The sequence below is a fragment of the Pantherophis guttatus genome, chromosome 4 (genome assembly GCF_059756535.1).
Source record: "Pantherophis guttatus breed Tessera chromosome 4, ASM5975653v1, whole genome shotgun sequence".
Lineage (NCBI taxonomy): Eukaryota > Metazoa > Chordata > Lepidosauria > Squamata > Colubridae > Pantherophis > Pantherophis guttatus.
This window is the reverse complement of record NC_142066.1, coordinates 106583834-106728012: the sequence shown is the minus strand read 5'-3', so window position 1 is coordinate 106728012 and position 144179 is coordinate 106583834. Positions and strand designations below refer to the sequence as shown.

Genomic DNA, 144179 nt, shown 5'->3' with positions numbered 1-144179 from the left:
CATTTCTGCTTTCAACACAATATACAATAGTATCTCTATTATTACAATTCCCTAGTTAAATAGAGCTTTCCTCTTACGTTACTCATTTTCACATCTTAAATTCTCCCAATAACCCAAATAGTTTTGCCCATATAATCCTCCAAATCACAAATTAATCATTTCTACTCTCATCACAATATATAATTAAAAATATTTCAATCGTTACAATTTCCCTAATTAAATTTTAAAATGTTCTAACTGTTATCCAAGCTACAACTTAATCCTTTTTACTTTCACCACCATATACCATTAAAGGTATTTCAATTGTTACAGTTTATACTTATTCATATTTCTAAAAAAAAATTAAAAAACTTATCACTGTTTAGATTTCAAAAATACAAAGACAAATATTCCAATTATTATTCATTTCATTTTTACAATCATGATTTCCCATTTATTTCTTATTACTATTCATATTTCAATTCTAAATATGTATAACATCTTTCTCTTTCATTTCTTTTTCTTTTTCTCCCTTCCCATTTTTATTTTTGCCTTTTTCTTTCTCCTTTTTTTCTTTTGTGTTTTAAAATCTTGAACTTTTCTCTTTTGCCCTAAATTTCCCATTGTTTGTACCTACCTTTTTGGTGAGGAAAAAGAAGAAAAAGAAATCTCCCTCTGCCTCTGTCTAATTTTGCGACCTTGCAGCAAACAGCAAACAGCCTGTTTACTTTTAGTTTCGTTTTCAGCATAGCTTGATTAGCACAAGGAAAAAAAAGTCTGTCCCAGCAATTTACTTCTTTGCAGCAAGCAGCAGAGCCCTGCGCAAAACAATTGAGAGCAAATCAGCTGAGAGTCAGGAGACCAATGGAATCAACTTGTGCTAATTAGGCTTTGCTGAAGCTGAAAGGAGCTGTTTTTTCTTGCTGTTTGCTTGCAAGGAGGTAACTGCTGCGAGACAGAGGCCAAAGGGTGGGGGCCAGTGGGTAGGCGGGGCTACATTCGGTGTATAAGACACACCTAAATTTTCACCCCCTTTTAGAGGGGAAAAAGGTACGTCCTATACTCCGAAAAATACGGTACTTTCTGAGAGCATATTTGAAGAAAATGGAATACCCTATAAAGTGGATTGGATTTAAAGCCACACGAAAGAATGTATTAAATCTTCAATTAACTTCCTTGATTTGGAGTTGTCCATGGTCACATCCAATTACAGTCATCCAATCCAGGATGTATCCAGGCCAAGTTATCTTGAAGCTCCTCCATTAGTTATAATCAACGAAGTCCTTTAAATGAAGCCCAAAAGGGGAATATTTTAAAGAGTGCACAATTTTGTGAATGTTTGTTGCATTAGAAGGAGAATCACATCTTCCTGTCCCAATGAAATACAGTGTGAGATGAGTTTGAAGATGAATTTTAAATGCCATTTTTTCTCTCAACATAATACATAATTGATATAAGCAGTTTGCCTAGATTATCTTGTATTATTGTATTTCTTTCTAGCTTTATGAGTTACTTGAACCTAAGGCTCTATAGTTCTCCTTCCCAACATTAACTTCTGATCAGGTCTATAGTGTAGAAAAGTATGTTAGTCATGCTTTTATCTGTCTTTTTCTGCCTATTCCTGCTTGAGGAATTATTATGGTAACTATATGTAGTTTTGATCAATATAAATTAGTATCAAATGACTAATTAGTATCAAAAGAGCAGAAATGAGCAAGTGATAGCCTTAAAACCATCTGGGTGACTTTGGGTCAGTCACTCTGTCTCTACTCAACTACCAAAAGGTAGTTGTTGTTGTAGGGAAAAAGGAGAAAGTATTGTTGTTGTGGGAGAAAAGGAGAAAATATTAAGTACATTCATCACCTTGAGTAACTTATAAAGTAATAAAGGCAAGATAAAAATCTAAGAGAGAGAGAGAGAACTTGGTCTAATCCTGAAAATGCTTAATTCAAAACTCTATAATAGTAGTATGGAAGAAGGGTGGGGAGAATAGAGGGAGGGAGGGAGAGGGAGAGAAATGGCCACTCATATTTTAGCTTTGCTTTCACCCAACATTTGTCGCCTTATCCACCAATTAACATATAGCCTGCCAACAGGTGATTTCAAGGAGTCTTCAACAATTGCCTATCTTACAGAAAAACAGGCACATGTATTTTTCATTCCGATTGCATCAGCTATGCTTGTATAAGAAATAAATATAATCAGACTAGCATAATGCACGGATGAGCATTTATTACATGTGTACAGGGATATTTTAATGACTAGAATGTAACAAAGAAGATAAGTTTATTACAAAAACCACATCTGTCTTCAGGGCCATAATTATAAAATGCAGTCCTTATGGGGCTTTAATAAATGACCTTTCTTTTATCACAGAGTCAAAAACAAATCAACTTCCACAGTGAAAGAAGCAGGATGAATCACATGATCTCTAGTGAGCCTAGGAATATTTAGCAAATGAAATAATCTAGAAAGCATTAAGCAAAGTGACTAGTGTTGCCTAGTTGAGTTTATGTAGAAATGAGTTTGGAGAATTATTTTTTTCATAAGTAAATAGTGTTCCTTGCTATCCATGCTTTGCTTCAAAACTACTTATTGTCTTACCCTGCAAATGTGTGTACACTGTATGTGTGTGCACTGTGTCTATGTAAATATTATCTTCCAAATCAAGACCAAAGAATCTGCTCTAAATGTTGCATTCCTTTTGATGTATATATTTAAAATGTTTAAAAAAGTAAAAAAGAATAGCTATTCAAAGGCTTCTTATATTTATGTATCTTAGCCAAACACTCATTAAACGTAAACTTAATATCTTTTAATCAGAATAGAGCTAGAAGGGAGCTTGGAGGTCTTCTAGTCCAACCCCCTGCTCAAACAAGAGACCCTATACCAAGGGTGTCAAACTCACGTCATCATGACAGCATCACCATGTATTAGGACTTCCCCTACTAAACTGGGTGTGGGCATGGCCAGCACATGACACATCCCATCCGTGGGCCGGGAGTTTGACAGCCCTGCCCTATTTTAGACAAGTGGCAATCCACTTCTTAAAAGTCTCAGTGATGAAGCGCCCATAACTTCTATAGGCAAGCTATTCCACTGGTTAATTGTCCTCACTGTTAGGAAGTTTTTCCTTAATTCCAGGTTGCTTGTCTCCTTGATTAGTTTCCATCCATTGTTTCTTGTCTTGTCTTCTGATGCTTTGGAAAATAGGCTGACCCCCTCTTCTTTGTGGCAGCCCCTCAAATACTGGAATACTGCTATCACATCACCCCCAGTTCTTCTTTTCTCTAGACAGGCCATACCCTATTTTTGCAAATGTTCTTCATATGTTTTAGACTCCATCTTAGTTGATCTAACAATGTTATGTCTTTAATGGCAAGAAATGAAGTTATGAAAGACGACAAAAATATTTTCACTGATACACACTTAAAATATATAGATGTATTATCCAGAACTGCAAGGGTTTTTTCCACTTTTTTAAACTTCTGAACACAACACACAGATTAAGTATTATTATTAATGTTTATTTCTTCAAATATTTATAGTGCTTTCCATTCTTTGTTAATATAACCAGTTAAAGCAATATCTGTGGTCATTACATTATGCACACTGATTCTGAAAGTTTTTAAAGACTGGTTAATATAATGTTCCTTATTAAAGTAGAACTTCTCAAATTTTCACCTGGACTGTAGTTAATAATAATGGGGGTCGAACGACCCTTTCACAGGGGTCGCCTAAGACCATTGGAAAACACATATTTTCAATGGTTTTAGGAATAATTTTATGGGTGGGGGTCACCACAACACGAGGAACTGTATTAAATGGTCGCGGCATTAGGAAGATTGAGAACCACTGATTTAGAGGAAGGATGAAAATGGAAAAAACTGTTGACATGTAAAGTGTTACGATATTTTCAGGATCAGACTCAATAAATAAGTTGAGAATTATAAATTCAAATAAATCACTGTTTATTTACATAAGGCATTCTATATTCACTGAATATTCACAGATAGAAGCACAGAATGGACGTATGCAGCTCCTTATATATACAATGGGTGGAGCTAGATATGGGAGTGGTGAAATATGAATACATTAAGAGGTGAAGAATAAGTTAACCCCTGATACCCTGTTCATGTACTATTTACATAATGGAGAATAAGGCATTTACTTGTGACAAATCCCCCTCTAAAATGCGATATATTACAACAATTACAATCAGATTCAGAACAATATAAGACATGTAATTTAGAAGTCAAGTATTTATGTTGCTTAGACGGCAAAGGCTTTGTTAATATGTCAGCTATTTGCTCTGATGTTTCGCAATGAACTGCTTTGATAAATCCATCTTGAGATAATTGTCTCACATGTTTAAACTTTATATCTATATGTCTGGACCTTTGTCCAATAGCATCAGACCTAGATATTTCGATAGCAGCTTTATTGTCTTCATGCATAATAAAAGGCAAAATGGGTTTCTTCCAAATATCAGAAAGTAAATCGTTAAACCATACAAGGTTATTTGCTGCCTTAGATAGACAAACATATTCTGCCTCTGTTGTTGAAGTGGCTACTAGATCTTGTTTGCCAGTATACCAGTAAACTGGACAACCGTTAAGGAAGAATAAATAACCAGATGTGCTTTTTCTACATGAGGTATCGCCAGCCCAATCCGCATTGGCATAACATGTGAGGATGGGCTCTTTGACAGTATTAGGTTCCAATAACAAACAGAAGTCTAAACTATTTTTCAAGTACCTTAATATCCTTTTGACAGCTTCCCAATGGTATAGTGATGGTTTGCTAACGTGTCTGGACAATAAGTTGAGAGGCAAAGCAATATCAGATCTAGTCCAATTGGAGATATAAAGAAGTGAACCTATGACTGACCTGTAAAATGTATTGTCTTTGAATTCAGGGGATGATTCGTCTGTATTCTTCAAAAAATCAGTTTGCATTGGAGTATCACAGGGCTTAGCATTACTCAAATTACATTTATTCAAGAGCTCTATGATTTTGTCCTTTTGAGAAAGCTTAAATCCCTTTCTGGTTTTACTGATTTGAACACCAAGATACTTATTTACTTTACCCAAAGATTTCAATGAAAAATGTTCATTCAGTTTTGTTACAAATGCTTCTCTCCTCTCATTATATTTACCTATGTACAAAATATCATCCACATAGATCAATACAAATTCTAGGGAATCATCCTCTTTTTTGACAAAGAAACAATTATCAGCAGTAGTGGCATTGAAATTCATAGTTTTGAGTACTTTTACTAAACAATCATACCATTGTTTACCAGATTGTTTCAACCCGTATAAACTTTTATTTAGTAACCAAGTTTCATTTTTGTTTGTGTATTGACTGTGGGGTGCCCTTACATATATTTCTTTATTTAATTTTGCATGTAAATACGCAGTCTGTATGTCGTATTGGAACACATCGAGGTTGAGTGCTGATGCTATAACCAGAGCTGTCTTGACACTCTCTGTTCTTACTGTGGGGGAGTATGTATCTGTATAATCCTCGGGATATTTCTGTGCATAACCTTGTGCAACTAATCTAGCTTTGTATAGAGTATTGCCTCCCTCTAAATTTTTAATTTTATATATCCACCTAGTGCCAATGATGGTTTTGTCCTTTGGTGCAATTGTAGGTGTGAATACATTTAGCCCTCGTAAACTATCCATTTCTTTAGTCATGGCTGATTCCCATTTTTTCTTTTCTTCAGGAGGAAGTTTTAACACTTCCTCATATGTGTTAGGTGTTGGTGACTCTCCATCCATATACATTACATAATCTTTGTATTTGTTTGGCACTTGGTTTCTGCTACTTCTGATTGCTCTTTCTGGTTTAGTATCATTGTCATGTAAATACCTTGCTTCCTTTTTAGTTAACGAATCTGTTCTTATTTTGTGTTGACTGTTTGTCCATGTTTTGATTTTATTTTTACGCGTGTTGTTACTATGTTCTTCTCTATTCCTTTTTTCTTGGAGTTTAGTGCCTGGGTTGGTGTTTGGGAATATTTCATTAAGATGTATTCTAGACCAGTTGGCCTGTTCATGGAACACAGCTGTTCTGGAAACTATAAATTTGTTATTACTATCGATAAATCTGTATCCTTTTGTACCTGTCTCGTATCCCATGAATCTAAGTCTTCTGGATACGTTCTCACCTTTCCGCCTTAATTGTTTAGGTATGTGTATGTCTGCAGTGACTCCAAATATATGCATGTGTGCTAGTTTTGGTTTCCTGTTATACATTGCTTCATACGGTGTCTTATTTACAATACTGGACCAAGTTCTGTTTTGTGTGTAATTAGAATATTGTAGGGCTTCTGACCAGAATTGTTTACCTAAGCCAGCATCCTCTAATGTGCATCTAATCATGGTTTGTAATGTTGAGTTTTTTCTCTCTACCACTCCGTTCTGGAATGCAGAAAATGGGCTAGATGTGTAATGTAACATTCCTTTGTCTTTTAGCCATTGGGAGAATTCCTTAGACATGAATTCACATCCCCTATCTGTCATGATTTGTTTTATTTTAATATTGTGTTGTGTTTCTATACGTTTGTAAAACTCCTTAAATTTCTGAAAAGTTTCATCCTTATGTTTTAATGTGTAAACAAATCCATAACGACTATAATCATCCACAATTGTTAGAAAATAACGTTTTTTATAAGTAATTGATGGTGTTAGTGGACCAACTAGGTCCATATGTACCAAATCAAAAATTTTGTTAGTTGATCTCGTTGACTTTCTAGGTCTGGGACTAGTTTTGAGTTTTGTAGATTTACATACTGAGCATTCCAAATAGTTTTCACAATTTTTTATTTTAACACCTTCTGCATGTTCAGTCATCTTTTGCACTACAGGAAAACTGGCATGTCCTAATTTCCTATGTAAGACATGAGCACACTCATCGTGAATTGGTTTACTTATTTTAGGTTTTTTTTCATTGTGTGTATCTTTGTGATTATGAGTTACTTCATGTTCCTCATTGTCACTGTTACTATTGTCTCCATTATCTATTTCATTGTCATCTTCCATATTTGAATCAATGTTGTTTAACCATTCTTCCTTTGTCATTAGGTAAGGTAGACCTCCTTTGATTATTACTGTGCCTATGTTTGTTCTGTTTTTCTCTAATGTTGCCTTTCCCTTTGAGAACACAATGTTAATGTCAGAATCTCTGCTTAGTTTTATTGCACTAAGTATGTTATGAGGTATTTCAGGTATTAGTAATACCCCCTCTACTTTTCCTAGGCCAGGTAAGATTACATTCCCTCTACCTATTACTTGAACCTTTTCTTGATTAGCTACTTTGATTACAAATTTATCTTCTACAAAAGAAGATAATATATTTTTATTATTTGTAGTGTGATTGGTTGCTCCAGAATCAATAAGCCAATTGTTGTTCTCTGGTTGTTGTATGTTAATGTTGTCATGTTTGTTTAGCCCATTCAGTGAGTCAGACTTTCTATCCTTTGAATTATCTCTGCCCCCTCTATGTTCTCTATAGTTGGGTGGACTTCTATACCTATGTTTTTCAATGGAAGGTTGTCTGTTGTTGTACCTATTTCTATATTCTGACCTATGTCTTTCTCTTAGAATTTTAGGGCAATCCCTCCTATTATGTTCTCTGGACCCACAATTGTGGCATCCAAATGGTTCATGATATCTTTCTTGAAATGCTACCTTTTTATATTGTTTGTGCTCTATGTGGTTGTTATAACGACTCCTCCTTGAATTGTCTTCAGCTATTAACTTGTTAGATAGACTTTCTATGGATAAGTATCCTAGATTGATTGTGTCTAAATGTGACATATAATTATCCCATGATAGGTCAAGTGAGTTGATGATAACACTTTTCATCGTTTGATCTGAAATTACCTCCCCCCTTAAGTGCAGTTCTGCTCTAATTTTGTTTAAAGATATTAAATGTTCACTTATGGTAACCCCTGGCTTTATCCTAGAAGAGAAGAAATCTTTAGACATTCTTGTGGTAGTGGCTACACTTTCACTGTGAAATAAATTAAACATGCATTGAATAATTTCTGAGACAGTCAGATTTTGCTTAATACTGTGGTACATGGCAGGAGATACACTGGAAATTAATAAGAAGAATGCTCTATGGTGTAGGCAATCTAACTTTAGAGTCCAAGGTCTTTTGGGGGGGTTAGTAATAAAAAAGAGTAAATTTTCTTTCATAAAGACAACCTGGAGCTGCTGATACCATTCTTGCAAATTAATGCCATCTATTCTCAGCTTTGGGAAGTCATTGGGTAAATTCCCAACATTGTTGGGTCCATTACTTACAACCGGAGGTAGTCCGTGGTCTTGCAAATGATGAAAGTTGCAAAACGGCATGGGGATGCTCGCAACGAGTTTGCATGATTCTCTCCGCATCTCATGTCTTCCAAAGTTGTCTGCGTAGTCTTGCGCATGCGCGTTGCTCATTTCTTTCCTGGAGTCATCGTGAGAGGTTCTCGCTGCTGCAGCTCCTTCGCTTTGTTCTTCTTCTGATGAATCAGTCTCCGGCTCGATCTTTGGAGTCCTGGTGATAGCGGGCGCTCGTTTTCTTTCGCTGAAGGCGCTGGTCATTGGATTAGTCTGTGGCGTGGGGCGGTATCTGCAGGGCTCTCTGGGCTCAGGCGTCGGTGCTCTCGCTGTCTGGATAGGAGCGGGTAGATTTTGAGGCGTTGGCTCGCTTGCTTGTTTTTTTGTTGATTTTTTAGTGATCTTCAGTTTCGGTCCAAATGCTGCAAAAAGCGTTTTCATTGCTGACTTTACTTGCATGTCTATTGAATCTTCTTCGTTCTCTGTGTCTGAGGTATATATTTTTTTTCTCTTTCATTTTTGCATCGAGTAAGGCTTTTCGCGCCAGATATTTTGAATCCTGCTTTTTGATTGGCTCTGCTTTGCTCATCTTAGGGGTCTGTTGAAACCAAGATGGCTGCCATTCGAAATTTTGCGCGGGATTGTTGGTTTTCTTCTTCGTTGCGTTTTTATCTGCAAGCATATTACTCACTATTTTTGAGTCTTTTGATTTTTCAGTAGCGATGTGCTTCTCTCTCGCTGCTCCGTTGTTTTTTAGTATATCTTGGAGGTTTGCGACGAGACTTTCATCGCTCTTTTGGCTTTTTAAAAGTTTTAGTATCTCTGACCTGAGTTCGTTGTTTTCTATTTCGTTTTCTTCTTGGTCATCATCTTCATTTATTATTTCTTCGTCGTCTGTGGTGTATTCTTCAGATTCTCTCGAAATAGCATTCGTGGTCTCATCGATTATTTCTTGATCCGCTTCCATTTCTTTGCTGTATGCCCTGGTGTTGGGCCTATCTCTTTTAGACATGTTTAAGTTTTTATTGAGTCAATTCAACCATCCTCTGCTACCAGATTGTTACGATATTTTCAGGATCAGACTCAATAAATAAGTTGAGAATTATAAATTCAAATAAATCACTGTTTATTTACATAAGGCATTCTATATTCACTGAATATTCACAGATAGAAGCACAGAATGGACGTATGCAGCTCCTTATATATACAATGGGTGGAGCTAGATATGGGAGTGGTGAAATATGAATACATTAAGAGGTGAAGAATAAGTTAACCCCTGATACCCTGTTCATGTACTATTTACATAATGGAGAATAAGGCATTTACTTGTGACATAAAGTCTTCTGAAATATCGGGTTTATGATCTCATTGGTTAGTTAAAATTAAAGTTACAAAACAAATGAGGTTTTTCTTCTTATGAAAAAGCCTTGAGGCTGTCATTTATTTTATGTTACTTTTGTTTGAATAATAATATGCTATCACTAAAAAAAAAACCAGCTTGGTCTTATCTAGTTATTTATTCTTACTTGATCTCTACCACCACCACCCTCTCTCTCTCTCTCTCTCTCTCTCTCTCTCTCTCTCACACACACACACACACACACACACACACACACACACTCTATGAACATTCTCAGTCATCCAGATCATGATTCTCCCAAAGGTGCTCTCCCTTCCTCCCTCTCTCTTTTCACACTTTCCTTTTAAGCAATAATTTGAAATTATAGAATTTTTACTTCAGCCTCTCCCTTAGTCATCCCAATGATTTCCGATTATGGCTGTACACCCCAGCCCCACCAGCATCAATAATGTTTTCACTCTATTAAAAAACAATCATCTCAAAACAATCTTACTGAATTTGTTTGAGTCAATGTACCTAAACATAACTTTTTATTGGGCATCTAGTCAGTGGTATAAAATTCAATATTCCTGCCAAGATTTTGGAATCATTCTAACAAACATAAGGAATACATATCAGGCAACTTAAAGATTTACATATTAGCAATAACCAGAGTTCTGAATGTTATACTTGTTCATATTATGTTTGATGAATGTTCTCTTTAGTAATATCAGGATTATAGATATTACCAATAATATTATTGATGTCCAAATGTGAGTTCATTTTACCTAAAGCCACAACCATTGATGCAATCCTATACTTCAGTTATGATAATTGAAAGGTGCTGGATTTGGTAAAATTATACCTTGGAAAATATTTCAAGTATCTATAAATATTCTCATGATAAAGATATACAGTTGAAACAGCTAAATCACAAAAGAATCAGCAGCATAAGGGAATGGTACAGAGAAAGTTCACTTCTATGCTATAACCTTTACTTTCCAGGCAATAGATATACCTGTTGTTGAAGTAACTGCACACTAGCAATGAACTTGGCAAAAAGAATTTCCTGTCTAGACTTTCGAAAGATGAAACCAAAGTAGCTACCAGAGTACCAATACCCACATTGCTATGATAGATTATAAACTATAGATATATCTGATTCAGTAATATTTTCTGGGCCCCAGAACCAGCATGGTGGCCTGAAGTTTTCTTCACTAACTATAGGTCTGGGAATTGCTTGGGCAATAATTAAAGAACACAGTTTTTAAGTAGGAAAGTCAGTAAGAAGAAAGTCAGTAACAAAAAGCAAGCAACGTTTTTAGCAAAATAGTGATTAAATTTTACATGTTTTTCTCCTGTTCTTGTGACATAATGGGAGAATATCATGCTTTGCTCAGAAAAAGATATCTTTTTATGATAATGGATCAATCTGATCTTTAGATTGTCTCTGATCTTGTCAGAGTTGGCTCATATTTCAATCTGCCGTGCTTAAGAGAAAGTAATCTAAGTTACTAAGTAATTGTTCAAGCCCTCAGGTGTAGATCCAACACAGCTCTTCCCTTGGAAACTGGATTGCTAAAGGCCAAAGACAGAGTTTGACTGCTTATGCTTACCGGTTAAATGTAAATTTAACTGGTTAGTTAAATTTTCTTGACTGGCTCTTTATTTACCAATAATTTTCAATTAACTTGCTAAAGACTGCTTCAAGGAAGTTGCTATAAGTTAGACCTTAACCAGAGGTCCTAATATATATACCTGTCAGGACTACAGATACTTAAGAGCAGCATATTTTCAGTGGAGAACTAAACCTAATGAATACCTAATTTTAAATCCTAGAACTTGAATTCCAGCCAGAAACCAGTCCTCTATCACCTCCTTAATTTTGCCTAAATATCTGCCTTAATTTAATGTTAATTCATGTGAATTATTATACCATACATTTAGTAACAGATGTTCTTCAAGTTCTGGGACTATTAAAATAGTTGGCTGTAGTTTTATTTATGTTATATGATATACAGTACATAATTATATCTTAATCTTAATTATTATCTTAGTTATTATTTTCTGGAAAATTGTAACAATTATTAGACTTTTCAAAAGGTTCTTCAGATCCTTGGAAAGTTGACATTGCTTTTAAATTCTTAATCACTGAGGCTCACTTTAACAGTGAGTAAATTGGGTTCATACTAATGACCATTGCTGTGTCCCAAGGTCATGTGATCAGCTTTTGCAACCTTTTGACAAGCAAAGTCAATGGGGAAGCCAGATTCACTTAACAACCAGGTTACTAACTTATCAACTGCCATGATTCACCTAACAATTGTGGCAAGAAAGGTCGTAAAATGGGGCAAAACTCACTTAACAAATATCTCATTTAACAACAGAAATTTTGGGTTCAATTATGATTGTAAGTTGAGGACTACCTGTATAATCCATTTAAATTCAAATCAAATCAGGGCTGATCTTATCTTTAATGTAAAAACCATCTACAGAACTTAATACCAAGAGCCTTGGTAGTACAGTGGTCTAAAACACCCTGTTATTAAGAACAGCTGCCTGCAATTACTGCAGGTTCGAATCTCGCCAAGGCTCAAGGTTGAGTCAGCCTTCCATCCTTTCTAAGGTAGGTAAATTGAGGACCCAGTTGTGGGGGCAATAAGCTGACTTTGTATGAATATACAAAAGAATGAAAGCTATTGCTTAGCGCATTGTAAGCCGCCCTGAGTCTCCGGAGAAGGGCGGCATATAAATCAAATTAAAATAATAATAATAATAATAATAATAATAATAATAATAATAATAATAATAGTAATAATAATAATAATAATAATAATAATAATAATAATAATAATAATAATAGTAATAGGCAATTGCTTCTCTCTTTGATTAGTTTCCAATCATTGTTTTCTTGTCCTGTCCTCCAGTGCTTTGGAGAATAATTTGACCCCCTCTTCTTTGTGGAAGCCCCTCGAATATTGGAATACTGCTATCATGTCGCCCCTAATTCTTCTTTTCTTTAGACTAGCCAAACCCAAATCCCACAGGCATTCTTCATGTTTTAGTCTAGATACTTCTCCGCTCTTATTGCATCTGCAGAGAACCGCCCAGCCGCGCTATTTAGGGTGACCCGCTCCCTACTTCAGGTGGGGGTACGGGAAGATCCCTTAAAGGGTCGAGCTGAAGATTTTGTACAATTCCTGCATGATAAAGTCACTCAGATTTGGGAAGGCCTGGACTCCGATTGGGTAGATCCAGGGGAGGAGACGGGGGTAGGTCTTGAGAGCGTTATCTGGGAAGAGTTTGACTCTGTGACTCTTGAGGACGTGGACAGGATTCTGGGCAAGCTTAATGCTGCCACATGTTTATTGGACCCGTGTCCCTCCTGGTTGGTACTGGCTTCCTGGGAGGTTACACGAGGCTGGATCCAGGGGATTATAAATGCTTCTCTGAGTGAGGGTGTCTTTCCTGCTGCCTTGAAAGAGGCGGTTGTGAAGCCCCTCCTCAAAAAGCCTTCCCTGGACCCGGCTATATTATCAAATTATCGTCCAGTCTCCAATCTTCGCTTTGTTGCGAAGGTTGTTGAGAGTGTGGTGGCGCGACAACTACCCCGATACCTGGATGAAGTTGTCTATCTGGATCCGTTCCAGTCGGGCTTCAGGTCACGATACAGCACAGAAACGGCATTGGTTGCGTTGGTAGATGATCTCTGGAGGGCTCGGGACAGAGGTTGCTCCTCTATCCTGGTCCTATTAGATCTCTCAGCGGGTTTTGATACCATCGACCATGGTATCTTACTGCACCGGCTGGAGGGGTTAGGAATAGGGGGCACCGTGCTTCGGTGGTTCTCCTCCTTCCCCTCTGACCGTTTGCAGTTTGTGTTGGCAGGGGGGCAGAGGTCGACCTCGAGGCACCTTATTTGTGGAGTGCCCCAAGGGTCAGTCCTCTCACCCCTTCTGTTCAACATTTATGTAAAACCGCTAGGTGAGATCATCCATGGTTTTGGGGTGGTCATCAGTATGCTGATGACACACAGCTATAAATCTCCACCCTAGACCACCCCAATGATGCCCTTGCTGTGATGTCCCATTGCCTGGAGGCCTTGCAGATCTGGATGGGGAGAAACAAGCTCAGACTCAACCCCTCCAAGACTGAGTGGCCGTGGCTTCCGGCGTCCCAGTATAGTCAGCTGGTACCATCACTGACAATAGGAGATGAGATCTTGCTCCCCACAGAGAGGGCCCGCAACTTGGGTGTCCTCCTGGATTCACGGCTATCTTTAGAAGATCATTTGACGGCCGTGGCCAGGGGTGCCTTTTATCAGGTTCTCCTGATCCGCCAGTTGCGTCCCTTTCTGGATCGGGACACCTTACGCATGGTCACTCATGCCCTAGTTACCTCCCGTATGGACTACTGTAATGCTCTCTACATGGGGCTCCCCTTGAAAAGCACCCGGAGGCTCCAACTGGTCCAGAACGTAGCCGCGCGGGTGATTATGGGCGCAGCTCATTACGCCCATGTAACACCTCTCCTACGCAAGCTGCACTGGCTCCCGGTGGTCTTCCGGGTGCGATTCAAGGTGTTATCACCTTTAAAGCGCTCCATGGCTTAGGACCTGGGTACCTACGAGACTGTCTTTTGCCACCAATAGCCTCCCACCGACCAGTTCGTTCTCACAGGGAGGGACTACTCAGGGTACCGTCAGTCAAATTATGTCGACTGGCGACTCCCAGGGGGAGGGCCTTCTCTGTGAGGGCTCCAACCCTTTGGAATGAACTGCCCCTGGAGATATGGAATATCCCTGATCTCCGTGCTTTCCGCCATGCCCTCAAGACCCTGATGTTCCAACAGGCGGGGCTAAACATATGAACATGTGAATGATTTTTTTAATGTGATCTAATTCTGGGTTTTATTTAATTGACCAAACTAAGTAATAATTTTAGCAATTTTAAATTTAGCAATTTTATGATGTTTGTGTGTCTATATTTTTCTTGACTGTACACCGCCTTGTGTCCTACGGGAGAAAGGCGGTATAGAAATATAATAAATAAATAAATAAATAAATAAATAAATAAATAAATAAATAAATAAATAAATAAATGTTTTAGTCTCCAGGCCTTTGATAATCTTAGTTGCTTTTCTCTGAACTTTTTCCAAAGTCTCAACATCATTTTTGTAGTATGATGACCAAAATTGGTTGCAGTATTCCAGGTAGGATCTTATTAGGGTTTTATAAAGTGATACTAATACTTCACATGATCTTGATTCTATGCTCTGTTTATACAACCAAGGATTGTATTAGCTTTTTTGGCTGCTACTGCACACTGCTGGCTCATATTCAAGTGATCATCCAGGAGGACTTCAAGGTCCATCTCATAGTTACTGTTTTTGAGCCAGGTCTCACCTAATCCATACTTATACCTTTGATTTTTCCTGCCTTAATGTAAAACTTTGCTTTTCTCCACATTAAAATTAATTTTGTTGGATATGGCCCATTGTTCAGGTTTGTCAAGATCATTTTGGATCCTGAGCTTGTCTTCTGGGGTGTTGGCTATTCCTGCCAGTTTAGTATCATCTGCAAATTGGATGAGTTTCCCTTCTATTCCCTCATTTAAGTCGTTAATGAAGATATTGAAGAATACTGGGCCTAAGGCGGAACCAGGGGTGGGTTCTACTTACCTTTACTACCTGTTTGCAGCGGGGCTGCGCGCGCGCACTTGCTTCGCTCACATGCACAAACACTCTTCTGTGCATACGCAGAAGCATTTTGATGACATTGGGGTCGGTGGGCAGAGCCTCCCGCTGGTTTTACTACTGGCTCTATAGAACCAGTGCGAACCGGGGGCAACCCACCACTGGATGGAATCTTGTGGTACCCCACTTCTTCTCTCTAAGTGAATGATGTACCATTAAGTACATTAACTGTACTCGTTGAGTACAGTTTGTCAGCCAGTTACAAATCCATCTGATGGTGATGTTGTCTATTCCACATATTTCTATATAATATAAATAGATAAACCAGAAATGTTTATTATAGTTTCAGAGTATACAGTATACTGAATCTTTGGCCAAGGTTGAAAAATCCAAATAACTTTGTTGCATTCATTCCTTTTAATACTTTTCAAGTATATGTATTCAGTTCTTATGCTCATCATTATCACCCTCATCATTAAAATGCACTTTTATGTGCATTTCCTTTAGTAGATATTAACTTACAAGTATAGTTTAGAGATCCTCAAAAGTGCTTAATTTTATCACTATATTATATCAAACATCTGTTTACCTAAATATCATTTTGAAGCACATGAACAAATATCCATTATGCTGCATATTTATATTAGTTGGAAATGTATTCTTTCTTGAATTCTGCTCCTTTTAAAGATGAATTAAGACACTACAATACTATGGGTTGTATAAAGACTTTTCACAGGATTATTAAATTTTTTTAAAATCCTATTTCTTCTTTTAGTATCTTTCTAAGATACTAAAATGTGCAGTGAGCAGACAATGATAGTTGGTAGGATTGGGTATTACATATGAATGGAACCAAGCTTAACCCTTTATTATTCTATTTTTAATCTTACACTATATTTTGAATGTTACTCTCCTTGATTTGGTGGTAATCCCATACTCCATAGTGCAAATGGAAGTGTTTTTGGGGCAAAGAAAAAATAGTTTTATCTATTACTTGAGCCCTCTGAGAAACAATATATACATTACATTGACACATCTTCCTGAGATAGTTTCTTTTCAGAGGGTGATTCTAGGCAAACTTTAAAGCCTGTTCTGTGTTTCATCCGTATTGGCCCAATTCCTATTATCCATTATATCTGGCTTAAAAAAACTTTCTCAGTGGAATTGATAGTACTGGAAAATTGGCAAATATATTTGTTTAAACACTATTTCACAACAGTCTTCTGGCAGGTGTTTCCAGAACACTCTGAACATGGTTTTCTGGATTAAGTGTGTATCTGCCAATGAACGTAGCAACAAGGAAGAAAAAGAGTTTTACCACTTGGAACCACTTGGATAAGTGATATGATTTTGCAGCAAGTCAACAGTGCAGAGATAAAGGACATTGTAATGTTATATTGATAGCTTATGCTCTTGCTGATGGGAAGCAATCATGTTGTTGTGTTTATTTTAATTCCATTTACAGTATTCAAAGGTTTTTATTTTATACTAGCTGTACCCCAGTCTGGTGCTTCCGCTGGGCTAAAAGAGCGAATCTGAAGTTCCAAACTCTCCACGAACATTTAGTGGGCACGGCCAACTCAATGTCACTCACTTTCATCAGTCACATGACAGCCCCCGACCCACACCTACCCAGCTGGTGATTAGGGCAGAGAACCGGTTGCTAAAAAACAATGGGAACCACAAAATCCTCCCTCTCTGTCTCCCCCTCTCTCTTTGTATCTATGTTTCTCTCTCCCCCCGTCTGTATCTCTCTATGTCTCTCTCTCCCCCCGTATCTCTCTCTGTCTCTCTCTCCTCCTCTCTCTGTATCTCTCTATGTCTCTCTCCCCACTCTGTATCTCTATGTCTCTCTCTCTCTCCCCCTCTTTCTGTATCTCTGAATCTCTCTCCCCCCCTCTCTCTTTCTCTGTATGTGTCTCTCTCTCCCCCCTCCCGTCTTTCTGTATTTCTCTCTCTCTCTCTCTGTTTATCTCTGTCTCTGGCCCGGCCTCTTCTGCATCCCCTGCCTCACCCTTACCTTTTCGGGCCAGGCCTTCACAGCTCTCTGCACCACAACAGAAACTCGAGGGCCCCATCCATCCTCCCTACACAGATGTTCTCTGGGGGTTTGACGGGGAGACACATAGCAGGGAAGGGAAGGGAGGGAGGGGGTGCGGTGGGGGTTCGAGGCTGGTTTGGGGCTTCCCGCCCGAAGGAAGAAAGCAGCAAAGCCAGGAGCCACACACATCCCACTGGACCCCTGCTGTGCGGTTCTCCTCCCCCACTGCTAAGGGCAGGGGAATGATTAAATCCCCTGTTCTTCCAGGTGAAACAAAGGAGAGCCAGCCATCCTCCCTCCTGGCCGTTTCCGCCCCCCGAAGCCTCCTCGGAGCCCCTTTTCTGCCAGAGGCCAAAATTTTCATGTAGGCTCTGTGAACTGCCAGAGCCCCCACCTGGGAATGCAAGGTGGTGCTGGTCAAAGGCAACTCCAAGGCTCCAGTTGCCTCCATCTCCCGCTCACCGACCGGATTTGCATAGCGCAGTTATCGACTGGTCTTTCTGACTTTGGGGCCCGTGGTAGTGCTGGGCCAGGCACAATTTGGGCCAGGTGAGGGACGGAGGGTTCCCGCTCAGCAGACCCAGGCAGCCTCATTGCCAGGTGTTCTTTGGAGGGAGCCTCGAGAGCGGCTGGCGAGGGGATGGGCACCAGCGGCGGGCGAGGCTAGTTCGCGGGGCAGCCAGGGGAGGGAGAGGTCAGAATCAGGCTCAGGCAAGCCCCACTCAGCCCAAGAAGCACCAGCTGCGAGGGCTTCCCGGCGGGGAGCCGGCTGCCTACCTGCTGAGCCTGGTGGCAGGACATGGCCCTCGGGCGTCTCTGCCTTCCAAATATGCAGTTTCTTGGAAGCAATGTGGAGAGTCTAAATATAAGGAGCAGAAATCTGTTGAGCGTAATCAAGGCTCGGAGGCTGTCATGTTGGTTTTATGTCCAGCAGATGGTGCTGTTTTTCAATGTCTTTCAATGTTTTCCAATGTTTTTCATGTTTTTACCTGTCACAGGTGTGTCATGTATATAATATAGGTATATAAAAACATGCCCTTAGTCGATTGCAACATTGTGTCAAAATTTGAAAGCAATCAGTGAAGAATTTTCAGAGATGTGCGGTTATGTACAAACGGACATTTACATTTTTATTTATATAGATTTTTTAAAAAGCATTTGTATCTACTGCTGAAAGAAATGGTAGTAACAACCACACATCAAAATATTACATTAGAAGTAGATTAGCATGAGTTGTTTGCATCGTGTGAATAAATATCCCTCAGATTATTTAGCAAAGGCTGCACTTACTCCCTTTGGCAGCCTGGATATGGTCTCTAGAGAAATAGCAATATTTTTTTAAAAAAGTTATATTCAGACACAGTGAATGCAATCACATTCAAATTTAAAGAAAGGAGAGAGTTGAATTGGACCACAAATTATTATCATTGGGCAGAAGGAAAAACTCCAATAATTCTTGGTTTGGTTGGAACTGGGGGAACAGGATAACTTAGGTGAAACATTAAATGTGCATTGCATTTAATATACCTGGATGTCTTTTTAAGAAAACAAGGACAGATTAGTCTGGATCAGATTAGTGGAAAGGGGGTTGTAATTCCTACCACTTTGATTAAAATCAAAATCTTCCCCATTCTGTCATTGACAGAAGGTACGTTCACTTGGTATCATGCAATGACAAAATATTAATGTTCTCTCCTCTATTTGTTATGTATCAAATCATCTTTTTAGGACAATTTTTTTAATTGTGCATCTTACATAGGATTAATTTGATTAATCCTATAATTTGATCTGGACTGGACAAAAAAAAGAATATTTTTAGATGATCCTTCAAGCTTTATAATTTAAATTTATTCAACTTTCTCCTATCCTATCCTGTCCTATCCTATCCTTCCCTTCTATGCATCTTTCTCTAAACACTTGTTTTATTTTACTGCTGCTAACCATTAATTATTAAACCATGGTCTTTTTTAATGACCATTAAAAAAGAATTGAGGTCTTTGAACTATGGTGCTGAAGAAGATTCCTGCGAGTCCCTTGGACTGCAAGGCGATCAAACAGGTCAGTCCTAGAGGAGATCAACTCTGATTGCTCTTTAGAAGGCCAGATCCTGAAGATGAAACTCAAATACTTTGGCCACCTAATGAGAAGGAAGGACTCACTGGAGAAGAACCTAATGCTGGGAAAGATTGAGGGCAAAAGAAGAAGGAGACGACAAAGAATGAGATGGCTGGATGGAATCACTGAAGCAGTAGGATGAGCTTAAATTGACTCCAGAGGATGGTAGACGACAGGAAGGCCTGGAGGAATGTTGTCCATGGGTTCACGATGGGTCGGACATGACTTCGCAGCTAATAACAACAACTATTAATTAATAAAAATAGAATAACTTGAATTGTGCTAACTTGAAGGCTGTTCCGATGAAAAAAATGGACTGAATTAAATCTAGCACTTCTGCCCCATACTATGTCCAAATAATTTTTTGGCAGATTGTGGCAGGGTTATACTGTTGGTTTTAAGTGCTGGCACAAGATCCCAGTAACTGCCTGATAAGTGCTATTTGCACTTTTATTTCTTTCTTAGCGATATTATGATGCACTTGGCATTCATAAAAAGAATAGTAGACCCAACATTTATTTGCTATCAACAAGAAGATACAAAATTTAATGACATTATGGAGTTGCTAAATCTTGATTGTATATAGGAGATGAGACTGCAGAATCTGAATAATTTGAAAGCAATGTATGCATTTAACAGGTTTCATTATTTTCTTGATTCAGGTGGTTAATAACATTCTTCTGTGTATGTGAATTGGCTTGAAATACCTTTGCAGCTCTTACAGACCTAAAAAACAAGGGCCTTTACAGCATACTTAATAGAACTATCTAGCATATGATCAGCACAAAAGCCATTAAGATTAGTTGTCAATACAAATGGGTCATTTTCTTTTATGTTTACATTGCATTGGATTTTATCACATACAAATGAAGTTATATTCTTAGTTAATTACCTTGGACTCCCTTTTGTTGCATACCTTCGGAGTCGCTGGACTTGGTTCATCTCTAAGTTTCAGGAAAGAAAACAGAGGAAGAACATAGTCCTAATTGTATTGATCAATCTGTATAAAAGGGACAGCAGTGTCAACAAAGGTATGATCATTAAAAAAGACTTGCCTTATCTCTGGAGAGTTGAAATGACTACCACAAATGAGCAACAAATGTTTTTTTTTAAAAAAAGAATAAGCTAACAGAGTAAAGAGAAAGAGAACACAGAGAGATGTACCATGCTTCCCTGAAAATAAGACCCAACCTGAAAATAAGCCTACCATAATTTTTTTAGCATATGCCTAATATAAGCCCTGCCCCAAAAATGAGTCAGTTAGGATCATCAGCCAGAGGTCCGTTGCAACACATGACAGACATATTAAATTATAAAACAATAATATTAATATAAAGAAATATTATTTACATTAATATTTAAAATAAATGCTAATATAAATTATAAATAAGTATTCATATATACCCAACAGGCACCTCTGGCAAAGGCGAGAAGAGGCAGGGTTGGTATGCTGCCGCCCATATGTGCTCGCCACTTCCTGTGTGAAAAAATAAGACAAAGAAAAAGAGAAAGTGGGTGGGGTATGGGAGAAGGTCCATCCAAAAAAAAAAGGAAAGGCAGAAAGAGCTGAGTGAAAAGTCACACCCTTCTGCCTGCTGGGTTGCTTTACCCTTCCGGAGAGAAGCCAAAGTTTTGATCCCACTTCTTGGATTGAGCGCAGAGCGGAGTATACAGGCAGCCTGTCCTGTGGCGCCCCGGCAGTCCTTACCCGGCCTTCCCTGCTGTGAAGGAGACTGCTGCCTCCCGTGGGGTCCTTTCCATCCTTCCTGCAACCGCAGCCCCCTTTAGGCCCCACATGTGACCCCGATCCAGACAGATGGCCAAGGATACTGTTGGGGTGGCAGGGCCTGCAGAGACCTGATGCTTGGCAGGGCGAGGCATCGGCAGCATGACTGCAGTAGCGGCATCGGCATCCCAGTCACTGCCATGGCAACCAGCAGTGGAACAGAAGCAGTGGAAGGTGGTGTCTCACTGGCTGCCACTGCTGGGTGAGATGGGGAAAAGGCTGCTCTGGCTGCCGTCACTGCTGCCTCATTCCACCAGCATCAGGGCTCTGCAGGCCGGGTGGCCAAGGATATTGTTGGGGTGGTGGGGCCTGCAGACCCCTGATGCTGGCAGGGTGAGGCAGTGGTGGCAAGGCAACAGCAGAGTCCTGACCACTGCCATGGCACTCTTTCCTGGGAATGTTTTGGGAGCCGGGCTAGGTGGCCCCCGCTGCAGAGCAGCCAAAGCTGCCTCTTCCCCATCCCACCCAGTGGCAGCAGCCAGCGGGGCACCTCTTGCCACCATTTCCATCCCATCATCTGGTTGCTCACAGCCGTAATGGGGCAGGCGCCCCAAGGTGAGGCAAGACAAGTGGGGGGAATGTAGCTGCCTCACAGCCTACACATTCACACCTGAGGGCCCCCACAGCCAGGCCACCCACACCCCACCACCTGCTTCACCTTGCAGTGGGGGCACCAGCAGCAGCAGCACTGTCCAGGAGCCCGTGTGACTGCCTGCCCACTGTATCCAACTGTCTGGTTGCTCGTGGTATGCCGGTGCTGCTGCCAGGAGGTGAGACAGGTGATGGGTGAAGCTGCCCCATGCACCCCACACCCATGTACCACAGGATTCCCACAGCCAGGCCACTCACATCCTGTCACCTGCTTACCAGTTGCCACTACTGTGGGAACTTGGGATCTTAAAAAGTGCTTCGAGCACTTGAGGAGATGCTGAACCATGTGCCATCCTTCACCAGTATGCTGCACATAGAGTGCCTCAGCAGCCCCTTAGATCACTTCATGAGTCAGGTCAAAGGTGCTTACAGGCTGTAGGCCAAGAGGTAGTGACTCTTTAGCTCACCAATGACCAGATGGGCCATTTCATCAGCCAGCTGGACCAGGTCCTCTTTGGGATCGGTCAGGGACATGGCACATGCCAGGCTCCATAGGCAATGCTCAGTCAAGCAAGGCTGGTTTCCCCTGCTGCTCCATTGCCCATAGGCAGCCCTCCGGAATGGGAGCAGCAGCAACAGCAGTCATCCAGGGCAGTGGGAAACATCCCTGGCAGCATCCATCACAGCTCGACATGACAGGGCAGCATTGGACCAGTGGGTTGTCAGGGGAGAGAGGATGAGGGGAGCCCTCTGGCCAGCCAGGAAACTAGACCCTTCCTCCAGATGGCAAGGGCAAGCTCATCTCTGACTACCCTCTGGTCGCCCGGGCGAAGGCCAAATGTGGGTGGTCTGGCTGCATGAGTCCTGAGGGGCACAAATGTGAGGCACAGAGGGAAGATCCATCCTCCTGCCACCTACCTCACCTGATCTCATCAGTGCACTGGTGCACCACATGGCCACCTGCCCCATTGCAGCCGCAGTAACCAGGCAGTGGGACAGAATGGGTGGGCATTAACACAGGCTCCTCCTGGATGGTGCTGCTGTTGGTGGTGCTGATAAGACATCTCCTGAAAATAAGCCCTAACGGGTCTTTTGGACCAATAAGTAAATATAAGACCCAATCCTATTTTCGGAGAAACACAGATATAATTTTATTAAAAGATTCATGTTTCACTGGATGCGGTGCAGTGGGCTAGAGGTGGAGCTCTCACCTCACAATCAGGAGGTTGTGAGTTCGATCCTAGATAGAGGCAGATATTTCTCTCTCTGTTCTGCCCCAGCTACGGACCCCAAAGAACGCAGCACACACAAAGTCTGTACAAACCTTAGTTTACTAAATTAAATCAGTCTTTTTCAAACAAAGGCTGTTAATTAACTTTCTTAACAGCCTACAAGAATCCAAAGAATAAATAATCGCAATCTTACAATGGTTGGCAGAAAGCCCAGAAGCAATTTGCAAAGAACTAAGATCAAGACGCGAAGGAGAGTGAACAAAGTTGTTCCCTGCAAATTGCCTCAGTCATCGTCCTTCCTTAAATAGGCTAAGGGAATGGCCAATTAGCCCCAAGCCTTACTCTCGAGGAGACCTCCTCCTGAGGAGCCACTCCTGCCTTTTGGCAGCTCTGCACGCCCATGCATCGAGAAGAGGCTCCTCCTCCTCTTCCTCTTCACTTATGGGAGCATCTGGAAATTCTGAAGGCCCTGGCTGAATCCCCGCCTCTGACACCACATCTTCTCCACCTCCTCATTGTCCGACTCGAGTGCCAGCTGCACAAGCTGCTGGCGCAGCACCACACCAGCCTCCATGCTGTCAGAATCAGCTATTAGCTGCACAAGCCGCTGACGGGCCACAACACTCTCTGGGCACAATGAGATATCTGCTAAACAAAACTCCGCATTGGCAACAGGAAGGGCATCTGGCCATTGCAATATACGCTCCAAACAATAAGCAGGAAGAGTTCTACAAAAGACTTCATAAAAATATAATTGAAATGGACCACAAAACATACGTATGATAGGGGACTTTAATGCAATTGTGGATGCCAAAATAGATTATAGAAGCAATTAAAAAAGGAAAAAAATGAGGACACTTCCAAAACTCTTTTGAAATGATACAAGAAATAGGCCTACAGGATATATGGAGAGAGTGAAACCCAAAGACAAACCAATATACATTTTACTTGAATAGACACCAATCATGGTCGAGAATAGACATGGTGTGGATGACAACAGAAACAAGAACAAGATATAGAAATGAACATATGGGCATACCATAACCCCATAAACATTACATGGAAGGGACAAAGGAGGAAACTGAGATGGACACTGAATCAAACTATTTTAAAAGAGTTTATACAAATGATGGGAAAAGAAATGGAATTTTTCTTCAAAGAAAATAGAAAAGAAGAAACATCACTGCAAACTGGAGCACAGCAAAAGCACATATCCGAGGGTTAGCGATAACATATATAGCAAGAAAAAGTAAGAAAACAAAACAAAAGCAAAATACATTAGAAGAGCTTAAAAAATTGGAGACAGAATTGCAGAATGATCCTCCCCAAAATAAGATAAAAGATAGAATTGATCTAATAAAACATAAATTGAACCTAATAGTACAAGAGGAAATAGCACAAAAAATTAAAATGGTGAAACAAAACTTTTTTTGAAAACGCAAATAAGCCAGGTAGATGGCTAGCATACAAACTGAAAAAAGTGAAAGAGAAGAAAACAATACACAACTGAAAGACAAGAAGGGGATTTTCCATTACCATAATGAAGACAAAAAGAAAATAATCCAGGAATTTTTTAGGAAACTCTACAGGTCAAGAAAAAATGGCAGAAGATACAGTAAAACAACATTTGGAAAAGGCTGGTTTACCTAAACTACCAGACACAGTGAGAGCAATGTTAAACGAAAGAAAAACGACAATGGAAATAACAGAAGCAATTAAAAGACAAAAAACAATAAAACACCTGGACCAGATGGGCCTCTATAAAAATTTACAAGAGATATTAGGGCTGTCAATGCTGGAGGTCTATAATGAAGTGCTATCAAAGGCCAAGCTTCCCAAAATATGGACAAAGCATATATTACATTAATACCAAAAGAAAATACTGATTCCCAACAGATACAAAACTACAAACCAATATCATTATTAAATGTAGACTACAAAATATATGCCTCTATAATTTCAGAGAGATTAAAAAGATTCTTAAACGAGACAACAGAAAATTTTTCGGGGAAACACAGTACCTATAGATGAAAATGTAATAAAGAAAATACTAGATTGCGCCGAAATGGACAGGTTAATGAGAATTAAGGACAAAGAAGAAACTATTATTTAACATGGAACTTATTTTATAAATGGTTAGAAAACAGAAGCAGAAGTTAGTAAATTTATAATTAAGGATGCTTAATAGAATAGAGTTAAATATATATATAGATATGTATAAGCATAACATTATAAGCAATATTATTACTATTATTATTATTGGATTATATTTGATTATAGATTAAATTGTATAGAACCACCAGGAGTGAAGATCATATTGTATATACAATGAAAATAATGGCTATAATTAAGATGTATAATATTACATGTATTCAAAAGAGATTTGATAGGAACAGTACACTGTGGTTGCAGAAATGGAAATGTGATGTGTAACTAAAGAAACTGTATAATAAAAAATAATATAAAAAAGAAAGAAAAAAACTTAAGATCTTGTACTATATTTCCCAATTAGATATAGTAATAAAATATCTAGAATTGAGGGGCCATGTCTAAATCCTGCTTGTTCATGGCCCAAAAAAAGCTTTGTACACAAGACATTGAAATATGTCTCATACTAGAAATGAATGGCAAAACCACATCAGTAGAATTAGGCATTGGTTTTGCAGTATTAATTATATCACACAGCAAATTAAAGCACCATGTCAAAGATGCCACACTAAAGCCAATAGAAATGTAATTCAAAATTTACTCATAAGAGAGGTGGAAGGGACCTTGGAGGTCATCTAGTCCAACCCCCTGCTCACGCAGGAGATCTGTACTAGGGATTCGAACTGCCGAACCGCCAACCTTTCTGATCGACAAGCTCAGTGTCTTAACCACTCAGCCACCTAGTCAGGCTATTTGAATGATTCTATAACTGCAAAATTCAGGAATAAGCAAGGTATGTTGGATTTATATTTTATGAAAAGAGACTGGCTAGAATTCTGGGTTCATGACTGGGTGAGAAGTTATTGCTAGTTTGGAATACAGATGGAGAAAGTCAATATACCTGATGTAGCTTAGAGATTCAACTGAAATTCTTAAATTACCACGGTGGTATCTATTCCCCAAGTAGATGCACCCTAAGCTTTTCCATTTGTGAAGACAAACGTTATCCCATTTGCATATGTAATCTATCACTGCAGTTAGATTTATAAATATAATTAGATCTGCATCTTGACGGAGAGAGATAATAGTACATTGGAGTATTCTTGTAGGCGACTGAAAAAGCATGCTTATGATCTATTATGACTTGAACAGTTGTATTTGTTTTAATTCTTAGACTCACTGAAATTAGTTGCTTTAGGAGTTACATTAAAGCAAACAATGGAAAAGACACTATAGTGTCACCTCAATAGCAGAACTCCTTTCTTAGAGATGTCTGCCTTTACCTGTAACTTTTAAAGACCCAAATGTATTCTTCTTGAGTTTTTAAATATACTGTACTTTTCAGAGTATAAGACGTACTCCCCCCCCCCACAAAAAGAGAGTGGAAATATTGGTGCATCTTATACACTGAATACAGCCATTTTTGGCCTCCCAAAGCCCCGTGTGTCCCGTTTTTGCAGAAAACAGGTCCATTTTTCACAAAAACGGGGCACACAGAGGCTTTGGGAGACCTGCAGAGTGCTCCTGGGGACTGCAAAAGCTCCCCCAGTTTTTGCAAAAAACAGGCCCATTTTTGGCCTCCCAAACCCTTCACGCGTCACATTTTTGCCCTCCCCAGCACCCAGGAGCACTCTGCAGGCCTCCCAAACCCTCCATGCGCCCCATTTTTGTGAAAAACAGGACGGTCAGAGAGTTTGGGTGGCCTGCAGAGTGCTCCAGGGAGCTGGGGAGGGCAAAAAAAAATTTTCTTGCTTACCTCTTCAAAATCTTAGTGTGTCTTATACACCGGTGTGTCTTATATTCCGAAAAATACAGTACGTATGTTTGGTTTTTTAAACCACATCAATTCATCAATTAAACATTTCCTATCGTTTGACATTGGAGAATGCTAAATTTTAACTGTTCTATTATTACAGTGTTTCAAAGCCATTGATTGGACACTAGAGAACAAATAATTGTTACCCTTTGTGTGAGAAGAATACTTTCTTGTTCTTCATTTTACACCTACTTTTCTCCACTAAATATATTCAGCTATTTTAACCTTTCATTATACAACTTTTTTCCACTCTGCCAATTTACTTAATTACCCTCTGATACTCTTTAAAGTACTATTTGGAACTAGAATTTATCTTCTTTATGAAGTCTCACTAATCTATATAAATAAAAATGTAAATGTCCGTTTGTACATAACCGCACATCTCCGAAAGTTCTTCACCGATTGCTTTCAAATTTTGACACAATGTTGCAGTCGACTATGGGCATGTTTTTATATCCCTATATTATATACATGTCACACATGTGACAGGTAAAAACATGAAAAACATTCAAAAACATTGAAAGACATTGACAAACATTGAAAAACAGCACCATCTGCTGGACGTAAAACCAACATGGCAGCCTCCCAGCCCTGATTACGCTCAACAGATTTCTGCTCCTTATATTTAGACTCTCCATATTGCTTCTGTGCATTTGGAAGGCAGAGATGCCCGAGGGCTATATCTTGCCACCAGACTCGGCAGGTAGGCAGCCGGCTCCCCGCCGGGAAGCCCTCACAGCCGGCGCTTCTAGGGCTGGAGCCTGGATCTGACCTCCCCTAGCTGCCCCGCGAACTAGCCTCGTCCGCCGCTGCTGCCCATCCCCGCCAGCCGCTCTTGGGGCTCCCTCCAAAGAACACCTGGCAACGAGGCTGCCTGGGTCCGCTGAATGGGAACCCTCCATCCCTCGCCTGGCCCAAATCGCACCTGGCCAAGGGCTATCACAGGTCCCAAGATCAGAAAGACCAGCCGCTAACCGGCGCTATGCAAATCCGGTCAGTGAGTGGGAGATAGAGGCAACTGAAGCCTCGGGGTCGCCTTTGACCAGCGCCGCCTTTGATTCCCAGGTGGGCACTCTGGCAGTTCACGGAGCCTACACGAAAATTTCGGCCTCTGGCAGAAAAGGGGCTCTAGGGAGGCTTTGGGGGGGGCAGAAACAGCCAGGAGGGAGGATGGCCGGCCTTCCTTCGTTTCACCTGGAAGAGTGGGGGATTTAATCATTCCCCTGCCCTTGGCAGGCGGGGGAGGAGAACTGCGTAGCAGGGGTCCAGTGAGGTGTGCGTGGCTCCTGGCTTTGCTGCTTTCTTCCTTTGGGCGGGAAGCCCCAAACCACCCTCGAACCCCCTCCCTCCCTCCCTTCCCTGGTATGCGTCTCCCCATCGAGCCCCCAGAGAACATCTGTGTAGGGAGGACGGAGGGGGCCCCCAAGTTTCTGCTGTGGTGTGGAGAGCTGCGAAGGCCTGGCCTGAAAAGGTAAGGGCGATGGTGGAGGATGCAGAAGAGGCTGGGCCAGAGACAGAGATAAACAGAGAGAGAGGGAGAGAGAGACATAGAGAAATACAGAGAGACAGGGGGAGAGAGAGAGACACATACAGAGATACAGAGAGAGAGGGTGGGAGAGAGAGAGACAGAGAGAGATACAGAGAGAGGGGGGAGAGAGACATAGAGATACAGAGAGAGGGGGGAGAGAGACATAGAGAGATACGGGGAGAGAGAGAGACAGAGAGATAGAGGGAGAGAGAGACACATAGATACAGAGGGGGGAGAGAGAGATAGAGAGATACAGGGGGGAGAGAGAGACAAAGAGAGATACAGAGGGGGGAGAGAGAGAGACATAGAGAGATACGGGGAGAGAGAGAGACAGAGAGATAGAGGGAGAGAGAGACACATAGATACAGAGGGGGGAGAGAGAGATAGAGAGATACAGGGGGGAGAGAGAGACAAAGAGAGATACAGAGGGGGGAGAGAGAGAGACATAGAGAGATACAAACGGGGGAGAGAGAGAGACATAGATACAAAGAGAGAGGGGGAGACAGAGAGGGAGGATTTTGTGGTTCCCATTGTTTTTTAGCAACCGGTTCTCTGCCCTAATCACCAGCTGGGTAGGCATGGCTTGGGGACTGTCATGTGACTGATGAAAGTGAGTGACGTTGAGTTGGCCATGCCCACCAAATGTTCGTGGAGAGTTTGGAACTTCAGCCTCGCTCTTTTAACCCAGCGGAAGCACCAGACTGGGCCACAGCAACGCATGGCTGGGTACAGCTAGTTAAGAATAAAATGGAAGTGATTTCCAGAGATGCTGCAGGTAATTTCCTCTATAGAATATAATAATAATAAATTATTTATTTATTTATTTTATTTTGAATTTATATACCGCACCTTCTCCCGAGGGACTCAGGGCGGTGTACAGCCAGATAAAAACATACAATACAAACATTAAAAACAATTAAAAGAATATATATTAATTTGGCCCCAGTTTAAAAAGACAAACCAATTAAAATATTTAAAAATATGTTAAGCCAGCCTGGCTTGCTGAAAAAAGAAGGTTTTAAGGGCACGGCGGAAGGCACCGAGGTCTTGGATTCTCCTTATCTCTGGGGGCAGCTGGTTCCATAGGGTAGGTGCCCCCACAGAGAAGGCCCTCCCCCTGGGGGTCACCAGCCTACATTGTTTGGCTGATGGCACCCTGAGGAGGCCCTCTCTGTGGGAGCGCACGGGTCGATGGGAGGTTGTCGGTAGCAGCAGGCGGTCTTGAAGATAACTAAGTCCTATGCCATGGAGCGCTTTAAAGGTGGTAACCAATACCTTGAAGCGCACTTGGAAGACCACTGGGAGCCAGTGCAGCTCGCGCAGGAGTGATGTTATGTGGGAGCGCCATGCAGCTCCCGTAATTATCCGCGCGGCCGCATTCTGGACCAGTTGGAGCCTCCGAGTGCTCTTCAAGGGGAGCCCCATGTAGAGAGCGTTGTAGTAGTCCAGGCGAGAGGTGACGAGGGCATGAGTGACTGTGCATGGAATCCCGATCAAGAAAGGGTCGCAACTGGCGAATCAGGTGAACCTGACAAAAGGTCCCCCTGGCTACAGCCGTCAGATGTTTCTCCAAGGACAGCTGCGTATCCAGGAGGACTCCCAGATTGTGCGCCCTCTCCGAGGGGGCCAAAGACTCGCCCCCAATAGTCAGCGATGGAGTCAGGAATTAGAGATATGGGGTTGGGAAGTACCTATATGCAGGGGATGTTAGAAGCCCTGATGAGAAATCATATCTTAGGACCTGAGGATTGGAAAACTAGGCAGTTTTAATGATTCTCTGTAGAGCTTTTTTGTCCGCTACAGAGCTGCTCCCATACCAAGAATGCCATATGTCAGGACACTCTCAATGGTGCTGCAATAGTAGGACAGAAGTAGATGCTGAGATAGATTTATCTTCCTGAGCATTCTCAGGAAGTACAGCCTCTTCTGTGCCTTCTTCACAAGCATGTTAGTATTCATAGTCCATGAGAGGTCCTTCGAGATCTAAATGCCCAGAAATTTAAAACTACCCACCCTGTCCAGCTCACCATTTATGTACAATGGTATATGTACATCTCTCTTCCTCCTGAAGTCAATTATAAGTTCTTTAGTTTTTGTGGTGTTAAGTGTGAAATTATTTTCATTACACCACAATGTCAGCCCTTGTACTTCCTTCCTGTAAGGAGACTCATTGTTCTTATTAATGAGCCCCATCACTGTTGTGTCATTCGCAAATTTAATAATTGCATTGGTGTTATACAAGGGAGTGCAGTCATGTGTGTACAAGTAGTAAAGGAAAGGGCTTAGCACGCAATCCTGGGGGGCTCCTGTGCTTAGTATCAGAGTAGAGGAATGGTAAGATCCCATCCTTACTGACTGTGGCCTATCGGTCAGAAAATCCCTTATCCACAAACAAATCCTCTGATTTATACCCAAGTTGGACATTTTAAAAAACAACCTGTTGGGTAAAATGGTGTTAAAGGCAGAGCTATAATCCACAAATAACAGCCTCGCATATGTCCCCTGTTGTTCCAAATGATTCAATACAGTATGGACAAGAGACATAGCATCATCAGTTGATCTATTATCCCTATATGAAAATTGGTATGGGTCCAAAGTAGATGGAAGACTAGCTTTAATATAGTTCAATACCAGCCTCTCAAAACATTTCATGACAACAGATGTTAAAGCTACTGGTCTATAATCATTAAGGGATACCACTACTGTCTGCTTAGGGATTGGCACTATAATGGATGTCTTCAGGCAGATAGGGGTAGAGCACTGTGACAGGGAGAGATTGAAAATATCCGTGAACACTCCAGCTAGCTCTGCATCGCAGTCCCTAACAACTCATCCCAGAATTCCATCAGACCCAGCTGCCTTCCGGATATTAACATTCTGATGTTGCGTCTCACATCAGAAATCTGCAGTAGAAGTGGTTGTCTATCGATGGTAGATGTTAATGATGTACTATCAGTGGTAAATGCTGGAATGATGGTCTTTCCTGTGTCCACCTCAAAATGGCTGAAGAATTGATTTAGCTGCTCAGCAAAGAGTCACTACTGCTAGACAAACTATTTTTATTGCTTTGTCCTGTGATTTGTCACAGGCCTTGCCATACTTGACCAGAGTCCGAGTTCTCAAAAAGATGAATATTTTGGATTCACATCATAAAGCTTGTTACTGTACTGAGTTCAATTTGCTTCTCATGTAAAGCTAGTTCCTTTATGGCAATTTATGTACTTGACACATACATTGGAAAGGCATTGTGACATAGTTGTTAGACTGCCAGATTAGGAGTAAGGAAACCCTAACTCAAGTCCCCACTCAAATATGGAACTCACTAAATGTTTTGGACTAGTATCTTTGTCTCATACCAGCCTATATCAGAAAGCTGTTCATGTGAGAATAAAATGAAGAAGGAGCCCATAAACTTTGGCATGACAAGATAGTATGTAAACATGATAAATATTGAAAAACAATTCCCTTTTCTAATTCATATTCACCCTTATTAAACATTTGTTTCTACAGAAATAGAATTTGTAATTAATACCAAAAACATCCTGAGTACATGTTAATGGTTAATTATTGTTAAATTATTTGCATAAAGGTGAACAAACTAGGGTAGTTTAAAATCCAGAATATTCAAAATGTTTTCAATTCCTGGAACATTCCAACATTTCTCAATGTTCTGCTAGAACTAACTGCATCTGGAATGCAATTAATGATTTCTGTATCTGATATATCATAAAACTGCTTATGATTCAAAATATTCATTTCTGGAAAGAAACAAACCACACATGGAATGACTACATAAATGCAGCTGAGAAATAAAACAGAATGTCCCAAGGAACACTGAAACCCAGCTTTTTGCAGAGAGCTAAATTTTAATATAATTAGTTTGATAAATGTTTTCTAGCTGCAGACATTTTTCTATAAATGTTAGGTCTGCAAGAATCTCTTTTTATGAGGTGCTTTGCCTTACAAATTGTGTCTAGATGCAACAAATTGCTTTCAGGACTATTGTCCAAGAACCAAGGTAGGGCTGATCTGTCTCAGTAAGGAATGATCATTTGATCCCATTACTACCCAATGAATTGAAGTGATTTAGCCATCTGTTTCAAAGGTCACTATCAAAGGAAAGTGAGCCTTCAAAGAGCTACAAAGCCAAGGTAAATTTTCCCTAAATAAGACTTTGAATAAACTAATAATATTTATTTATTAAATAAATAAATAAAATATTTGGGTTCTATTACATTTCATAACTTTCCTATTTTGGGCTACAAGAAAAATGGACCTTGCACAAGATACAAACAGATGGAAAAGATAATAACAATATGTAGCTAGGTACTAAAGGGATTTCTTCCACCTTGATGGGATTATCAGATGTAAACACCAATTGATAGAAAACAATGGGATTTTCAGTTAGCTTTCACTGCTCTGTATTTTGCTTTAAGTCAGTAAATGCCATTTTCTCAGAGAGCAAAATATTTTAAGTCAATTCTGCTTAAAAACACAAATGGAAACACTAGGGTTCTAATTTGTAATATAAATATACACACAATCTCTTGCTTGCCTTTAGCAATGATACAATATGAAGTGACATCATACCATTCAGATGCCACTCTCTCAAATACTTTGTGTCTTTCCTCAGACGTTTGTGTTATCTATCCAGCTTGCTGATATATAGATGTATTATTGCTATTTAGAATTGAATAGGTATAGATTTCAAAATCACAGGGCTGGGGCTATGAAATCTGATGTTTGTTGTGTACCAATAGTTTGTTGTGTACCAACATTACTGGCCATTTAAAAGTTGTATTGGAATACTATGAAGCCCACTCCGAAAAGCAACTAGCATTGATCTTCTTGGATGCACAAAAAGCCTTTGACAACATGAATTGGCAGTTTATGATATTACAACTGAAAAACATGAATTTTGGAGAAAATTTTGTAAAGATGGTTCAAACAATATACTCCAATCAAAAGGCAAATGTGATAATAAACGGAGAAACAACAGGAAAATTTAACATAGATAAGGGTGTAAGACAAGGATGTCCCCTATCCCCTCTAGTATTCATATTAACTCTAGAAGTTCTACTCAGCCAGGCCAGACAAGACCAGGAAGGTCTGAAGATAAAAAAAAGAAGAAGAATACAAAGTACAAGCATTCACTGATGATTTGGTATTTATTCTGGAGGAACCACTAGAAACAAGACCCAAATTAGTAAAAAAAATATAAGACTTTGGTGTCGTGGCAGGACTTAAAATAAACAAGGAAAAGATATTGACAAAGAACTTTAAAAATAAATAGAAAAGTGAATTGATGGAAAAGATGGGCATGCAGATAACTAAAATAGTTAAATATTTGGGAATTTGGGTAACAGCAAGATGTATATCTATCAAAGAAGACAACTATACTAAATTAATACAGCAAATGAAGACAGATTTGGATAAATGGAAAAATTTACAACTCTCGCTGATTGGAAGAATAGCCACAATTAAAATTAATATTTTATCGAAAATTCTACTCTTATTTCAAACAATTCCGATAAAATTAGGGAAAAACTTTTTTGAAGAGTTAAATAGATTGATAACAAAATTTATCTGGCAAGGGAAAAAAACCAAGAATCAAATTAAAAATGCTACAGGACACTAAAAAGACTTGGGTTACCAGACTGGGAACTGTACTATCAAGCTTCAGTGCTTACATGGCTAAAAGAGTGGATAAACTTTAAGAATAAAAGGACGTTGGCGATAGAAGGACATGACTTACAATTGAGATGGCATGCATTCATATGCTACACGAAAAACGAAGCACACAGTTATTTCCAAAGACACCAGGTTAGAAATGCTCTGGTGTTAGTATGGGAAAAAATTAAACAGAATCATTATATGAAAATACTGGTCTGGCTACCCACAATGGAAGCTCTAATATATCCTAATGTATTAGATTTGGATAAAATAATAAGATATAAAGATGTATTAAATGAACAAGGGAAATTTAAAATGAAACAGGAACTAAAAAATCAGGGAATTGACTTGGACTGGTAGTTTTATATACAAATATAGACAAGATATAAGAAGGATACAGATAAATATGGATTCTATAGTGAACCACAAGAATTGGATAAGATACCGCAAGGGACAGATGAAAAACTGATAAAGAAATTTTATAATTATCTATTGAGTTTTAAAATGGAAGAATCAGTAAACTGATAATATGGGCAAAGAACTTCGGGTGCACTATAGAACTAGACAATTGGAAAAACTGTGAAAAAGAAATTATAGTTTAACAATGTCTGCATCATATAAAGAAAATCTGTACAAAATGTTCTATAGATGGCATCTGCCACCAGCAAATTGGCAAAAATGTTTCTAAACTTGTCACCAGAGTGTTTGAAATGCAAACAGGCACACAGATCTTATTATCACCTGTGGTGGACCTGTCCATTGGCAAAAAAATATTGGGTAAAGATAAAAGAGTGGTTAGAGGAGATGATAACTTAACCAATAGACCTAAAACCAGAACAATTTTTATTAGGCATACTAACGGGGAAATACAATAAAAGAATTCAATATTTAATGTTACATGTAATAACAGCAGCTAGAATTATGTATGCACAAAATTGGAAAAATGGAAGTATACCTACAGAGGAAATGGTAATAAAGAAAATATTAGAATGTGCCGAAATGGACAGGTTAACCATGGAAATTAAAGACAAAGAAGGAACAGAGTATTATCTAATTTGGGACCTATGGTACAATTGGCTAGATAATAGATGCAAGGGTTAGAAAATTAATGATGAAAGAGGACAAATAAGCTAGAAACAAATACAGGTACAAAGCTATACAGAAGAATATGTATTGCAAGCAATATTATTACTAGACTGTACATAACTGTTATAACCATGAAAACAATAGATATAAGTATGTTGTATGATATCAAGTTTCTTTTTTTTCCCCTATGGACTATGCTGTATGAATAAGAGAAAAATGGTCGTAATTAGGATGTATAATATCATGTATATTTAAAAAGGTGCTGATACAACCAGTATATCGCTGTTGCAAAATTGAAATTGTGATGTAAAATGAAGGAAAACGTACAATATTTTTTTAAAAAAAATACAATGAAAGAGTGTCTTCATTGGCCTTAAGATATGCCTTTTTAAAAGCCAATTTAACTTTGAAAGTTTCTAAAAGTGAACTTTTGGATTTTGCTCAATCTCTTGCTACAAAAATATCCCATTTGTCTAACACAACATCCCAATCAATGTTCCAATAAACAAACACTGTATTAAAAGTAATTTTTTCTATCCTCAGCCATGATATTACATCATTAATCCCATTACATGAGTCAGGATAGGATCACCCTCGGTGTTACAATTATCGTTAAGTTCAGAACAAGAAGTCACAATAGTTCTGATACGGTAGGAGACATGTAATTAAAGTACAAAGACAGTCTTGTGCTAGCACTTAGGACACACCCTTTTTAATCCATCCATTACAACATCTATTAACTTAAAAAGGAATAAAGATAGATACTCCCATTCATCACATTTGAACATTTAACTGATTGCTGTATTATTTGCAGCATGAGTTATAAGTCCCCCAAAATATCAATGGTGCCAGGCTTCGTGTAAGGCTTCTTTGTAAGATGACATTATTTTCCAAAACTTCAAGGTTTTTGACTGCTTTTTCTCACTAAGGATATAAATGATACTTTGTTTTGTTTCTTCCCCAGATCCTGACTCCCAGAATGAAAGTCATGATTATCATTGTCAGAAACCAGTTTGAAGTAGAAGGTTATTGCAGAGAGAGATGGATGGCAGCAGATACTACCTAATAGCTTATGGTATAGGTAGAAATTGATTTACAACAGTTCATTTAGTGACTGAAATTACAATGGCACTGAAAAAGTGATATATGATCATTTTTCACACTTATGATCATTCCTGTGTCACATGATCAAAATTCAGACACTTGACAACTGGTTTATATTTATATGGTTAGTGTCTCGGGGGTCACATGATATTGTGACCTAAAAGAGTTCTATAAGTTTTGCCTTTATGGCCTCTGCATATTCTATATTTATAGGTTAGTTTTCCCAAGTATCAAAATAAATCAACAAAATAAAGTCTATGAAGCATCCTTCCCCCTAGATGTGTCTTCCAGTTTTTTTGGATTACAGATGTTACAATTCTCAGCTACCAAACACCATGCTGACTGAGAAATAGGAAGTTATAGTCCAACACTTGGACCCTAACCTTGGAAGATATGTAAACACTTCCTTGAACTACCTCTTCTTCTGGAAAAGAGGAAAGTAAATGAAGTAGAAATTGACAGTATAATATCACCCAACCACAGTTTCTATTTACAGCATGTAGAAGTGCTTTTACAAGAGCATGAAAGTATCACAATATTTATCAGTTCTGCATTTATCTTTTTTCCAGAATTCTGCCTCTAATTAATTGATTTTATATTATTATTCCTCTATTTTTCCACTTATAACAAGGTCTAAGAACAGAAAATTCATATTCCTATTGTGTCTGATACAATTTAATACAAGAGTTTAATTCCACTTCTTAAGAACTAATTCAAAACCTACTTGTGACCAATAACTAAAAGAGCCTTGGTAGTGCAGTGGTCTAAGGCACCCTGTTATTAAGCTGGTTATTAAAACCAGCTGCCTGCAATTACTGCAGGTTCGAATCTCGCCAAGGCTCAAGGTTGACTCAGCCTTCCTTCCTTTCTAAGGTAGATAAATTGAGGACCCAGTTATGGGGGCAATAAGCTGACTTTGTATAAATATACAAAAGAATGAAGGCTATTGCTTAGCGCATTGTAAGCCGCCCTGAGTCTCCGGAGAAGGGCGGCATATAAATCAAATTAAAAAAAAAACAAACCTGAATGTGAGATATTTTTTTAACATTTTAATTTATATTTGTATTCCTTCTTCCTTTTAGAACAGTCCAGATCAAGTTACAAAACAAGACAAAAAATGAAAGCAGTCTTAATTAAAACCTTCATAATAAAGCCAACAATCCATACAATTTATAAATACAAACATCAAAACAGAGGTTCCTTTTAAAAAAGCAGTATAAGAGGCAAACTAAAAGACAACCTGATTGAGAACTAGATTTTTTCTCCCATAAATACTTAAGTAAACAGACATACTTTAAACCAATGTTTTTCAAACTTGGCAACTTTAAAATGTATGGACTTCAACTTCCAAAATTGATCAGCCACTAAAGGTGGTGGTGATGGGATCAGCTTACTTAGGTGTACTCTGGGAAGTGTTTCATATAGTACTTGGAATTCTGCCACTGAGAAGAGCATATTATGGCCATTGGACTGTGAGCCGAAGCCCCAGTTAGATCACAAGTAGAACTGGGTAATACTGGGAAAGCAGTCTTATTTAAGACTTGATAAACTGTCATTTAGACAAATGTCAGAATATAATATTGGACCTTATGACTAACCAACTTATGCAGCTCTTTAGGGGTATACCGTTAGGTCACCACCTCACTTACAATTAGGTAGCTGCTTCTGCAGCAATTCCAGCTTCTGGTGGTCTCATAAATTCCAATAATTCAGTTGTGAAGTTATGAGGGTATGTATCACTGAGGAAAGGTTATAGTAGTGTTGGCGAACCTTTTCAGCACCGATTGCCGAATCGGAAGTGTGTGTGTGTGTGCCAGAAACCGTAAGAGCAGCTGTCCAGCATGTGCATGTGCACTGGGCGGCTGCTCTTTTCTCAGTGATCCATACTCTCATAACTTCACAACGGCTGCTGTTATGGTTTCCTGTGCGTGCATGCACACTGGACAGCTGGCTTTCACGCGTGTATGCATGCCAGAAACCAGAAGACCAGGTGGCCAGTACACATGTCCATGCCGGAAACCATAAGAGCAGTAGTCTGGCGCATGCATGCGCACCGGCCCCCTGGTCTTCTGGTTTCTGGCACGCATGCATGTACGAAGAACAGGTGGTCGGTGTTCATGCCGGAAACCAGAAGATCATCTTCTCGGCATGCACATGCGCACCAGGAGACTGCTCTTCTGGTTTCCGGCACTCCCACATGCATGAAGACCAGCTGGCCGGTGCACCCGGAAGAGCAATGAGCAATGGCTTGCGCACCCAGAGAGATGGCTCTGCATGCCACTTCCAGCATGCATCAGGGGTGGGTTCTACTTACCTTTACTACCGGTTCATAATGGGGCCGCGCGCAAGTGTGAGCAAAGCGAGCATGCGCACTCTTCTGTGCAAGCGCAGAAGCATTTTGATGACGTCAGGGTCAGTGGGCGGAGCCTCCCGCTGGTTTTACTACCGGTTTTATAGAACCGGTGCGAACCGGGGGTAACCCACCACTGGCATACGTGCCATAGGTTATAGAGTTATAGAGTCCAGATAGGATTGCAACTAATGTATCAGCACCATCTCTCTTTGCCACTGAAACCATCTGATTCCTCTACTGCCACACTGGAATCAAAAAGAAGCTCAAGTTATGTTTCTCACCACTTCATGACTCCGTTTAACAATCAACAACTAAAAAGGCACATTAGGCCAGCTTTAATGCACAGATCCATGAAGTACCCATGTGTTGCAGTGAGCAAAATGTGGAACATTTTGTGAGTTTAACAATTGATCCTGGGCCTGTCTGGCCCTAACCCAATACTTTAATCATAAACAATACTGGCAGTCAGTACAGTCTTTATTTTCAAGTTACTATGTTTCATGTCTATATTTGCCTCATAAGGAAGCGTAACAAAAATTGTAAGTGAATCGGTACGTTGGAAGAAACATCCTTCTAGGTTCTGCTTCAAGTGGGGAAAACAGACACTGGAAACATGGAGACTGCTTGGAAAGATGGTTTAATGGTGGACAAGATCACATGGCTTGGTGGACAGGATCACATGGCTTGAGTTCCTGAACAGAAAAGGGCAGATACAGTAAATCCTCGGGTTTTTATGTTCTCTCTGGCTCTGCATTTCTTGGGCCCCCGAAAGAGTATCCTGATTGGTTGTCAGACTCCCAGGGGGTGGGGGCCTTGCTGGCTGATGGTCACATGTGCTTCCCAGGTCACATGTGGTGAGTTTCTGCTGCTATTGTGTAGAGGGCTAATCCTATCTTTGGCAATTCCTACTATGGCTCTGCCTGAAGGAGGTAGATCTTTGTTATGTAGAATAGACTGGCCCAGGCCTTAATGGCTCATTGACAAAGGGTGGGGGGCAGGAAGGTGGGAGCTGCTTTGTCTGTAAAATATGCTTCTCATATTTCTCATCCAGGGAAATATAATATTCTGCCTTTTTCATATTTCCTAAAATATTTCACTCTTCCAGAAAAGGGGTGGGTGCTAACTTCCTACAGGTAGGTAAACAGCCACTGACTATCTGAATTATATATATTGAAAGCTAGCCTATCTTGACTTATCTCAAAATCCTGAGCAAAGTCAAATCTTGCTACAGTAGAAAATGTAAGTAACTCTGGGTTGAATTATTATATTCTCAATATTTGTAGTAGATATTACCGAGCCTAATAATGAAATGTCTGCAGGAGGAGAAGCAAAAAGAGAACAAAACTGCAACAGGTTCAGTTTTATTTAATATTTTGATGAGGGACACTAGGAAATAGGAATATAGTCTAGACTTGAAAGAAAAAAATCCCTAAAAAAGGCAATAGTAAGCTATTTCTGCATTGTGTGGTGGCTAAGTAAACTAAATGACTGTGACTGTAAAATACCAGATGCATTTCCAAAGCACATACATAAAAATGAATGGTGCTTCTATTTCTTTTACCATCAGGTTTCTTACAACAGGTAAGCAAGTTCGGTCAACATTTGCAAAATTGATTGTATTAAGTTAAATAACTATACAGACATGTTAATTTTATTGTGTTGCTAAACTTTTAACATGATTTACAAATATTAGATACAGAAGGTAGGGCATAGAGTAAAATATGGAAAACTGTTTGGTTAGGCTAAATAGCATCTGGGATTAACATACCTTGATGCAAACCATTTTGAACCGAGCAAATACTGAGCTCCGGAAATACGAGTTAAGGTGAGAGCCTTCGACCGTTCTCTTTTGTATCACGTATGGCGCAATATCAAAATGTATTACGGATATGAGAACTAATAACAGTGTTCTGAGCCTGAGTGTATAGTGATCTGCGCGCTCCTGAGTAGGAGAGAGAAAAGCGTGGGCGAGATAATTGGGGAAAACGCCTTCATAAACCAAGCCGCGGGTTAACCCCGAGGGAGGGCTTTTCATACATTTCTCTCCCCCCCCACCCAACCCCAGCTTGTGGAGAAACGGCTTGAGACAAGAGAGGTCGGCCTAAGGCTGATGATTGACACGCAGAGCGAGCTGAAAAGGCTTCATACTGAAACGGGCGGGGAGGAGGGAGAAGCTGGGGAGAGGGAGGGCCAGAAAAGGAACTACTGTAAGAGTTAAGAAAGTCCTGCCCAGCTGTTTGCGAACTTTTTAAGATTTCCTGTTTCCCCTACAGCTAGAGAAAGGGAGCGACTCGCACATGCACGTCAGAAGTACCCAAGCCGCAACTACTCCCGCTGCCTCCGCTGGGGCCTCTTTTTTTCTCCCATCCCACGTTTGCTTCAGAGCTGCTTCGTAGTCTTTCACCCTAGCCTTCCTCCCGCCTCCCCTCGTCCCCCGAGTTGTCTCGGCCAGGCTGTTTCTTATCCCGTGTCTGCAGGCCGCCTCAGGGTGGAGGGAGATAAAATGAGCTGGATTTCTAAGCACATTTTGTTGTGGACTCTTCTGCACAATACGGCTCACCCGCTGGGACGGGGAACAGGTAAATGTGGACTTCGATTTCCTACCTGAGGTGTCTGTCTGTTTGGATGGTCTCTCCTCCACCCCCCTTGCTTTCCGCACTTTTCTCTTAATAGCCTCCTAGCATGCACACTGCACATCGAAAGAACTCGTTAAGTCACTAGCAATCCCGGATGTGTGTGATTAGAAGTCCCATCACCCGCAGCCAGTACGTCTATTGGGTGCATTATCAAAGTCACAGTCGAGCATATCTGGAGCATATCAGGTTTAGAGAGTCTGTTCTAGACAGTCTTTACTTGGGGTTAATCTGTCTCTTCTCTTGTCCAAATTTATTCTAATCTTAACTCTCCCCCACTTTCTTTTCTGAATCCTAACGAACTCCAGAGGCACCATCCTTACTACCACGATCGTTTTGCTAGTTGGGCATATATTTGGGACTTGCATTTCAGTAAAATATAGTTCAGAATTTTTAATCTTGGCCTTTGGTTATCAGAGACAGCTGCCTTATTTTGCACTTCCAGCTGTTGCCACACCTAGCCTGGATGAGTTGCTGTTTATGCATAGGTCAGTTGTTCCCTGTTTGGCAGTAATTGCTGAGTTGGGGTGCAGTGCAACAAAAATAGAGGAACTGTATTATGTGCTAATGTTGTCTGATTCAGAAATCCCCAAATTTGTTTTGAAGCAAATTTTCAAAACTCAAGTTGCCCTAATTTTTCAAACACACAAAGTAATCCGTACAGAAAGAACTCTTCCTATACAAAAGTAAAGGCTGCATAGCTAATTGTTAGCAGTAATTCCCCCTCCCCACCCCCGAGAAAGTACGTGGTAGTTTTTGTTACTGAAAGAAGTAGTCTGGCAAGTTGATTTCTAAAATACTGATGCTAAATACATATTAAAGTAGTGTATGAGAGTTTGGTCTGGGACCTAAGGCATCTCTATGTTCTCCATTTTGCTTTCTGTCTTTTTCAGAAACAAGTCTTTGCATTCATATAATATACTTCAGTGCAGTATCACTTTAAAGATAGAAAGCTTTAAAGTTTTTAATATATAAAACGTGATAGTTGTATTGGTTCTGTGAATTACGGTAAGGGTAAAATGAATAAAGTATTTACTTTGCACAGAAGCTGAGATTTTGAGTTCTTTATCATGTTTGTGGGTATATGCTGATTGTGTTATCTCAATGTTTATGGAAACAAAATTGTAATTAGGTTAGATTGGAGAATAGTAAGAATCTGTGAGGTTAGATATACTTTAGGCTGAAAAAAACTTACTGTATTTCCTAATTTGGTATCCTGCAGATGAATAGAACTACAACCATTATCATCATTGACCAGCATGATGGAAGTTGTGATCCATTCATCTCAAAGTCTAGCTAGGGAAAAATTGTTCTGGAGTTGTATTATTTAATAGTACAGCAACTGTCTAGAAGCCTTGCTATCCTCTTAAAAGTTTCTAATGTGCTTGTTTTCTTTTCCTTCATTTTATATCTGAAATACCTTTCTAAAACTATTTTCTCCCCCCCCTTTAGACCCACTTCGAAAGTTTGAACACACTTTCATGCATATTCACTTGTGATTCCTTCCATTTGTCCTTACTAATCTAAAAATTCAGGCTTTAAGTTCTTTAGAGTAAAGCAAATATCTCACTTATACATTACTATCATGCTATAGTGAAACAATTTCCTATATATTTTATAAATGAAATCATATTATGACATTATACATACGGTAATTATGCTTTTATGTTTCTTAAAAACTGATGATTAATGCAAATTACCATATTGTGCTGGAAAATTGTGTATGTATAAAGTGTTCTTAATATTTAAATTAATACCAGTAATAATAATAATAAGCATCCTGCAAGTTATTTTTAGAATGTTAAAATGTTTTATTCTCACTAGAGCAGCAAATATATGACAAATCATAATAATAGATTATTTGTGTGATTGTAATTGCTCAATTTCTTGCATAGCTCAATATATTATTCCTGTAATAATAATGTGGAATATGTCACCAGAGTAGGTGGTATTGTCATGTGGTTGAACCTTAGTGTAAGGCTTCATAGAATGATGTAAAATATATGCATCTTATAACAAAAAAAGCATTTTTATACTAATATATACATTGCTTCTCTTGCTAGAGGACTAGAATTTATGAATTAAGTTGATTGAGCTTTAAAGAGGTAATAAAGAATTAGATTTAAAAGGTTAACATCATAGTTATTTTGCAGTTACTCCTGAAGATTGAAGAGTTTCTGGAGCAGGATTCAGGACATTTATAGTATTTGTTCCATACACAAACCTGTTTGAGTTTTGCCCTATGTAGCTGGATAGTTTAAAATTAAGTCTCATGACCAAATAATAAACAAGCTTGCCTTTCTCCCCAAATTATAGTTGGAATGGGGGGTCTTCAATTGATAACTGATGATTTTCAATTGAAAATAGAATATGATTGGAATATGTGAAAAGTTTAGTTAACAATTATTTGGCATGCACACTTTCGTTTTAGTCCATCTTTCTGTTTTCTTTTTCTTATGTCACAAATTTAAACTAAAGTAACTTAAAGTACTTACAGATATGTAACGTGGAGGCTAACTTCATAAGCATCAAGTAATTTTGAGATGTTCTTTTTTGAATAATTTACAAGAGGGTGGTTATATTTTCTTCATTTATATACATTTGTTATAGCTGCCTAACATCATTAATAATTAATTTAAAACGTATATTAAGTATAAATTACATATGTAAAACAGTTTATATCATTAAATAATCTTCATCAAGCAAAGTAAATTAATTGAAAAAACTCCCTGCAAAATAGCAGTTTAAATTTTGAGGTTGCTATTTTTGAAAGGATAAGCATGTATGAAAGCTTAATAAAAGTTGCTTTGTGTACTTTGAGACATATATGAAAATTCTTCAGTCAATTGTTTTTATTTTTTACAGGGACTAGTTTAAACTAATGAAAATGATTCAGATATCATTTAAATATATGTTGGATATTCAGTGGAATACTTTTGTTTGAAAATGACTTCAGTAACTTATAATGGGATGGCTTCACCCAGCAGTTTTCACACACAGATAAGTTTTCTGTGATACCCACCTTCAATTACTTGCAGTGTAAGATAATTCATGGCTAAGGAAGTAGATTGTAATCAGATTCAGTCTGATTTGACTATGTGTCAACCATTCTTTCCAGATTTCAAAATAATATGAAGTCAGAAATGCCTGATATAGGGTTAAGGAAAAGCACGTAGAATGTCTTTATAAAGAAAATTAAATTTTTTGCAATCCAAAAGTAATTATTAGCCATGTGAAATTTTGCATAACAAATCAGTGACAATATTTAGAATTAGAATTATTTATTTATTGGCCAAGTGTGATTGGACACACAAGGAATTTGTCTTTGGTGCATATGCTCTCAGTGTACATAAAAAGAAAAGATACATTTGTTAAGAATCATAAGGTAGAACACTTAATGATAGTCATAGGATACAAATAAGCAATGAAATCATACTAGGAAACAATATAAATGGTAAGGATACAGCAACAAATTATAGTCATAAGTGGGAAGAGATGGATGATAGGAACGATGAGAAGATTAATAGTAATAGTAATACAGACTTAGTGAATAGTTTGACAGTGTTGAGGGAATTATTTGTTTAGCATCTCCTTCCACTTATGACTGTAACTTCCATCTCATGGATGACTAAGGATATTGCTAATAATATATAGAATAATAACACATTAACAGAAGTATTTGTGGACCAAATATATATAAAATATCAACATTCAATACAGAAGATCCAGTCACCTTTTCCAAGCTAATCCTGTCCAGGTGTGTTGGATTACAATTTAAGGAATATCTGATTAAACTGAATGTTACTGTCCTATACAGCTATCAAGCTTTAGGATACTGCACTAAATAATTAAAATATTTATTTATTTATTTATTTATTTATTTGTTTGTTTGTTTGTTTGTTTGTTTATTACATGTATTTATATGCCGCCATTCTCCTGAAGGACTCAGGGCGGCGAACACAAGTTAAGAAACATGTACAATAAAATCCCATTTTAAACCAAATAACTAATTAATAATAAATAATAAAACCCGGAATCAGAGTCAGCCTATTTGCTTGAACAGCCAAGTCTGCAGGTCCCAACGGAAGGAGCGGAGATCAGGAGCCGTCCGGAGCTCAGTAGGTAATTCATTCCAGAGGGTGGAACGCCCACAGAGAACGCCCTACCCCTGGGCACCGCAAGACGACATTGGCTCGCCGTCGGAACCCTGAGGAGAGCGGCCCTATGTGAGCGAACAGGATGGTGAGAGGCAGGCAGGAGAAGGTCTTGCAAATATCCCGGACCTAAGTCATGTAGGGCCTTATAGGTGAGAACCAGCACCTTGAAGTGGACCCGGAGAACCACTGGTAACCAATGCAGCTCATGCAGGAGAGGTGTTATATGGGAGTAACGAAGGACTCCAGTAACAACCCGTGCGGCTGCATTCTGGATCAGCTGGAGTCTCCGGGTGCATCTCAGGGGCAGGCCCATGTAGAGGGAATTGCAGTAATCCAAGCGGGAAGTAACCAGGGCATGAGTGACTGTGCGAAGGTCATCTCGGTCCAGGAAAGCGCGCAACTGGCGCACCAGGCGAACCTGTGTGAAGGCCCCCCTGATCACGGCCATTAGATGGTCTTTTAGGGACAGCCGAGCATCCAGGAGGACACCCAAGTTGCGAGCCCTATCAACGGGGGCAAGTTTTTCTCCATCCATCAAAAGTAATGGGGCCTCTGAAACACGAGATGCCGGCATCCACAGCCACTCAGTCTTGGAGGGATTGAGTTTGAGTCTGTTTCTGCCCATCCAGGCCCGTACCGCCTCCAGGCAACGGAACATCACGGAAAGGGCATCTCTGGGGTGGTCTGGGGTGGAGATGTGTAATTGGGTATCATCAGCATATTGATGATATCTCACCCCAAAGCCACGAATGATCTCACCCAGTGGCTTCATATAGATGTAGAGAACTGACCCCTGAGGCACCCCACAATTTAGGGGCTTCGGAGTGGATCTCTGCCCTCCCGCCCATGCAAACTGAAAGCGACCCGAGAGGTAGGAGAACCACTGTAAGACAGTGCCTCCCACCCCCAACCCTACAAGTCGCTATAGTAGGATACCATGGTTGATGGTATCAAAAGCCGCTGAGAGGTCAAGTAGGACCAGGATGGAGAAACAACTACCATCCCGAGCCCGCCAGAGATCATTCACTAGAGAGACCAATGCAGTTTCCGTGCTGTGTCCGTGTCGGAAGCCCAATTGGTACGGGTCAAGATATTCTGTTTCCTCCAGGAATTGTGGGAGCTGTTGCGGCACTACAGTCTCAACAACCTTCGCGATGAAGTGAAGATTGGAGACGGGACAATAGTTATTAAGTGAGTCTGAATCCAGGGAAGGCTTCTTGAGGAGAGGTCGAACCACCGCCTCCTTAAGAGAGGCGGGGAAGTTCCCCTCTCTCAACGAAGCATTGACAATTGCCTGGATCCAGTCTCTAGTCACCTCCCTGGCAGTCGAAACCAACCAGGAGGGACAAGGGTCCAATAAGCAAGTGGAGGAACTAAGTCTGCCCATAATTCTGTCCACTTCCTTGACAGAAACAGAGTCAAACTCAATCCAGATATTATTCTCAAGACCCACCCTAGTCTCCTGATTGGATTCTGCCCAGTCAGAGTCCAATCCGATCCGGATCTGAGCGATTTTATCATGCAGAAACTGTACAAAATTCTCAGCTCTGCCCTGTAAAGGGTCTTCCCTCGCTCCCTGATTGAGGAGAGAGCGGGTCACACGAAACAGGGCTGCTGGGCGGTTTTCTGCAGATGCAATGAGGGCGGCAAAGTAATCTCATTTCGTCACTTTCATTGCCACTAGATAAGACCAATATGGGTTCTTAACTGTGTTTGGTCAGATTCAAATCGGGAGGACCTCCAACTCTCCTCTAGGCATCTTTTCATTTCCCGGAGCTCCATGGAAAACCAAGGAGTGATCGGGGATCTGCATCAGGTTAGAGGCCGCAAAGGTGCAATTCTGTCCAAGATGTCGGTAGCCACCCCTTCCCAGAATGCCACCAGAGCTGAATCACAGGATTGAGAGGTGGGGAATGTCCCAAGCTCCTTCAAGAACCTTTCTAGGTCCATCAGGCGCCTGGGGCAGAACCATTTTATGGGTCCCATCTCCCAGCGGCAAGGGTTGGCAGATTGAAAGTCCAGTCTAAGGAGGGAATGGTCAGTCCATGACAGGGGAGTGATGGAAAGTTCCCCCTTACCATGACCATTTATCCACTGCCCAGAGAGAAAAACCAGGTCGAGTGTGTCCTCCCCTATGAGTTGGGCCCTGAATAACCTGAGTCAGGTCCATGGCTGCCATGGAGGCCATGAACTCCCGGACTGTCTCAGATGACTAGCTGATCGAAGGCAGATTAAAATCTCCCACAACCAAAAGGCTGGGGAGTTCGAGTATAACTTCAGTCAAGACATCGAGCAGTGTGGGTAGGGCTGTGGCAACATAGCTGGGAGATAGGTATGTGACCAACAAGCCCGACTGAACTCCAGAGTCCCACTTCAATAGAAGAGACTCACACCTATCTGAGGGACAGTGACTCAGACTTTCTCTAACAACTACTGCCACCACACACACAAACCCCGCCCCTTCCGTGGTGTCGCGGCTGGTGCAGGACACGAAAGCCTGGGGGGCATAAATCAGAGAGAGTGATTCACCCCTCTTGCCCCAACCAGGTCTCCGTGATACAGGCCAGGTCCGCACCCTCCTCATCAATAAGATCTCGTATGTGGAAGGCCTTATTCATCATGGACCTGGCATTCACATATACCAGACGGAGACCAGGGTCCCTCGCTCTCATATCCCCAGGAAAGCAGGGTAAGCAGGAGGTATGGGAGCAAGCCACCATCCGAATGCATCTGGTGTGATGCTCCCCACCCCTACTTCGATTTCTTCTGCCTCCTCTCACCATCACAGGTATAGAATGTCCCACCCTCCTCCGAGCATCCCCTACGACTCCAAGCATCCCCTACGACGGCCGGGACTGCCAGAATAGCGTGGCTGCTGATCCTTAAGAGACCTTCCAGTCTCATTTTTGTTATTAAAAACCACCCTCCTCCCGGATCCCCTTAAAATTGGATCTAAAAATCTATTTAAAAAACCCCAGAGCCTCCATTTTTTAGCGTACCACCTCTCGGGGTTCCAAAACCTGTCATCAAGGGCGGCCCTCAATAATTGAGAGGGCCAAACCTGCGAGAGGGGGGAGTCTCGCAGTGCAAGGAGCTCCGCAGTTGAATACATTAAAGAATAGCAACGAGCTGAGAGTGATGAAGGATCATTTTCTACTAAAGGGTGTTAGAGATGGTTAAAAACAGGTAGATTAAATAAGGGAGGAAAAGATGTTAGAGAAGACAATATGCTAAAAACATCAGAACATCGTGACATCATTGGCCGCGCGGGTGGTTATGGGAGCAACATGGCGCTCCCGTGTGACACCTCTCCTGCGCGAGCTGCACTGGCTCCTGATGGTCTTCCAGGTGCGCTTCAAGGTTTTGGTTACCACCTTTAGAGCGCTCCATGGCTTAGGACCTGGCTACTTACGGGACCACCTACTACCATAAACAGCCTCCCACTGGCCGGTACGCTCTCATAGAGAGGGGCTCCTCCAGGTGCCATCAGCCAAACAATGTCGACTGGCGGCCCCTAGGGGGAGGGCCTTCACTGTGGGGGCACCTACTATCTGGAACGAGCTCCCCCCGGAGATACGGAGGATCCCGGATCTGCGCACTTTCCGCTGTGCTTTGAAGACACTCCTATTCCAGCCGGCCGGCCTGGCCTAATTTTTTCCCCTTCTTTTAAATTTTTAAACTGAAATTTTAATTCGTTTTAAATTATTGGGAGTTGTAAATTGTCTCGGGCAAAAATTATTTAATTGGGTTTTAATTATGTTTTAACTTTTGTATTTATGTGTTTTATTTTATGCCTGTTCACCGCCCTGAGTCCTTCGGGAGTAGGGCGGTATACAAATTTAATAAAATGAAAAAATGAAATGAAATGAAAATGAATCATCGCCCTCTCACGACGATGGGAAATCTTGTGATTATAATAAGTCTATTCAATGATAAGAAAACGTCTCAAAGGCCGCCCTTCCACAAATATCTTGTATGTATTCTCAATGAGAAATGGAGTTTGTCTTTTTGACATGAAAAGATGTATGTAAATGTATTGTCACTCACAGGAAATCTAGCAGTGCCATCTATGATTTGTTTGTTTAGTGTTAAAAAGTAGCTTTATGCATTTTTTAAAAGTCAGATGGAATATTCTGTGATGCAATTGTAAGCATTCACAATGCTAGTTGAAGTTTAAAAAATGCTTATATTTTTCTACATTACCAATCCTAATTGTTGCCAGAAGTGACAATAACATCTTTTTCATTGCCCTCCCTTTCGAGAAATAGTCTAAAGACTAAATTATGCATATTTTTCGAAACCTGAGTATTGATGGGTGATGCTCTTTTAGATTGAGATTATCATTTATATGTGGCAATGTTGTTTTGCTCAAAAATAAAAAATAATCCTGTTGCTAATAGTTGCATAAAACTAATTTCATTACGATTGTTGTAGAAGAGGAAAAAGATAAGTGGGTAAGTGGATAAGTAGACCCAGTTTAGTGTAGTGGCTAAGATACTACTTAGAAAGCAGAAGACTGACTTCCAATCCTGCCTTAGGTATGAAAGCCATCTGGGTGATTTTTGGCCAGTCACATTCTTTCAACACAATCGAACTCATGGAGTTGTTACTGTTGGAAAGGAAGAGGAGGGAATAATATATATGTTTGCTGACTTGAATTACTTATAAAATAATAAAGGCGAGATAAACATTTAATAAAAATTAAGTAATAGTTTCATGACTGGTATGCCATAATTTTGATCCTGAATTGGAGTACTTTCACTCTGTGGTTACTACAATATTTTCTTATAAAGTGCTTTATGGTTTAGTACCTAAGTACCTGAAGAATCACCTCTAAACTGTATTAGTTCAACCTACTAGATCAGTGATGGATAACCTTTTTGTCATCGCGTGCCAGGAGCCGTGTGTGAGTGTTGTGCGCGTGCGTGCCCACAGCTAAAATTCTATGCAACCTGCCCCCACACATGCACACATGACCTCCCTCCCCCCGGTCCTGGCATGGATAGCATGGAAGTCCCATTTTTTGCTGTCCCCAGCCTCCAGAGCCTTTCTAGAAGTCTGGGGAGGGTGAAAACGGCCTTCCCCACTCCCCCAGAGACCCTCTGGAGGCTGAAAATGGCCCGTCTGCCAAGTTCCAGGGGCTGGGGAAGGCCGTTTTCACTCTCCTCAGACTCCTAGTAAGGCTCTGGAGGCTGGGGAGAAAGAAAAATGGACCTTCCCCACCACCTCCTGAGGTCTTCCGGAGGCAGGTAACAACCTGTTTCCCTACTTCTGATGGGCCCAGAAGGCCCGAAAATCAGCTGACCGGAGCTGAACTTGCATGCCCACCGATATGGCTATGCGTGCCACTTGTGGCATGTGTGCCATAGGTTCGCCATCATGGTACTAGATTATTAAAATTCCCAGTGGTCCTTATAGTAAGGGCCATTGAAGCTAGAAAGTGTTGCTGTTGACTCAGAGCTGGATTTGTGGAATGTTCTCTCATGGAGATCAGGCTGGTTTCCTCCTTCATGACTTTAAAAAGATTGTTTAGCTTTTCAAGACTTACCTGTTGTGCTGCCTTTGACTTTTCTATTTTTGTTTCTTGAGGTTTTATTGTTGCTTTTATGCATTGGTCAGTAATTTTATTATTTACTTTATTTTTGTGATCTAATCTCCCCCCCCCATCATGTAAACCGCCAAGGATCACAAAAACAAGTCAAGATATAAATTCAGTCAATAATTGGAGGCAGACATTCATGCAACTAGAAAAAAATGTGATCCTGACACAATACATTATAATCAGAAAACCTCTTGAAAACCTGCCATAAATACTTCTGGGTTTAGGAATTTTTTTTTCTTACAAAATTGGGAGGCAAAGTTATTCCTCTGCATTATATGCTGTCCTCTGATAAGATAAATACACACACACACACACACACACACACACACACCTGTAAATCTATGACCAGCCAGAGAATTGTAATATTGTAGATGAACGCAGAAACAATAAACAAAGTGATTGTATCTTTATGAATTAGATTATATGCTGACATAATAGAGAGCCTTACTTCTCACCTCTATTGTTGAGTACATTCTACTAATAATGCTGGAAGCAAAGTAGACTCCATTAGGTTATTATGGGTCTGTTAGCTTTAAAAATACCTTTGTAAAAGAATATGATATTATTACTTTAGACCAGATAATTATCTTAATTGCTCCTATCTAAAATTGGATGGAAAAACATTTGCATTATTGTTTTTCAATGTTGCAGTATAAAAGCGGTACTATAGAATGAAGTGTCCTAATGAAAATGAATGAACATTAGTCATGTGTAACCAAAAATTGCAGTATAAATTATTCCATTTACATGATTTATATATCCAGGCTTTTGTGCATGTGTAAAGTGTGTTTTTTAAGAAGTTAGTTCCTGTGTAATATTCCTGTATTTGTTGCTGTCTTGCTTCACCAGGTCATGGTGATTCTTACAAAGTCATGACACTTGACATGACTTTTTTTACTGTCCTATATTATACTGACTTCTTCAGGGGTCATTTGACTACGGCAATATGGTTTATGCTGACTTCTCAGTTCTGCATGGCTGTCTTTCATGATGTCAGTGGATTGGCTTTTTGATTATACTGCTGTCTGCTAGTGTTACCCACAGAACAGTCACAGGGATACCTTGATTATATCACTAGACACAGATTGGATCTATTTATAGGCAGTGCTACTAGAATCCAGTTCCAGGGCATGATTGAGAGATCACCATGAATAATCTGTAGGCGGTACTGGGCAGCAGTACCCAGTAACGTGGTCAAGAATCCCTCTGCTGAAGTTCAACAGCTGTGTAGAGCACAAAGTCACTATGAACCATCATGAGATGCCTCAGAGAAGCTATGAGGAACCTCACAAGTTGGCTGTCCCATTAAGATCTGCCATAATAAAATGAAGGAAATAAGGAGCAAATACAGGTACATTTCAGAGATAACTGTTATGGGGAAAGTTCTTGAGAGGAAAAAGACAATCACCGGATCCAGACAGTTTTGTTACCATGATTTTTTAATAAAGACAATTGCTGTATATAATGAGGGACAATGGTATGGTCAAATTGCTGTTATAAGAAGCTATCTGGCAGGACAGTTATTCCAGATTAATTTTTATACTGTTATATAGCCAATTTAATGTGGAATATGTAATTTTATTACAGCTTCAAGAAATGTACGTTGATTTGCATAGGAATAAAGAAGCCTTTATCAGGCTCTCTAAAATACTTGATTCTTATCTTTAGAAACCAAATCAATGAAAATATCAATGACATTAAAATGTTATGATAAGATCAGTTCATAATATCATTATTCAAAAATAATATAAGAACAGTAGATTGTAAAAGACATAGTTTTCATGATTTCGAATCTTAGATCTAATTAATCTCAAATACGTTGTTATTTTTCTACCTTTGTTTTGGTATGCTGTATTGCAAATAAAAATGGGGAACTATACCACCATTCACAAACATTTAAAGCTTGTAGCATTCTTATTTGGAGCATCTCTTGTAGATTTTTTTTTTGTAGAATAAATTGCAATAGACAACTGTCTAAATTTGCAATAAATGAATCATGCAATAATTGGAATGGACAATTGAATTAGGGGTCATAATTGTTGTGAGTTGTTTTTTCTTAAAAATAAAAGGGAAATATTTTTGTCCGTATGGGAAAGCATTTTTCTAAGAAGACAGAACACTTCCTGAAATTTCTTGTTTTAAACTTCTGTATTCTGAATTACCATTATAATTATAAGCAGAAATGGCTGATTTTAGAAACATAGTGAACAGTTCATTATTAATTGGAAAGTTTGTGTAATGATATAATTTACAGAAGCAAAATAGCTTTATGAAGCAGTTTGCTTAAATGTTGGCTATTTGAAAAAAAACTTATTGGATACTCTAGAACTATAATTTGCTGTAATTAAGTTTTTTTCTAAAAAAAAAATGTTGAGCTATTTAAATAGATGTTGAGATAAAAAATGTTAGAAACCTGCATTCATGAGGCTATTTTTAGAGTTGTTTAGCCTAGTAATATACCTCTCCCTGTTATTTGTTGCTAGTCGCGAAGTCATGTCCGACCCATGGACAACGTTCCTCCAGGCCTTCCTGTCCTCTACCATCCCCCAGAGTCCATTTAATCTCATGCCGACTGCTTCAGTGACTCCATCCAGCTACCTCATTCTCTGTCGTCCCATTCTTCTTTTGCCCTCAATTGTTCCCAACATTAGGCTATTCTCCAGTGAGTCCTTCCTTCTCATTAGGTGGCCGAAGTATTTGCGTTTCATCTTCAGGACCAGGCCTTCTAAAGAGCAGTCAGGGTTGATCTCCTTTAGGACTGACCGGTTTGATCGCCTTGCAGTCCAAGGGACTCGCAGGAGTCTTCTCCAGCAGCATAGTTCAAAGGTCTCAATTCTTTGGCACTCAGCCTTCCTTACGATCCAACATTCACAGCCATATATTGCAATTGGGAAAACCATAGCCTTGACCATACGCATTTTTTTAAAAAAGTTTTTATTTAATAAACATTAAAAACATTGGACACGGTGTGACCACGGAGGGCCAGATGTCATGATCTTAATTTTCTTAATGTTGAGTTTCAAGCCAACTTTTGCACTCTCCTCCTTTACCCACATCAAGAAGCTCTTTAGTTCCTCTTCACTTTCTGCCATTAGAGTGGTATCATCTGCATATCTGAGGTTGTTGATATTTCTCCAGAAAATCTTAATCCCAACGTGTGATTCATCTAGCCCCGCATTTCTCATGCTGTGCTCTGCATATAAATTAAATAGGCAGGGTGACAGTATACAGCCTTGCCGGACTCCTTTTCCAATTTTGAACCAGTCAGTGGTTCCGTGTCTCACTGTTGCTTCTTGACCTGCATATAGGTTTCTCAAGAGACAAATAAGATGGTCTGGTACTCCCATCTCTTTAAGAATTTGCCACAATTTGTTGTGATCCACACAATCAAAGGCTTTAACACAGTCATTGAAGCAGAAGTAGATGTTTTTCTGGAACTCCCTAGCTTTCTCCATGATCTAGCATATGTTGGCATTTTGATCTCTAGTTCCTCTGCCTCTTCGAAATCCTGCCTGTACTTTTGGTAGTTCTTGATCCACATACTGCTGGAGCCTAACTTGTAGGATTTTGAACATAACTTTGCTAACATGTGAAATGAGCGCAATGGTGCAGTAGTTTGAACATTCTTTGGCATTGCCCTTGTTTGGAATTGGAATGTAAACTGACCTTTTCCAATCCTGTGGCCACTATTGAGTTTTCCAAATTTGCTGGCAAATTGGAGTGTAGCACTTTTACTGCATCGTCTTTCAAGATTTTGAATAGCTCAGCTGGAATACTCTCGCCTCCACTAGCTTTGTTGTTGCTCAGACTTCCTAAGGCCCATTTGACTTCACATTCTAGGATGTCTGGCTCGAGGTCAGTGACCTGTTATGGGAGCAACTAATTAAAACAGGGTGGTCTTGTTGCAATGTTAGATGGATCATCAAAAAGCTAACATCAAATAGTAATCTCCAAGTAAATAATATATTGCATTTACTTGTATTAATTAACTAATCTATTATATAATCTACATAATCTGTATTCTTTTATTACTAGTGCACGCTCACATTTTGGGTGCTGGGTGAACCGGTTGTTAATTCATGTGCCGCCCACCTCTGAATATATGTTACTGGTAAAGCACACAACAACAAGCCAGTGTTCCTTAATATCTCAAGTTCTATTTGATGTTCAATTCCAGAACTCAGAAAAGGAAGAAAACAAACATTCATGCAGTACTGCATCTATCTCTTGTCACTCTCTATAAACATAGACAATCTACCTCAACTGTCCATGCATATTCCACAGGCCAAATAATGTTGTTCTCATTTTAAAGGAATAGCTGCATTTCTTACTTCAATGTAAGGAGCTGGAGAAAGATGATTACAGAGTCAGATGCATATTCCTGTTTGTTTCCCACTTTGAGTTTTCCATATATTTATGTGAATGTATGAATATTGTTCCATGTATACCAGAAGTGGAAACTTTAGATCTGTTTTTTTATTATTATTATTTTTAATCTCAGGATGCCTTCACACTTTCAAAACGTTGCTGCACTGGATCATTGTTTCAAAGAAATTTCCTTACCTAAATAGAGAAAAAAGTGACAAAGGTCAGGCAAAAAAAATATTAGGAGTAGAAGTAATTTACTTCCTTCCCTCCCTCTCTTTCGTGCAAGCAGATAAGCGGCTATTAGCATTCAGGAGGTTCACTGTTTAACAGTTTTATGATTAGAAAATATAACAAAAATGTTTCAGTCTGAACTCTAGTAACACTTGAAAATAGTAAACAAATATGTGCCTAGTTAACTGGAATAGATTAGATATTAGTTATTTGGAGGCATCCGTTTCTTAAACACAAAATTGCCAGAGATAAGGATAATCCCAAACTCTCTCCATTTTTGTGAGAGGTGAGTAAAGCCATTAAAATAAACTTTTTTTTTCAAAAGTCTAATTTTTTAAAAATCTACCATCATAGGAGGAAAACATGGGGCAATTACAGATTTTTCCAGTAGTTTTACAGATCTCTTAAAATGAATGTCATAGATCACCAGTGATCTCTAATATGGAATTTCAGACTTTTTGAATTTGTTTGAATATATGGGATACATTTTACATTACAAAGAATTCTGGAAAAGTACAATATACTAAACTATATACTAAATATATACTAAATATATATACATATATAAATATATAATATATACAATATACTAAAAGTACAATTTACTATATTAATCTGGTGAGAGCTATTATTCTACTTAACTCCTTCCAATCATTCTTAAATATTGTTCATATTGCATCTAGGAAGTATTAATAATCATTTTGGAACTTTCCTGCAGCACATTGAGACATATTTTATCTATGTTATTTTATATTGCAATTTTACCCCAAAATGGATCTTTTTGATAAAATGTTGTTCAACAAGTCACTTTAACAAAAAAAAAAAAAAAAAAAAAAAAGGCTTTAGCTCAGCAAGGAATATAAATATATTTTTTCTTATAGACATTGGAACGTGTGAAGGAAAGACATAAGATTACTATACATCTTATATTAAGAATTTGGGTAGACTTTTTCTAAAGGTATAGAATGTTTTTACTTGAAAGTATTATTGTGAAACTCGGAAATGACTACTTAAGATATTCTAGAGACATACATTATGGCTTATATAAACAAAACACCAATAAATAATAGGTTATTTCATAGTATCTTTGTCTTAGGTTTGAAAACTTCCTATCTTCTTTTCTCAGTTTAGAAATGTTAAACTGATGCAGCAGCAAAACATAAAAGATAAACAACAAACGAAGGAAGCAATTAAAATAATTGAAACTGTCTCTAGACAGCAGTTTGTTTAAAAGGGTTTAAAACACTTTTGCAGCATAATAAAGATGAATGTTTAAAAAAACCCTGGAAAGTAGAAAAGTGTTGTCTAGCACAAAAAAGTCAGCTCCTGTTTTAGAGAACCTACAACTAATGAGCGTGTTCCTAGTCAGCCATCTGCTCTTCTGTATGCAAAGACAAACTGAACAAGCCAAGCCCTCTAAGGAAAATTCTGGGTTTCTGTAATTAATAGAATTAACACAGTAGATAGTCATTTAGATTCTGTAATCTTAATCAAGGAAAAAGTTTCTCATTTTATGCCAGCACCTTGAACTGGACCTGAAAACAAAACTGAAAAATAGTATATAGATCAAATATGACCCTAGCCATCATTTTTTTCTAATTTCACACTTTTATTTGTAGAAACAAATAAAAGGAGAACCGAAGACTATGGTTTATTGTGTTATTGGAAGCAATGATTATAAATCAGTTTTAATATCCAATTTCTTGCAAATATACAAATCCTGACTGATTCTGAAGAATAAAAGATCACAGAAAAGTCTGTTTCCTTGTTATTTTAGTAGTTTGTATCAAGACAGGACCAAATAAGAATAGTAATCTTTATGGCTTGGCATATTTGTCATTTATACTTAGCTTTATAAATCCACAATTTGTGGCTTATTAGTGATAAGGCTGTTGAGAAATCATAGCTAGTTATTATATTTATGATACTCTGCCAAGTCAAACTGACATAGCAGATTACAATAAAACTAAAAATTCAATAAAAATACAGATTAAGTGTAATTTTGTCACACCAGTCCAAGATGAGAAAACATACTAATATTAATAGTTAATAAAATAATAACTATGATCCAACCGTAGTCTACATGGTCGCAAATTATAACTTAAAGGCCTTCACAAAAAGCTCTGTTTTAGCTACCAAGAATTCCAGCACTTACTAACCATGCTTTTGGCTGTTCCACAAGTAGAGATCAGGAAAGAGAAAGACTATCTTCAGGCCTCTCCAAGCTTCTTATCTCATATATGTGGGGAATGGTTAATATACCATCCAGGATGTAAACACAGGGTTAGTCTAACTGAGGCTATATAAAATATTTTCCAATGATATTCAAACAGTTTCTTTTAAGAAACAACATCTTAAATATTTACTTGGTTTCTTAGTCAGGAAATGTATAGCATATATCAAATGTTTAATCCAAAATGTTTAATCCAAAAATATTCTGGCAGTTGTTTATTCCAGTGGTTTAAGTTGTACTTTACTAATCAGACAGTTGTTAATGTGTTTCAATTTAGTTATGAAGATATCCAATTTTTATATCCCAATTTTTTTCTGTAAATATAATAGCAATAGCACTTAGATTCTTAATGCTTTACAGCCCTCTCTAGGTGACTTACGGTGTCAGCATATTGCCCCCAACAACCTGGGCCCTCATTTTACCAGCTTCGGAAGGATGGAAGGCTGAGTCAACCTTGAGCCAGTGAGAATCAAACTGCTAGCAATCAGCAGAATTAGACTGCAATACCGCATTCTAACTACTACGCCACCACAGCTCCAGTTATTATTTTTACAAGCTTACTTTCAAATATGCTATTAAAGGAACATATTTCCTTAGCAGATATGAAATTGCATCAGCATTTACTGTCTATAAAATTAAGGGTTCTAGTGAAATAGACTAGTCAGTTGGGCAAACTTTCTCATGAAGAAACATCTTTGATTTATTTGAATGTTCCTAGAAGACAGGTACAATTGTATATAGATTGACCAAGGAGCAGATTTAAATAAGTTTGTGTTGTAAGAGTAGTATGGGGTAAATGATGAAATAATCCTAAAAAAGAATAACACATGTTGGTATAGTTTATTTCTATAGTTCTACAGTTTATATGAAATTGCATCAGCATTTACTGTCTATAAAATTAAGGGTTCTAGTGAAATAGACTAGTCAGTTGGGCAAACTTTCTCATGAAGAAACATCTTTGATTTATTTGAATGTTCCTAGAAGACAGGTGCAATTGTATATAGATTGACCAAGGAGCAGATTTAAATAAGTTTGTGTTGTAAGAGTAGTATGGGGTAAATGATGAAATAATCCTAAAAAAGAATAACACATGTTGGTATAGTTTATTTCTATAGTTCTACAGTTTATATGAAATTGCATCAGCATTTACTGTCTATAAAATTAAGGGTTCTAGTGAAATAGACTAGTCAGTTGGGCAAACTTTCTCATGAAGAAACATCTTTGATTTATTTGAATGTTCCTAGAAGACAGGTGCAATTGTATATAGATTGACCAAGGAGCAGATTTAAATAAGTTTGTGTTGTAAGAGTAGTATGGGGTAAATGATGAAATAATCCTAAAAAAGAATAATAACACATGTTGGTATAGTTTATTTCTATAGTTCTACAGTTTATTTCAGGGTGTCTTCCCTGCCGCCTTGAAAGAGGCGGTGGTGAGGCCTCTCCTCAAGAAGCCTTCCCTGGACCCGGCAGTGTTGGCAAATTATCGTCCAGTCTCCAACCTTCGCTTCGTTGCGAAGGTTGTTGAGAGTGCGGTAGTGCGACAGCTCCCCCAGTACCTGGATGAATCATCGTATCTGGATCTGTTCCAGTCGGGCTTCAGGCCTGGGTACAGCACGGAAACGGCATTGGTCGCATTGGTTGATGATCTCTGGAGGGCTCGGGACAGGGGTTGTTCCTCTGTCCTAGTCCTATTAGACCTCTCAGCGGCTTTTGATACCATCGACCATGGTATCATGCTGCACCGGCTAGAGGAGTTAGGGGTGGGGGGCACCGTCCTACGGTGGTTCTCCTCCTTTCTCTCTGACTGGTCGCAATCCGTGTTGACGGGGTCAGGTCCGCCTGATTCGCCAGTTGCGTCCCTTTCTGGATCGGGACTCGTTAAATATGGTCACTAATGCTCTCGTTACTTCCCGCCTGGACTACTGCAATGCTCTCTACATGGGGCTCCCCTTGAGGAGCACCCGGAGGCTCCAGCTGGTCCAGAATGCGGCCGCACGGGTAGTTATGGGAGCGACATGGCACTCCCATGTGACTCCCCTCCTGCGCGAGCTACACTGGCTCCCGGTGGTCTTCCAGGTGTGCTTCAAGGTTTTGGTTACCACCTTTAGAGCGCTTCATGGCATCGGACTGGGGTATTTACGAGACCACCTTCTGCTACCAATAGCCTCTCACCGACCAGTACACTCCCATAGAGAGGGGCGTCTCAGGGTGCCGTTGGCCAAACAGTGTCGACTGGCGGCCCCCAGGGGGAGAGCCTTCTCTGTGGGGGCACCTACCATCTGGAACGAGTGATCCCCAGAGATACGGAGGATCCTGGACCTGCGCACTTTTCGTCGTGCTCTCAAAACTTTTTTATTTCAGCAGGCTGGCCTGGCCTAACTCTCCTTTTTAAAATTTTTAATTTGTGTGATTTTATAAATTGGGTGTTTTAATCTGTGTTTCGGCCAAAATATTTAATAATTTTAAGGGATTTTTTAATATTTGTATTATCTGTATTTTATCTTGGCTGTTCACCGCCGTGAGTCCTTCGGGAGTAGGGCGGTATAGAAATTTGATTAATAAATAAATAAATACTATCCTTGTTTCATATCCATCTTCAAATGTAAACAGGTGGTTCGGTGGGCGTGGCTTAGTTGGGGGTGTGGCTTGGTAGTCATGTGACCGGGTGGGCGTGGCTATATGTATAGGGACTACTGAGAGGGCTGAAAAAAGTCATTTCTGACTGGTCCTCGCACTTTTGACCGGTCCTTTCACTTATGACCATCCTCACATTTATGCCCGTTGCGGCATTCTTAATAACTGTGTCAGTCATTTCACCACTACTTCTCTTCACCACAGTGACAAGATAGGGCGCAAAACGTAAAATGTGAGGACAGTCGTAAGTTCAAGGACTGGTCAAAAGTGCAAGGACCGGTCAAAAATAACTTTTTCAGCCCTCTCAGTAGTCCATATGCACATAGGGACTACCCAGAGGGCTGAAAAAAGTGATTTCTGACAGGTCCTTGCACTTTTGACCGGTCATCATTTATGCCATCATTTATCTTCTAGTCCAGAGATCTCCAACCTTGGCAACTTTAAGCCTGGCAAATTTCAACTCCCAGAATTCCCCAGCCAGCTAAGCTGGCTAGAGAATTCTGGGAGTTGAAGTCCACAAGTCTTAAAGCTGCCAAGTTTGAAGACCTCTGAGCTAGGGCTTTGGGGCCAGCCTTTGGGGAGGGCGTCCCATTCGGAGAGACCCCCTGCATCTCAGGAAGCATCAGGCCCAGGCAGAGAAAGTTGCCAAAGTTGGAGATCTCTGGACTAGAAGACCTCCAAAGGTCCCTTCCAACTCTGTAATTCTGGTATTGGAAAGCAAGCACAGTTAAGCTACTTAAATCCTCCAGAGCAAGGGTCCCCAACCTTTTGGACCTCAGGGACCACCAAGTTCATAATTTTAAATTTCGCGGACCACTAATACGAATCCAGCGCGCTGCTTGCTGAAGCACCTGGACTCCCAGTGACAGGATAGGGTCCTTCAGGCACTCTCCCCCCCCTCTTTCTCTCTCTCCCCCTCTCTCATTCTCTCTTTCTCTCACCCCTTTCTCCCTCACTCTTTCTCTCTCTTTCTCCTCCCTCTTTCTCTCTCTCTCTCCCACTCTTTCTTTCATTCTCTTTCTCTCTCCCCCCTCTCTCATTCTCTTTCTCTCTCCCCCTCTTTCTCTCTCTCCTCCCTCTCTCTCTCCCACTCTTTCCCTCTCATTCTCTTTCTCTCCCCCCTCTTTCTCTCTCCCTCTCTCTCATTCTCTTTCTCTCTCCCCATCTTTCTCTCTCTCCCCCACTATTTCTCTCTTTCTCTCTCCCCCCTCTTTCTCTCTCTCCCACTCTTTCTCTCATTCTTTCTCTCTCCCCCCTCTCTCTCATTCTCTTTCTCTCTCCCCCTCTTTCTCTCTTTCCCACTCTTTTCTTCTTATTCTCTTTCTCTCTCTCCCCTCTTTCTCTCTCCCTCTCTCTCATTCTTTCTTTCCTTCTTTCTCTCCCTCCCCCCTCTCTCTCATTCTCTTTCTCTCCCCCTTTCTCTCTCCCCCCTCTTTCTCTCTCTCTCCCACTCTTTCTCCCATTCTCTTTCTCTCTCCCCCCTTCTCTCTCTCCCCTCCTCTTTCTCTTTCCCCCCTCTTCCTCTCTCTCTCTCTCTCTCCCCCACTCTCTCTCTCTCATTCTCTTGCAGGGGGGCAATCTGGTGTCTGCAATGGAGAGCAAAATCCAGTTTCTTCTCTGTGCTGCAAGTGCAGCATCAGGATTCCGCTTTGGTATATTTGCTGCGCAAGGCAGCCCTCATTTCCTGCCAACTCGGAGCAGTAAACAGCGTTTGGTTCGGGGAGCAGCCGGATTTTGTTCTCCATTGCTCTCTCGGCCCCCTGCAAGCTCTCATCTCTAGCGATGCCCAACCAAAGTTTCCCGCACCACTTCAGGGAGCGCTCCTCGAGAGATAAGAGCTTGCAGGAGGCCGAGAGAGCATTGGAGAGCAAAATCTGGCTGCTCCCCGAACCAGATACTGTTTACCACTCCAAGTCCCAAGCGGCAGGAGATGAGGGCTGCCTTGTGCCGCAAATATACCAAGGTGGAATCCTGATGCCGCACTCACAGCGGAGAGAAGAAGCCGGATTTTGCTCTCCATTGCAGACCCCAGATAATATTGCACCACCTGCAAAAATGCAAAAATTTCCAAATGTAGCCCTGCCCTCTAACAGCCCTCCTGATGTTCAACTGTTGTCTCTCAAGGAGGATACTTGGCCATCTTCATGCTTGAAAGGATTCTACAGTGTAACAGAGGATGTCTCCCACCTTGGCAGCTTTAAGACTTGTGGACTTCAACTCCCAGAATTCTCCAGAATTCCCCAGAATGGGCTAGGCGGGAGTTTGTTTATTGTTTATTTGTTTATTTGATTTATATACCGCCCTACTCCCAAAGGACTCAGGGCGGTGAACAGCCACAGGATAAAAACACATAAATACAAAATTTAAAACTGAAATAAAACCGAATTAAACAATTTGGCCGAAGACAGATTTAAAACACCCCAATAAATTAAGAACGAATTAAAATTTGTGTTTTAAAAAGGGGGGAAAGGGAAAAATTAGGCCAGGCCAGCCTGATGGAATAAAAAGGTCTTGAGAGCGCGGTGGAAGGTGCGTAGATCCGGGATCCTCTGTATCTCCGGGGGGAGCTCATTCCAGATAGTAGGTGCCCCCACAGAGAAGGCTCTCCCCCTGGGGGCTGACAGTTGACATTGTTTGGCTGACGGCACCCGGAGGAGCCCCTCTCTATGAGAACATCCTGGCCGGTGGGAGGCTATTGGTGGCAGCAGGCGGGTCCCGTAGATAACCAGTTGAAGTCCACAGGTTGTAAAAGAGCCACAATTGCCCAGTCCTGGGCTAGGGTAGGCTGACGCCGCATGGGTGGGAGGCGGGGCAGGGCGAGGGGCGGGCGAGCCAGCAATTTAACAAACGGTTCGGTGTGCTGCGAGGCCAATAAATTGCAAAAAAAACACAGAACCGTTTGTTAAATTTCTGGCTTGCCCGCCCCTTGCCCTGCCCCCACTATTTATTGGCGCAGGGCGGGGCGAGTCAGCAATTTAACAAATGGTTCGGCCGAACCACCTAGAACCGGCAGAATCCCACCACTGCTGCTGTTGCTATATGTTTGTAATAATGTCTTATCAAAGGTTGGCATTAGGAGTCACAAAGCATAGTTATACAGTGCAAAGTCTAATTCAAGGAAATATTACTTGTAATTCAGTCAGCCCAGAAAAAAAACACCAGACAAATCTAAATGAGCCAGTATTCCCAAACAAACATAAAGTGAAAGTAACAGTCTAGGCAAGAGGTTCATGTGCTAGGAAACTTTATTAATATTCCAGGTATGAGAGTAATAAGTCATATAATGTCTTAAACCACTCTGGCTGTTTTATACCACAGAGTTTAGCTACCTTAGTTCAGCTGGCACTCACTATCTGATATGTTCATCCAGTTGTATTGAGTTAACAGCCTTAGCTTGTGTTAAGTCTGATCTGGATGCGAAATCATCCAGATATGCTAAATTAGTGTCAAGGAGACCTTTATTTCCAAGCAAGCAAGCTCATTTGTGCTGCTTTGCCTTCTGATATTCAACACAGTTGTGCCACCATCAGGTAGGCTGAATGGCTGCAGTGGTGAAAACTGGATTTTTGAATTAAATGTTCTTCTTAGTGAGGACTAATTCTACCCCAAGCTCTAGGCAAAAGATTTTATTATATTGCTTGACCCATGCCACTTACAATGAAGTCATGAAATATAAAAAGAAAAGTGTTTTCCTTTGGGTGATGTTTTGTTACAGTATTATTCTATAAGGTGGACATGCAGAAATTTACACTGTTAATTCATTTTGAAATTATTGTATACCATTAATATAAAAGGAGCATTTTGTGTGTTCTTATCATTGCCAGGTTTAACATTTAGTGATCAGAAAGCTGTTTTAATCAATTAATAAAATTTGTTGTTTGGATTTATTTTTTAAAACTGATACCTACTTTGTGTGAGCCAGTTTGGTGTAGTGTTTAAGATATTGGGCTAGAAACCAGAAAATCTAAGCTCCTGCATAAAGCCAACTGAGTGATATTGGGCCACTAATTTTCTCTCAATCCTAGGAAGGAAGCAGTGGCAAACCACCTCTGAAAAACCTTGCTAAGGAAACTGCAGAGAATCTCTAACGATTAAATAATTAAACAAAAGAGTGAAAAATCTATTTTGTAATTGAAGGTTCTTTGACATTCATTTGTTATTATAAACATGTTTGGGTAAAGCCAAGAATGCTTCTTTATTTTGCATTCCACTTTATCTAGATATGTGTGACTAATCTTAGCAGGTTGATAAATCAGCAAAATTGCTTATACATAAACAGGAACACACAAAAATTTATTGCATTGTTTACTAAGTGAGTGTAGATTAGTTTACTCTTAGTGATATAAGACATATCAACATAGGGAAATTCCATAGTTTTGAAGAAATACTATATAGATTATTATCCTTCAATAGGAGAAATCTTTGGTAAGTCATCATAATTGCTTACTTGTGTTTAAAGATCTGTAGATACATTTCCTTTTAAAAATGGTTGAGGTTGATGAATATATAATACAAATATTAGAAAAACAAGCAAAATCAGTGTTATATATGTTTGTGGTTTCTGTTCTCTGCATTTATAAATAAATATCTGTTGCCATGAGAATAGGAGTGTTTAAAACTAGCTTTAAAAAATCACTGCTATGATATTAATGCATGTAATATACAAGAAAAAATGTGATAAAGAAAACAACATATAATTTCCAAATTAATGAGTTTAAGAAATTAAGTTTCCTGTGGATATTGTGATTACAATGGTTGCTTGCAGGAAGATTCTTCCCTTATTTGTATCTCTTTCAATAAAAATTAAATGTGACTTCCGGGTTTGTCTGCCACCGGCGAAGACGGTCGCTTTTGAAGGACCGCCAGCCCAGCCGCCTGTAGAGCCACTCCGAGTGAGGGGAGCGGCTTGAAAACTCCTAAATCCTGAGGATTCGAGGAGAAGAGTGAAGCAAGAGGCAGGTCGAGCCCCTGTGAACCCCCAGAAGTTTGCTACTGGGGAGGAAACGGGCGCGGCTCCCTTTCAACTTGCGGAGACTCCGGACGGCGTGGGACGACTCTGCTTGTCAGAGCAAGCCGGCTGCAGCAAACATTTAAACTGATGAAAAATAATTTTACTATAAAACAACCTCAACCCCCAAACCAAGAAACTGCAAGTAACTCTTTGTTTTTGAACTTTTGATTTGGGAAAAGGCTAGAGTGAGCGGAACGGCTTGAAAAAAAATGGCGCCGTTCCAGCGTTAACGAGCTGAAAGGGAGAGTGATCTTGCAAAGCTATTTGAACAAGCTACATTGTAGCACTGCTTGTAGCAAGTGAACAGAGAAGAGTGGAAGAAAAAATTCCTTTTAACATAAACCTGAGCTTGCTTCAGCTTACTTAATTTCTAATTTGGTTAAATCTGGGGGACTTTTTCAAAGGACTTTGTGGAGGTGCAAAGGAAAAAAGACTTCCTTTTTTTAGAAAAGTTAATTTACGTGGCAGAATGGCTTCAAAGAAACAGGAAGGAAAGGCTGCAGGGGAGGGATCTCCCACTCATAAACCGGAACAGCAGCCCCCTCCCAGCCAGCAGGGTGAGGGAAAGGACTTTGATGTTCAAAATCTGAAGGACTTTATTACCCAGGCTCTGGATGATAAATTTCAAAAATCACAACAGGAAATGAAGAAAGAAATTAATGAATTCAAAGAGGCAATGAAAGAGAATTATGACAAGGTGTCTGACAAATTGACAAATGTGGTTTCTGATCTGGCAGAAACCATTAGCAAAGTGGATTCCAAACTGGAAGAATTTAAATCAGAAGTTAATGTTAAAATGAAGGATACTGATTCTAAAATTGTTGATGTGGACAATAAAGTGCAGAGAGTTGAAAATGAGATTACAATGTTACAGTTTCGATCCATGGAATTTGCTATTAGGCTTCGAGGAATAAAAGAAAATGATAGGCAAGATTTGAGACAGATTTGTTCAGATGCCTTGGCTGTATTGTTAAAAATTGATCCAGCAGACGTGGTCTATAAAATAGATAAAATTTATAGAGTAAATTCATGGGTGGCTAGACAAAGAAAATTACCCAGAGATGTGGTGATATATTTTACAGACAGAAGAATAAGAAATGATATTTTGCAAAGATCCTTTCTTTCCTCTGTGCAAGTGGAGGGAGCTCAAATTGGAGTTTATAAGGAATTACCACCTAAGATGTTAAAAGATCGAAAAGAATATAGGTTTCTAGTGAATGAATTGCAAAAGCAAGAAATACCATTCCGGTGGGATGCCCCAACTGGTATAATTTTGAAGTATAATGGAGAAGGACACCGATTGAATACTTTTCAGAAGGCGGAATATTTTTACTATAATATTCTTAAAGAAAGATCATCATCCCCACGTACATCTACAATGCTGGAGATAAAAAGTGATAAGGAAAAGCAATTTCAGCATGAGAGGGAACAACAGTCCAAGCAGACGGAATTAGTGGAAATGCAGGGAGCTGTAGGAGGAGGAGGCCTTATGGAGGAATCCCTGCTAGAATCTTCACCAATTTTGTCAACAAGAGATGCTGCTTTGGATCCAGCTCGGATACCTGAAGTTAAGGACCAACGTATAACTCGCGCAGTCTCCAAGCAAATAAAAGAAAAACAACAACAAGTAAGTCAACATAAAGGGGGAGCCAAAAGCACCACACAAAGTGAAGCTATGGGGGGAGCAAAGCCGAAGACCTCAGAAGAAGCGAGGCAAGGCAGCTCATCGCTTCAGAAAGGTCAAGATGACAATTAGGCTTTTATCTTGGAATGTTAACGGATTAAACTCACCACAAAAAAGGAACAAGTTATTTACATATCTGAGACAATTTAATAATGACATAATTTGTCTACAAGAAACTCATATTCGAACTCAAGATCACAAATATCTGATAAACTCCAAATTAGGAACACACTTTATAGCTTCAAACTCGGAAAAAAAGAATGGTGTGGTTATTTATGTAAATAAAAGATTGTCTGCTAAAATTATAGAAGCAGATGAAGGTGGTAGGTTTATTGCAATTGAATTGTATACAGCAAATGGCCAAATTCTTCTGATTGGAATTTATGCTCCGAACCAACAACAGGATCATTTTTATAAGACTTTACATAATAAAATATTGCAATGGGATTATAGATCTATTTTAATAATGGGAGATTGGAATGGAGTAATTGATTCTAAACTAGATAAAAAGAGTTTGGCGAAAGTAAGGATTAGACTACCACAGACTTTTTTTGATATGAAAGAAGATTTGGAATTAAAAGATATCTGGAGAATTTACAACCCAAAAGAATTGGACTATACTTTTTTCTCTGACAGACATAGATCTTTTTCCAGGATTGACTTTATCTTGTTATCAGATGATTTACTTGTTAAAACAAAAAGAACAAAGATATTTCCAAGAACTTTAACTGATCATAGTTCTGTATGGATAGAAATTGAGATGGGAAAAACTGAGAGAAGGTCATGGAGATTAAATGAAAATTTGTTTAGATATGAAAAAAATATAACAGAACTTAAAAAACAGATGAAAGAATTTTTTGAGATGAACTTGAATAAGGGTACCCCAATTGAAATTGTATGGGATGCGAGTAAAGCGTATATGAGAGGGGTACTCATTTATATGAACTCTAAACATAAACAGAATCGACAAAAGAAAAGACTTGAATTGGAAGTAGAAATAAAGAATAAGGAACAGCTACTCATTAAAAACCCAACAGATGAAAGAATATCTGGTGCTATAAAACTTTTGAAAGATCAATTTCAAATGCTCTTGGCGGAGCAAGCTGCAACAAATTTACAATATGCGAAGCATAATACGTTTTGTAATGCTAATAAACCGGGAAGATGGTTGGCCTACACCTTAAGGAAGAAGCAGAGTATACGGACTATTGAGAGTATTGATATTGGAGGGAAAGAAATTTCTCAACAAAAATTGATTAAAGAAGTCTTTGTAGAATACTATACTAAATTATATGCCAAAGATGATATACAGAATGGACTTATAGAAAAATATCTAGAAGAGAAAAGAGTCTCAAAAATTACTAGTCAACAAAAAGAAAGAATGAACTACCCTATAACAGTTGAGGAAATAATTGCAGCAATTAAACAATTGAAAACAGCTAAAGCTCCTGGAACAGATGGATTGACTGCAGTGTATTATAAAACTTTACAAGCAGAAATGGTGGAACAACTTAGAGACTTATTTTGCAATATACAACAAGGGGGTAAAATACCCCCATCATGGAAATCAGCATATATTACTTTGATACCAAAAGAACATGTAGGTCCTAAAAAACCGGAAAATTATAGACCAATATCTCTTTTAAATAATGACTATAAAATTTATGCAAAAGTATTAGCCAACAGATTGATGCCAGTAATTCAAGAGGTGATTCATGATGATCAAGCGGGATTTATCGAGGGCAGATATATGAAGGATAATGTAAGGCAAGTAATAAATTTACTGGAATATCTTGAGAAGAATAAACAGATCCCTGCAGTGCTGGTCTTTTTGGATGCAGAGAAGGCCTTTGATAGAGTGGATTGGAATTTTCTAGTAAAGACTTTGAAAAAGATGGACTTTGGGGACCAATTTATACAGGCGATTTCGGCAATATATCAAGAGCAAAAGGCACAGATTATTATTAATGGAAGTTTGACAACAGAGTTTAAAATTGAAAAAGGAACAAGACAGGGATGCCCGTTGTCCCCACTTTTATTTATTTTAACACTAGAAGTCTTGTTAAATACAATACGGGACTCTAATATCTTGAAAGGTATAAAGATTAGGCAAGAGGATTACAGAATAAAGGCATTTGCAGATGATCTGGTTGTTACCCTATCACAACCAATGGAATCAATAATCTTGATGAAGGACATTATACAAGACTATGGTAAAGTTTCAGGTTTCAGATTGAATCCAAAAAAGACTAAAATGATAGTTAAAAACATGACACAAGATCGCAAACATGAGCTTGAAAGGAGGGCAGGTTTTGAGATTGTACCTAAGGTAAAATATCTAGGAGTTCAGGTTGCAGAATCAAACATGAAATTGTTTCAAAATAATTATGAGGTGTTGTGGCGAGAGGTGCAGAAAGATATGGAGACTTGGAAAAAACTGCAGCTGTCTCTACTTGGAAGAATAGCAGCAGTTAAGATGAATATTTTGCCAAGATTTCTTTTTTTGTTTCAAATGATTCCGGTGCTTAAAAGTGATAAACAATTGAAAGTTTGGCAATTTGGAGTGAATAAGTTTGTCTGGAACGAGAAGAAGCCGAGAGTGAAATTGAAAATTATGCAAGATGTTCCAGAAAGAGGAGGTCTTAAACTTCCAAACCTACAGCTATATTATGATGCAGCAGCTTTAATTTTAACAAGTGATTGGTTTGGAAGTAAAAAGGCTGGAATATTGAATGCAGAAAGTTTTGATCTTGAATTTGGATGGCACGCTTACTTATTTTATGATGACAAAGTTGATAAAATATTTAAAAGTCATATACTTAGAGACTCTTTGATGAGAGTTTGGAAGAAGCACCGACTCAAATGGGATTATAAAATACCGCTATGGTTGGATCTTGGTCATACTTTGTGGAATACAAATATAATGTCACTCGGGGGGTTTTTATACAAAGAGGTTCTTTTTACAGATGCGGGCAGATGGCAGCTGAAGAATTTGCAGACACTGTTGGACGAAGGGATTAATTTAACTTGGTTACAATATAATCAATTACAATTGAGATGGAAAGAGGACCAAAAAATTGGTATTATGTTGCATGAGGAAGAATTGGTTAGACATATAAGAGAGAAAGGTCCAATGCATATTAAAAGGCTTTATAATGTTTTGCTAGAAAGGGATTCAGAAACTGAATTAGTTAAAGACTGTATGATTAAGTGGGCACAAAATTTTGAAGAACCAGTGAAGTTGGAAACATGGGAAAAAATTTGGGTCCAGAATGTTAAATTTACACAGTCGCAGAATTTGAGGGAAAATTTTTACAAAATGTTTTATAGATGGCATCTAGACCCTAAGAAACTGTCGTGTATGTATCCTAATGTTCAGCCAAAATGTTGGAGGTGTGATTGTACAGATGCTACATATTTTCATATTTGGTGGACCTGTAAGAAAGTTAAGGCTTTTTGGATAAAAATTTGGTGGGTTATGCAGAATGTTTTGAAGAAAAAAATTCAATTTTCTCCACAATTGTTTTTATTGGGTATAGCTAAGGGTTTTACAGTGGATGAAACAAAGTTGATTTTGTATATGATTACAGCAGCGAGATTGTTGATAGGTAAATATTGGAAAAATGTAGCTTTGCCCACCGTTCAAGAATGGACTTTGAAGATGGCCAGTTTCGCTGAGATGGCGAAGATTTCAGCATATTTAAAAGACCGCTCACAAGAGACTTATGAATGTGAATGGAAAAAATGGATAGATTATGTGCAGAACAAATATCAAACTAGGAAGTATCAAATAGCTTTTTATTGATAGTATTATATTACATTAAGATAGAAATATTTGAACTATGTGAAGATGAAAAATGATATGGGGGTTGGGGGGGTTTAAAGTTTAAGGTTTTTTTTTATATAAAGGGGATAATGATGGGGTACACTCTATGGAAGTCCGGGGGGAGGGGAGGGTTAGGGGGGGTTAGGGAGGATGGGTTGGGGAGCTTGGGGTGGGTTAGGGGGGTGAAAACGGGGTGAAAATGTAATTGTAAAACTTTTACAATAAAAAATAAAAATAAAAATTAAATGTGTGCCTAGTTTTCCCCCAAAAAAGAAATTAGGCAGGTTTCTGCCAGTATATTAGGTTAATATTTCTCTCTTATCAGTTAGTATTAGAATAATCATTATTGTCATGTTACCAAACAGCAAAATAATTTCTTCAAATGGCTTGATAAAATTACTAATCAAATGATTTTTGATTATTATCTTTCTTTCCAAAATATCATTATGGGGATGCTTTGTGGAAGAATGTCAGATTTGATTGTCCTCACTAACTATCAAAGACAGTTCACTCGACAAGTTTTAGTATGCAGAGTTCTACAATTTTAGCTATTTAACATCTGGCAAAGCATGCATAGATTTTACATTAACTAGACATTATTTGCATTAATGCTAAAGTCTAAACCCATGTTTCTTATGGTAATTTTAACAAATAGGATGGCAAGAAGATACGGTTCTTAATAATTCATGTTCTTGCAGTTTTATTTGTCCCATATCTGCTTCTTTGGTTCTTTTTTTTTTAACTTTGCATATCGACCTACTTACCTACCTACCTACCTACCTACGCTATTTTTGCTATCCAATAAGCAATGTGGAATCAGTTTATTCCATGATTTTGTAAATTAGGACTGGAAATATTAACGGCTTTCTTCCTGTGGTAGAAGTTTATAAATCTAGTGAATATTACTTGCAGTTTAATTTCTTATTCTTTTGAAAGTCAAATCTGCTTTCTAACACTGTATGATGAAAAGCTTAAATATGTATTGTTTGCCCTGAAAATAAATATTCATTGCGTTTTGAAGTTCTATCACACTTCATTTAGGAACTGAAGAGGAAATACATGAACCATTAGATTTGCTAAAAAATATTACTATTCATATTTATTCTCTTTAGCTGTTCTGTATATTGAGACTATTAATTACAGGGGTTTTACCTGAATGCTGTTGCTTATTTACAAAGTCAAAATATTATTGTGAAAAGAGCAAAAGTTGTAGCAACAAAATATTCTAAAGTACCAGCATAACTCAGCCTCTTAGTACTTAAAATGTAACACAAATTCTAAACAAATAACAGATTATTCCCTTCAGATTCAGAGCATACACATTTGCATCTGACTGGTTATTCCATTAAAAAAAATGGAAAGTGCTTGATTCTAGCAGCCATGCATTTTCCCTAAACAAAAGGAGAAAAACAGAAGAGGTACTCTTAAAACCTGGCAATGAAACCTAAAATGCATGAGAAATATTTTCATTTCTTGGACTAGAAAAATTCCTTACTTCTAAGTTTCTTGTTCCAGAAATATCCATTGCAATATGGCGTGCTTGTTTTCTTTCCCATGCTCTGGCTGAATTTTTTTGAGTACCACTTACCATGTTTCCCCGAAAATAAGACCCTGTCTTATATTTTTTTGAACCCTGAAATAAGCGCTTGGCCTTATTGCCATGCACTCAAAAGCCCAATTGAGCTTATTATCAGGGGAAGTCTTATTTTGGAGGAAACAGGGTACATTCCAAATATAGGTATAATGTGTCTAGTGTAATTATCCAGAGATATAAGATACTGTATTTTTTGGAGTATAAGACGCACCTTAGTTTTTGGGGAGGAAAATAAGAAAAAAGCTGATTGGCAGGTGGATCTGCCTCCTAGAATACTCCCAATCAGCTGTTCCCAGAGGTGAATTTTAGCAACAGGTTCCTTGGTTGCAAGCTCTGTGCCTTGCTTTTTTTGGGGGGGGTGGGCTTTTTTTCCTATCTCTGAAAGCCTTTGAAACAGAGCTTCAGAATAAAAGCCTCTGAAGCTCTGTTTGGGGGCTTTTTTTCTGAAGCTTTTTTTCTGATGCTTTTTTCAGCCTCTGAAACCTCGGTTTGAGAAGCTGGGCGGGGCTACATTTGGAGTATAAGACACAGATTTTCACCCTCTTTTTTGGGGGGGGAAAGGTGCATCTTATATGGTATATGCAATATCTGAATGAAGAGCATCCTGGCAAATTACGATGGTTGGTGTATTCTATGTTCATTAATGCATGTTAATGCAGCAATAATTTTGAAGATTATTTGTATCAAATTTTAAATTTGATTTAAAATTTAATCTTAAATTATGGTTTCATAATTTGGTGGTTTTTTAATTTTTACTCTTGTACACTTTTATTTATTTATTTTATTTATTTATTTTATTTGGCTTATATGCCGCTCTATCTCACAATGGACTCAGGGCGGCTCACAACAATAAAACACAAGCCACAATAAAAATAAAGACTAAAATCTAAAAAATTTAAAATTAACCCATTAAAACCCTTAAAACCCCATCATCAGACCAGGTCAAGGGATTTGAAAAGCCAGGTTTTTAATTCCCGGCAGAAGGTGCGAAGGTTGGTGCTAGTCGGAGCTCCAAGGGGAGTTGATTCCAGAGGGTGGGCGCCCCAACCGAGAAGGCTCTACTCCTGGGGGCCGCCAGCCGCCACTGTCTAGCCGACGGCACCCTGAGTAAGCCCTCTCTATGGGCGCGAACCGGGCGATGGGATGTTGTTGCTAGCTGTAGGTGGTCCGCCAAATATCCTCTCCTAAACCAAGTCCAAAAGCCACTTTTGCTTTTGACAGTAATTACCTTTGCTTCATGTATGGTACAACCTGGCCAAAACAGTTCAGTTATGTAGTATTTCCCAAAAATCTTCGTGTGTGCATGTGTGCACACGCACGCATATATATATATAATTTTTATTGGAAGAGTATGCTTTTTAAAGAAATAGATTAATATAAGTTTTTAAATGTTATTGTTCAGACAATAGCTATGCAAATCTGTACTAGCTAAATGAAATGTACAAGTACAAGATTTTTACCTTATTTTGTCAGATGAAAACAAAATACATTTGTTGTATATGTTTATGATACAAAAATATTGTTTATAATAATATGTGTTAAAATATAATTTGAAAATAAAGTGTGTTTTTATGGGAAGATCTATATTCTTTATATTTATATATATATATTTCCTTTGTAGCTGAATATCGTGAACATAACCTCTTCAGTGGTGGATTCAAAATGGGGAAACTGTGCAAATTTTGTGATGTTAAATTGACAACCTGCATCAATGAAGGTCATTGTTGCAGTAACTGCAACATCACTTCTATTTGCGAACACAAAAATGAAATCTGTGCAGCTATTTGGTAAGTACATTGTACCTAAGTGCAAGAATTGGCATTGGATTCATTGGGTTGGGTTTTGTTTTGTTTGTTTTAAATTTGTCTCCAACTTCCACTATACCTTCTGATTATTGTGACAGTTTTCAGAATAAAACCAAGCTTTGTTTCAATTCATTTCAATGGAATATATTGAAATTCTTATTTCTTATATTGCAGGAGCATAATTTTCTTGCAAAGTGAAACAGATATATTTGGGGAAGGGGGCTTATGTAGTTTGAAATTCAGATATTTACAGTACATCTGATAGCAAAGTCTAGTCCTTCGGAAAACAGAAGCAAAGCAGATGAGTTAGGATACAATCTATTCAGAAGATGGTCATTATAGACCAGATTTTATTAGATGTATATTAAGTTATGCCTATTTAAATTCACTCTAGTATGGCTCACTAGAAACACAGAACCATACAAGCTATAATAGATTCCATGTCTTGAAAAGTGGAAGTTTAAAATATATTCAATAAATTTTAATTAAAACTCATTGATCCGGTTTAAATTATCATTTTTGACTTCTACAATTCTGACAACATAATTAAACTGGAAATTTCTAATTAGCATCAAGTTTTTGTTCCATCCAGATTGGAAATTAATGTTACGAGATTTGAAACAAGCCAAGGATATTAAATTGTCTTTAAAATACTGGCTTGTTGCAGCAGTGTAGGTTAGTTTTCCAATGTATACATTAAGAAGAACTTTGATAATCAGTTTTATAGGATGATTACTCATGTAAAGATGGCAGATTGAGATGGGTCGTGGGTTAAGTTCTTACTCTCCCTATCTGCCATTTCTACCATGTTCCATATGCTATCTTTCTAACATGAATTAAATACTGTAGATACACATTTGTGTATCTTAGTTACCACAAGATGTTCCTCCAAGCATCTGGGACAATCTTTGTTTTAGATTTTTATTCCTATTTTACTATTTTTTATAAACAACTTATGGCACGCTCAAACATATTATAACTATTTGTGCATATCCAGTGATTCCAAATTCACATCCTCAGTTCAGTTGTTGGCTTTCATAGTGCTAACTAAGGTACATTATGATAAACTAAGGTGATCTTGGCTAATTTCATTTCACAGTAAAACAACTCATGTATAAAGGATGTGCCTCTGGAGGTTATTACATCAATGTTGAATATATTAGGATGTACACATTATAGTTCACCAAGCTGGCTATTGGCCTGTATCCATTTATGGTAGTCCATGAAAGACTTATTAACCCTCACATTTGCTATTGAAAGGAAAGTAGGTGACCATCCAATAACTCGAAATGCAGACTATGAATGACTGGCTAGTAAACTGCTTTTGTCTTGATGGCTCATTTGTTATGCTTATTTGAATTATTTAATAAGCTGGATAAATACAAGCACTTCTATTGTCTTTTATTTTTTATAAATAGCCATTCCTCAAAAATAGTTCGCAAGATGATTCAAAACTATACAGATTTATTCAAGACAACTATTTCAGTAAATACATACCATATTTTTCGTAGTATAAGATGCTCCAAAGTATAAGACGCACCTTAATTTTTGGGGAGGAAAATAGGGAAAAAAAATTCTGCCTCTGCCTACCAGGTATTCATCTGGCTAGCATCCTTAGCCTAGTCAGCTTCAGCACATTAGTTCACTGGTTGTGAGCGAGCCTCATTGGGTCAGTTTCAAAAGCACAGCTGATCGTCAGAGAGAGCTCGTTTTGCTCTCATGCACCTACTTGGGGTTGATAAGCAGCTTCTAAAGCACAGCTGATCGTCGGAGGGAGTTCCAGCGAGTAAAACAGGCAAAGGGGTAAGACAAGGCAGCAGCTGTTCCAGGTTGCCATTTTGAGCTCTGTGCCTCAGTTTTCAGCCTCCAAACGCTCCATTTGAGATCTGTTCAAGGCTGCAGGGATCACCAAAGCACATCGCTGCCAATCGCTGCCTGAAAACACAATGTACAGAGGCCAAAAACGGCGTGCAGAAGCCATACGATGTTGTGTGCCAAGGCTGAAAATGCAATGCGCAGAAGCGATGATCGGCGGCAATGTGCTTTGGCAATCGCCACAGCCTTGAATTGCTCAAAAATGGAGTGTTTGGAGGCTGAAAACGCGAGACACGGAGCCCAAAAATGCAAGCCATTGTCTGTGGCAATCCCTGAAGCCAGGAAGAGGAAGTGCTGAGGCCAAAGGGTGGGGGCTGGTGGGTAGGCGGGGCTACATTTGGAGTATAAGATGCACCCAAATTTTCAGCCTCTTTTGAGGGGGAAAAAGTCTGTTTTATACTCCAAAAAATACGGTATTTGTATTTGTGATAACGTACTTTCTGTTTCAGATAACTTAATGCAGTTTAAATTAACTGCAGTAATCATTATAGAAATGATTACTGCAATTTAATTTTGGTGCAATTATTTTTTTATTCTGTATAACCCTATTTTCAGTTGTCTTTCTTTAGAAAGAAATTTGTGCTTTTTTCATTTTCTACCATTTTTAGGAGAAAGAATAATGGGAACATAACTCTAGAAACAATATGCCATGATCCTACGCTAGAGCTCCATGGATACAAATTGGATGATTTCAATTCAAAAAAATGCTTCATGAAAGAGAAGAAAGGAGCTGGAGGATTGCTATACATGTGTTCCTGCAAAGATGATGAATGCAATGATGAAATTATTTTTTCAGAAAGTAAGTGTGTATTATATTTCATTTTATACAAGGATCCACTTTTTGACCAGGACTGTCCAGTTGATAAAGAAGGCTTCCATGGAAGCCTCATGATCCTGAAGAGAGAGAATAGTTGCTTTAACAAGTCAATAAAATTGTGAAATATTCCATGCAATTTGCATAATAAACTTATAGATCAAACAATTTCTGATTATTATATTTTCCTCCAAAGTAGCAATAGTAGAATTATTCCTAAAATAATAATTAAAAGAAACATTCTCATTCAATAGATTCTGACAGACAGTTCTCTATGACCTCAGTTATTGTTATTGTTATTCCATTACAATGTATGGAATATGTATATTTATCACCCTATCAGATAATCAGACTAGACATTAGTTCTGAAAATAATTAATTCCAAATCTTTACATAAAGGAAAGGAAAGTGGAAAAAAACCTGGGACATTAAATAATAAAATAAAAAGAAAGTGTTTGTACCAGTTTTTTCCCATTACATTGTTTGAATTCATCTTCTGAGATCATAGAACGCTATAATCCCTGAATTATATGCTATTTACAAGTAGCATTGCTTTCCATTATAAAGATTTTAGTGACATCCAGAAAGTGACTACTATAGGTAGTGAGATATTTTGCTTTTGATTCAGTCAACCCAAGCCAATCCTTACAACTTCTTAAATAAAGATATTTCTCCTGTGTGCTGCTTGGTGAGTCCAAGCATGGGTTTTCTTATCATCTGATTGGCCGTAGACTGAGCTGGAAAATCTTTGGCCACACCTCTTCCTGCCGGCCGAGCCTCAGTTTTTTCAACTCAGTCAGCCTAGAGAGACGCAGTTGAGTTTCCTCTTACTGTTTTTGAGTTGGATTGACTTTGATTATTCAAACTTTTCCTGGATTTGGTTGCTGAAATTGTTAGCAGGCTGGGGAAAGCACACCTTGCTGTAACCGGTGCCAGCGGCCCAGCGGGGCTTATATTACTGTCAGAAGAACATCTCCGATGATTACACAACCGGCCATTTCCAGTAGGCAGGCTGGATCGGAGATGGCGCGCTGAGCAGATTCCTCAAAAAGACCGAGGCTTCGGTCTTCAGTGAGTGTGGGTGGCCGATCGGAGCACTGAAGAGCCGATTTGTTGGCTCTGCACCATCTAGGGAGGTTTTTTCCCCCCTGCATTTGTGACAATGTTGCTGGTCTCACGCTACTGGTTGGGGGAAGCACTTGTGAAGAGACGCATAGAAGCCGTTTTGCCAGTTTTGTGCCAAATTGATTTTCCGGCTGCCACACCTCCATTAATTGGCATTAATTCAACCGTGTTGTCGGTTTGAAGCCATTTGCTGCTGAATTTTTTCATGTTTCAACCTGTATTTGTGAGCTTCGGCCAAGGACTGCCTGGATTAAGAGGATTAATCCCAGGATTGGATGTTCCCTAGATTATTTGCAGCAAGAAAATTTGCAACAGCCAACATCCAAGATGACAGATCACTCTGGCTCCCGCAGCAGCAATTTTGCTAATTCTTTTCTCAGACAAAGATCAGAGGCTTCTGATCACAGGGTAGCTGGATTGATTTTAAATAAACCCACAACCAGATCCAAGGCTAACTCTTCAAAATCTGAATCAGCTGCAGCAGAAAAGAATACCAAAAGAAGGCAAAAAGTCTTGGAGAAACATTTTGCTAAGGCTCAAAAGCAAGCAGAGGCAGACAGGCCCTTACCTACTCCAATTAGCGTGAAGGCTAGCATTTCTGGGGAATAAGAATTTCCCATTATGGACCCACAGGGGGGCCACTTAAATTGGTCCTCTGAGGTTAATGTAGGATCACATGCAGTCCCATGTATGGAGGATTATGTTCCTCATTCTGATGGGGATATGGCAGGTGTCCTACCTGTCAGAGGCATAGGCATTCAGGGCCATCATTACGCCTACAGCGGCAGGGCACCGCCCTGAAGAGAATTTGGCCCCCAGTCTGTCTAAAGAACTTTGCACTCTTATTTCACAGACTATCTCACAGGGCATTGACACAGCTCTGCAGCAGAGATCCTCCCATTTACCCACCCCCCATCCTCATTTACAATCTGAGGTGGGCATCATTCCAGAACCTCACTCCCCACTTCCTTTCTTGCATAGCGAGGTTTCATTCGGGGGTGAGGAAGAGATGGATGATTATGAAATGTCAGAGGAAGAAGGAGCCTCCCAGGACAAGCCTACATATTCGGGTCTTTTCAGGCCTCACTTGTTCAAGCCCTTGCTAATGAAGGCTAAATCTACAGCCAATATAGGAGTGACTCGGGGTTTAGCTGAGGATCTTCAGGACCTACAGACCCACACACCAATCTGTTCCCAGAACCAATTACAATGCAGGAGGTGATTCCATCACCTAAATTTTTTATGGATGTCAGTGGAACCAGCCTGGATCCGATTCTGCTCCTAGTGGGATGGATGGATAGAAAGATGTATACCGCTGAACAGGATTTGAGGATCTTTTACAGATTTCGTCTGTCGATGCTCCTTTGGCTACATTGGCGTCAGTGGCCATTCTCCCTTCAGATACTGCTGAAGACCTTAAAGCAGAGGACAGGAAGGCAGAGCTTTCAGCTCGTAAGACTCATCAGGCAGCTGCTTGTGCTATTAGATCAGCCACGGCTGCTTCATTTTTTACTAGGATATCTCTCATCTGGCTGTGCCAAATGCAAACCAGGGTGGCTCCAGAGGACAACAGATTACAACAAGGTATTAGTAAATTGATGGCAGCAGCCAAATACTAGGCAGATGCGACTTTAAACGCAGCAAAGTTTGCCTCTAGAGCACTGGCATCCAATGTGACATCAAGGCAACTTTTATGGCTTCGCCAGTGGCAAGCTGATAGGAAGTCAAAATGGTGGCTAGCTTCGGCCCCGTTCAAAGGCGGTAACCTTTTTGGAGAGGTCCTCAAGCCTATCCTGGTAGAGGGTAAGGATAAGTGGAAGGTTCTCCCATATGCCCACGGAAGGGCTGAGAGGAGATCTATCCCCTTCTATAGATGGCAACCTTTTCAGACTCAGGATGCGGGGTTCAATCCCCCATCCTACCAGAGACCCTGTTCCCAGGGTTTTGATAGATCCCAAGAAAGGACATCCTTTTGGAACAGAGCTAGGCAGCCCCAATCTAGGCATCCCTTTTGGGGGACCAGTAACAGACCTTACCACCATACTAAGTGAGTTCCATTCACAGATTCCTATTGGCAGCTGCTTAACCAGCTTTGCTGACCAATATCAGGATACCACTACCGATGCTTGGCAGTGCAGACAGGCTCAGGCTCACTTTAGAGTTCTGTTCCATTCCACCATGCCGGTTTATTCAATTCCTGTTCCCAGGGACTCGACCAAGAGACATCTAATGGAAACAGAGATCCAGCTCTTGCTGGATATCGAGGCCATAGAGCCAGTGCCCGTGGACCAGAAAGGTTTCGGATATTATTCCATCCTTTTTCTGGTTCCCAAGAGTTCGGGGGGGTGGGGGCAGAGAGCCATCTTAAATTTGAAAGACCTCAATCTGCACATCAAGTGTAGAAAGTTTAAGATGCAATCCTTACAGTCTATCCTAGGTTGCATTAGACAGGGTGATTTTTTGACATCTATTGATCTCCAGGAGGCATATCTCCACGTGCCTATTAGACTGTTGCACAAGCAATTCCTCTGATTCTCGTATGCAGGTCTCCATTGGCAATAAAGGGCACTTCCTTTTGGCCTTTCCTCAGCCCCACAGACATTTACTAAACTTCTAGATGTCATAGCAGCTCATTTGTGAGAAAAGCCAATTAGGTTTCAATGCTATCTAGACGATATTTTAATCCAGTCATCATTCATAGCTCAAGCGCAAAGGGACCTGCAGATCACGATCCAAGCTTTCCACGATCACAGATTCTCTGTGAGCTGGGAGAAGATTCATTTAACACCAGCCACCTGCATCACTCATTTAGGGGCAGTCATAAATACACCGACATCTCAGGTTTTCTTTTCTCAGGAACGCAGAGACAGCATAAGGGCCTTGGTGTTGCAGATCAGAGCATTAAGATGGGTGCCGTTGATACTTCTTTCCAATTATTGGGAAAGATGATTTCTTGCCTGTCTATTGTCCCTTGGGCTCGTTTCCATGCAAGAGCCCTTCAATGGCTTTTTTTGCCCAGCCAGAGATCAGGGTGCAGCAATTCAGGCAACAAGATCTGATTCCCGGCAGAGTTCTTCGGTCCCTGGACTGGTGAATATCAGCGGCCATGAAACAAGGCTGCTTCTTCAGAGAACCTGCCAAACAGGTTGTGACTTCGGATGCCAGTCTGTATGGCTGGGGAAGCCATCTGGAAGCTCGGGTGACCCAAGGACGGTGGTCACAGGAGGAACTGCGCAATGATATCAATTGGCTGGAGCTGGGAGTGGTGCACTTGGCGCTCCGACATTTTCAGTATGCCTTGACAGGTCAGCATGTGCTCCTGTTCACAGACAACATAACAACAAGACAATGTCAACCAGCAAGGCAGCACCCATTCCAGAGCGTTCATGTGCGAAGCGACAAGGTTATGTCTGAGAGCAGAGAAGCACCTGCTATCCCTGCGAGCAGAGCACATTTCCAGGGTCTCCAACACTCAAGCAGACTGGTTGAGCCGGATGACCATAGATCCATCCAAATGGCGACTTCACACAGTCATCTTTCCCATATGATGACTCTATTCGCCATGCCACTCGTGGACTTATTTGCCAGCCCTCTCAATACTCAGCTTCTGAGATTTTTCTCTCACTTCCGGACGCTGGCGGCTGAAGACACCAACATCCTCCGTTGCCCGTGGCAATCCCATTGCAAACTGGTAGTAAAGGTAAGTCGAACCCACTCCTGCCATGTATCCTCCTCAATCTTTATTGTGCATCCTTCATATCCTCACCATTCCCACACATATCCTTAAGTTCATTGTACTTTCCTCACACCCCCATCCAGGCTGTCGTCATGCCTCCTCACACTTTTGAATATCTCTGGTCACCCTTCCAAGCCTTACTGCTCCTCTCTTGGACCCCTGCGCACACTTTCTGAGCCGTACTGTATCTCTCTGCATACCCGCTTGGGCCACCCCTCCCAGCTGCAGCCATTTACCTGCTTACCAGCCTGTTTGTAACCTACCTATCAATTCTCTGATGTGGTTTTGAAAGTTGTTAGGCAACAATCTTGGGATTCAGTATGACAACTGAGACTTCAGGAATTACTTTTGTTAAATGATATGGTTGTACTTTATAAACAGATTGCTTAGGAACAGAAATTTCAGTCATTGTAAGTTGAGGATTACTTGTAGAATATTACAGTCATAGTTTCCCAAAATTGATACCAGTTTTTGCCTAATGGAGTGATTTATTTGATTTCTATCTTAATACATTAAGTTAAAACTTAGATAATAGACATGCTAGTCACATTGTTGTATGCCACCTCCACAAATGGCAGTAGTTCTGCCCAGTCGTTCCCTCCGCTGTCAGGAAACTCCACAATAAAGGCCATGGTCTTCCCATGGTCAGGACAGATCTGCCAGTTGTTGGAGGAGATCTGGAGTCTTCCCTGGTCTCTTTTTCAAAAAGCGGCACAGTTTTTTATATAGCACTCAATGTCTTAATTTTTGGCCACCAAAATTGTCTCCTGGTGAGATGCAGTGTTTTTAAATAGCCAAAATGTCCAGTTGGTTTAGAGTCATGGCTTTTAGAGTCACCATCTTTGAGGGTTAGTGCCCTTTTATTCTCTCTGTACCAGGAGTCTGTTAGTAGTTCATTCCTGAAATTTTGGATATTGAGCCCCTGGTCATGGGCTTTTATCGTCTGGTTTGTGACCGAGTGGTGGCTTGCGCTGCTGGTTGGAAGGGGGGAATCATTGTGTGGATTGCTACCTGTGACTTGCTGTTGAATTGTGGTTTTCTGCACAGGGCATCAACGAGTAGGTTTTTCCCCCCTGGAATGTACTTTAGTTCAAAATTAAACCATTTGAAGTATTGCACCCAGCGAACCTGCTTTGGGGAGAGTTTCCTGGTTTTTTTGAGCAGTTCTAAGTTTTTGGGGTCAATCCAAACTTCAAATGGTACTTGACTGCCCTCCAGAAAGTGTCTCCAGGTTAGCAATGCCCATCAGACTGCATACGCCTCTTTCTCCAAAACTGCCCACTTCCTTTTGGTGTCAGTCAGTTTTTTGGAAGCGCTTACACTGGAGCAGGATAGTGGCGATTGCGACGTCGCTGGCATCTGCTTGCACTACAAAAGGCTGGTCAGGGTCAGGGTATTTGAGGGTTGGTTCCTCAGCAAACCGTCTTTTTAGTGTCTCAAACGCCTGCTGATATTCCAAAGTTCAATTTAAGGGTTGACCTGGCCGGGGTTTCTGGTTCCTCCTCCCCTCTGGGTTTTAGTAATTCCATAATGGGCAAGGCTATTTTGGTGAAGGAGGGGATGAATTGTCTATAGACTTTGGCAAACCCTAGAAAGCGTTGGAGTTGTCTGTGAGTGCAACGGGGCTGCCAGTTTAGTACTGCTTTGACTTTTTCCGGGTCCATTTCTACCCCCTCGTTTGACACTTGGTAGTCCAGGTAGTCTAGAGGGGTCTTGTGGAACTCGCATTTTGACAGCTTGACATATAGCTTTGCCGCAAGTAGTTTTTCAGCACTTGGCACACTAACTTCACATGTTCTTCTGTGGTTTTACTAAATATAAAAATGTCATCCAAATAGACGAAGACCCCTTTATATAGGTGCTCATGTAGCACCTCATTGAGTAATTGCATGAAGACAGCAGGGGACCCTTGTAATCCAAACAGCAATACTTTGAATTAGAAGCTGCCTAGTGGCAGTTAAAAACAGCTTTCCATTCATCTCCTTCTCTGATCTGCACCTGGTAGTACACCTCCCACAGGTCTAGCTTGGTGAATACCTTCCTGTTGGCCAGGTGGGACAGCATGTCCTTCATTAGTGGCAGTGGGTAGGTCTCAGAATCTTCAGGCGCAACAAGGACAAACCACCAAGAACAACGTTGGAATGTAATGCTGGTTTAATCTTGTCCGTCCCGAAAACGCTGCAGTTGTAACGATGTAAAATTGGCGCTACATGCATACGGCATGTAGCGCTTAAATCCATCCCGTGCCCATCAGCTGTGAGGCGGAGCCCGGAACAACGCCCCGCCAGTGGCGAATCAGCAGGCTGGAAATGGGCGGGGTGGTGATAGGAGCCAGCTGCTGCATGTCAGAAACTTCCTGAGCAAAAGCTAAAAGCTCTGACAGCCACGTCGCTCGCATCCACCTGTACCACAAACGGGTCAGGATGTTGAAGTACTGGAGCCTGTACGAAGTGAGCCTTTAGCGCCTCAAAAGCTGCTTGACATTCTGGAGTCCAGATTAGTTTTTGACTTGGCCGAGGTTTTCCTCCCTGTCCCCGTGTCCGTAGGAGGTCTGTAAGTGGTAATGCTATTTGGGCAAAGGAAGGAATGAATTGTCGATAGAAATTAGCGAAACCCAGGAAGCTCTATAGTTGCTTCCGGGTTTCGGGAGCTTGCCATTCTACTACTGTACTAATCTTTTTTGGATCCATTCCTAAGCCCTCTCTAGAAATCTTATAACCTAGATAGTCTAGCTTGGTTCGGTGAAACTCGCACTTGGATACCTTGACGTACAATTTTGCATCTAACAATTTCTTTAACACCTGGCATACTAGTCGTACATGCTCCTCCATCGTGTGTGTGTAAATCAAGTTGTCGTCTAAATACACTAGCACACCACGATATAAATATTCATGGAGGACCTCATTAATTAGCTGCATAAACACCGCTGGAGCACCTTGCAGCCCAAATGGCATAACCAGGAACTTGTAGCTGCCAAGAGGACAGTTAAAAGTGGTCTTCCACTCATCCCCTTTTTTTATTCTAACCCGGTAGTATGCTTCCCGTAAGTCTAGTTTGGTAAAATATTTGCCCGTAGCCAATGTGGCTAAGAGGTCTTATATCAATGGGAGAGGATATAACGGCTCCATGCTAACAGCATTTAAACCACGAAAATCAACACATAAACGAAGACCCCCGTCCTTTTTCTCACGGAACAGTACCAGTGCAGCTAGATGCGCTCGACTGGGTTGAATAAACCCCCGAGCTAGGTTCTTGTCTATGTATGTACGTAGTTCTTCGACCTCCCTAGGTGTCATCGCATACATTCGGAGTTTTGGCAGTTTCGCCCCGGGTATCAGTTCTATAGCACAGTCTGTGCCGCGGTGTGGTGGTAACATATCGCATTCCCCCTCATCAAACACTGCCGCTAAATCCGCATATACAGCGGGCACCCCGGGCACCAGGGGATTATTGCCCACCCTCGGACACTCCACCCCACCTGTTGAGTCTGTAGCCCCTGGCTCCGGGCCTGGCTCCGGCCCGAGTTCCAGACGGAGCTTCCGGTAACCCCCTTCCCACCAGATGGTCGGCTTCCATCTGTCCAACCAGGCAGCCCCAAGATAATAGGTTCAATCATAGTCTCTACTACCACAAACCGGAGATACTCGAGATGTTCCCCTATCTGCAACTGCACCAACTCGGTCACCAGTGTGGCAGGTGCACCCCCTAAAATGGACCCATCCCCCTGTTCAAATCAGATAGGGGACCATAGGTGATACGTCATAAGACCCAATTGCTGCACTAATATTCGTTTTATCAAGCAACGAGTACACCCGGAGTCAATCAGTGCCCCTTGACGTTTCTCCATCCCGGTACGTGCGTTTTTTATGACTACCGGGATTACAAACGGGTGTATCGGAGCACTCACCATTGGATCGTTATTCCCGTTGTCGTCTTCATCACTATCCCCCTCAACGACTGGCACCACATCGATCCTGGAACGATCCACAACCTTGGACATCGATGCGTTAGGACCCGACTGGGGGATCTGTGATACCACCCTGGTGCGCTTGGGTGTTACCCGTTGGCATTCACGACCTCTTCCGCCAGTCGGGGGGGTGCGACTGGTGACTGGTTGGGGGGGTGGAAGAGGATAGTCTAAGGCTCTGTGGCCCACCTGGTTGCAACGGAAACACCGGAAGGTTGGTCTATGATTGGAATCCCCAGATCCAGGGGGAAAACTGCCGCGATTGATGATGGGCCATTCCGGACTCCTCCTCGTTTGAGGCAGTGGCCCTGCAACAGTTTTGACCCGAAACTCTCGTAAGCCGACATCCAATTCAATTGCTGCTCGGAACCACTCTGAAAGACGAGGAGGCAGTCCCCTGTACACACATGCTTGTCTGAGATCTCTGTCCAGGCCTAAATGGAACTGATGCACTAGCATACGTTTGGGCCATGCCCGTAGCCGTCCCGCAACAGTCCGAAACTCCTTAACGTAATCCTTTGCAGGGCGGCCCTTCTGTCTTAAAGTCACCAACTCCCTCTCGGCCTGTTGTGTCCTGGAGTCATCCTCAAAATGAGCCCTGAGACCCTCAAGGAACAGGCCAACATCAGTCAGGTCTCGAGCGTGGTCACTGTGAAGATCCACTACCCAATCTGCCGCCTCCCCAGTCAGGACGGTGGTGATAGCAACTACCATGGCCCATTGAGATGGGTAGAAGTGGCCGTAGAGGTCCATATAGCTGATGACTTGGTTCAAGAATATGGCTACCCTATCAGGACTCCCGTCAAAAGTCGCTTGCAAGGGAGGCGGACCCCACATTGGCTGCGAGCCCCAAGTCCCTGGGGCCCATGATGGTACCGGCCCGGGTGGACCTGCTGGCCCCCGGGACCCATGCAACATGAGCCGCTGCCCTGGACTGGAGCGGGGGGGTGGCGTCAGACTGTGTTTCAAGTATCTCGCGCTCCTCCCCGTCGTGGGTCTTTACTTGCTCTTTTGGCCGAACCACCGGATCCGGAGCCAGAGAAACGTCCTGGGTTGGTGGGGTCTCCTCTCGCTCATCCCCCATGACGTCCTGTGTAAGTGCCTCAGGGTCCAAACTCTCCGCCATCCCGCCGCTTTAGAAAAGATGAATAGATGAAAAGATGAGCGCCAATTTCCTCTCAGAATCCTCAGGCGCAACAAGGACAAACCACCAAGAACAACGTTGGAATGTAATGCTGGTTTAATCTTGTCCGTCCCGAAAACGCTGCAGTTGTAACGATGTAAAATTGGCGCTACATGCATACGGCATGTAGCGCTTAAATCCATCCCGCGCCCGTCAGCTGTAAGGCGGAGCCCGGAACAACGCCCCGCCAGTGGCGAATCAGCAGGCTGGAAACGGGCGGAGCGGTGATAGGAGCCAGCTGCTGCATGTCAGAAACTTCCCGAGCAAAAGCTACCCGACCCTGTGAAACCCTAGCCCCGACGCTTCCACCCACCCCCCACCGAAGCGCCTCCGTGCATTCCCCCCCATGTGTAAATGTGCGCGTGTCCCGGCCGAAACTAGGAAGCATGTCGGAGGAGCGGGGTGGTAGTGGGGCGCCCCTTGGTGCTGGCGCAGCCCCATGCTATCCCACGCCCGTGTTGCTGCGCGGGCGAGCGGAGCCAGGTGAGTTGTCGAGCGGTTCGGCGCCCAGTGGGATGATAAGGCTCGACAGTAGGTGTTTTCCATGGTCACTGCATTTTTCCTCCTAAAATCAACACAGAGTCTTATTGACCCATCTTTCTCTCTTTAAACAGGATGGGGGTGGCCACTCTAGATTTTTCTAGTTGTATGAATCCCTTAGCTCTTTCATTTCTTTAGGAGTCATGGAATATAGTTTTGGATTTGGTAGTTTAGCCCCCGGCACAAATTCAGTTGCACAGTCGGTGGGAGAGGGGTGGGGCATTGCATTCCTCTTCACTAAATACCTCTGCTAAGTCCCGGTACTTCTTGGGATCTGGGAAGTCCCTGGGAAAGGCTCTGACATTGCAGCAGCTTTCTCTTTTCAGTTAGTGTCATTCAGTACTGGAGGGCTTCCCTCTCTGTTAAGATTGGGGGTGTCTGGACCCAGCTCTAGTTTCAATTTTCAGTAGCCCACTTCTCAGGTGATCGTTGGGCTCCATTTATATAGCCAAGCCAGTTCCAGTATGGCAGACACTGTTATTTTTGGCACCACTACAAACCAAATCAATTCCCAGTGGTGTCCAATCTCTGGTTTGATGGGTTTAATGACAAGCATAGCTGGGATCGCCCCTATTAGTGACCCATCGACCTGCTCAAATCATATAGGGCTTACTAGGGGTCTCATCTTTATACCTAGCTTAGCAACTGTGGAGAGGCTGATAAGACAATAGGTGCAGCTCGTGTTTATGATGGCTTCTACTTCCCCTTGGCTTCCTGTCTCTGGCACCACTATTTTTGACTTAATCGTGAAGGGATGGGGCTTCACTTACTATTGGATCGTCCTCACTATCATTGCTGCTGTCACTGCTCATCAGTGGTGGGACCTCAGGGGCCGGAGTTCCCTCTTCCCCTTTTTTGGGAGGAGAGACTTCAACAGCTTGTTGGGCAAACTTACCCTTCTCCATGGTCTTTCGCTGTGGTTTCTTTGGCTTTGCGGAGATTTGACCATTCACTTGTGGCATGGGGGCTGAGGCCAATCACTCAGATGCTCGGTGACCCTGTTGTCCACACCAGAAGCATTTGATGGGCATCATGGAGGTCCCTCTTAGTGGTTCCTCCACTTGGCATGGGCTGGATTGCCATCCCAATTGCTTCTTAGGTTTCTTCTTAGGGTGTCCTTTTGGTGTCACCATATTTCGAGGTCCATTGCTACAGCCATCTGAAACCAGTCATGGATGCAATCTGGAACTCCCAGCAAAGGCAGATTTGGAGCAGTTCTTTGCCCAGGCCCTCTTTCAAGTAATGGACCAGCATCAGTTCCAGCCACCGCCTCAGTTTCCCAGCGATTGCCCAAAATTCCTGGATGTATTCCTTGGCTGGGTGACCACTCTGTTTGATTTTCTGGATTTATGCCTCTGCTTCTTGCCCGTGAATCGGCCTCTGCTTCTTGCCCTTGAATCGGCTCCTTAATTCCTATAGGAAATCAACATTCCTCAGCTCAAGAGCCCCCTCGTTAGGTCACCCATTCAGACACTTCCCCCTCCAGGTTGTCAGTGAGGGTGTCATCTTGGTAGTCGTCTCCATAGTGGTCGATGTGAGCCCATGCTCGATTTAGAAAGAAAGCCAATTGTCCAGGCTCCCATCGAACACTGCTCAGAAGCGTGGTGGAGCCTCCCCTCTGGGCCAAGGTAGTGGTGGTTGTGGCGCAGCCAGTGGGGCTGGAATCCACTGTGCCTGGACCTGGAACCAGCACTGTCCAGGGTAGTAGGCCCATCCAAGGGGCACCTCCCCAGCCAGTGGTCACTGGGATTAACCTGGTGGGCTGGCTGGCTTTCTGCACAGGTGGGCTCTGATAAGAACTGGGACTCAACCAAATCGATACCAGTGGTGGATGGCTAGTAGTTCAGGTCCCCTGAGGAATTGACCGGTCCTTCCTGGGCAGACATGGTCCAATCAGCATATAATCCAGTTGCTAGGTGACTTTCAGTTTCCATTTTTCGACCACCTGCATGAATGCCCTTGATTCCCAGGGGGGAAAAATATTTTGGCTACAACACCCCAGCTATCTCTACACCTCCCCCCTCCTTGCCCCTTAGCTCCAGGCTGTGTCAGCTCTGAAGCAATGCGAAAAGAACCCCCTTAGAAGAAAGCTACAGAAAAGAAAATGGCCACAATTAGGCCAGCTTCAGGGTTGACATGTGTATGTGTGTGTGTGTGTGTATGAAAATAAATGAATGAATTAATATTCTTAACATTTTATATTGCTGCAACATATCTCTGTCTCATAATTAATAGTAATTTTAATAATATTGTAGTAATGAAGGATCTGCATTCCAAAGAATCTACATCACTGTAGAGGTTTGAATGACTTTTTATAAAATATTTCATTGTACTTCTTGCTCCTTAAGTTGTTGGAGATAATACAGTTGGTGTGGTAGAGTTATTTCCCGCTTCATTGCTTAAAAGGAAGGAATCAAAAGGTTTGGCCTTTAGTAAGAATATTTTGTTCTGCAAAAATGCCAAAGAACTGATAGTGCTATTTTAAAGTGATTATCTGTATAACTTTTTATAAGGCTTAATACAGCTTTAATGAAAAAAATATGCCTTTAAAAAGTGCCATTTGAGTCTGTAAAATTTAAAATGAAACTTAGGTTAATAGAAATAAAATTTAGTAGTCAGGCATGAACAGAGTTATTAAGTAACAGGTAAATGGTTAGGTAAGAGCAACAACAGGCTTCTAAGCAACTGGAATCTAGAATCTTGATTTTAAAAAGTCTTCTTAAATCTCTAGTAGCTCGACATAGGCCCAGCTATTAGTTATTAGAAACTGTGTCCTGCGATTCTGCTGTTGAATGAGGCCTTATTTGTGAATACTTATTAAAATTTAGAGTGGCAGATGTTTCTTTGCTTGACCCATGAAGTGAACTCATTCTTCCTTCACAAAGGGGAAAAAAAAAAAAATAGAACCCAGCATTCTACCTCTTCACTATTGCCTTTTATTGGAAAAATTCAAAAATATTTGTACAAATTTAGAATCCAGGAGACTATTAGAAGTACATTCAGCTAAAATCCGAAGGTTCCTTTTGTAACATTTACACTCCATACACAGTTGATGTGTCATCATTTGGTTTTTATTGTTGTGGATTAGTGTTCTTTTAAATGAAAATAATCCCCTTTGGGTTGCTTGTCTGCTTAGCTCTGGCAGGAAGACAGATTATTTTTACAGTATCAGACATGTGGTTTCCTGTCTGTGTTTAATGCTGAACAGAACATCATAGCCAGCTGGTCCACTCTTCCCCAGACAACTAGAGAATATCCTGCAATAATTTTGTCTGTTGGACTGTCATCCATATGTACCCTTGTCCCAATCATTACAGGTGCCTGCTGCTGTTTGCTTAGTGAGTGCAGATTGTGTTGTGTGTTTATATAGATTTTTTTTGTCCTATTTAATTCAGATAAAAGTGGTCCATTTGTTTCAATTACAGCTTAGAGAAATCAGTGATGGGCCTGCAGTTGCACAAATGAATGTTAAATCAAAGTCCTGGTGCACTGCATTATTTTATCTTTATTTCCCTTAATTTGCTATCAGTTGAAAATGTCCGGCTGTTGAAGATATATTAAAACCCTGATTTATGTAGAAATATCAAAAAGACATATTTGTTTGGGGCTAAAGAAAAAAAATTATGAATCCAACAGCAGGATCTAATTTTAAAGAGCTGGACACTAGCCTCTAATGAAATAGTTTTTAAGTACAGACAGTTTAGTTTAAATCTGTCAGGTTCGCCTGATTCGCCAGTTGCGGCCCTTTCTTGATCGGGATTCCCTGTGCACAGTCACTCATGCCCTCGTCACCTCTCACCTGGACTACTGCAATGCTCTCTACATGGGGCTCCCCTTGAAGAGCACCCAGAGGCTCCAACTGGTGCAGAATGCGGCCGCGCGGGTAGTCACGGGAGCCGCATGGCGCTCCCATACAACACCTCTCCTGCGTGAGCTGCACTGGCTCCCAGTGGTCTTCCAGGTGCGCTTCAAGGTGTTGGTTATCACCTTTAAAGCGCTCCATGGCATAGGACCTAGTTATCTTCGAGACCACCTGCTGCTACCGACGGCCTCCCATCGACCTGTGTGCTCCCACAGAAGGGCCTCCTTGGGGTGCCATCAGCCAAACAATGTAGGCTGGTGACCCCCAGGGGAGGGCCTTCTCTGTGGGGGCACGTAAATTCTGGAATCAGCTGCCCCCAGAGATAAGGAGAATCCAAGACCTCGGTGTCTTCCGCCGTGCCCTTAAAATCGTCTTTTTCCAGCAAGCCGGGCTGGCCTAACACTTTTTAAAATGTTTTTAATTTCTGTTATTGTTTTTAATCATGGGGCCAAATTTATATATATATCTTTTTAATTGTATTTTAATGTTTATAGTTTATGTTTTTACTTGGCTGTTCACCGCCCTGAGTCCTCAGGGAGAAGGGCGGTATACAAATTTATAAAAAAATAAAATAAAATAAAAAATAAATAACTGTCATCCTTAACATTTTGGAAATCAGCTTTGCTATACTTGGTATCTAAAGGCTTATTTCTCCCCATTTAAATATGATTGGTCAGTAATGCCAGTTATTGAGAGCCTCCAAGGAGGTTTCATTTAAAACTACTTAAAATTGATAGAATGAAGTCCTGATCTCATGTGAATTTTTATTTTTCAGCTAGCATACATTTGGGTAGGTGAAGAAACATTGAGTTTATAACTAATCTAATTAATCAAATTTACTGATTTTGAAAAGCCAAATTTTTGAATTATTTTTTGATTCAGAGGGAATTACTTGCATAATCAACTGAGGCAGGGTGGGTCTTTGTGATGCTGGATTTGAAAATGAGAGGCATATGATAGTTAGGTGGATTCTATTTGCCAAATAAAATTGGAAAAGCTGCAGGCACAAACTAGAACTTTGTGGTGGCATGTACCCACACTTGAAACCTAAACCAGGCTTTTTAAGATCAAACTGGCAGTATTGATATATCTTAAATCAGGAGTGTCAAACTGGTGGCCCGCGGGCCAGATATATCATGCACGGGCAACACCCAGCCAAGCTCTGCAAAGGGTAAAAATGTCATGAAACATCACATGGTGGCCCCATGACGAAGCCTGTGTCTTAAATAAATTACACTGACTAAATTTATCTTTTTATCTTTCTGGAACTATCCACAATTTAGCTTGGTGATACCTATGTTCTAGTAATTTAAAAATAGCTCCATTTTTGTAAGCCATGCATTTTTTTAAAACATATTTCTTATATATATTCGCTCACTTTTTTTTCTAACCCCAAACACTAAAATACATGGTAACTTTTCTCTTACGACTGTTATATAGTGTCCCTGAAATATTTTCATTATTAGTTTTTTTAATTATTTCAGCTTTACGTTATATTTTGGTATTGTGTACCCAATATTTTGTCATACTTACTGCTCAGTCATTATAGGATTAAAATACTTTCCACAATAATTATAATATATAATAAAAAATTATTTCCACAATAATCCTCAGACAGAAATACACTTCTTTTATTGCATACTCAAAATTTTCACTTATGTAGAAAAGAAATCCTAAATCTGATCAACACAGATAATCCACAGATAATATGTTGCGTAAGATATTTATTTATTTGCTTCAGTATTTATTAGTACATTTATTTATTTTGAAATTTGGGTAATAACGTAAACTTGAATATAAGAAATAGTCTGTTTTAAGTAAATGGCAGTACTTAATCATTTAATTAATATTTTTAGCATGAGCACAAAACCTTCATGTTTCCTTTGCATTATATACTTAGAGTATTGGGTTATCTTAGTTTTTCTACATAAAGAGTAATATTGACACAATTCATTTGTGATTTCTAGTGTACTGTCTCAATTGACTCAGTCAGAGGAAGATAAAGGATGTGCATTTTCTGAATGTGTAAAGTCCTAATTGTCTACAGTTTTTCACAGATACATTCTTTTTTTTAAAAAATGATTTTTATATATGGTGCTGAATGCTGGTGCAATTGCCTAAACATAATTGACCAAATATTGTATTTGTTTGAAGATATTGAGCCAATTAATTAATGAAGACGTGAATAGATTTGCTATAATTTTGAAGAATGTACTTCATTTTCACAGTAGCATAATGTTTTCTTTCTTACTTAATTTAACCTTTTGAAACAGTAAATGTGAACTCATTTAAGGCTTAAAAGGGTACAGATAGGTAAACATAAAGAAAGCATTTCAAAAGCAAAGGGCAAAAGGAAAGGAATTTAAATAATTTCCTGTCTGTATTAGAGCTGCATAGGTTTTTAGTCTTTAAAAAAATATTTTAGAGCTTGAAGGAGTATAAATGTAAGATCTATAATAACTTAAAGTTGCAGTTGTGAGTGGAAAAATCATGCTGTGCAGCTCCAATGTGTCCATTAAGGCTGCTTGGATTTTCAAAGAAGCTTTTTTGTTGTTGAAGGTTCAAATAAAGTGCTTCTTCAGAATAGATTGCAAAGTAACACAGTACCCCAGTTCTAAGTCGTGGATCATCTTAAGTTTCTCTGGTCCTCGTCCAATATTTAATAAAACAACAGCTTATTAAAAATTGAGTAATCAGCAACAAACAAACATTATTAGTTGCTAATAATTCTAAAAACCCAACAGTCAGGTATTCAAATCTTGTGATACCATGACCATCTAACTCTGATAAATTAATGTGCATTCACCTCTTCCCTATGAATAAATCTAATAATTTCATTGCAGCTAGAATAAATATACCACTTACTTTTAATAATTTAACTTACATCAAATAAAATAGAATCATAATCCTTGAAGTTGAAACTATATGGATATATTACATTGCAGTGCCAGCAGAGAAGACAATTCCAGCTATCTAGTGATCGGTGTCAATGAATAGTCAATATCTGATAATAGTCACATCAGAGTCAATATTGGAGGAAATAGTTTTATCACTTTCATTTATATTCATACCCCCAATCTGGAAAATATATTATACTTTAATCAGTTGCAACTATTTCATTGTCATTTTTGTCATAATGATAAATATAACCAATTTGTCAAAAAAGTTGTCAAAATCATTATTCATACCTTGAATAATGATTTAAAGAACACAGTATTGTTTATGGCTCATAAATAAATGAAGCAACTCAAAATGTATCCATAAGCTTCGTTTTTTATTCCATCCAATTGTGGACAATTCTTGGAGACTGTCAGGATTAGTCCCTGCAGTTTTCTTAGCAAACCACTTTCAAAAGTGGTTTGCCATTGTTCCTTCCTACAGTTGAGAGAAAGTGACTGGCCGAAGGTCACCCAGCTGTCTTTGTGCCAAAGTGAAATTAGAACTCATAGCCTTCTGATTTTAAGCTTGATGCCTTAATTATCATATCAAACAAATTTCTTCCTAAATTGAATGGTATTCAAAAGTCCAAGCCTGATGGCTCCTGTAAATTGGACACCTATAGGGTTTTAGCCCATGTGTTCTGAAACCCTAATTAGACCTAATGAGACCTATAGACTTTGTACTAGATAGCATTATAAAATAACTTAGAAAGCTACTCAAATGCTTAAATAGTTTCAGACATTTAACTTTGTTCTGTCCTTGCTTGACAAACATTTTTGCACAACGAAAATATATTTTTGGGGTGGAAATAGAAATCATAGAATGCTGCTTAATGATTCTTTCATTCAAAAATGCAATATGTGTGTGGGGGAGTTGTCTATCAGCATTGTGTTTTGTCATAGAGACACATCCCTTGTCTCTACTTCGATACACATATGAATGAGTGGCACAACATTGCTTTCATTTTAATTTTAATGAAAATCTCTGATCCTGCAGACGCTCTGTACCCACATGCTTCATATTATTCAAGAACAACAATGCTAACTAACCAATTGTAATATTCATATAAATCCATACATGTGAGACTTCTAGAGGTCTGTTCAATAGAAAATAAGAAAACAGTTAAGTTGGCTCTCTATTCTATCAACCCTTACAAAGGAAAAACAGATTCGCTTGTAGAAAAAAACTGAATGTTATTTAACTTGAATATGAAATGTAGTTTGCCTATCAGCAGCAAGGAAAGTTGATTCCTCAATTCATTTTGTTTTACATCTGGAACTTATGCCATCAGGAGTGGCATGCTCCAGGTTCCATTTCTTAGGAAGTGTTGGGAAAGCCTTGGTGGTGCAGTGGACTAAGTGCTGTTATATAGCACTTAGCTGCCAGCTGCCTGCAATTAGTGCAAGTTCAAATCTCATCAGGCTCAAGGTTGATTCAGCCTTCCATCTTTCCGAGGTAGGTAAATTGAGGACCCGGATTGTGGGGGCAATAAGCTGACTTTGTAGAAACACCGCTTATGGGGGGCCAAAAGCCCTAATAAGCAGGTATATACAAAGGCTATTGCTATAAGTGCATTGTAAGCTGCCCTGAGTCTTCGGAGGAGGGCGGCATATAATTGAACTAATAAATAAATAATAAATAAATATGGTAGGGCCCAGGAAGAAAGCCTTCTTTGTTCTGGCACTCATTCCCCTCCCCCCACACACACATCATTCCCTCAGAGATCAGATTTGCCCCAAATTTACTGGCTTTTCCTAAGGCCTTGAAAACCTGATTTCATTGAATCTGGGACTCAATCAATGGTGAAATTCAGTCTCGTCTATCCGGCTTGGGAAAACCGGTAGCGCTGGCAGCAGGCGGCTCCGCCCACCTGCCTGGACATCATCATGTCCTGTTTTGATCCTCTGCGCATGCGCAGAAGGATCTTGCATGTATGGAGGAGGCGAGCATGCTCAAATTTGCGAACTGGTAGAGAAGGTAAGTAAATTTCATCCCTGGACCCAATACATTTTGTTTTGTGGTTTTTAATCTTAATTTTAAGTATTATTATATTTATTATACTACTTATACTACAAGTAGGTTAATAATACTTAAATACTTAAAATATTAGTCTTCTAGAATCATTGCCTTGTTCCCAGGGCCTAAAGAAAGTAACTGGTCAAGATCACCCATCTGGCTTCATGTCTAAGGCAGGGCTAGAATTCAAAATATCCTAGTTTCCAGCTTTCTGCCTTTAACCACAACACAAAATTGACTCGGTTTTATAATTATAAGACTATAATTATTTTAATGACATTTTATTATATTTTGTTGCAGATTCACCTAATGCTTTATATCTTTTTTTCCAGATACCACCTCAAGTACAGAAGTAAAATATGTGATTGCTTTGGTTGCAGTTATATGCCTTGTCCCATTGCTGGTGATCGCCATTGCTGTAATCATTATCTTTTACTTCTACCGTGTTCAGAGGAGGAGGAAACTCAACAAGGCATGGGAGAAAAATGTGAAGTCCAGGAAGCACAAAGACTGTAGTGACGTTTGTGCCATTATGCTGGATGATGATCGCTCTGACATCAGTTCTACTTGTGCTAATAATATTAACCATAATACCGAATTACTGCCTATTGAATTGGACACTTTGGTAGGCAAAGGGCGATTTGCAGAAGTCTATAAGGCTAAACTGAAACAAAACACATCAGAACAGTTTGAAACTGTGGCTGTGAAGATCTTCTCCTATGAAGAATATGCCTCCTGGAAGACAGAGAAAGATATCTTCTCTGACATAAATCTAAAACATGAGAATATCCTACAGTTCCTTACTGCAGAGGAGCGCAAGACAGATCTAGGCAAACAATACTGGTTGATCACTGCTTTCCATTCAAGAGGCAACTTGCAAGAATACCTCATAAAACACATCATTAGCTGGGAGGATCTCTGGAAACTGGGTGGCTCTTTGGCTCGCGGGATTGCCCATCTTCATAGTGATCACACACCATGTGGTCGGCCCAAGACACCAATTGTCCACAGAGATCTGAAGAGTTCTAATATCCTGGTAAAGAATGATCTGGCTTGCTGTCTCTGTGATTTTGGGTTATCACTAAGGCTGGATCCTACTCTCTCTGTTGATGACCTGGCTAATAGCGGGCAGGTAAGCTGACGCATGAGGAGCAATTTGGACAGCTAGAGGATTTTGATAAATAATGTCCTTTGTTGAAGTATTTAGCTTTGTGATGGATTGACTGTGACTAAAAATAGGCTTGAATAACTGCATGTAATTCCAAGTAGTATCTCTTCAATAAAATCTGGACAATCATTTGAAAGCAGTGGATGGCAGCTTTAGCTCAAACTGCATTAATATCCCCAGTGATGCTTTTTTCCTGGCACCTGTTTCCATTTATGGAGGAAATCCTAATCATTACACTTTGAGGTATTGCTTAAGTGGGGATTAAAGTCATGAAAATTGAACCTATTTCCATCCACCCAGTATTCTATCATCCACACAGCTGACTCTGTTTTTGAGAAAAAATATTTAGTGGTGGTTTTGCTTTTTGAATAGATAATTCCATTTAAAGCATTTTAATTTTTGTAAATGCTGACAGGTTGGTACAGCAAGATACATGGCTCCTGAAGTTTTGGAATCCAGAATGAACTTGGATAATGTTGAATCCTTTAAGCAAACTGATGTGTATTCCATGGCTTTGGTTCTGTGGGAAATGACATCTCGCTGCAATGGTGTTGGAGGTATGCTAGATCCCATAGATTAAGTATTTTTAATTAGATTTGATTATAACTCTATTATGTTTGCAGGTGGTACATTTATTACCAAGTTAAAGAGACTTGCAGTCTTGTTCATAGATGGTCTCCCTTTCAGACAGTTTTAGTACTTAGTGAGCTAGCTATCAAGCTATCTTATTTAGCATGTTTAAAACCAAGAGCAGTCTTGCTGGCACAGAGATTAGCAAGCAAACATCTGCATATATTGTGCATTCCTTGTTCTCATCAATCTTGAGCAAAGTCACTTTGGGGGGGGGGAGGATTCCAGGTCATAGATAGCAGGAAATAAGCTTTTTTGAATGGGTTTATTGGGACATGGGAAACATAGATCCCCTCCCTTCCAGCAGTTCTATTCAACAAAGCTAGTTTTATCACTGCTGGCTTTCGTGAAAACTTCCTGACTTCTCTGATTCCACAATTGTCTACTGCAGTATCACATTCTAGAACCACATTTAATTGACATGAACACATTAGTTTGTTGAGAGAGATTACAGTATTTGTACAGACCATTAAACACTTTTGAGCATCAAAGTTTAGAGCCAAGGTGGCGCAGTAGTTAGAGTGCAGTATTGCAGGCTGCTTCAGTTGACTGCAGTTCAGCAGATTGAATCTCACTGGCTCAAGGTTGACTCAGCCTTCCATCATTCCGAGATGGGTAAAATGACAATTCAGATTGTTGGGGGCAATATGCTAATATTGTATATATTAGTATACATATAGTATGATCAGCATAGAATCAGATCTAACAATCTTTTAAAATCTTATACTTGCACAGACATTAGTGAAAAAATTTGTGCTTGCTTTGCCTAGGCAACCACGCAACAGTCAAAGGGAAAAGGGAAACATGGAGTGAATTTCAATGTTCTCCACAAGGAGCACTCTCAAAACTCTTCTACTTCAGTTAGGCATAGTCACAGGAAGTAATGTAATACTATGAATTTTGAGATCCAGAGATTAAAATTAAAACCATACTGTAGTTATAGAAAGCTAAGGGTGTATTTATTTCTTACGTAATTATTCATTTTATCTATGAGGATAGTTCATAAAAAAACATTTATCATCTTAGGGGGCCAAAGTACCACAAAGTGTGAGGACCCTAGTTAGACCTTTATAGTTTCAACCATTTTGATAAAGAAAATGAAAAGCTGATAGGGTTGGGGCAAGGGAAGGGAATTGCTCTTAGAACTCCACCTAACAGCATTTCATGGTTTCTCTGTTTTGAGACAGGGATGAACTGTTTATTTGGGAATACTCTTACATCATGGCTGATTCCTGAGATATTTTCCTGTTTCTGTTTGAGTACCCTGGAATAGTGCCTAGGTAAAGAACCACCCTAATTGCAGCTATATTCAGAAGTTACAGAGCTGCCTAAAACTGATACAGAAGACTGTACTATTTTAGATCAAAAAGAATAGAATCCTTTATCAATCTCTTTAAAGAAATGAGTCCTTAGGCATCACAGTGAACCATGCAAATTTTAAATATGTAGGCATAGTAGGCATATGCTTGAAGAACAATAGAGTGATCTTGGAATTACAGTAAGATTAGAATTTGTTAAAGCATTTTAGCATTTTTTTTTTTTTAGCATTTTATTAGATTTGTATACCGCCCTACTCCCGAAGGACTCAGGGCGGTGAACAGCCATAAAATAAAACAAATAAATACAAAATTTAAAATAGAGATAAAACAAATTAAATAAATTTTGCTGAACCATTTTAAAACCCCAATAATTTAAAACCAAATTTAAAAATGGGAATTTTAAATTGTTAAAAAATTTAACAATTTAAAAGAGGAAAAGTTTAGGTCAGGCCGGCTTGCTGGAATAGGAACGTCTTAAGCGTGCGACGGAAGGTACGCAGATCCGGAATCCTCCGTATCTCGGGGGGGAGCTCGTTCCAGATAGTAGGTGCCCCCACAGAGAAGGCTCTCCCCCTGGGGGCCGCCAGTCGACACTGTTTGGCCAACGGCACCCGGAGGAGCCCCTCTCTATGGGAGCGTACTGGTCGGTGGGAGGCTATTGGTGGTAGCAGGCGGTCCCATAAATAGCCAGGTCCTAAGCCATGCAGCGCTCTGAAGGTGATGACCAAAACCTTGAAGCGCACTCGGAAGACCACCGGGAGCCAGTGCAGCTCGCGCAGGAAAGGCGTTACATGGGAGCGCCACGTCGCTCCCATCACCACCCACGCGGCCGCACTCTGCGCCAGTTGGAGCCTCCGAGTGCTCCTCAAGGGGAGCCCCATGTAGAGAGCGTTACAATAGTCCAGACGGGAGGTGACGAGGGCATGAGTGACCGTGCGTAACGAGTCCCGATCCAGAAAGGGACGCAACTGGCGGATCAGGCGAACCTGATGAAAAATCCTCCCGGGTCACGGCCGTCAAGTGCTCTTCTAAAGACAGCCGTGAATCCAGGAGGACACCCAAGTTGCGAGCCCTTTCCGTGGGGGCCAATGCTTCGCCCCCAATAGTCAGCGATGGCACCAGCTGACTATATCGGGACGTCGGAAACCACAGCCACTCGGTCTTGGATGGGTTGAGTCTGAGCCTGTTTCTCCCCATCCAGATCCGTACGGCCTCCAGGCACCGGGACATTACTTCAAGGGCATTGTTGGGGTGGTCTGGGGTGGAGATGTACAGCTGGGTGTCGTCAGCGTACAGATGGTACTCCACCCCGAAAGCATGGATGATCTCGCCCAACGGCTTCACATAAATGTTGAACAAAAGGGGCGAGAGGACCGATCCTTGTGGCACCCCACATATAAGGGGCCTCGGGGTCGACCTCTGTCCCCCTGTCAACACAGACTGCGACCGGTCAGAGAGAAAGGAGGAGAACCACCGTAATACGGTGCCTCCCACCCCCAACCCTTCCAACCGGTGCAGCATGATACCATAGTCAATGGTATCAAAAGCCGCTGAGAGATCTAATAGGACCAGGATAGAGGAACAACCTCTGTCCCGAGCCCTCCAGAGATCATCCACCAACGCGACCAATGCCGTTTTCGTGCTGTACCCAGGCCTGAAACCCGACTGGAACGGATCTAGATACGTCGTTTCATCCAGGTACCGGGGAAACTGTCGTGCCACCACACTCTCAACAACCTTCGCCACAAAGCGAAGGTTGGAGACTGGACGATAATTAGCCAGTATTGCCGGGTCCAGGGAAGGCTTGTTGAGGAGAGGTCTCACCACCGCCTCTTTCAAGGCGGCGGGAAAGACACCCTCACTCAATGAAGCATTTATAATCCCCTGGAGCCAACCTCGCGTCACCTCCCGGGAAGCCAGCACTAACCAGGAGGGACACGGGTCCAACAAACATGTGGTCGCATTCAGTCTACCCAGAATCCTGTCCACGTCCTCAGGGGTCACAGAATCAAACTCATCCCAGATAACATTCTCAGGACCTGCCTCCGTCATCCCCGCTGGATCTACCCAGTCGGAGTCCAGATCTTCCCGAATCTGAGTGATTTTGTCATATAGATACTGAACAAAATCCTCGGCTCTTCCCTTCAAGGGGTCCTCCCTCGCTTCCTGGTGGAGCAGGGAGCGGGTCACCCTAAACAGGGCGGCCGGGCGGTTATCTGATGACGCAATAAGAGCAGCAAGATGAGTGCATTTCGCTGCTTTTATCGCCACTAGGTAATTCTTAATATGAGATCTTACCAGTGTCCGGTCAGATTCAGTGCGACTGGCCCTCCAACTACTCTCTAGGCGTCTTTTCCGGCGCTTCATCTCCCTCAGCTCCTCAGTAAACCAAGGAGCCAGGTGAGATCGGCGCCGGGTCAGAGGCCGCAAAGGCACGACTCGATCCAGAGCTCCAGCGGCCGCCCTATCCCAGGCGGCCACTAGGTCTCCAGTCGAGGCGTGAGCCAGGACCTCAGGCATTGGCCCAAACTCCGTCTGGAACCTATCAGGTTCCATCAGGCGCCTGGGGCGGTACCATCTTATCGGTTCCGCCTCCCTGCAGCGGGGTGCAGCGGTTCGAAGGTCAAGGCGAAGGAGAGAGTGATCTGACCATAACAAGGGCTCGATGACTATGTCCCCTATCTCGAGATCACTCAGCCATTGTCCAGAGACAAAAATCAAGTCCAGTGTGTTTCCCCCATGTGCGTAGGGCCATGAATTAGCTGGGTCAGATCCATAGCCGTCATGGAAGCCATGAACTCCCGAGCCACCTCAGATGTCTCACCCACGGACGGCAGGTTGAAATCCCCCATGACCATAAGTCTGGGGGTGTCAATCGCCACCGCGGCGATAACGTTGAGTAGCTCGGGCAGGGCTGCTGCCACATGGCAGAGAGCCAGGTACGTGATCAGCAAACCCATCTGAACCCCATGACCCCACTTCACAAGGAGGGTCTCACAACCGGCCGTCTGAGGAACAGTGGCCTCTCTCGGCCTAAAACCTTCTCTAATAATAACCGCTACTCCCCCGCCCCTCCCCTGAGACCTCGGTTGATGGAATGCGTGGAAGCCTGGTGGGCACATTTCTACCAGAGGGACCCCTCCCTCCAGGCCCAACCAGGTCTCCGTAATACCTGCCAGGTCCGCTCCCCCCTCCTGAACAAGATCACAAATGAGGGGGGCTTTATTTACTACGGACCTGGCATTGCACAACATCAGTCGAAGGCCCGGGCCCTGAGGGTCTGTGCAACCTGGAGAACGAGTGGAGCCTTGGGGGCCGGAGCACGCTACTGCATGAAGACAGCGGATGCGCGCTCCCTTAACATGATATGGCCCCCTGCTCCCGCCATATCTACCCCTCCCCTTCACAGTACCGATGGTAAAAACACAATCTGGACAAGCTCAACCCCCCCCCATTTCCTCCGGAACTCCCACCCCCCCGCCGCGTATAGTGGCCAGGCCTGACCTTCCCCTTGGTGGGTTATCCCCCGAACCCACTACCCTAGTTCCAATTTTACCTCCCCCCCCGGGACCCCTTAAAAATTTTTCCAAAAATTTACATAAAAAACCCCTCAACCCCCTCTTCGCCGCATGCCACCTCTCTGGGTTCCAAGACCCGTCATTGAGGTAGGACCTCGATAACGTGGAGGGCCAGGCTGCAAGAGGAGGGAGTCTCGCAATGCAAGAAGCTGTGCCCTTAAGTACATCTAAGCTCTGAGGTAGTGATAAGGTATGGCCCAGGGCTCCATGATAGTCCAAATTGTCCTGAAAAAAGGCAGGTTGACCATAAGCGGAAGAGTCTCCACTGTCCTCTCACGGCAGTGGGGGAGTCCAATGTTCCAACCAATTCGAGGGTAATCGTCCAACCAGCCTCTCACGATGGTTGGCCAACTAGCCATGGGGGAGATGGTACATCCCATCGGTAGTGAAACAATGATAGAAACCGGCTCCATTCGTCCTCCTGTAAGCTGCCATTTTTCATACAGCCAGCGTGCTAGATAACAAACAGAGCCAGGTCCAAAGTCTCCAGAAGAAAGTAAGCTGTCCACAATATTCATACAGGTAGCGTATAGATGGATAGTACAGGCAAGCGGATAGAGGAAAATAAGTGGGAGCCACCTCCATCGAGCAGAAACCGGCAGGGCAAGCATGTTAATCATAGGTCCTGATAGTGGCCCAACTAGGACGGGGGGGTGGGGGGGAGAGGGTTAACCAGGGCTGCGCAGTAACTCCAACAGCCCCTCACCCTCATTAACCCCCCCCTCGAGTCTTCCAGGTCTTCCAACCATCCTATATGCCCAGTCCTAGCCCCCCGAGATGGTTATAAAGGAGGCCTCGCTATGGGAGCTAAAGTTTGGGAATTACCCCAGAGCCCCATGGCGGCCCGAAGTTGCCAAGGTTTAAAATTCAGAGATGGAGGCTCCCCCCTCGTGTTCTTCTTCGGCTACACGACTCCAGCCATCCCAATGGCTGCTGCAACGGCGTCGGCGGAGGCGCTGGCATCATCGCGGGCACCACCAACAAAGCAAAGAAATTGCCATTTATAACAAATGGTTGTGATGGTAGATACATACATAAGAAGTAATACTAGAAGACTTATGTCAAATAAATCTAAGAAATAGGGATGGATTTCTGAAAAGTTGCAGGTTACAACTGTTGTCTATAATATACAAGTAGTCTTGAACTTCTGGTTTGTCACCAGAGCATGTCAGTTGAAACTTGTGGAGTTCCGTAAAATTCAACTGATTTCTGCCTGCCTGGAGGCTCCTAGGGGCCAAACTTCACTGCGTAGGGGTGATAAGAAAGGGTTTCCGTGGATCGCAAGTGGATGGCAGTCCACTTAGCTTGATCCGGGAAAATCTTCCTGACAGGTGGAGAAGAAGATGGCCATTAATGGCCCAACCAAAGCTCTGACAACCAGAACAAGCAAGCACGGAGGAAAGTGGAAAAGTTACAGTATACTGGATCGGGGTAAGGAATATATAATTTCTACCCAGAATTAAATTAAATTCACCAAAATATTTTCGCTAAGAAGGGAGACTCCAGAAAGAAGAAGGGAGGGAATCATTACTCTTTCTCCCTCTGGAAGTGGCAAGTGAAAGTTCGGAGCAGATTACACATCCATTGGAAGTGAAAGTGAAGCAAGGAACTAATTATCTTTAAACTGAAGAAAAAGACTGGACTGAGTATATTTTTGAAGGCATGGATATGACAGATTACTTCTGAGGGTTTTCTTTTTTGCTCAAACTTCTTTTGGCTACAGTTAGTGAAGACTCTATTTTTATTCTGTTGTTTTTGTTTACTATTTTTTTCTGGACTCCGATTTTAGAGTGGAAAGGAAAAAGAAGCAAGGCTGCCATCTACTGGCCAAAGTTGGAATACACCAGAAAGAATCTTTTGCACTGACTAGATTTAACAAAGGTGGAGAATACATTGTTTTGGAAACTATAACATCTGGTGTTAGGGAATACATTAAAGATTGTCTCCTGCTTTGGAAATTACTGTGGGAAAAGTAAGACTGGAACTGCAACAGAAAAAAATCACTTTTGAACTTTGGCAGATTACAAATAGCTCGGGTTAATTGATATAAAAGTGAAAAGATAAATACTTATTTTGTTGATAAAACAGCGGAAGACAGTGGGACTTATGGATTATGAACACCAATGAAGAGAATGTAAAGTGGATGATCTCTGGAGGGCTCGGGATAGGGGATGCTCCTCTATCCTGGTCCTGTTAGATCTCTCAGCGGCTTTTGATATCATTGACCATGGTATCATGTTGCACCTGTTGGAGGGGTTGGGGTGGGGAGCACCGTTTTGTGGTGGTTCTCCTCCTACCTCTCTGACCGGTCGCAATCTGTGTTGGCAGGGGGGCAGCGGTCGACCCCAAGGTGCCTTGTTTGTGGGGTGCTGCAAGGGTCGGTCCTCTCGCCCCTTCTGTTCAACATTTATGTAAAGCCGCTGGGTGGGCTCATCCGTGGCTTTGGGGTGGAGTTCCATCAGTACGCTGATGACACTCAGCTGTACATCTCCACCCCAGGCCACCCCAACGATGCCCTTGAAGTGATGTCCCGGTGCCTGGAGGCTGTGCGGGCCTGGATGGGGAGAAACAGGCTTCTTCCAAGACCGAGTGGCTGTGGCTTTCGGCATCCCGATATAGCCAGCTGGTGCCATCACTGGTTATTGGGGGCGAATCATTGGCCCCCACGGAAAGGGCTTGCAACTTGGGGACCTCCTGGATACACGGCTGTCTTTAGAAGAGCATATGATGGCCGTGGCCAGGGGGGCTTTTTATCAGGTCCGCCTAATACACCAGTTGCGTCCCTTTCTAGATCAGGACTCCCTACGCACGGTCACTCAGGCACTCGTCACTTCCCGCCTGGACTACTGCAATGCTCTCTACATGGGGCTCCCCTTGGGGTGCACCCGGAGGCTTCAGTTGGTCCAGAATGCGGCCGCGCGGGGGATTATGGGAGCGACGGGGGGCTCCCGAGCTGCACTGGCTTCCTGTGGTCTTCAGGGTGCGCTTTAAGGTGTTGGTGACCACCTTTAAAGCGCTCCATGGCTTAGGGCCGGGGTATCTATGAGACCGCCTTCTGCCGCCAATAACCTCCCACCGGCCAGTTCGCTCACACACAGAGGGCTGCCTCAGGGTGCGGTCGGCCAGACAATGTCGGCTGGCAACCCCCAGGGGGAGAGCCTTCTCTGTGGCGGCACCTGCCCTCTGGAACAACCTACCCCCAGAGATACGCATGATACCAGACCACCGGACTTTTCATCGGGCCCTGAAAACACATCTATTTCATCTAGCCGGGCTGGCTTGACCCCATCCTTGCAGTTTTAAATTTATAATTGGTTTTAACTGGATTATTTTAAATTGATGGCCAAAATTATTTAATGTTTTTTTAAATTGCTTTTAAATTTTATATGTTGTGTTTTTACCATGGCTGTTCACCGCCCTGAGTCCTGTTGGAGAAGGGCGGTATACAAATTAAATAAATAAATAAATAAATAACTAAATCAATCAAACAAACAAACAATCAAACAAACAAACAAACAAACAAACAAACAAACAAACATGAAAACTAGATACCTACTAAGCAGAGAGAAAAGTTAATATTGGAGTTACTGTGGACTTTTTGGATTATAAAAATCAATTCTTCCAGGTTTGGTTTTTGAGTTTTTAAGTTATTAAGACATTGAGAAACGGAAGATTGACTGAACCCAAATTGAAGAAAAGTTGAAGCTGTTATACTGTTTTCCCATGTTGACATGTGGGTTATCTGTTTTGAAGTGTATTGAATTTGGAGGATGTTGATTATGTTGGAATACTATAGGTGGCTAATTCTGGGTTGGCCGATTTTCTTGGTGGACAGTAGGATTGGTGGGAATATCCATTGTTAGCTATAAATAGAGAAAAGAAAGAAGAAGAAACCAACACTAGTTGCTGAGATGTCAACCTCAAATATAACCAAAATAGGGAAGAAGGCATCTTCCACACTGTCTTCAACATCCTCAAGACCTTCTAACCAGAGGTCGATTGAAAGCATGATACAGTTGGAAAAAACAAACACATCCCAAAGGAAGGTATTAACATTGCTACAGGCATTACAGGAATCCATGACTAAAAGTCATAATGAAATAAGGAAAGATATAGGGAAAGTGAGAAATGATATGGGAGAGATGAAGGGGAAAATTCAAAATATGGATGAAAAACTTGAGAACTTTCAGCAAATAATAAAAAAATGAGCAAAGAATCCAGAAAATGGAAGAAAAAACAGAACTAGAGAAAAAAAATGGATGATATAAACTACAAACTGATTCAAGCAAATAAAGAGTTAGAAAACACTATGATAATGTTGGAAACAGAAAAACCTGCCCATTATTGAAGGTTTCAAAATATTGAAGAGGATAAGGGAGAAGATTTACCAGAGATAATGAAAGAACTATTGGTGAGGGCACTGGGAATAGATAAGCAGGAAATGGAAATAGAAATAGATGAAACATTTCGGATTTATACAAACTATGCAAGAACATAAAATCTTCCCAGAGAAGTGCATGTAAGACTTCTGAAAAAATCAATACAGGACAAGATACTTAATAAGGCAAGAGACAAACCACTGGAGTATAAAGGGAAACAACTGGTAGTCTTGAAACAAGTCTCTAGGAGAGTACGGGAACTTAGAAAACAATTCCACTTTCTGACTATAGTATTGACCAGACACAACGTAAATTTCAGATGGCTGATATCCGAAGGGATCTTAGTTACCCGGCAGGAAAAAAGATACCGATTAGATTCACTTGACAAAGATTTTATGACAACAGACTTTTATGACTATTTTAACACAGAAGAGGAACAGGAACTAAGAGGTGAAATAGTACACAATGGCCAAGAAGTATTAACAATAGAAGAAAAATATTTACAGCAAGATCAGAGTGAAAAGGAGAAAAAAATAACGTTCAGAACAAGAAGAAGCAGTAGCAAAAGCAGAGAAGTTAGAGCAACCATGACTATAAGACCTAGATATAAATAAAACAATTCAAGAAGAAGCAAAGATACTATCAGTTAATATTAATGGGCTGAACTCCCCCACAAAAAGGAAGAAAATATTTTCAAAACTACAAAAACTAAAACTGGACATAATAGCACTTCAAGAATTACATATTAAGAAACATCATTACAAATTATTGGAATATTCTAAATTGGGAAAACGATTTTATTCATTATCACAACAGGAAAAAAAAAGGAGTGGTACTATATGTTAAAAAGACAATAAATGCCAAACAGATCTTTGAAGATGAAGAAGGGAGAATTTTGAAGCTGCAGGTGATTGTAAATCAAAAATGGACTCTCCTGGTTGGTATATATGCACCAAATACAGGACAAGAGGAATTCTATAAAAAACTTCATAAAAAGATACTAGAACTAGAATACAAAAACATCTGTCTCATGGGAGATTTTAACACAATAGTTGACACAAATCTGGATTATAAAGGTAAATTCTACTGGTAAGCCTGGAGGTCCTGGAGTTTTATTGTTTTTTTGTCTTTTAATTGCTACTGTTAGTTCTGCCATTGATAGTCTGGCTGCTAGCATGTTCTTCACCGTTTCTGGAATTTTGGTAAATTAGCTTTTTCCCAAATATTGTTATTTGTATTAATCTTTTTAGTTCAAACAATATCGATAAAATTAGAAAAAAATGTTTGATGAACTAAATAGAATAATTCTGAAGTATATTTGGCAAGGTAAAAAACCGAGAATGAAATTGAAAATGTTATATCTACAAGTAATGGGGGCTTTGGACTTCCAGACAGGGAATTATATTATCAGGCATTAGTTCTTACATGATTAAAAGAATGGGTAAATCTGAAACAAAGGCTGTTACTATTATTAGAGGGTCATGATTTGCAATTAGGCTGGCACGCTTTTCTTTGGTATGGTAGACGTACGGTGCATAAATACTTTCAGAGGCACTAAGTGAGAAATGTGTTGCTTAACATATGGGGAAAAAATTAAACTACAACATTACAGGAAAATACCAATCTGGTTCTCCACAATGGAGGCATTAATATATCCAAACTTTATCAATTTGGAAAAAAATCGTATTTTATAAAGATATGCTAAATGAGAATGGTGAACTCAAATCTAGGCAACAACTGCAGACCCAAGGGGTGGATCTAGCTTGGTGGCCATATCTCCTATAGTCAAGATATGAGAAAGATGTTAAAAGATGTTTAAATAAAGAACCAATAGCATTTGATAAAATTTTAATGGGAACGGATGAAAAACTGATTAAAAAAATATATAATTACTTATTGAACTATAAAATGGAAGAAGAAATAGTCAAAGAAATGATGATTGTTTGGGCAAAACATTTTGGTTATAATATAGAACTAGAGAAATGGCAAAAACTATAAATTGACTATATCTTCGGCATACAAAGAAAACCTCTATAAAATGTTCTACAGGTGGCATTTATCACCTGCAACACTGGCAAAAATGTTCAGTAACCTGTCTGCCAAATGCTGGAAATGCAATCAGACCCCAGGTACCTACTACCACATGTGGTGGACGTGCAGTAAAGCAAGAAAATATTGGGAGAAAATACATAGCTGGCTGGAAATGATAATTAAACAGAATATTGAGTTGAAACCAGAAACATGTCTCTTAGATACATTATCAGAGGGCTATGATAAAGGGACTACATAGTTTTACATATACTGACAACAGCAAGGATCATATATGCTAAATACTGGAAAAATATGAACACCCCACCATAGGAGGTTGTAATTCAAAAAATGTTAGACTGTGCCGAACTGGACAGACTAACTTTAAAAAGTAAAGATAAAGAAGACACAGAATATTATTTGATTTGGAATAAATTTTATGAATGGATAGAGGCAAGAGGTAGAAATTAGAGAATGTAAGATTATGAATGTTAGTATTGAAAATAGAGATGTACATAACTATAATCACAATAATCAAGAAAAATGTAAATAAGGTAATGTAAGAAGAAGCTTAAAGCTTTTTTGTTATATTATTATTGCTATTATATTATTGTTATTAGTTTGTGTGTTAATATTTAATATCACTTTTTCTTTGGTCTCTTTTATTGGTAAATGGTATACCCTGACAATGCACTGTATTCAAAAAATGTTTATGAATAAAAATTTTTAAAAAATACACAGGTAGTCTTTGACTTACAACCAGAATTGAGTCCAGAATTTTGATTATAAATTGTTGCAGTTGTAAACTGAGTCACAACGTGACCAAACAATTTTTCAACCATTTTTATGACAGTCTTAAAGAGAGTTATTGCAGTTATTAAACCAATCATGTAGTTTGTGTCCAAATCCATCTTATCCAGTGTGGGTTTTGCTGTTTTTTTACTTGAAAAATTACAAAAAAATAAATTGCAAATCATGATTCCTTGACCACAGAATGCTGTAATCAATCATATGTTGCCAAATACCTGAAATCATTTTGAAGATAGCTTGTAAGTTATTTTCCAAGGTTGTCATACTTTCAAATGGTCCTTAAGTGACCAGTCATAGGTCTACAGGTAGTCCTCTAGTTAATGACCAAAACAGAGCCTGTTTTTATATATAATTTTTTTTGTCCTTTTATTGCTGGAGTTGCAGATCCATTGCAATTTCAACTATCAGGGTATGTCATTAGCATAACAGAGATTTTTAAATAGTTATAAAAACAGGGATGGGGGAACCATATAGTCTGTGATTTTTGTTTTTAAATACATACTTATTTTAATTTAAATGCCAATTTTATGACAAAGTAGCTTTGTCTTTCAAGAATGTGTCTATGGTATGTGGAAGGATTGTGGGTTCCTGTAAGGTGAAGTTGAAGTGAATATATTTTATATACAGAGCCTCAGTACATTTTAATCTTTTTGAGCTGGTCTTATCTCTAAACATAAGATATGAATATCAGTATACTTGTAAATGAAGAAACAACCTTAGGCAAGACCATTCAGTTGTTTGTTGGACAAAATGTGGGAAGAAGTTATAGCTTGCCCAATATTTCACTAGAGAGTAGTTTAGAAGCCATATTTAGAAATTGCTTTAGAAAAGCAATACTGCTTTTAGGAAAGCTTGAGGTGCCTGCTTGGAAGTTTAGTCAGTAAAACAGCTGTACACCAGATGTTATGCATTGTGACAAACATAATTTCCATACAAACAATTTGCCTTTGCAACTGACATGGATACTCTGAGAAAGGAAAGCACGGTGAGCCTTAAGTGTTCTGACAGCCCTCCCAAAATCACTTCTTTTCAGTATTTTTGTCAGCCAAGTTACAAAAAAATACCTTTGAAAATATGTTTCTAAATAACTTACACTCTTTGAGCTTCTTTAAGCAATGCTGGATTACTTGAAATGTTTGCTGGCTTTGTCTGAAACAATATATTTTGATTAAGGATGAAAGTATAGAAAACTGGTATGTTGAAAGGTTTGGGACTTCGGTAGTTGGCAGGAAAAACAAATCTAAATATTTTGGAAGAAAAGTAGTCTACACTCCTTTTTTCAAGTGCTCCAAAATTTTCAGTATTCAGATACAAATCCATGACCAATTTCTCATTGCCTATAGCAGGCAAATATTAAATGTAGTAGAAGAAAATGCAGCCACGTTTTTATTTTCCCACTTCATTAAAACTGACTGATTCAGTTCTAATTTTTTTTTCTTTGGTTCAATCATGTCTAATTTTCAGAGGCTACCTGTACACATCCCTTCAGTTTTCTTGGCAAGGTTTTTCAGAAGTAATTTGCCATTGCTCCTTTCCTAAGACAGACAAAGTGACCAGCCCAAGGTCCCCCAGCTGGCTTTGTGCCTAAGACAGGATTAGAATTTAAGATCGCCTGGTTTCTAGCCTGGTTTCTAGCCTGGTGCCTTAACCACTACACTAAACTGGCTTTCTTTGTTTTAATATTGGTATTTAAATGATGAGACATGACAAAAGAAGGCAAAGCTGCTATTCCGCACTCCCCCGCCCGAACAGTTTTGTTTCAAAAATGTGACTACTTAATGAACTGTTTTTCATTTAAATTAAAATTTAAATTAAAATTAAGCATATGAACTGTAGCCTCCGCTCTTTTAAATGAGAGTTCTACAGAAATAATGCTACAATACTATCATGCAAGTATGCTGATTTCCCTTTAAATTGAGTCATTGGCTTCTTCCTTTTTTTCTCTACAAAAGAAAGCTTGGCATTTTTAAAATGCCCTTTATTGTGCTTTGGGTCACACTTCTTTCCTTACACTGGCTCCAGGAAATATACTTTGTGTCTGTTAATTGTGACCATGTTTCAGTTTTGCCCTGCATCCTTTTATGTCAAAAATAGATTTCGGGGAATTATCTTATTCAGCCTATTGGTGTCCTGAAAGCAAATTGTGTGTTGGATGATTGAATCTATCCCTTAGAATAGACCTTGACTCTTCATGAAAATGTGCAAATATGAAGTGAACATTTAAATGCAGTAAACACCATTCCTTAGAGAAACCACAATGATTTGGGTATTTGTCAGTTCAGTTCAATATATTGGTCTAATCTAAAGCTTTTTATTGCCTGCAGAAACCAATTCTAAAACCATAATGATAGAAAGCAGGCTCTGGTCTAAATAGATGCTATTTTTCCACATTTCTCTGCTTTGATATGATTTTATAAAAAAAATATATAAGGCTATTTAAAGTACTGTTTGTCGTGGGAAAGCAAGAAAATAAAAATTTCCAAAATAAATACTTGCAAAACATGTTTCAGACATAATTGCAGATCATTTATAGCTTACTTGTAGAGGTATGCAGCTAGGCAGATGGACCAGGGAAAATTCACTGTGTGCTTTTATTTTTAATTCTGAGAACTATTTTCTGATCTGGCAAATTTCCCTACTGTAGGGCACTGTAAGTGGAGGCATTTCACTTATATTTGGAATATTTATAAGACGAGTTTAAAAAGCATGGTTTTGCTACTCTTCTTTCTTATCTTCTTCTTGTAGTGTTTGCTCCTCTCTGCACTCGCTCTTTTGGTTTGTCCAACTGTCTCTTCTACATCCCTTTGCTTTTGCCTCATTGGCCACTTCTTCCACCTCGTCTCTACTTTTTCCTTTGATGATCCATCTTTCTCTCTTTTCATTTTTCTGCCTGAACTGTGCCATCATACACCTCTCCATTTCAGTTCCTGCTTGCTTTCATCTCTTTCCTCATTGCTGAACCTAGAATCCAGCTCTCCTTTTTCTTAGTCTTCCCTCCCAACACAGGAATCAGTCCAACTCCCACAGTCCCAGAAGTAATGACTATGAGTGTGTGTATGAATTTATAGGTTTGTGCTTGTCTGTAAATATTTTAAGTAGAACTTCATGCTGTTTAGAACATAAACCCAATGTGCCTCTCAAATTCATGAACAGGCCCTCTACTCATCCTAAATTCATACTCCTGTTTTACCATTTGGCAGGAGCAATCACATGACAGTCCACAAAATTCTGAAACAGAACTCTATAAATAGCCTTTTGTTGCTATAAATATATAATTATTTTTAATGTTAAAAATAAATAAAACTCTGCCATAAATTGGATGAAAAACAAATCATTTCATTCCTAGAAGATGCATGTCTATTCCTGATTAAAATCCTACCGTTTATATGAATGATGCATTTTAGCCAACAGTGCCAAGTGTTGTACTTGATTATTGAATTTAACATTTTTTTTGATCCACACAACAATTAAAATATAAATTAACAAAATAGGCCTGGTTTTCACAAGACGTACAAATAACAACAAAAAAATCAGGGTTGAAGCTAGTCAACTTTTGCATGTGATATGAATGTATCTAAGTTTGTCATGTAGCTGGCTAAACTTGTCAGACTTCACCAACAGAAACAACAGAAATGAAATCTGGGTTGCCACTGGTGTTGCCTTTAATTTTTTTTTCCATTTTCCACCCTGTTTCCTCATTTCTTTTGTTGGTGAAAATATAGGCAGCAAACAAATGAAGCTCTGGCTTTTGAAGAAATCTATTATAAGACTTGCAGTGAAGTTTTGCGTAGATGTTTTCAAAATTCTCATGCTTTTTTTTTTACACATGAAGCACACAATATAATGCAGAACAGCTTTTAGAATAAATGTAAATGTAGATTCTTGCATACAGTACACTCTTGCCTTCCTATGATTCCATCTGTCTTAGTTCAGTCTTCATGTCTGTTCCAGAATTATCTAGCGAAAACCTGAAGAAAAAAAAATACTTCAGTATATACCCCAAATCATTTAGGACCTCACAGTTTGGGAATTGTAATGATTTATGAATGGGGAATGAGTTTAGTTTTAATTTCTTTTGGAATCTGTTAAGAATTGTGCCTTGGCTTGCTCTATTGTTTTATTTGATTTTTCTAAATATCTTTCTATCTTAGCAAATAGGTATAAAACAACCCTCTCAGGTTCTTGAAGGTTTTGGGGTTTTAACTATCTCGTTTTTGTATCCTTGGAATAGAGATCATCACAATAATTTAAGGCTTCTAGGACAAAGCTTTAAATTTCAGGAAATGCACCCACATCTTCCACTGTCTTTTTCAATATTTTTTCTCAAATAAATGACAGTAATAGTCTAGCAATATTGGCAAAATGTGAGGCTCAGAAACAGAAAATGTAATACAATACTGAATTCAGATCATAAGAACAGGTGCCAGCATCAGATTCTACTTTATCAAGGAGAGGCTAACACAAACATCTTGATTTTAATCTTCTTAGTCTAACCAAGCGTCTTCATTTTTGCTTATTTTCCTAGTAGAAGTGAAAGACTATGAGCCACCGTTCGGTTCAAAAGTGCGAGAACATCCTTGTGTAGAAAGCATGAAGGACAATGTTTTAAGGGACAGAGGACGGCCTGAAATTCCTTGTTCATGGCTCAACCATCAGGTAAGACAGAGTCTTGATTATTTTTGGAGGAAGACAATTCATGGCAAAACTGGCTAGTTGTCATCTATATTGGTCACCATAGAAAATAATTACAATTTTTGAAATGATTCAATAGATGCTTTTTATTCAAGACACTAAAACTAATATTAAAATATAATTCCAACTATTATTTCTACATGTTGTGCTTCCCCTTGAAGTCCTGTTTACTGGACCATTGTATGCAAGGGGGGAAAACAATGGGGGGGGGAGAAAAAAGAAAGCGAATAAACATTGTGCCTTAAGATTTCTCAAAGTTGTAAAAAGATCTTGCAGTATGAGTGCTACTTAATGTAATGAGTGATATTAGAAGCATGCTCCAGCAAAGTGATAATAGGGGTTGCAGCTCTGTTCCATTGTATTCCTTTTCTGCTGCATTTTCTCTGAACTCTGCTTTGTCAAGTTGATACAACTTCATTAATATGGAACCCGTTTCATTTTTATTCTTTCACGAGGGTATCTTATTGCCATAGGCCATATTTAGTCTGGAATAATTCTTTTATTAGATTTCAGTCAAAATTATACTGAAAATCTGCCTATGATATTTTTAAGTTATTGCTAAGGTTTTCAATTTGTATAATTCTAATTCTACTGTTGACAATTGTCAAAATCAGCTATGAAGTAAATCATACAATTAAATTTGCCATTAAAAAAAGACAGTCTAGTTTTCATTCTTTCTTATCACCAAGAAAGTTCTCCATTGAAATAAAAGGCCAAAATTTTTAGCGTAGGATTTAATGAATTAATATGCATGAGTTACAGGCAAAACATTACATAAATGCTCATATGATTAATATGTTCCCAATACTTAATCTTGACAAGGCTGGAATTAGCCATTATTTTCTAGAATAGAGCACCCAGAGTAGAATTCCCTTTATGGAATAATTGTAATTAACATCACAATAACTTGAACATTACATTAAGACTTGAAGTTTGGAGCACACAAAGACGTTTCTGCTAGTTAACTTCCTTCTGGTCTTCCACTTTATCAATTCCTGCATCAGTTGAATATCTTGGAATCCTTCTCTATCTCAGATAAGAATAGATAGAGGAATCTTTCCAGAATCACATAAGAATCAGAATCCAGTTTCCTATATATGGACCATCATTCTATGGTAAACAAGAAAATTCTAATGGGCAGTATATAAGTATTTTAATGGGCAGTATATAAGTATGGATTAATAACTCAGGCTTCAGGACTTCCGGTTGGAACCTTTGTCGCTGATAGACGGTCCTTTTAAGACCACCAGCCCCATTGCTCATAAAGAGCCATCTCTGCAGTTGAGAGGTGGCTTGGAAAACTCCATGATCTGGACTTCCGGTTTGCTCTTCGTAGCCACCAGACGGTCCCTCGGGACCACCAGCCCCTTCGCCTGTAAAGAGCCGCCTGTACAGCGCAAAGGCGGCTCGAAAAACCCCATTTCCAGGAGGAAATGTGGGATAGAGCAGGTGAGTGTAGGTAGAGCTCTCCGTAGCCCCCAGGGTTTTTTTTTTTACTCTTGGGGGCGGGCGGAGGAAGCTCCCTATAGCACTCGCCGCCCGCTCCGGGCGTTGGGAGACTTCTGCCTTTTTGCAGAACAAGGCTACGAAGACAAGCTTTTTAAGATATTTAACAGATTAACTAAAGATGATGAGATTTGGATCTGGATCTGTGACCCTAAATTGCAAGTATTAATACTTATTTCGCAAAGGATATTCAACAAAGTAAAAAAGACCTTTTCAAATGGCGATTGCCGAAACTGGAACAGGGAAGCTGAAAAGAGAAAGTCCTTCCGTTTCTTATTAAGTCACAAAATAGCAGAATAAATGCTCCTGGCTACATTTGAAGGGATATGAGCTGGATCTGTAACCCTGAATCGCAAGTATCTCACTTATTTTATAACAATTATTGAAGAAGGAAAAGGAAAAGGAAAAAAGAATCTTTAAAAAGGGCGATTGCCGAGGCTTGAGAAGGGGCTGAAAGGGAGAGTCCTTCCGTTTCCTATTGAGATACAAAGTAGCTGAATAAATACTTTTGGCTACACTTGAAAATAAAGCTCTACTTTTGTGTTTTTTCTCTTCCTGGAGATCTGATATTGATCTTGGTTGGAAAGAAGTTTTTTTTCTTTGCTGCCTCTCTTTTTTTTTTTTAAAAAAAAAATAGTTTGTCTGTGTTGAAATATGGCATTAAAGCCGGACAAACAAGCAATGGGGGGGGGATTCCCCCATTAACAAATTACGTGACCAAGTTTTAAAGCTCCAGTCTCAGAAAACTGATTTTAATATAATTGAATTTCTTTTGGAGGAGATTGTAAGAAGGGATGAGATTGTGAATCAGAACTTTGAAAAATTTAAGCAGGAAATTAAAGAATTAGTGCAATTAAAGTTTGATATTCTGGATCGAAAGATTATAAAAATGGCTAATGGCTTTGCAGAATTTATGATTAAGTTGGGTGAAAATACTAACTTATTAGAGTCTAAAGTGGAAGAAATTGAGGACAATTTGGACAATAAAATACAAAAAATTGAAAATGATTTGACAAACATTCAAGACAATAGTTCAGAAGAAAAACCTAAAATGGAGGTTGAACAAAAGTCTTGTAATGCAGAAAATTTACAACAACTATTGAAAGAGAGGTTCTAATGGTGCATTACAATTTTACAGAATATGCGATCAGACTGAGAGGTTTGCAGGAAAATAACAGAGATGATTTAAGGAAAATATCTTCTGAAATTCTGGCTGGGATTTTAAAGGTTCAACCTGAGGAAGTGTTTTGTAGGATTGACAGAGTTTACAGAATAAACTCCTGGATTGCAAAGCAAAGGCAATTGCCTAGAGATGTGGTGATTTATTTTACAGATAGAGAAATTAGGAATAATATTGTGCAAAATTCCTTCAATTCTACTTTGCAATTGTATGGAAGAAAGATATGGATCTACAAAGAGCTCCCCCCCAAGATGTTAACGGAAAGGAAGAAATTTGGTTTTCTGGTGACTGAGTTAAAATACAGAAATATTTCATTTAGGTGGGATGCCCCAGTTGGCATAATATTGAGATATCAAGGAGAAAGATACCAATTAGATACTGTTGAAAAAGCGGAAGAATTTTATCAAAAAAATTTGAAAATGAACTTAACATCTATAGGCACAATACAGGATAAGCAGAAGGAGTTGGAAATAAAGGGAAAACATCGAATTACAGAGGTTGCGGTAGACAAATTGCCTTTGGATTCTCTCGATACCCCAGCTGGATTATCTACAAATATGAGAGAAGCGGCATCTGATTTCAACGTGATGATTCACCAAGTCAAAGACAAGTATGGAAATCAATTAGCTGACATACAATTGGCAAAAAAGAAATATGAGATACAAAAACAAAACCAACAAGATCAACTTATAAAGCAGAATGAAAACCGATCAGTTGATATACAACTTGTAGAAAGGAAAACAGGATGGAAATTAAACCCACAAAAAGAAAAGAAAAAAAGAAATAGGTCTCACAAAAACAGAAATTTCTAAATTAAGCAACGGTGAAGCCAGTGATTTTAAAAAAATGAATGAATATTTGAAAAGATAGTGGAGGCGAAGTATTGGTTAATATCATCCTGAGGACAGTGACAGACCTCTGCAATGCCGTAATTTTGGGATGTGAAAAGAGCCTTAAACTGTTGGATTTGAATTATCTATTTTGGATTTCTTTCTTGTATTGATAAATATATTATAACTATTCTGAGCTACAAGGCAAGAGAGCTACGTTGGGGCATGCAGAAGATCTGGTTGTTACCCATTAGGATGATGGGAATTAATAATCCTGATGAAAGCCACAATTACAACTATATGGAATATAATCATAATGTCACTCGGGTGGTTGTTTTTACTTTTATATATATATGAGGATATTCATTACTGATGGGGGCAGATGATGACTGAAGACTTTGAACAAACTGTTGCACCAGGATGCTACGTTACCCAATTATGGATGAGGGACTCAACAATCCAGTGGAAAGACATCAAAGAAGATATTATATGGATTATAAATTTAAAGTTATTGTCTTTTTTTTTTTAAATAACGGAATATATACATATATATATATATATATATTAGCAGAGTGGGCAGTGGATTAAAGATATTAAGAATTGTTGTGCATGGTAATTTTGTAGGAAAGTGGGTGGAAATATGTTAGTTTACTGATTGATTAGTTTAAGAAAAGGGATGTTTAAGTGATATATTTAGGGCAGTGGAGGAAATGGATAGAGTTGAATAAATGTTAAATTAGGATTTATGGGGAAGGCTGCTTTGAAATGTTATATTAATATACACAAAGAATAAATGTTAAAGTAGGATTTATTATATAGTCTTAAAGTGGAAGGTTGCTTTGAAATGTTGTAATAATATATAGATATAAGTTTTGGGGAGGACAAAAAGGGCAGATTATTGCTAAATTGGGAGTTATAATAATATTATGCTAAATTAGAAGTTATCATACAATGTTATAGTAGACTGCTTTTTTTTGAAATGTATGGTAAAAGGGGAAAGTAACAATATCAATAATATTTTTAGTAAGTAATGGTCAGTATATAGAGGAGGGAGTAAGGAGATGGTAAAATATTATGTAATCTGTTATGAATTAGGTTTTTGGTGTGAAGAAGTCACGGGGGGATGGGTGGCGAGGGGGGGTTAGGGAGGAGGGGGGGAAGGAAAAAAGGGGGGGAAATTTGTATTTGAAAACTTTTTCAATAAAAAAAAAAAGGAAAACTCCACGATCCGGAGGAATCGGGAGAAGAGCCGGCGCGACAAGGTAGAGCCCCCTTTGAAGTCCCCAGATTGTTTTTTTAGCGTCTGGGGAGGAAGCAGGGTGAGGCTCCCTATACAGCGCGCTGAGGCTCCGGGCTCCGAGGATGACTCTGCAATTGCAGAGCCAGGCAACGCGTCCAACGAAATAAGAGAAAGCCAAGAAAATTGTTAAAAATAAGCAGGGTGGAATCTGGACTTCAAAATTAAACCACAAGTATTTTTTTTAACCCTGTGAATGAGTTTAGTAATTGAGAAGAAGTGAAAGTTCTTTTAAAATGGCACCCGGCTTTAACAATAAGGAATGCTGAAAGCGAAAGTGGAATTGTTTGAGCTTATTTGTGCTACAAAGTAACAAAAAGTAACAGCGCTGGCCTGAAGAAAGAGGAAAAGTTCTTTTAAAAGTGATTTGACTTGTTCCCTCTCCCTTGGGACTTGACTAAAGCTGGGGAAATTCCTGAAAGGTTTTTGTGGTGGAAAGGGAGAGAGGATATCTTTTTTAGAAAGAGTCAGGCTGCATGGAAAAATAGGTTCAAAACTAACAAAGTCAGCTAAAACTGATGGGGGGGGCTCCCCCACTCATAAACCAGAAGAGCAGCCTTTGAGTTCACAGACACAGACCCAAACACAAGAATCTGGATTTAATGATTTGAAGGAATTTATTGCTGGGGCTTTAGATCAGAAATTTGAAAAATCACAGCAGGAATTTAAAGAGATGGTTCAAGAAAAATATGACAAGATGAAAAGACAAATACTGACAGCTGTGACTGGTTTGTCAGAAGTAGTGCTCCAAGTTGATAAGAAAGTGGAACATCTTAGCTCAGAAGTGGAATCTAAAATGAAGGAACCTGATCAAAAAATTTATAATGTTGATAATAAAACACAAAGGCTTGAAAATGAAGTTACAATGATGCAATTCAGATTTATGGAGTTTGCTGTGAGACTCAGAGATATAAAAGAGAACAATAGAGAAGACCTGAGAAGGGTTTGTGCTGATGCTCTGGCTGTTATGTTAATGGTTGACCCTGAGGAGATTTTTTGCAAAATTGATAAGGTCTATAGAGTGAATTCTTGGGTGGCAAGGCAAAGGCAATTGCCTAGAGATGTGGTGATCTACTTTACAGATAGAAGAATAAGAAATGATATTTTGCAAAAATCTTTTGTTTCTACTATTCAAGTGGATGGAAAAGAGATTGGGATCTACAAAGAATTGCCACCTAAGATGTTGAGAGATAGAAAAGATTTTGGATTTTTGGTGACTGAATTAAAGAAACAACAAATCCCATTCAGATGGGACACTCCAGTTGGTATAATATTGAGGTATCAAGGAGAGAGATATCAATTAAATACTCTTCAAAAAGTGGAAGAATTTTATTTCAGTGTTTTTAAACCTGGTGCAGCATCTCCACGTACTTCCTCAGTGTTAGCCATAGTGGAGGGTGAGAAGGATATGCAATCTGAACAAGAGCTTGAAGAGCAGAGGAAACAGACGGAGAGGGAGGCACTAGAGACTCAAGGAGCGGCAGGGGGCCTACCCTTGTTGGATCCTCCTTTAGAGTTTTCAATTGAACCACCTAAAAATACAAGAGAAGTGGCAGCGGATCTTGATTTGATGTTGCATAGTGCTAAAGATCAGCGTATTATTCGAGCAGCTTATAAACAATTTTTAGAGAAACAACAACATCAGAGTTCAAAGTTACCACAAGACAAACAGGGAGTCAATGGTAAAGCACAAAAATCCGAAGCTATGGGAGGAGCTAAGCCGAAGACTATCAGTGTGGAACAGAAACTTCAGCAAATGCTCTTATCGCTTCAAGAGCCCGCAAATGATAATTAAGTTTTTATCTTGGAATGTGAACGGATTAAATTCACCACAGAAAAGGAGGAAGGTATTTCATTATTTGAGACAATTTAATAATGATGTAATTTGCTTACAGGAAACTCATATTAGAATACAAGATCAAAAATATTTGATAAATTCTAGATTAGGAACACAGTTTATAGCTTCAAACTCGGAAAAAAAGAATGGTGTAGTGATTTATACAAATAAAAGATTGCTAACAAAAATTATAGAAGCAGATGATTGTGGAAGATATATAGTAATAGAACTTCTTACAGATAATGGCCCAATCTTGGTGATTGGAATTTATGCTCCTAATCAGCAACAAGAAAATTTTTATAAATTACTGCATTCTAAAATACTACAATGGGACTACAGATCTATCCTACTTATGGGAGATTGGAATGGAGTAATAGATCCTAAAATAGATAAGAAGAGCTTGGCAAAATCATGTGTTAAACTACCACAGTTTTGTTTTTTTTTTTGATTTGAAAGAAGACTTGGAACTGAAAGATATATGAAGAGTGCATAACCCAAAAGAATTGGACTTTACTTTTTTTTCAGATAGACACAGGATTGATTTTATTTTACTCACAGTTGACTTGCTTTTAAAAACAAGGAAAACAAAGATATTTCCGAGGACTTTATCTGACCACAGCCCAGTATGGATAGAAATAGAAATGGGAAAGAGAGAGAGAAGATCTTAGAGAGTAAATGAAAATTTATTTAGATATGAAAAAAATGTAAATGAATTTAAAAAACAAATGAAGGAATTTTTTGAAATGAACTTGAATAAGGTTACCCCTATTGAAATTGTTTGGGATGCGAGCAAGGCTTATATGCGGGGGGTATTGATTTATATGACATAAATCAAATCGACAAAGAAAAAGCTTAGAATTGGAAGGGGAGATAAAGAAAAAAGAGCAGTTACTTATAAAAAATCCAACAGATGAAAAATTACAAGGAGTTATAAAACTTTTGAAAGATCAATTCCATATGCTCACAGCAGAACAAGCAGCAACTAATTTACAATTTGCGAAACACAATACATTTTGTAATGCCAATAAACCGGGCAGGTGGTTGACTTACACATTGAGGAAACAGCAGAGTACTCGGACTATTGGGAGTATTGAGTATAAAGGGAAGGAAGTATTTCAACAAAGACTAATTAAAGAAGCCTTTCTAGATTATTATACCAAACTATATGCTAAAGATGATATACAGAATGAACTTATAAATAAATACCTAGAAGAAAAGAGAGTTATAAAAATTTCTAATGATCAAAAGGAAAGAACGAGTTTACCAATAACAGCTGAGGAGATTATTGTTGCTATTAAACAACTGAAAACAGCTAAAGCTCCAGGAACGGATGGTTTAACTGCGGTGTACTATAAAACTTTACAAGCAGAAATGATTGAACATCTTAAAGACTTATTTTGTAGCATACAACAAGGGGGAAAAATACCCCCTTCATGGAAAGCAGCTTTTGTTTCTTTGATACCGAAAGAGGAGGCAGGCTCTACAAAACCGGAAAATTTTAGACCAATATCTCTCCTGAATACGGATTATAAAATCTTTGCAAAAGTATTAGCCAACAGGTTAATGCCAGTTATTCAAGAGGTGATTCATCATGATCAAGCAGGATTTATAGAAGGCAGATACATGAAGGATAATGTGAGGCAAATTATAGACTTATTGGAATATCTTGAGAAGAATAAACAGATCTCTGCAGTGCTGGCGTTTTTGGATGCGGAGAAGGCCTTTGATCGAGTGAATTGGAACTTTCTATTAAAGACTTTAAAAAAGATGGATTTTGGGGATCAGTTTCTACAGGCGGTTTCAGCAATTTATCAAGAACAAACAGCACAAATTATTATTAATGGAAGCTTAACTACAAACTTTAGTATAGAAAAAGGCACAAGACAAGGTTGTCCGTTATCCCCGTTGTTGTTTATTCTAACCTTAGAAGTCTTGTTGAATACAATACGGGACTCGAACACTTTGAAGGGAATACTGATAAGGCAAGAGGATTACAGAACAAGGGCATTTGCAGATGATCTGGTTGTTACCCTAACACAGCCGATGCAATCAATAATTCAGATGAAAGACATTATAGAAGAATATGGTATGGTATCAGGATTTAGACTGAATCAGAAAAAAACCAAGATGATAGTTAAAAATATGACAGTTGATCAAAGGAAGGAACTGGAAAGGAAGGCAGGCTTTGAAATAGTATCATTGATGTTTGTAAAACTTTTTCAATTAAAAAAATATAACTCAGGCTTCAGATGAGTTATTAATCCATAGTTATATATTGCCCATTAAAATTCTGAGGAATGCAAGGCAAATAGATGGTGAAAAAAGTTCTGGTCAGCACTTCACAAAAAAGCTGATTTAGAGGGGTGCAAGACAAGTAGATGGGGGGAAAAACAGGCAAATCTCCTTCATTTATTTTCATGACAGATAGAACTTTTTTCTTCAGTAGGATTATTTTGAAATTCATGTCTTTTACTTCACTTTATTTATTTTTTCATACCACAATTATTGACAACATTAATAGTGGCTGGGGCATATCGTACTGTTAACTATTAGTGGGAGCTGCCTGGATATATTAATTGCAGGCAGCATGAATGGAAATGATGGTTACTTATTTTGTTAATTTTTTCTGTATTGCTAGCAAAAATGTTTGGTGGATTTTTTGCTCAAACATCTGAATAACTTGGTTGTTTCTATGTTATACATATTGTGGTAACTGTTGCTTTAGCCAAGCCAGGAAAACCTCTTGGTCCATTCAAGACAATTCAGCAGGCATCCATTAATTTGTCCAATGCCATATCTTCTTTAAATATTGCAAACATATACCGTGTTTCCCCCAAAATAAGACCCCGTCTTATCTTTTTTTAACTTTGAAATAAGCGCTTGGCCTTATTGCCATGCGCTTAAAAGCCTGATTGAGCTTATTATCAGGGGATGTCTTATTTTGGGGGAAACAGAGTAGTAAAATCCCAAACTGCCTTCTTATCACCATTACCCAGCTCCCTCAGTTGCAAAAAAAACAAAATAACATAGGTATGTTTATCAATTTATTGTAAAAAATTCTAATTACAAAACAGGACAATATATTTATTGTAGGGTTTAGGATACGGCAGATAATGACTCCCTAATATCTCAGGATATATTCATCTTTAACATCGAAAGTGACTTCCATAAAGTAGTAACTTGAGTTATTATAAATTGTGACAAGTTGGGTTTCTTGTTTTCACTTAAGATAACACAGATATATAGTATAAATTAGAATTATATATTTTCTCAATTATTACTATTTGTAACATGAATAGTATATGAGGAGATTTTTTTATACATTTGTACTCTTTGTAGACTGCTTTTTATTGAGTCCTGTGTCTTCCAGAATTCAAAGGCATTGCTTTCTGTGCTCTTTTCAGGGTATCCAGAAGGTGTGTGAGACTATTGTTGAGTGTTGGGACCATGATCCTGAGGCCCGGCTGACAGCACAGTGTGTAGCTGAGAGGTTCAATGATTTTGATTACCAAGACGGACTTTCAGGAAGAAGCAGCTCAGAAGAGAAGATCCCTGAAGAAAGTTCGGGCAACAGCGCCAAGTAAGAGCTGGCAAGATCAGAGGAATGCTCAGCCTTGGAATAAGAGGAATCTTTACCATTGGACCTACTTTCTATGACCCTGAAGAGCTGCTTTTTCCTCCATCCTGCAGCTCCAGACAACAGGAATGACTTTACGGGGTAACCATAATGGGCCATGTGCAGTGCCATGGCATAGTAGTTGCTTCCTTAAGTGTGCCATAAGATAAGTTATGTTGGTGCTTCCTAAGAAAATAGGACTATATTACAATGCCAATAACAATTGCACTTTATCAAGGTCTATATATAAAGCTCAGCGCTAAATATAAATATATAAAGCTGTGCTGAGAGTCTTCCAGAAAACTTCTAATAGATAGAAAATTGCAAATGTTTGCTAAGCAGTATTGCCTTATTCACCTCACTCAAACCATAAAAACCTGTAGCTAACTACACTACAAATATTATCAATTGCTGTGCCTTTTTTTTCAGAGGAGGGGCAAAAAAACCCCAAATGACAACTAGAAGAGTTTGGATATGTTTGAGCTTTTTTTAAAAAAAACTATGACATTATGCAATGGTATTCAGCTGGTTCCTGAATGTTTAAAATTTAGAATTTATGAATTACTGGACCATTCACAGTCAGGAGTTTTGGTTTTTCTGTTGAAATGTAGAATTTGCAAAGGTTTTCTTCTTCTTTTTTTTTGTTCTTTAATGTCGGCAAAAAATTATTAATACCCCTCCCCTTCTTTCAACCTGCACTTCATGTTCATACTTCATACTGACTACAGGTTTCTCTCCCCCCAACTTTCCCTTGGAATTGGGCAGCATCAATTATAATTGCAACAGATGTTTTGCATTTGCCATGCATTCTGGAAAAAGTAGATTCCTCCCTCTTTTTCTCCATCCTTTTTGGATCAATAACATCCTGTCTAGTTTCTTAAGCTCTTAAATTCACTTGATTTTGTGCCCAGAAGGAATAGCAGATGAATTCCTTCCTGAGTTTCTATGATGCTTTGGCAAAAATTTGTTCTGCACTCTGGGCATGCATTGCTTTTGGTTCTTGTAATATGCATCATAGCCAATCCTGCCTGCAATTAATGCTAAGAAATGCTATACATTCCTAAACTGATCCCCACAGGCAAGGCTTGCATTCTTTTAAGTCTTCCAAAATATTTAGAATTGGAGCTGGCTTCATCAGGAATTTTAAATGGCAGGATTTGAATTGTTTGTGCTTTCTTGCAAGATATGCATTCTCCAACCTAGTTCCCTCCAGATGTATTGGACTGCAAACCTGTGATAGCAGTGGAGTCCAACAGAACACTGGAATGGTAATGAGCCATTTTTGAAAGTCAGCTACTATTTTGTAACAGGACGCATTCTTTCCTTTTGTTTTTCATTTCATTAGAATTAGTCCATGCCAGCCAGAAACAATTCTTTTGGGATGAAAGATATATTACAAGTGCAATTCTTTTTCACGTAGGAGATAGGTGTTTTTCTAAGAACTCCTCTTTTGTGTATCCAATAGGGGAAAAAAGGTATATTCGTATAGGAATTTTTAAAACTTTATGGGATTTTTTTAAAAAAAAATAATTCTATGTCTGCCATTTGTGTTAAACATTTTATAAATATTTAAGCATTAAGTGGACAGAGGCTCAACAAAAAGAAACCAGATTTTAAAGTAACATGCGACGTACTAAACTGGAGTTACTAGTAAGGTGGCTTTAGAAAAGTGTAATGTTGAATAGGGATGGGATCTGATGACCTCTAGTGGTGGTTGCCTAGAATAGCAGCATGAAAAACAGCTACATAGAAAGTAAAAATCAGCTTTCTATCAAACCGGATGGGAGGGTGCATCTGTGTCGCATGCCTAAATTGCTAATTTTGTAGGCTACTTTAAATGTTACTGCATATTGCTACCATTTACCTCAGTAGTAAATGTAAATTTACCATTTACCTCAGTAGTTCAGGTGTTCAGCCTGAAGGCCTCCAGTGCAACTCCCTGAAGTTGTTCTTGTAAAGTTGTCACCAGATAGTATTGTTTGAAAAGACAAAATGAATAGGCTGTCAAATATGTTGAAGATAAATAATTTTACTTCATTTAAATATAAGTGAAATCAGTTGCCCTAATTAAGGCAACTTTAAGGGATGTAGACTCCAGAATTCCCCAACCTATTCAAGAGTTGAGATCTGCCACTCTTAAAATGAAGTTTCTCAGTGATGAGGTACATTGATCTAAAAGAGGACCAAACAAAATTATGGGGAGAAGTATATTAATGGAGAGTCATGGCTATATGTTATTTCAAGATTCAGAATAATCTTAAAAATCATTTACTGGTGAGTCATAGTGCATACAGGAAGCTGCTTTCTTTGATGATTTCTCTGAAGCAACTAATTCAGTGCTAAATAAGAAGAAACATGGGAGGCTTTCATAGATAATAAGCCTCCTGAAAAGGCCATCCGCTTCTAGACCTATTTGTTTAGGAGATTCAAGTAAGATCAGTATTTAAATTGGCAGCCTAGACATGCCTAGGTCTTCCTACTGAAGCTGAGATATGTTTGTCTGTCGTGAACTGGCAAAAACCTGAGAGATCACTAAACTCCTGACAATCCTTTACCTTTTTTGTATTAGTATATTTAAAGAGATTTAAAAAAAAAATTCATGAAAGATTTTTAAAGTACAATATATATGAAAATAGAAATGTTTGCATATCTAATCTCTTTATCAGATTTTTTTCAAGCACTTACCATATTTTTGTATAAATAAATATTGTACCCAATGCTTTTGTTTAAAGTCTTATTCATATTAAAATAGTTTTGTGTTTTAACAACATAGGTTAACAACATAATTCAAGCAGCATGGTGCCTGTGGGTGACTTTCTCATGAAGACCATTTCTGATTCTTACCAAGCTCTCTGGCCTTGTGTCTTTAGATTATTTTAATTAAGAAATAAGCAAATAGGCAGCATTCTATACAATATTAGCTTTTAATATCAACTTCGTCCCTAAGAAGGTCTCTGGTTACCAAATAGGTTCCAAAATATTGTTACATAATAAAAGTGGACAATGGTTGTTTGTTTGGAAATATTCTGGAAACTCAGAAGAAAAGTCAAAAATAGATAGAAATTATACATATTGATACAGGGCAGCAGGTGTATTTTGAGAATATAGTAGGGAATATATTTAACAGTTTGCCAACTAGTATGTTTATTCATAACACATTAATAAGTCTCAGGGTGTCAGCATTAATGGCTCTATATAACTAGTAAGATTCGGCTGGGATCAGTCTTGGGGCCAAAATTATTATTGCTATGAATAACTTGGATGATGGAATTACTGGACTTCCTATCAAAGCTATGGACCATATAAAATTAGAGGGTCTGGTAAACATCTAAGAAAACAAAATTGCAGACTAATCTGGATAGGTTAGAAGACTGGACAAGATGCAAGATGCCCCTTGTTGTTGTTAGTTGCAAAGTCGGGTCCAACCCATCGCAACTCCATGGACAACGTTCCTCCAGGCTTTCCTGTCCTCTACCATTCTGTGGAGTCCATTTAAGCTCATGCCTACTGCTTCAGTGATTCCAACTAGCCATCTCATTCTCTGTCATCCCATTCTTCTTTTGCCCTCAATCTTTCCCAACATTAGGCACTTCTCCAGTGAATCCTTCTCATTAGGTGGCCAAAGTATTTGAGTTTCATCTTCAGGACCAGGCCTTCTAAAGAGCAGTCAGGGTTGATCTCCTCTAGGACTGACCTGATTGCTTTGCAGTCCAAGGGACTCCAGGAGTCTTCTCCAGCACCATACTTCAAAGGCCTCAATTCTTTGGCACTCAGCCTTTCTTATGGTCCAACTTTCACAGTCATACATTGCAACTCGGAAAATCATAGCCTTGACTATACGCACTTTGGTTGGCAGGGTGATGTCTCTGCTTTTTAGTATGCTGTCTAGATTTGCCATAGCTTTCCTCCCCAGGAGCAAGAATCTTTTAATTTCTTGGCTGCATGTGTGGTGATCTTGGAGCCCAGGAAAATAAAATCTGTCACTACCTCTATTTCTTCCCTATCTATTTGCCAGGAATTGAGGGGGCCGGATGCCCTCTCAATTAGTTTTCTTAATGTTGAGTTTCAAGCCAACTTTTGCACTCTCCTTCTTTACGCATCAAGGCGCTCTTTAGTTCCTCTTCACTTTCTGCCATTAAAGTGGTATCATCTGCATATCTCAGGTTGTTGATATTTCTCCTGGCAATTTTAATTCCAACTTTTGATTCATCTATCCCCTCCTTTCTCATGATGTGCTCTGCATATAAGTTAAATAGGCAGGGTGACGGTATATTCCAATTTTGAACCAATCAGTGGTTCCGTGTCCAGTTCTCACTGTTGCTTCATGACCTGCATATAGGTTTCTCAAGAGACAAATAAGATGGTCTGGTACTCCCATCTCTTTAAGAACTTGCCACAATTTGTTGTGATCTACACAATCAAAGGCTTTAGCATAGTCAATGAAGCAGAAGTAGATGTTTTTCTGGAACTCCCTAGCTTTCTCCATGATCCAGTGTATATTGGCAATTTGATCTCTAGTTCCTCTGCCTCTTCGAAATCCTGCCTGTACTTCTGGTAGTTCTTGGTCCACATAATGCTGGAACCTAGCTTGTAGGATTTTAAGCATAACCTTACTACCATGTGAAATGAATGCAATGGTGTGATAGTTTGAACATTCTTTGGCATTGCCTTTCTTTGGAATTGGAATGTAAACTGACCTTTTCCAATCCTGTGGCCCAGGGGTGAAATGCTCTGAAGTCTGCTACCGGTTCACTTTGCTACCGGTTCACTGCGCACGCATGCGCAGTGCACACCAAATGCGTACTTTGTGTGCATGCACACCGCAAGCACTATTGCACAGTGCTGAAAAAGGTGAATTATGAAGCCTTTTCTAAGGTAAGTAGAACAGTGAGGGGGGGGGGAACAGCTGTGCTGCGCAATTTATATTCGCTAGAAAGCAGGAAATCCTGCTTTCATCCGAACCAGTAGCAATTTTTTACTACTGGTTCACCCAAACCAGTAGCTTTTATTACTACAGGTTTGGGCGAACTGGTCCAAACCGGTAGCATTTTACCCCTGCTGTGGCCACTATTGAGTTTTCCAAATTTGCTGGCAAATTGAGTGTAGCACTTTTACTGCATCATCTTTTAAGATTTTGAACAGCTCAGCTAGAATACTGTCACCTGCATTAGCTTTGTTGTTGCTCAGATTTCCTAAGGCCCATTTGACTTCACATTCTAGGATGTCTGGCTCGAGGTCAGTGACCACCCCATCATGGTTATCAGGAATGTTAAGCTCCTTCTTGTATAGTTCTGTGTAATTTTGCCACCTCTTCTTAATCTCTTCTGTCTCTTTTAGATCCTTTATCATTTTGATCCTTTATCATGCCCATTTTTGCATGAAACGTTCCCTTCATATCTCCAATTTTCTTGAAGAGATCTCTGGTCCTTCCTATTCTATTGTTTACTTCTATTTCTTTACATTGTTCATTTACAGCGACATTCTTATCTCTTCTAGCTATTCTCTGGAATTCTGCATTCAATTGGGTGTATCTTTCTCTTTCTCCCTTGCCTTTTGCTTCCCTTCTTTCCTCAGCTACTTGAAAGCTTCCTCAGACAGCCATTTTGCTTTCTTGCATTTCTTTTTCTTTGGGATGGTTTTAGTTGTTACCTCTTGTACAATGTTGCGAACCTCCGTCCATGGTTCTTCAGGCACTCTGTCTATTAGATCTATTTCCTTAAATCTATTTGTCACCTCTACTGTATATTCATCAGGGATATGATTTAGTTCATACCTGAATGGCCTACTGCTTTTCCCTACTTACTTCAATTTAAGCCTAAATTTTGCAACGAGAAGCTCATGATCTGAGCCACAGTCAGCTCCTGGTCTTGTTTTTACTGACTGTATAGAGCTTCTCCATCTTTGGTTGCAGAGCACGTAGTCAATCTGGTGTTGACCATCTGGTGATGTCAGTGTGTAGAGTCGTCTCGGGTTGTTGGAAAAGAGTGTTTGCTATGACTATCATATTCTCTTGACAAAATTCTATCAACCTGTGCCCTGCTTCATTTTGTATTCCAAGGCCAAACTTGCCTGTTATTCTGGTTATCTTTTAACTTCCTACTTTAGCATTCCAATCCAATGATGATAAGGACATGATTTTTTGGTGTTAACTCTATAAGGTGCTGTAGGGCTTCATAGAACCGGTCAATTTCATCCTCTTCAGCACCAGTGGTTGGGGCATAGACTTGGACTACTGTGCTGTTGAATGGTTTGCCTTGGATTCAAACAGATCATTCTGTCATTTTGGGGATTGTATCCAGTATTGCTTTTCCTACTCTTTTATTGACTGTGAAGGCTACTCCATTTCTTCTGAGGGATTCGTGCCTGCAGTAGTATACCTGATGGTCATCTGAATTAAATTCACCCATTCCTGTCCATTTTCGTTCATCTCTTGTTTGACCACATCCAGTTTGCCTTGATTCATGGATCTTACATTCCAGGTTCCTATGGAGAATAGATCTTTATAGAATCAGATTTTCCTTTCACCACCAGATGCATCCACAGCTGAGCATCCTTTCGACTTTGGCCCAGTCGCTTCACTCTTTCTGGCGCTACTAGTACTAGCTGTCTGCTCTTCCCCAGTAGCATATTGGACACCTTCCGACCTGAGGGGCTCATCTTCCAGCGTCATATATTTTTGCCTTTTGGTACTGTCCATGAGTTTTCACGGCAAAGATACTGGAGTGGGTTGCCATTTCCTTCTCCAGTGGATCATGTTTTGTCAGAGCTTTCTGCTATGAACTGTCCATCTTGGCTGCCCCTGCATGGCATAGTTCATAGTTTCTTTGAGCTACGCAAGTCCCTTCGCCATGACAAGGCAGTAATCCATGAAGATGTCTCTTAGTAGGGAGAAAAAAAAGACACACAAGATTCATGGACTGGAAGTACTATATATGTGAAAGATATGAGTGTAGTCTACAGATTAACTTTTTCTCCCTTTGAGTTAGTCTTGATTCCCAGCAAGTGTTGACAAATCCCTGCAGTTTTCTTGACAAAATTTGGAAATGGTTTGCTATTCACTTTTTCCAAGGGCTGACACTATCTGATACAAGGTCACTTTTCCGCCTGAGCCAGGAATAGAACTCACGATGTCCTAGTTTCTAGTCTGATGCCTCAACCATCATACAAATTGCCTTTTGCAAGCTACCATATCTCTGTGTAGATTGTATTATGATTAGACAAGGCCTTTATTGAATGAATGGGTCATCCAGATACAGTATTCCACGCTGTTTTCCAGAAATATTTCACATGTGTAAACTTCTACCTTAGTAATCAATTGCCATCTCTGTACATAAATAGATAGACCTTGTTGAAGTAGGAGAACCTAGGATTCCAAGTAATTTGTTCAGCCATAAAAATGTGTGACTTAAAAACAATATGATTTCAGATTAATTCCCACTAAATGCTATATGTAAAATGGGAGTTCTAATTAAATATATTGGATCATTATGACAATAATGTACAAATATAGGTTCTGCAGGACCATTATTTCAAATATTGATGTGTCAAACATAGTTTGAGAATAATTTGAAGCAGATTTCTAAATTGCCAATGAATTTAAAGTCATCTTAAATTAACTCTCCTTTAATTTTCTTCCTACTTTCAGGGGTCTCTTGTTGTAGGCAGAGAAGTACAGGAAGGAAGATATAATGTCATAATGTGGAATAATGCCATTCCCAAATAATTAGTATTACGAATATATAAATATACAATTCGGTCAAATTAGTAAATAAAATTATATAAACAAAAACACGTTTGATATCCTATATACAAATTAATCAACATAAAGCAATGACAAGTAATATATCTATGCTACAAATATAAATCATCTGGAAAGCCAATAATCTATCACATAACTATTTTAAGTCTAATAACAGAAGATAGGCAATTGCATTAACCTTGTTTTTCATCTTCTAGTAATATTTGTTTAGTTTCTGATTAATTTGTTAGAAAAACCTTGTGTCATTATTCATACTAAGTATGCACCCTTCCTATTGTGTGCACATTTATTTTTCAGATGAAATGCCTTCCTGCTATTTTTATCTCAATTTTTTTCTTCATGACTTTTCAAATGTAGATCATACCACATAATTTTTTGTATAGAATTTTAGATTGTCTTAGATATTTGGCAGGATTTCTTAGCACATTTACATATCTTAAGGTTCTTGGGTTGAGAACTGTAGTTTGGAAACCTAAAATATTTTTTGTTTTTAACTGCAATGAAACCTGGCTTGATCAAACTCAGTATTTAAAAATGAATGTCAAGGACAGTAAGAAGCAGAAATGCCAAAAAGAACTAATATAAAACGAGCCTGGTAGCCCATTCCTATGAAGATGTGAACTGTCGTGTCTTTTCATAGAACCCTTTTCAAACAGAAAGTCAAGATAAGCTCTTTATTCCTAGTGTGTGAGGAAAAGCAGCTTTGTCCTCTTAATCACAGTTGTTTCATTCATATATTATGGAATATCCTTCTCCAATTTTGACAAACCCTGCACATACAAATAGACACAGCTCCCATAATCTCTTTGCTGATGTGACTAGGAAAATATTAAATCCAATACTTGGGCAGGATATTAAATTGGGGAAGAATGTCCCCAATGGAAAGATTCAACTTTCATATCATTTTAAGGAGATAATGGTTAAGATCTCAAGGCAATCATACAAAAGAGCTCTACTACTTTCAAATTCTCACTGACGAGAATGAGCAATGAATGACAGCAACTAGTAGACAGTCATCGATGTATTAGCGTGTTTCCCTGAAAATATGACCTACCCCAAAAATAAGCCCTAGCCTGATTTTTTAGGGTGGGCCTAATATACGCCCTACCCCAAAAATAATCCCTAATGAAGGGGTGGACATGGCCAGCATAGGAGGCAGCCCTTTCCTTTCCCGGTCACCTCATAGCTGCTGGGCCCCTTAAACACGGCCCACAGATCAGCTGATCCAGCAAAGGCTGAGAGTTCTGTCTCCAGGTGCTTGGAGATGTTTCCAGTGCACTCTTGCTAGCCCTAGCCCTGCCCCCAGCACCAGGCAACCTTGCAGTTGAGGGCCCCTCTGTTCTGAGCTAACCTTGTGGCTATGGAGCAGTGCTGACCACAGTTTGCACCCCACCATGCCTGGCACTCGGGTGTTGCTTAGGCTGCTGCTACGATGAGGCAGAAAGCCATGTGGCCCATCAGAATTGACTCCGCCCGGTGCTACCCAGCTGCTGCTGCTTGAGAAAAGAACAGACAATTGTGGAAGATTGTGGGAAGTGCATGCTTACGATAGAAGCAAAGCCCAGCCTGTCTCTTTCAAGCGATCAAATGTCTGTGTGTGAGAGAGATAGAATGAGAAAAAGAGAGAAGAGAAACAACGGAGAAGAATAACAAGAAGTGGCAGCAACACTGTTTGAAAGGGTTTCCACTCTACCATTTCTCTTTCTCTCCCTCTCTCTCTTTCTCTCTCTCTCTCTCACACAGAGAGAGAGAGAGAGAGAGAGAGAGAGATTTGATGAAAACCTGTGGAGGGCAATTTGGTATGGGGACTGACCCTCCCCCACCTCCAGCTTGGCACCTGCTCAGGGTGGCCTCTGCATGGGTTGTTCACAACTCGAGTATTCTGCCGCTCGTGGCTGCGCCAGTATGTCAAAACTCATGCTGCAAGGCTTGTGCCATTGAGGAAGGAAGGAAGGAAGGAAGGAAGGAGACAGACCGACCAACAGACAAGGGTCTCTGCTGCTTCTGCTTTTGGCTGGAAAGCAGAAGCAGCAGAGACCCTGGCTTGTTTCTCCCAAACTCTGCACTGGAGTGGTGGCACAGCCATGAGGTTTGTCATACCGGGGCAGCCTCTTGGAGCAGGACCCTGCAAGGCTTGTTGTGGCATTGCTTGCTGAATGGCAGCACCGCTGCAAGCATCATCATACCTAGTCGCCTTTGTCGCCTGCCTAATTTGCAGCAGTTCTGCAGCCACCTCGTCTTCCACCCAGTTCAGCCCACCACCAAGACCTGATCAAAAACCTGAGCACTGCCAGTCTACCTGGGCCCCTTCACAAGTGGTTGCTGGTAGAGCCCCATGCCACCTCACCCGCTGCCATCCCATGCACAGCCGGAATGAGAGTTGCAGCGCCTGCCAAGGCCCAAAGAGCACCAGGCTCAGTGTAGCTGTAGCCCTGCATCTGCAGCACTAAGTAGGCATTCAGGCTGGCATTTTTTCAGGGATCAAAAGACCCAGTCTTATTTTCAGGGGAACATAGTAGCTTCAGAATAAATGAAAATTAAGCCAAATTGGTGTTATTTGTTTAGATTTTTCATCTTTGAAATGAATATGCAACACATGAACACGTATGCTACTCCACACAAATTAGGGTGCACTAGTCTTTTCAGGTTTGAAAATGTAATTTTGCAGTCATTATGCATTAAAACATAAGAAGCAAAGTTTTCACAAGATGGTATTAATGCAATACAAGCACTGGCCTTCCCAGAGGTTTGGCCTACTAACAAATTGAACAATCTTATCCTGATGGATTATAAAATCAGAATGTAAAAAAGGGCCGTCTTTCCACAGCTTGATTATTGATTATGTTTCATCAAGCTCTGGTTGACTCTTACTAAGCACATAGAAACATCATTTTCTCCATGATGATCAATTCCTAACCTTTTTTCAAGTCTTCCAAGTCTTCATCGCCACAGTAACTGAATTAACTCACTTTGTTCCTGGTCATCATCTTCTCTTGCCTTCTCCTTTTCCCAGCATTAAAGCCTTCTCTAGGGACTCAGGTCTTTGCACAATGTATCTGAAGTAGAATAATTTGAGCCTAGTTATTTGTACCGTGAGTTGATTTGTTTGGTAATCAATTGATTTGTTTTCTTGGTTCTCCATAGTATTCTGATGAATCTTCTCCAATCCTCCATAAATAACACCACCCTTTATTGACACAGTTGACAAGCTTTCCAAAACATCAGAGTTTTTAAAGTACATCTTCAAGCTTATTCAAATAAATTCAGACATCAAATTCTGGCAAAAAGAGCTTGATGGCAGCAAAAAGGAGTTTCATTTGTACTGATGGCAACAAAGGTTATTCATGATATTCAGGAACCTCAGGATAATCCAAATAGGAAACCCATTATATCTACAAGTATATTGTACCAATGGAAGATTTATTTCTGGGACCATTAATTGCTTATGTTTTGGGGGAAAAATCACTTATTTATCATTTAGTTACCCATATTACATACGTGACTTTAAACAGCTTGCAGTTACCAATAGGATCAATGGAGGAGGAATGTTTTTAAAATCATTTTACTCCCTGCATGATGATTCTTCTCTATCACTATTTGCAAGGCTAATATTTTGGGTGCTTATTTTAAAATACACAACAGATTAATATGTTTGGCCATTATATGAAAATACTAACTCCAAAGGACCTCTCAGGAGTTTTGTAAACATATGCTCAAACTCTTCTTTTATTCTGTTATATACATGTGCAAGGAACAATGATTAAAGAAGTATCTAAGACGGTTCTAGGTGAAGCTGCATTTTATTTATTTCTCAGGCATCAGAAAGCAGCTAATACTTTCTCTAAAGAAGGGTGTGAAGATATATGTAAGTTCATATAACATTGCTCAATTATTTTTCTTAGGTGCACATTAGGTGTTATTTATTATAATGGATTACTGTCAAGAATTTTGACATCCCAAGGTTAACAAGTCTTACCACAATGAGGGAAGCTGTGGCTTAAGGAATAACTTGCAAATGAATTGGGAGCTTGAAAAGAAGATAAATCTATATGTCTAGATATTTTCCAGTAATGCCATTGCTTTCCTTTGTCATCCTATGGATGTATTTCAAGCCTTTCTGCTAGCAGCCTTTAATTAGCATGTCAAGCATAGTTCTGTTTCTTTTGCAATCTCTTTCTGATTATACAACGCAAGACTCAGGAATATGCAAGAAAGGATTCTAAGTTTTTCCAGCTGTGATGAAAACTCATAACTATCTCACTTTAGTTGCTGGTTTTTATAACCATCTCACTTTAGTTGTTTGTTTTTAATATAAGAGCACTATGGGAGTGATATTAGAACCATTAAAGTAATAATACAATGCAAATTAAACCACATGGGATAAAGCTGTAGCACGGACAAAGCAATGGGAATATTTAAAACCAAGATAGGGAGGCTTTCTAGAAGCTGCCAAAGAGCCTGGGTTGGGCAGTGGTTAGAGTGCAGGCTACTTCTGCTGCAGGCTGGCTACCAGCAATTTAGCAGTTCAAATCCCACCAGACTCAAGGTTGGCTCAGCCTTCCATCCTTCCGAAGTGGATAAAATGAGGATCCAAATCAGCAATATACAGATTCTGTAAAACCACTTAGAGAGGGCTATAAAGCACTGTGAAGCGGTATATAAATCTAAGTGCTATTGCTATTGCCATAATAATAATAATAACTTCATTGTCATTGTACGTGTATACAGTATACCCATACAACTAAATTCACTTAACACCCAAAGACCAGGTCCAACACACATAATAATCCCCAAACACACCCCCACCCACCACAAATTCCCCACCCCTAAACCACCCAAACATCCACACAACAGACCAAGTAATGCTGTCCAACAGCTCACTGATGGTGCCCCTTTAATTCATTGTTGAGTGCAATTATAGCTATATATAGCTAGTTATATGCATAACATTCAGCTGCTCCAGCCAGCATGTAAAATAGAGGAAATATGCTAAGAATTATAAATCAAGTAATAGCAGGAGGTTTTCCATTCTTAACTAAAACATAAAATGCACAGGAAGAAGTTAAAAAAAAGAGGTTCGGGGGCTTCACTAGAATTAAAGTTAATTATATACCATATTTTTCAGACTATAAGACGCTCTGGAATATAAGATGCATCTAGCTTTTGGGGAAGAAAACAAGAAAAATAAATCTGCCTCGGACTCCCAGCATTCATCTGTTATTCATCTGGCCCATTCACTGCAGTCCGTTCACCACCACAGCCCATTCACCTTCGCTGCCACCTGTTTGTTGCCACCTATTTGCTGCCGCCCATTCGCCACTGTGGCCCATTCGCCATGGCCTGTTCGCCACTGCCCATTCACCGCTGCCACTGTGGCCTATTCACCACTGCCACTTGTTTGCTGCCTCCACCATGGCTGTTCTAGAACAGCTGACTGGTACTGCACCAACCCGCCTCTCCCCCGCCGTAATATTCAGTGGATAAGACACACAGACATTTCCACCCACTTTTTTTGGGGGGGAAGTGCATTTTATACTCTAAAAAATACAATATTTAACTTAAACTTCAAGGAGTAAGAATCTATTACATCAATGAGACTTGGATGGAGACTTGAGAGAAGGTCATCTATTTCAACTATGCCTTTCTAAATATTCAGTATCCTTTCACAATTTGTACTTCTATATACGTTTGGTATATAGCCAGAGGCGATGTTAGATGAGGAATCCTACAAGCTGCAGTCCCATCTTATCTGAGTGTTAAATCGCTGTCCCAAGCTGAATTCCTCATCTAACATTACTTCTGGCTATAGGCCTGTGAAAATTGTGTCCAAACTATTTATATTTAAAAGGTTGTTATGGAATCCTAGTTCCTAATCCTAGAATCCTAATCCCCAATTAATATTAAATTATTATACAATGGCTCTGAAGATCTAATTTTTTTTATGAATTTTGGACCCATTTCACATTGAAACAATGGATAGGAATAATCATCACAAGAAGACCCTTGTGATTGTTCACTGAAAGGATGAGATTTTAAGAGGCCTTACTAGTCTTTTCTTCAATATCTTTATGAAAGTAGAATTTTTAGCACTTATCAAAATCAGAACAGAATATTTAAACAGAACAAGCATAACAACTGATTATTTTCTTTAATAAGTCTCATTCCAAACCTTAATAATTAAATTTTATAATCCATGCATTAAGCATAAAGAAAAAAATTAAGAGTATTAATAAAACATGTTTATTTCAATGTTTTTTTTACTTTTTATGAGAAACAGTCATAGGTTTTCCTCCATTTTAAAAATGCTTAGTGTTCTATGCAATGCCAGTTCATGGATATATGCAGTGGCGATATCCATTTTTTTTTACTACAGGTTCTGTGGGTGTGGCTGGGTGGGTGTGCTGTGGCTTGGTGGGTGTGGTTTTGTGGGCGTGGCAGGGGAAGGATACTGCAAAATCTCCATTCCCACCCCACTCCAGGGGAAGGATAGTGCAAAATTTCCATTCCCTCCCCATTCCTGGGGGAAGGATATTGCAATATCTCCATTCCCACCCCACTATGGGGCCAGCCAGAAGTGGTATTTGTCGGTTCTCCGAACTACTCAGCCAGCGAACCGGTAATAAACCGGTTGAGATTTCAACACTGCCTTAGCCTAAAACCAACCTTGATTCTATGGTTTTGAAAATCTGAGAGGCACTGCTCAAATTTCTGTTATCAAATTCAGTATATCTACTGGAACTTGGCTAATATTTAAACAATAAATTTAGAATAGATGGACTCTGCTCCTTTTCTAAAAATGAATGCTTTTAAATTAATTGCCGTATTAATTATGGATTGTATTTTATAATCAGAGAACTTCAGACACAGATTTCTGGAGCCCATTAAAAGCAATGCAAAACAATCTACATATACTTGTAGTTCCATTTTTCTGGGTTATTAATATGATTTTTGTTTTAATGACTATGTTAATTAACAGGTAGAAGTAATGAAAAAGAAATTACATGCACTGTGAGCTGCATACTAGGCTGTCATGAAAATCACAATATTCATTTCTTGAGATATTTGAATCATTATCATGTTTAGCATTCCAAGGTTAAGTATTCCTTTCTAGTAGTTGTGCAGTAACTTTGTAGATGCTCAGTTTTGATTCAAAGATGCCACACTGTAATGGACAGACTAATATACATCTAATCTGAAACCAGTTTTCCTCAAGCTGGTGGCATCCAAAATGTGGGCCTCCTATGACCCACAGCTGAATTAGAATTGGAGAATTTTTAATTCTAATATAGAAGGCAACAGGTTGGAGCTGGCTTCCTTTATCCACAAATGTCCTGTGTACCATCAAATTCCGTTGACAGTTGCAAAACAAAATGGCAGCTCAGAGCTGAAACTCTGAGGCTAGGAGGGAGATGTTTCGACATTTTCAAGAGTGTGGGGGTCAATTAACCATCCACAGACCCCCCCTCCCAGCAAGCTGAGGTATTTTCCGCTCAATAGAGCTGTGGATGGAGTCCAAGGATAAAACCCGAGCTGAGCCCGAAGATCAGCTGTTTGTCGGTAAAAAGACTGAGGCCGGTGCGGAGGATGTCAACATCAAAGCCTGGCTGTCATGACTGGGTCAACCACTGAGTCTAATACAGCTGATGAAATGGTTGGCGAGACGGTGGCAACAGCGACTCCAGATAGGATGTTGATAATGATGCCTGAGCTAATAGGCGCTGCATGTAGCAACACGGCGGTGATGATGTCTATGGCAAGGGGGGTTACCACAATGGCGAGGGGAATGGCACTAATGGCAGCGACGGCGATGGCAACACCAGGAGGCTGCAAGGAAGCCCTCGTTGTTAATAGAGGAGAGGGCAATGCTGCAAAGGCTATAAATGTTAGGATCCCTTCAACCTCTAGGGATCTGTTGCACTCCTCTTTGTTGAAACTCTGAGGACTTATTAAACTAATTGAACTAAGTAGCCTGAGCAAGGTGATGGATAGGGACTGAGGATTACAAACTGGAGATGATGACTTACTCTCCCCCTCAACTGTCCCTCTCTCCTTTATCAGATCTAGGTCTATTACGACCACTCAGCGTTAACTTGCAATCTTAGATTGATCTGCAGCTTTATTTACCACCTATTCCCCAAGATTATCCTGATTATTTAACCCTAAATACCTTGTCCAGTGCTCTGCCTTACTTTTTTGATCTAATCCTCGGCCATCGTTGGTATCAGGACTGGAGGAGATACAGACATCGAGAGTCTTGGATTATGGTGAGATAGACTACCTTCTCTTTGTTTGTTTCAAATGGTTTGGTCGCTGTGAGAGGACGACCCTTTGAGACCTCTACCCCCACCTCCTTTGGATGGACTTACTACAACCACAAGACTTCCCATCATCATGAGAGGGCGATGATGTTCCGATGTATTGACATTTGTAACATACTGGTCTTCCTTTAACATCTATTTCCTCCCTTATTTTAAATTACCTGTATTAACCATCTCTAATACTCTTAGAAGAAAATGATCCTTCATCTCCTTCAACTCGCTCCTATCTTTGATGTATTCAACTGTGGAGCTCCTTGCATTGTGAGATTCCCCCCTCTTGCATGTCTGGCCCTCTCAGTTATCAAGGGCCGCCCTTGAGGACAGGTTTTGGAACCCCGAGAGGTGGTTTGCAAAAAACCGACGGCTTTGGGGGGTTTTAGATAAATCTCTAAGTTCTATTTTAAGGGGTTCTGGGAGGGATTGTGGGAATGGATCTGGGGGGATCCATAAATCCACTGAAAGGGGTAATGGGTCTGATGATCACGGTGGGGAGGATGGGGACAGAAATCTGACAAGGATGCAGAGGGATGAAGCGATGGGCATTAGTATAGTAAATGGGAGGGGCAGATATGATGGCTGCAGGGGGCCATATTATGTTTTGGGAGTGCACACTCAATGTTTACGAGCGATTGCCCGCTCCGACCCCCAAAGCACTGCTCGTTTCCTGGATTGTTCAGAGTCTCAGACCCTGGGTCTACGGCTGATGTTATGTAATGCCAGGTCAGTGGTAAATAAAGCCCCCCTCATTCATGATCTTATTTCAGAAGGGGGTGCTGACCTGGCAGGGATTACAGAGACCTGGTTAGGCCAGGAGGGAGGAGTTCCCCTTGTGGAAATGTGCCCGCCAGGTTTCCGTGCATTCCATCAACCAAGGACTCAGGGAAGGGGTGGGGGAGTGGCAGCAATCATTAGAGAAAGTCTTTGCCCGAGGTAGGCCACTGTTCCTCAGATAGTCGGATGTGAGTCCCTCCTTGTGAAGTGGGGTCAGGGGATTCAGATGGGCCTACTGATTGCATACCTGGCTCCCTGCCACGTAACAGCGGTCCTGCCTGAGCTGCTCGACATTATAGCCGGGGTGGCGGTGGAAACCCCCAGACTTATTGTTATGGGGGATTTTAACCTGCCATCCGCTGGTGAGATGTCGGAGATGGCTCGGGAGTTCATGGCTTCCATGATGGCCATGGACCTGACCCAGGTAAAGGCCCCACCCACTTGGGGAATCACACTCTGGACTTGATTTTTGTCTCTGATCAGTGGCTGAATGATCTAAGAATAGGGGATATAGACATCAAGCCCTTGTCATGGTCTGATCATTCTCTCCTTCACATGGACTTTCGGGTCATTTCCACCCACCGCAGGGAGATGGAACCAACCAAATGGTTCCGTTCCAGGTGCCTGATGGACCCTGAAAGGTTCCTGATGGAGCTTGGTCCATTTCCTGAGACTGGCTCACGACTCGACTGAGGACCTGGTGGTCGCCTGGGACAGGGCATCCTGCCTTTGTGGCCTCTGACCCGATGCCGATCTCGTCTAGCTCCTTGGTTTTCCGAGGAGCTGAGAGAGATGAAGCGTAGGAAAAGACACCTGGAGAGTGATTGGAGGACAAGCCGATCTGAATCTGACCGAACACAGGTGAGATCTTATATTAAGACCTACCTAGTGGCGATAAGAGTGGCGAAGTCTAGCTACTTCTCCGCTCTTATTGCATCTGCAGAGAACCGCCCAGCCACGCTGTTTAGGGTGATCCGCTCCCTACTTCAGGTGTGGGTACGGGAAGATCCCTTAAAGGGTCGAGCTGAGGATTTTGTACAATTCCTGCATGATAAAGTCACTCAGATTCGGGAAGGCCTGGACTCTGATTGGGTAGATCCAGGGGAGGAGATGGGGGCAGGTCTTGAGAGCGTTATCTGGGAAGAATTTGACTCTGTGACTCTTGAGGACGTGGACAGGATTCTGGGCAAGCTTAACGCTGCCACATGTTTATTGGATCCGTGTCCCTTCTGGTTGGTACTGGCCTCCCGGGAGGTTACACGAGGCTGGCTCCAGGGAATTATAAATGCTTCTCTGAGTGAGGGTGTCTTTCCCGCCGCCTTGAAAGAGGCGGTTGTAAAGCCCCTCCTCAAGAAGCCTTCCCTGGACCCGGCTATATTATCAAATTATCGTCCAGTCTCCAATCTTCGCTTTGTTGCGAAGGTTGTTGAGAGTGTGGTGGCGCGACAACTACCCCGATACCTGGATGAAGTTGTCTATCTGGATCCATTCCAGTCGGGCTTCAGGTCACGATATAGCACGGAAACGTCATTGGTCGCGTTGGTGGATGATCTTTGGAGGGCTCGGGACAGAGGTTGCTCCTCTATCCTGGTCCTATTAGATCTCTCAGCGGCTTTTGATACCATCGACCATGGTATCTTACTGCACCGGCTGGAGGGGTTAGGAATAGGGGGCACCGTGCTTCGGTGGTTCTCCTCCTTCCTCTCTGACCGTTCGCAGTTTGTGTTGGCAGGGGGGCAGAGGTCGACCTCTAGGCACCTTTTTTGTGGAGTGCTGCAAGGGTCAGTCCTCTCACC

The 144179-nt window shown here is 40.1% G+C and overlaps 1 protein-coding gene across 2 annotated transcripts; it reads left to right on the top strand.

Moving 5' to 3' along the window:
• Window positions 1-40971: 40971 nt before the first annotated feature.
• On the top strand, window positions 40972-128252 carry TGFBR2 (transforming growth factor beta receptor 2). 2 transcript variants are annotated; one of them, XM_034404102.2, is made up of 7 exons: window positions 40972-41406; window positions 74424-74589; window positions 77091-77281; window positions 96998-97797; window positions 98249-98390; window positions 115106-115233; window positions 125324-128252. In XM_034404102.2, the coding sequence occupies exons 1-7, from the start codon at window positions 41331-41333 to the stop codon at window positions 125501-125503; spliced, it is 1683 nt and encodes a 560-aa protein (XP_034259993.1). In that variant the 5' UTR covers window positions 40972-41330; the 3' UTR covers window positions 125504-128252. The 2 variants fall into 2 exon arrangements, with proteins under 2 accessions (XP_034259993.1, XP_034259992.1); XM_034404101.2 differs by having other exon boundaries at window positions 41015-41406; window positions 115103-115233.
• Window positions 128253-144179: the final 15927 nt, after the last annotated feature.

Excerpts from the sequence above, each read along its gene's own strand:
- TGFBR2 (XM_034404101.2), top strand. The coding sequence starts at position 41,331 with ATGAGCTGGATTTCTAAGCACATTTTGTTGTGGACTCTTCTGCACAAT. Across the intron at positions 41,407-74,423 it reads CCCGCTGGGACGGGGAACAG|CTGAATATCGTGAACATAAC; the intron begins GTAAATGTGGAC and ends TTTCCTTTGTAG. Across the intron at positions 74,590-77,090 it reads GAAATCTGTGCAGCTATTTG|GAGAAAGAATAATGGGAACA; the intron begins GTAAGTACATTG and ends TACCATTTTTAG.